Below are 109,284 nucleotides of genomic sequence, written 5' to 3'. Positions count from 1 at the left end.
CACAGGAAACTTCTAGCTAGTCGGGACCTGAAACAGTGAACTTTTTTACATTGCAAAAACAGTCAAATGAAAAATAAATAAATGTTAATAGTTAGTTTTTTAATCACTTATATGATATTTGAAGAAAATAATTGCATTCGGTGTTTTTCCCGCGATTAAACCCGATCCAATAATTAAGAAAATATTGATGTACTTCCGTAATGAATAACTAATTAAATACTTTACTTTTAATATAATAACTCTTATCTAGTGAGGTCCCTATATCACCGGAAAACCCCATAATTAAGAATATAAACAAATAATTAAAGAGCCATAAAACATAAAAATAATTTACCATGGAACCTAATGATAGTCAATTAGGACGTTTGAATATTTAAAAAATCATTTGTTCATTTATTATAATGGGTGCCCACAGCAATGGGAAATTCAAATGTTTCAGCTGTTTATTAGGTAGTAATTATTACTCTACTAACAAAACGTAATTATCACTATACAAACTCTATTCTACAAACAAAACGTAAATGAGGTATATCAGCTCGATATTGATCCAAAAATACTTTAGAAAAAGCTTCTTCGATTTCGTGCTCTTCGTAAGAGTCATATTACAAATTATTATCACTATCACTTAAAAAATGATCGTTATTGTCTAATTCACTTTCGGAATAGGTTTAGCTGCTAAGCCTCCGAGTTTCTCGGTGAGGTACTATTATTTCTTTATCACTTTCACTATCCGTTATCATTTTGAATGATATATTTTGTAAATTTATTCACAATAAAAAGGACGCTTTGCAGAGTAAAATTATTAGTAAGAGTAACAAAGTAAGATTCAAAATATATTTAAACATAAAAAATATGTAATTTACCTAAGCTGTTTGTAATTTCGGCAACTGTTGCCTATCTCGCTCAATCCATTATGTGTGAACTAGCCATTAGTGAAACGGAATATTTTTTTTAGAAGATATATCAATTTGTGAGACAGTTGTATAAAAACATTATTTTTTAAAATTAAAATTATATTATAACATCTACCAAGAAATAATATCACTTCTTAGTACATTTACCGGTTACTTTTAAGTTTCAATCTAAATAGCTCCCTACAAACATTTGGACATACTCAAAATATTGTTGATTAAAATAACTTGCATGAAAAATTTAAAGTATTTTTAGGCATTACCTAGGTGAAATAATTTATCCAGGTGAAACTCACCGACATCAATAAAGGTTTCAGCTCTTTTAGTTTGCAAAAGTCAACAGATGGAAGAGTTGAGGTAATGTAAAAATAGTCATGAATGTGGATGTGTAAACATACCCCTAAAATAGTGAATATTTTGCAGTGTGTATAGTGGTCATTTAAACCAGCCAATGACAGATCATATGTCCTGTAAATGCCTAGACTTCCATATTCTCTTGGCAAAAATGTTTTCCCTCTCTGTTGCAACTAATTTCAAGATATATTTTATACAATTTTTGTTTAGCATGCATTGATGGAAGTGATAGGTTTGATAATATATAACAGTGCACTTTGCCCCGCAATCAGCAAAAAACTATCATTATTATTTCGTTTCAATAATAACTATTCAAACAATGCGCCTTGAGATAGCTATACGAGATCAGTTTTGTTTGTTTTTATTTTCAATTAAGAAAGGGTTTACAACCGCTGTACGAAAATTGTCTATTTGCGGCACGAATTGTCTATCTTGCTCACTCCACTGGGCTTGAATTAGATATTTATGAAATGGAAGATTTTTCTTGGAATTGCTATTAATTTTTAAAACAGTAGTGTGTTTGGAAAACAACGTATTCGATAAAATATTTTTAAAATGTATGAATAATAAGATTTCTGATTAGATTCTTGAAAAACTGCGTAGCAGCGTAAGGGTTAAGACTAAGGAATAAATAATATACCAAAAACGATGTAAAAAAAATAGTTTATACGAAAATAAATGATAGGTGAGTACAAATTTATAATCCAAATATAATAAATAAATTGAGCCGTGAGTCCGTACTGTGACATAATACATATTATTTATCTTGCAAAAGTAATTATAGTTTTCAAAAGGAACTATTGGAACTCAAATTTAAATTCATGACCATGCAGGTAAAAAAAATATCATTTTTGCGGGTACTTAGCGGGCATACTGTATTTAACTTTACCCAAGCTTGACTCACCCGCGCGCACGGACAAATATATTGCTGTCTCTTTTTAAAACTCACTACCGTCTTAAAACGAAAATGAAATTGTGTTTGGCTGGATGAACCGCCTTAAATGATTTATTTAGTACATTAAAATTATTAAAAGTTCGCCATAAATATGAATTTTGCCTATAATTAGATGAAACAAGAGGTATGTGAAGAAGAGGGTTATTTCTTAAAACTTTGGAAGGAACATTGATAGAAAGTTTGCAAAGTAGTTCAGGACAGTCAATTGAACCAGAGGAAATTTTAAGTAAATAAATTATATCCGCTATTTCACGACGTTTTTGCAGAGGCAGTAGGTGATGTTTTTTACATATATGAATATACTGGTCAGATTTAAACTCAAGTTTCAACCGGAAACACATGAACTTTACGAATTTTTTTTGAATATTTTCAATGCGTGATATCTGCACATTGTACATAGGATTCCATATTTGTGATGCATATTCTAAGTTGCTTCGCACTAATGTACAGTAAAGGATTTTAAGTGTCTTTGCCATAGTGAACGACGTAGAGCTACGCATAACAAAGCCAAGCGCACGCGATGACTTTTTATGATGCTGTCAACATGGGCGTCAAAAAGTAATTTACTATCATGGAAGACACCTAGATCCTTTACACATAATGAGCGTTGGAGGTTTTGACCCTTAAGCACATAGTTAGTACGTAAAAATTTTACTTTGCGACTAAATGTAATAACTGAACACTTAGAAGGATTAAGGTCCAAGCAGTTGGAGTTGCAGTAATCCTCTAGACGGTCGAGATCTGACTGCAGATCAAAGACGTCAGCTGGGGTCTTGATTGTTGCAAAAATTTTCATGTCGTCAGCAAAACAAAGCAAACGCGAAGAGGTAAAGCATTTATCAATATCGTTAACAAAAATTATGAAGAGCAAAGGTCCCAGAAGAGACCCTTGAGGCACCCCGCTGGGGACCCGTACCCAACTAGAAATAAAATTATTAACCACTACCGCTTGCGACCTGTTGTCTATATAAGATGAAAACCATCTGAAGAGGTCACCTCTAATACCGATTTTAGTTAATTTTTTTAATAGTAATTTGTGATCGATTCTGTCGAAGCATTTACTGTAATCGGTGTAAATAACGTCTACCTGATGACCACCGTCCATTGAATCAGTAAGGTAATCATTAAGTAAGATTAAATTTGAAACAGTAGATCTCCCTTTTAGAAAGCCATGTTGAGATGGACTCAGTGAGTTTTTAATGGCGGAATATAGTTGGTTATAGATTATTCTTTCAAATACCTTAGACACTATACACAGTTTAGAAATTGGTCTATAATTGACAATATCGGTTTTAGGCCCTTTCTTGTGGACTGGTGTTATAAAAGCGGATTTCCAAATATGTGGGATTGTGCATTCTTTGAGAGATCTTTTGAATAGCAAAGTGATTGGTACACATATAGTACTAGCAGAATTTATGAGAAAACATGCGGGAAGGTGATCAGGTCCAGCTGATTTTGATGTATCTAGCTTTAAGAGTAGATTTTTTACATAGTCTGTGGTAATCACTATGGAATTAATATCTGAGGTATACACATGAGACGAGGTAGATGAGGGATTAGTGGAATTTCTCGATTGGATACTAGCTGGATTTAGAAAAGTGGAGTGAAAATATTCAGAAAATGCGTTGCAAATTTCAATACCAGTGTTTACTCGCATATTACCTAATACAAGACTATTAGGAATACAGTTAGATTTGGATTTGGACTTCACATACGACCAGAAATTTTTAGGTGAGTCCTCGATGGACTTTTCTACGAATGCAATGTAAGAATCGTGACAATCCTTTTCAAGATGTTTGATTCTATCACGTAATAATTTAAAAGTTATTAGATTGGAGTGATTGCCGTAAGTCTTATATTTTCTTAAGTATTTATCCTTTTCTTTAATTGCTTTTACTAGCGCGGGGGAGTACCATATAGGATATGAACTGTTCAAAGTCTTAACAGCGGGTACAAATTTATCTCTCAGATTTGTAAAAGTATTGTAAAAAAAGTTTACGGATTCGTCAAATGATCTAATTGAGAATTCAGTATGCCAGTCGATGTCAGAGATTGTACTATTTATTGAATCAAAGTTTGCTTTATTAAACAAATATTTAGTTAGCGGTGCAGGCTTCAGGTAAGTAAGTTCAATAAATTGAGCATTAATGAAGAGAGCATTATGATGCGGGTCAATAGGTACCAATGGGTCCATACATTCACTAACATTAACAATGTCATTAGAAATTACCAAATCTAGGATCCGTCCGTGTTTATTAAAAATTCCATTAAATTGCGACAAGTTATGTGTATTCAATTCATCGATAAGTAGGTACTCATCGTGACTTTGAGCATTAGAAGGCAAGTATGAAACATTATCAGTTGAAAGCCACTTAATACCGCTCAAGTTGAAATCACCTATTATCAAATATTTGTCAAGCGGGTTATTAGAAATTGTCATATTTAACTTAGAGAAAAAATTTATCAATTGGTCGGAAAAGGAATTGCCTGATTTTTGTTTACATAGGTAAAGAACACATAAGTGTAGTTTGGTGCGCGTACGGGTACCTGCGAGATTAAGAGATAGTGTTAGCCACAGATCTTCAGCGCTGGAGTTGAATGTCGGCTGGGCAATAGCTGATATTTCTTTACGTACCGCTAGGAGAACACCGCCGCCCCGCGACTGTCCCGTTGCCGTGTAATCCCGATCGCGACGCCAAACCATATAGCGGCTGTCAAATAGTTCACTATCGGAAATGTTGTCGTTTATCCACGTTTCGGATAGAGCTATAATATCGTAACTAGATATGCTTAAATTACGTTGGAATATAGTAGTCTTAGAACGTAATCCCCTTACATTCTGGTACAGTATATTTAAGTTGGTGTTAGCCATAAGAAATATCGTAAATATTAATTAACATAATTATGAAACAAAATAAAATAGAAACATGCGAGTATTGATTCCGAAGATTACCGGTACGTAGTTTAGGCAGAAAAAAGTAAATGTAATGTGTTAGAGCGGGCGAGCGGATATAATTTGCAATAAATGTGCGAATAAAAGAGACATAAAGATGTAGATACTTGCGTTGTAGATAAATAAAGTTAAATTGTAAGTAAACATATGAGTATATAATAATATAATAAAGCGAGCGTTTGCTTTCGAAAACAGGGGTTACAAACACATTCAAAACAATCATTGACAGTAATGCGAGTACATAAAAAATACATAAGGAAAATGCGAGCGATATAAATAATAATAAACATATTAAACGAACTTGTTTAAATCGGCCTCAGTGTTTATAATGTGGACACTCGAAGTATCATTCAATCTTGCATGAATTTTGCCATATTTTACCCAAATATACTTATATCCCTTTTCATCCTTCAACTTGGATTTGGTCATCGTAAGGAGTTTCTTGGTCAACGGAGTCAGATGGTCGTTTATATATATTCGATTGGTCGAATGGAAGCCTAAATCGTTAGCTGATAAGTTTTTCATGGCGCGAGCGGCTGATGTGAAATCTTCCTTTAAATATCGATTAATAAAACTCACTATTATTGACTTCTCTTTAGAGTTATGAACCGGTACCCGTGATATATAATTTATTTGGGATTTAGGAAAAGTGTAGTCCACCTTTCGACTGATGCTGTCTAATATTGTGAATAGATTTTCGTCAAATATGCTACCTGGGGGACCCCAGATACCCCCCTTAGGCACGTGAGGGCTAAGGGCATTATGTCCACCGATCCTGTTAAGTTTCAAAATATGATAACTTTTTTTGTCAAAAAAATTAAAAAAGTACACACCGAATGACCTTGAACGTCCCATACTACTACTACTATAATAAATCTTGAAAACCACCCGATGGATCTAAACCTGGTTTTCACTGTCATGTAACGTGTCCTAAAACAAAGCTACTTGTATTTGTTGCATCTTCGAAAAATAAAAATTAGTACGTCATATTCATTTCTTACCGAAAATTACCGTAAAATACCGCGGAGATTTTACCGCCGTGCATCTCGAATTTATTGCGATACAAGTAAATATCGTTTTTGCTACCATTTATGCTTGCAATATACACATGTATGTTCATAAGGATGAATGACAATATCCGACTAAGACCCTCCATATAATCTTTCAAACTCACAGTGAAAGGGGCAGTGAACCTAATAAAGTTAAATTGAATTGAAATAATATACGAAATTAGAAATTTCAAAAGATCTACTCATTTATTGACCAAAATATTGTTTTTTTGAATGAGTAAAACCGATAGGAAGACCCACAGTCTTTAAAACGGTTTCGGGTATGTGGAGGAATGTACTCCTGCTCCGGGGAATTACGCTTTCGGGAATTTTCCCGCGGTACATCATTACTTGCACCTCCAGTACCTTATGCACCATTGGGTGCGAATAAGAGTTTGATGGTGATGAACATAATGTTATTGTATTATTTTAGATGTTTGTAAATCTAATATTGTGGATCATCGTAATATATAATTTTTATTTGAGAATAAAAAATACTGTTTTGTAATCCACTGTATTTGCTTACACAACCGAATATATAATATATGTATTATGTATGTTTACTTGTTAAATAACCCTAAAGAGGGAAACATTTTGTAGCCGAAACTAGACAGTCAAATTGTACAAAAAAAAATCTTTTTTTTTGTTGTATAATTTGATTGTTTTGGTAATTTTGTTGATAGTTAATTTTCTGCTTACTAAAGTTGAAGGTGTAAACAAGGACTTATACACTCGCATACGTTAATGTTTATTGTATGCAATTATTACTTTATTATGTCTATATAATGATTTAAATCATATATACATTCAAATTAACAATGCACTGGCCTATGCACCATTAGGTTCTGATAAGGGTTTGGAGATAATGTATTTCAATATAAATTTTACCGATGTATATATAAATTTACTTTAATATAAATAAATATTCGTTTTTATAAACGATAAATCAATATTATTATCGAAACTTATTTAAACGAATAATGGCGGTACATTACTTTTTCACTAACACATTCGTAAAAACTCTTTGCGATGTTCTTATGAATATTTTTAAACCTGTTATTATAATCGAATATTTTATATCAGTTTAAAAAAAAAAAGGTATTTATTTAAGAGCAATATTTTCCGAATAATAAATAATTTACATGAAAACGAAAAACTGCACTAATAAGTGCATATTATTTATTTATACCCTTTCTAATTTATATTATAAATAAGTGGGTTATATTGTTCATTTTGTTTATATATGTATTTTAAGTTTAAGTAAAATATTATTAAAAGTGTTTGCACGTAATTGATGAAAAATAAGTAGTGCATTTTTTTTATTTTAATGTTTCTGTATATTATTTTTCATTGTTTGTAAAGCAAATAAATACATTAATGTCAGGCGGGATGGGATCTCTATGAAGACGACAGCTATTATTTAATAATACGCTAATTAGCAGCGTGGTTTATTTACATTTCTGTGCGTTTGACTTAACGGTTCCTAATTTATCATTTCATTTGTGAATAAAAACTAGCAGATTTAAGATATATACGAATTATAACATATCAACAAAATTTAAATAATAATACGTTGTGTATAAAAATACTTATTTACTCATGTTTCTTACAATAAAAGGAACATTATGAAAATTCATCAAAAATATTTAATACGTTCGGTATTTTTTTACTTGTCTAAATCACTCTATAGCTAACAATATATTGAATACTTAAAAATAATACAGTTTTTTTTCTATTAAGCTAACGAAATAGTAAAAGAAATCAATGCCAACCTAGCCAAATAAAAAATATCTATCTTTGCTCTTTTGCCTAAATTTTGGGTTTCTGCCTGATCAATTTCAATATATGAAATTCAATTTTAAAAAACATGTTAGGTTTTTAACACAGAAAAATAATTTTAGTTTAGTTAAATTAATTTATCAATTTTTGAGACCAAATCTCAACTCCATAGAACCAAATTCCTGTGTATTGAAAGCAAAATACAAAACAATTGTGTTTATAAACAAAATGAACAAAAAATCTTTTGAACATAGGGAACAAGATTTTTTCTAATCAGTGTGAACTCGGATATGAAACTAGAAATAAAAATGAAGTAAGTCTGCCATTTAGTAAGAAAACAAAGACACAGAACTCGTTGGTTCACCGAGGTGGACCATCAGAAATAAGAGTTTAAGGAAAGACCATTAGAAATAAGAGAACAAAAAAAAATCATTTCATTTGAATGTTAGTCGATAAAACATGTGTGTAGCAGATAAGTTAGCTCTTAAAAAGTGATTGCATTCGAGTTGGTCTTAAAGAATTTTTTTAATTAGTGAAATGTTAATAATTATTATATATTTTAATAACAATTCGTCGTCGTCATTCCCTTTCCATACCTAATGGTGCTTAGATTACTGCAGTGGTACACAAATCGCAGCGTATCTTGATCATTTTTTGTTACATGAAGGTAAGATGATCAGTCTTACGCTTCAGGTACCAGTCCAGGCACTATGAAATATTCTGGTGGGAAAACACCTTTTTAAATAAATATTTCTTATCAACCATGTCGGGAATCGAACCCGAGACCTCTTGCATGGGAGACAAATGCGCTTATCATTACACCACGAGGCCAACTAATAATTGTATATAGGTTAATATATTAGCACATTCATGTATTGTGTTTGTACTATTACAAAACAAAAATAAAAAAAAAACAAAAAAATATTAAAACCCATAACTCTATCAGACAAGAAAAGCACGAATATAAAAATGTAAAGTTTTGAAGTGACAGAGGCAATGTAGCATAATGTATTTCTTTATATTAAATCAGAGCTACAGACAGAATTACATATATGAAATAATTACAGTTTTGAAAAAAATGCCTCAAAAGTATCGAATATTTCAATATATATTTACATTTATATTTATTTTTATTTTATTTATGAAATAAATAATACATATCTAAGATATTATACTCCCAGGAATTTAAAAAAACCTCATTTGGGACCGTAAATAAAAATGAGACATTTTTGTGACAATACATAATATCATACATAGTAAATACATCCGAAATTGTAAGAAAACAAAAAGAAACATAAGGCATAGTACTTTACACCATCTATATAAAAAACATTAATAACTATCACTATCAAAAAGATTTAAGTAATATTTTTTAATTACGACACTTTTGAATTGGCTATTCGATTTTTCGTGTTTTAATATTTATTTAAAATTCGGAATGGTCAATACTTTCCAGAAACCTTTTTCCGAACTTCATTGAGCAAAACTTAGGTACATGAAAATTCCCTGATATACGCGTTATTATTATTATATTTATTAAATTATTTTATAGAAATACACCACTCTTTCTCAATGGTCCCCTTGATAAAACCTGTGTGAAGGAATATTTCTTTTATTAAAAAAAAAGGTAATAATAATAACAAAAAATAGAAAAAATACCTAATTAAAAAACACCTTTTTCTAAACAGAAATGACCGAAAAATATTTTTTTACAATAATAATAATATTACGAGTACAATACATAAGTTTTTATGTATTTTTTTAGTTAGTGTATACAATAAAGCATTATAAGAGTAGGCATATTTATTTTATAGATTTTTAATTAATATTTTTTCTTTCATTCTTCATACTTCATAAGTATTTTGAAAAAACAACGCATTATCCATAAATAAAAAGTCGATTACGGGAATAATCTAATTCGGTTATTCGAACTATTAATATTGATAATAATCGTTTGCGATTAAGCACACCCCAACAGATTTATGTCTGACAGACCGGGTCGTATTCATTTTACAACGCGTGTGAAAAGGTAACAGATTTTGTATGCGTTTGCAGGATAAGCGCGGTAAAATATCGGGTAGTATGGATTTGCGTGGCAGGTGTGAAAACGGCCTTACTTGTACAGTACAATAAGTATGTACATAATATATAAGTGTTAAAATAACATATAGGTACGTTTATAATATAAACAGATTATCTACAAATTGAGTTGTAATTTTACAACAAAATGGGTATAAAAAAATTGGTTTTGAATGTTTACAAACAACTTTAGTTTTTTATGGATCCCAATCAGATTATTTCCTTAAATTCCTTATAATTTCCACCTATTTATTTATTTTTACTGGATTTTTGGTAATACTAAAATAATATTAATTGATATTCAATACATTTTTGAAAATTGCATTCCTAAAAATGCACCCCTTTTAAAAATTTAGTGAAAAGAGCAGAGTTTGACATTTGCCAAATGAATTCTATACTCGAAAATGAATTATTTTATTATAAACAAATTACAACCGAGATGGAGAACATTTTAGAGAAGGAAATATGGAAGTCTAGGCATTACAATTAAATTAAAAATTGGAAAGTTGTTTTCAAGCATTGCCTAGTATGTGAAATAATTGGATCATATGAATCTCTTCACAGTAATAAAGGTTTCAGCTCTTTAACTTCACCATTATCATTCAATAATTGAAAATGAATTATTTTATGTTCTGGAATTCAATCATAAACAACCTATACTATACCTATGCCTATACTTACCAATGAAAAGTTACAACATCTCTTTTACGTTTATCCGGAAGCTTTGTAAGTATACTTAATAATGTTAAATATTAAGAGGAAACTTGGTCTGACTTTTCTTCATACAAACGTATTCCGTATTTTCTCTCTGGATAATGGGACTAGAGCAGTGATTTTTTTACACAGTAGATATTTACCATTGGCGTGTCACTTTTGTTTCGTTTTTATAAAAAATGTTTATTATATGGCAATGTGTCGATCATCACTGTATGAATTTCTGATTCTGAAATGCAATTCTAGGCATAAGATTCCACCAATTCTTACAACAACTTGTCTAGCTAAATTTGGCGTATCAATTTATAATCAATCTTAAGCTAGGGTTTCCTAGGACAGCGGTGCCCGTATCTTAACGGCCGTAGTGAACGGTGATGCGGTGGACAGCCGTCGTAACGTCGACTAGAGAGTGGTTTCCTAGGGAAACAGAGTTAAATGGTGTTGATAACACCGTTTTCCTAGGAAACCACACTCTAGTCACTGTTACGACGGCTGTCCACCGCATCACCGTTCACTACGGCCGTTAAAATACGGGCACCGCTGTCCTAGGAAACCCTAGCTTAAAACCAAGTTTGAACCGAGCTTCCCTACTACACATCTGGGGTGGGAACTAGGACCATCCAAACCCGTAAAAAAAAACACAATTTTCCCGACTGTCTTCGGGCGCGACTATTTTTGGAAAATGCAAAATGTACCGACACAAAAAAAATCTGATACTCTGTCTTAAAAAATAACAAAATCGGTTGAGTTTGAGGTGCGGAAAACAGGACAGCAAAATGTCGATTTTGTCTATCTTAACAAAAATCAGGGAGGCAACTGCAAGAGTGACCGGAATTCTCTGTCCTCACAATTTATGTAAGCGAAAGACAAAAATAATAATGCACGTATACGTATATATCTAATTTTGAATAAATATAATTATTGATATCAAACTTTTGACTGTGTTCATTTAATATATATACGAGTATGTACTCAAAGCATTGCCGGATTCAGTTCGTCATCTATCTTCTATCTATCTATCTTTATTTATTTATTTTTTATTTTATTATTTTTTCACGCCCATAAGGCTTTTACATACATGAAAATTTTACAAAATATAAGTATATAAACAACATTAAATTTAAAAAATACAATATAAAGCAACAAAAGATAGAACGGTGTTAAGAAGTAAAGTTGGTATAAAAAAGAAGATGAGTATATAAACAGCATAGATTTAAAAAAAAAAACACAATATAAAGAAATAAAATAAAGGAACAAAATAAAGGAACAGTGTTAAGAAGTATAGTTGGTATAAAAATAAAAAGATGAGTGTATTAACAACATAAATTCAAAAAAAAAAATATATAATATACTGTAATAAAATATAGAACTGTGTTTTAAAGTTAAGTTGGTTTTAAAAAAATTAAAGAAATATATATATATTTCTATTTTTTTTAATAAGCTAAAGAAATACAATTAAAGGTTTAAAGCAGCTAGGTACATAATGTTATAAAATACAATATGAACAGAATATTAAGTTCTATTTGATAAGGAACATATACATTGATATTTAAAATTTACAAGACTCACGCTAAAGACATCGATGTTGTTAGCATATTGGTTCGCGAGTACATGCATCCGCATTACTGGCGAATTCGCGCTGTAATTGGTCGATGATGGACCGCAGTAGAACAAAGTATTACATCGGGTAACTCGACCAGGCACTCGCACATTAATCAAATTGATAAGTTCACAACAATCGAACATCGACATTATTATTTTAAACAAAAAAAGCAAGTCATTTAATTTTCGTCTGTTTTCTAATGTTTGGATGTTTAAATAATCATTTAAGTATGAGTAATTTATGTATTCAATCGGTATACTTAATTTAAAATTGATAAAACGCAAAAATTTATGCTGAACTCTTTCGATGTCCTTAACATGAACCCTGTAATGCGGTGACCATATAACTGAGTTATACTCGAGTTGACTTCGCACTAGGGCAATATACAATGTTTTCATTATGTTTATAGACTCAAAATCCCGTATCGTTCGCAGCAAAAATCCCAAGGTTCTCATGCTCTTATTTGTAATGTTTTGTATATGTTTAATAAAACTCAGTTTTTCGTCAAAAAGAATACCTAAGTCTGTCATCTCTGTAACTTTTTCTAAAGGTGAAGAATTTATTTTATACGTGAAAACGATGGGATTTCTGTTGCGGCAGAATGTCATAATTTTGCATTTTTGAATATTAAGAAATAAATTATTTTTTTTACACCAATTATACAAATTATTAATATTTGATTGCTGAGTTTCACAATGATTAATGTCCGATATTTTTTTAAATATTTTAATATCGTCCGCAAAAAGCAAAACTTCGACATCATGGAAACAGGATGTAATGTCATTTACGAACATTAGAAAAAGAACAGGCCCTAGGTGACTGCCTTGTGGAAGACCACTAGAGGCAGAAAAACAGTCTGATTTTACATTTTTGATTTTTACATATAGATACCTGTCAGATAGATAAGCTCGAAACCAATCAAGGATAGTTCCACGAAAACCCAAACCATACAGCTTACTTAGTAATATTTTGTGAGAGACTTTGTCAAACGCCTTAGTAAAATCGGTGTATATACTATCAACTTGATTTTTATCATTAAAGGCTTCCGATATGTAATTATGGTAAAGAATTAGGTTTGTGGCAGTTGACCGCGCCTTTATAAAACCGTGTTGTTTAATGTCTATTATATTTGAGACATCATGTTGAATTTGGTCAAGTATGAGTGACTCAAAAAGTTTGGGTATGACTGATTGGATGCATATAGGACGGTAGTTTTTAATATCTGAGTCGTCCCCCTTTTTAAAAATTGGAGTTATATAGCTAGATTTCCATTTGGAGGGAAAACATCCCATTGACAATAGTTTATTGAAAAACGTGGTGAGAGGTTCAGCTATAACTGAGGCACATTTTTTGAGAAAAATAGGCGGAACATTATCAGGACCTGCTGATTTATTTTCATCTAAAGAGAGTAGTCTCTTCTTACAAGACAACATATTAATTTTACAGTTTGAAAGCGTAATTGTTTTATCAAAAGTAAAAGTTGGAATCTTATCATCTGGAATAGGTTCATCATACACTTCCTTAAAGAAATTTGCAAAAAGGTTTACAATATTTTCAGTGCTTCTTATAAATATAAAAATTAATCGCCGTGTTGTGTCTCGCAAAAACTCGAAAATGGCTCGACAAATTTACATGCGGTTTTTTGCAAAACTTTCTAATTCACGTACTGAAGGTTTATAAATAATAACATCTCCAATATATTGAGTAAAAAAAAAATAGAAACATATATGTGTTTTCATCGATTTTCCAGGGTTGCATTCAACTGAAATGCATATTCCAAAAAAATTGTAGAATGTTATTTTTTTATAAATTAAAAAAGTTTGTATTTTAACGTTTACAAACATCAATTATTTTCAATGGATACTGAATTGATTAATTTCCGAACAATTTCTTAATTTCTACACGTTAACATATTATTAATGAATTTGTAGTAATGTTTAAAAAAAAAACGATATTTGAGACATTTTTGAAAAACGGATTCTTACACATAAATGCATCACTGCCGGTAAGTAGCGTGGAGTATGACATTTGCAAAAATTGTTCTTTATTAGAAAAATTATTTTTCTATGTTTTGGAATTCAACCACAAACAAGTACCAAGGTACCTATGTAATTTTATTTTATTATATTTATTTATTATTTCACGTTTTACACAAAACTTTTTTTTTAAAATATGAATACCGCACTGGGCACAACCCGTGTCGAGCCATTCATTTACATGATTTAATATATTATACTTATAGTGTCTAAAAAATATATTTAAAATACATATAAAATATTACATATTCACATTTAAATCCACAGATATAATATTAAACAACATTATATTATTAGTACAGCTCAAACATTTCTCCCGGTGGCCCAACATCCGCACAAATGCCAAATATACGAGTATATGACATATATTCATAGAGACACTGTGTAGATACGAAACACGAAATGCAAAAATAATTACATATTAACAAGTTTACTGCTTTGGTGGGGTGACCATCTCCTTGGGACCCAAATCAATTAAATCCAATATTTGAATATTAAAAATGTTTAGTTTTGGAATTCAACCAAATACATGTACTTAGGTACCTACATATTAATGAAAAGTATTTTTCCTTTTATCCGGAAAGTTTTTGCACGTTTTCGCGATACAGCAATTTTTCTTTTATTATTATTAATTTATTTATTGACGGACTTATTCGGTCCATTCCAACAATAATATACACATTTTTTGTACAAATAAAATTAAGGCTAGGACAAAAAAAAATTACTACCTCAAGACAAGACCCGGTCTATCTTGGTTCTTTATTTTCTTTTGGTTTCGAATTAAATGTCAAGGTCACGCCGAAACACGGCTGACGATCAAATAATTACTAAATTCGCGTTGGGCATGGGTTGAGTGCCATAATTTTAGAGGGCTCAGGGTAAATCACGCTCTGAATTTTCTTAATTAACACATATTCCTGTATTTTCTCCATAGATTATTGGCACTAGAGCAGTGATTTTTGCAAAATTTCGATTTAAGCACAACGAGGCCTCTTAGCCAATCACATCAGAAGATAGAACGAAAAACTTACCCATATTAAAAATTTATAAATAGTTTAAAAAAGGAATGATAAATAACGTGTGTCCTTATTTACGAAATAACGTTTGTTGAACCAGTTTATAGCAGGCAAGCCAACGTTCGGGAATAAAAATAATTTTTAGTTTTGGAATTCGACCATAAACAAGTACCTAAGTGCCTACATAAATTCAATGTTTGAATATCAATAGCTTTAAGTTTTGGAATTCAATCATAAACATGATCCTAAGTACCTTATTTTCAATGAAGTCTTTTTCCTTTAGTTCAAATAGTTTTTGCACGCTTTCACGACACAATCAAGCATTTTTCTCTTCATTTTAAGACAATATTAAATTTAATTTTAACTGCAATATACAAACAAGAAATATGAGAGCGTCAAATAATTTAACTTGCGAACAACCTAGAATTAACAGAAAAAAACAGTTTTGTATGTACAGCAATAAATTTCTACAATTCACTTTCTAATGACCTAAAAAATATACAAAACAGTTCTTACAGCCCGTGTTAGTTATATGTAATGTTAAATTATCGACTTTTTATCAAAACTATTGTGACATAATAAATTATATGCCCTCAGACCAGCACTTTTGCTGATTGGAAATATTTAGTACTAAAAAATATGTAATATAATCAAATATTTAAAGTTAAAACGATGTATTTTGTCATTTTCGTAATTTATTTTGGTTTCGAATTAAATGTCAAGATCACATAAAAACACGGCTAGCGATTAAAGAATGACTAAATTCGCGTTGGGCATGAGTTGGGTGTCATAATTTTAGAAGGCTCAGGGTAAAACGCTGTCTGACTTTTCTTCATCAACACGTATTCACGTAATTTCTCCATAGATTGTGGCACTAGGGTAGTGATTTTTGTACGATTTTGATTTGAGCACGATGAGGCCTCTTACCCAATCACACGTGGAGATAAAACAAAAATAAACCCTTATTACGAATACACAGGGTGTTCTTTAAACCCTGTCACATCCGAAACCAGGATGATCAGTATGGGCAAGAAGAAAAATTAGCGTATTAAAAAAAATGTTTAGAACAAACTTTTTTTTAAAGTATAAAAAAAAAAAAATGGTTGCGTACTTCTGCAGAGGAGAAGCGAGGGGGGCACCACCGCGCGGTTGACGGTATTTCAGACTCCCCCCTTCCCCCTCCTCGTTTCTCCCCTGCAGAAGTTAGCAACCATTTGTTTTTTTAGATATTTTATTTTTGTATATTTTATTAGTTCTAAAAATCTATTTTAATGTGCCAATATGTCTTCTTGCTCATACTGATCATCGCGGTTTCAGATGTGACAGGGTTTAAAGAACACCCTGTATAAATAGCTTTAAAAAAGTCCAAAATAAATAACGTGTGTAATTAATTACGAAAAAAATGTTTGTTCAACCAGCTAATAGCAGGCAAGCTAACATTCGGGCAGGACAACGTCTGTCAGGTCCGCTTGCGTTGTATAAAAGGTAATGTTCGTATGTGTATCCTCGATAGACCGAATAACTACTGACTGATTTACGTGTGGTATTCAGCGAAATGTAGATCTTTGCCATGAACATATTTATTAAGTATAAAAAAAGTTAGGAGGGTAAATGTTTTTTTCTTCGTTATTCAGGGCTGCATTCACCGAGAATGCATATACGAAAAATTGGATGAATATGTTATTTTTTTGTTTAAAAAAAATATTTTTTTTAATTTATAGAAGCATTAGTTTTCTTATGAATCCCAGACAATTTATTTTCTTAAATTCCTTATAATTTCTACCCATTTATTTATTTTTACTGGATTTTTGGTAATACTAAAATAAAAAATATTAACTGTCATTCAAAATCGCATTCCTAAATAAAGTGTGCCCCCGTTGGAGAGAAAAGCAGAGTTTGACATTTGCAAAAAGAATTCTATATTTGAAAGTTAATAATTTTATGTTTTGAATTGCATAATTAATAGACCTATTGCATTCTCATCCTGTTTAAAAAAAAAATCTGGACCATCTAGTCAAAAATCGGCTAGATTGGTTTGTTGAAAGCAATAATTAAGATTCTTCCGAATTTTCAAATTGGATTCAGGAGAGGAAAGGAAACGCGTGATAACCTTCCTGTTTTGTTACAGACATCCAAATCGCTTTAAGCAAAAAATAAATTTTAATAGCTTCCTTTCTAGACATCAAAGGAGCTTATGATAATGTCTAAATTCTGCTTCTCACAAAAAAACTCTCTTCTCTGAAGTCCTGTAAATAATCTTTTCCTTGGTAGCTCCGTTGATATTTTGGTTAACGGTCTCATAATAGGATCTAGATCCATTTGGAAAGGGCTTCCTCAAGTAAGTCCCTTGAGTCCTCTTCTTTTTAATATTTATACACATGATATTTTTCACTGTCTTAGACATTCTTGTAATTTTTTACAATTCGCAGATGATCCTAACATTTATATTTCAAAAGAACTTACTTTTCTGTTTAATTCTGAATTAATCATTCCTTCCCAATTTTCTGATTAAAAATTTTTGCATTGGATTTACCAACTAAATTAAATTTTTGTGCTTTCATTTCGATTCTAAATTAGATTGGCATACTCACATTTAGCATATTATTTCGAAATGTAATAAAAGCTTTAATATTTTTAAGTCCACAGCTGGCGTTTCACGGGGATCTCAACCCAAGACCCTTGAACTCCTTTACAATGCTCTTATAAGATCGCACTTGGATTATGCTTCATTCTAGCTCAAACCACTACCTAAATATTTGTCTTCTAAACTCGATAAAATTCGATTCAAATCACTTCGTCTTATTTCTGGCTGCATGAAACCTACTCCAACTAATATCTTACAGGCTGAAAATGTTGACCCCCCCTTCACATTAAAAGACAACAACAAGCGGATTCGTTATTCATCAAACGCATCCGTTTTCAATATCATCCTGTTCTGTCTAAAGTCCAATATCTTCATTCCATTTGCAATAATTCTCCACTTTGGCGTAACAAATATCACCCTGCTTTTTCGATTAGTCACGAGCGTTTTTCCTATTTCACTACTAAGATTTTTCAAAATCATGCTTTACCACTTTATCCTTATCCGTATTTTAGTTTTTGATCAAACGTGGGAATTTATCTCGATCTTCGCTTTTCTAAATTTCAAACTACTCACAGATCGATTTCTTGTATTAATATTGAATTTTCAGAAGTTATTTACTGTAAGTGGCCTGACCACAAGTATGTATATATTTACCGATGGTTCTAAATAAAAAAGTGGCGTTGGCGCTTCCTTCCTTTGTGAACAAGACAATTTGTATTGGTATTTTTAAACTCCCTTCTTTGCTCTCTAATTTTAATGCTGAATGCATAGCAATTTTCGAATCTTCGAATCCATATTGAAAAAATGAACTATGCGCACTTCGTTACTTTACTGATTCTCTCAGCTGCTTAAAATTACTTCAGTCATCTCCATCCCTAACTTTTCATTTATCATCTGTAATATTTTTGCTTTTCTTTTTAAATTATATCAGTGCGCCAAAAATATTGTTTTTTGAACTAGAGAGAGGTAATTATTCTAATGCCGATATAGAGTCAATGTTAAATATTTAGTCTACAAAAACGTAGAACTAATATTGATCCCATATATATTTTACACATACTAAATGGTATAATCGATGTTCCATCATTACTGGGACAAGTAAAATTTCATATTCCGGCTTGTAGGTTGAGAAACAATGAAGTACTGTTCATCGATCAGCATAGAACAAACTATGGCCTTAATTCTCCAATGACCCATCTTTGCCGTATTGTTAACTCAAGATAAGATCTGGACTTTTTTGGTTTACAACAAGCACTAAATAAATAGTCTAGATCTTGTCTTGATGTCCCTTATGTTTGTCAATGCTTCTTTTCTTTTTAAAAGAAATGTTTTTAACTATTCTTTTATTGAAATATTTAAACCCTATAAATTGTATAAATGGACAATGTCAGTCAATAAATGAATAAATAATAGCGCGTGTAAACTCAATAGGTCGTGGATTGTAACTTTTTGCCATACCAGGTCTGGCTGGCCACTGTTGCACTCCACCCCATTTATTAAAAAAATTAGACTCCAACGCCTGCGAATGTTGAGGCATTGGAGATCTAAATAACTTTTTTAGTCCTTTAATGACTGAGAGGCAAAAATTATTTGATATTTTACTTGTGTTTTGTATAACCTTTCCAATTAATTTATAAATTCTTTCTTGTACAAATTGCTTATTGATCAATTTTGTTTATAACTTTTTGTGTCTTAACTGTTCCTTATGATTTGTAATATTTTGTTCATTGTAATAATGTGTTTTAATTAATTCTGTATTTTTACAATAATTTTCTCTTACATTTTTAGGTTTACATAAAATATTTTGACTTCATTATTGCTCCCTTGCGTTTATTTTTTAAAATTATTAAAATAGTTTTTACATGTTTTTACGCACAATCAGGCATTTGGGTACAAATGAAATATCAAGCTCACGTCAAAACTGGCTGGCGGTTAAAGAACAACTTAATACGCACTGGCCATGACCGAGTGTTTGAGTATGAGCTAAATGTCATAATTTTAGAGGGGTCGGGGTGCATTTATGTCTGATATTTCTTCATACAAAAGTATTCCCATATTTTCACCGTGGATTATGGCACTATAAATATTTACCATCGGCGCGTCTCAATAGTTTTGCTTTATTGATGAAGTTTACTATGGGAACTAGAACCATCCAAAAACCCATAAATACGTCCAGTTTTATCTGCAATCTTCAGGCGCACGGTATACGAGGGTTGTCTGAAATGTTTCCGCCCTCAACATGAAGATGGCAGCACTCACCAAGATGCAAGCGTTGAAAGGTACCCATAAAAATTTCGACCGTTTTGCATGCGCAGTTATTTTTTGGCAGTCATTTAAGTGAGTTTTTATAAGTGTTTTTGTAAAAATGAGAGAAGAAAGAGGAGATATGGAAGGTTATGAAAAATACACCATAACACCCAGACCAATTGAGAAAAAAATCTTTCTTGAAATTTTTTTTTCTTTAACTGGCGGGAATCGAACCTGCGACTAACCAACTACGCCACAGCGCCCGGGGCAAAAATATTTATTTTTGAAAGGCAATACGCCTATGCAAATTTGACACTGTGTACGGGAACTCTGCTCCATCGTATACCACAGTAAAATTTTGGGCAGCTGAATTTAAACGTGTACGTACCAGCTTGGATGACAATGAACGTTTGGGATGGCTAAAATCTCCAATCACTGACAATAACATCGCCCAAGTTTACCAAATATTGCTGGACAGCCATCGGATTAAGGAAATAGATACAGAGTCTATGAACATGTCCAAAGAACGTGTTTGTTGCATATTAAAACCGGATTTAGGCATGAATAAGCTGACCGCGTTTGTTCCCTTCGGACCAAAAACATGTTCGAATGAACATTTACACCGCTCTATTGGCGCAGCTAAGCCGCAAAAAATCAGACTATTGGCGCCGATTAATTACGGTAGATGAAACATGGATTCACCAAGCTACTCCAGAAACAAAAAAATCAGTCCAAACAGTGGACTGCAAAGGGGGAATCGGTCCCGAAAAAGGCAAATACTGTTCCTTCAGCTGGGAAAGTGGTGGAGACTGTTTTTTGGGATAGTCATGGAGTTATCTTCATCGATAACCTAAAAAATGGAAAAACTATTACGGGAGCATACTACACATCGTTAATTGATAAGTTAATATTAAAGGACTATATCCAATAATTGATATCAAACGTTGGATTGCGTTAATTTAATCTATATATGAGTATGTACTCAAATCTAGCAATAGCAAAGCATTGCGGGGTTCAGCTCGTTTACTATATTTATTCCCTGTCAATTATTATGGCTTAACACAAATTTATTCAGTTTTTATAATTGACTTGTGCAGATCCACCGGACGGTATCCGCCGCCTCCTTCCCGGCTCCCTCGGCCGCTCATTGTCTCGGGAAACATTCGAGGTAAAGACAATAAAGTAATAAAACATATGTTTATTTTTATTATCTAGAATCATTATTACAATTGTCTAAAGAGATACTTCTGTCACGTGACATGGCACAATATATGGATTTAAACTTAATTGTTTTTTTTTTTTTGTATAATTAAAGAAAAATATTTCACATCATAATATACACATATTATTTATGGAACACGTAATGCGAATAAAACTTTTAATAAAATATCCCATCTAGCTAATCGTAGGTTAGGTTAGATTAGGTGTATAGAATTAACGGTAAATTGCTTGTCCAATAATAAATGTTATAAAAATAAGGATACAATACCGAGTCAAGTGTGCTCAGCTCATTTTATAACAAAGGAAATATTTCACTTTGATATCACAGAAGTATGTATTTATCAACTATATAATGTATATTATTTAAGAGCCCCCAAATCAGAGAGAGCTCGTTCAACATCTCTAGCGGCGATGAGATACAAACATTTTCATGCGCCACGCTCGCGCCTGGGTTATGCCAGAGTGGCGGTCTCCGTCTCTCCGGCAGCCAGAGCGGAGCGGTAGTACCATTACGGGTAGACAATAATCGTATCATAGCTAGTCTAGCGCATCAGGGTAAAGCGTAATATTATTATTGCCAATCGAACTGTAGTAGTTAGCCGATGGCTCTGCAACTTGTGGCTTCATCTAGATACTACACACCAAATTAGTTTATTACAGTGCAAACATTTGTACATCTAATTATAAATATGGTAACACACGACAGAGTTCAGTTTAGGATTCCGTACTGATTGCACAAGTCCCTTATTTAATATTTAACAAAATAGAGGCATTTGCAACCGCCTTATTTATTACGTCATATCAGAATCTCCATCATTAATCTAAATTTCATTGTTTGGCGAGTATCACAATCTTTAATTAATTCGAGCTTAGCTATTACGTCGATTATACACTGGAGAAGGTGTCCGCTGAACACAATATAGTGACCCTGAAGAGGTTGACCGATGTTCCGAACGTCTTCACCTCGGATCAGCCACGAGTCCTCCAAACCTTTGTCCGTGGATAGTGAGGGAGTGTCGGGTCCGGTGAGGTGATGATGGTCGTCGAGAAGCCGTTAAAATCTAACAAATGCAAAACAGAACAATTCAACACGGCAATTGGAACATTAATATTTTGTTTATAATTAAATATTCGTAAATGATGAGATAAATATTCGTAACAAGATGGAATGCGTAACACTATGAGCCAGTTGCAGCAAAAAAGTTTTATCTTGTTTTTTTCATGCAACCCATTTTGCCTGTTTGTCAAAAAATATTTAGCTTTAAACATAACTCTCTTAGTCCAACTGGCCCTGAGAACTCAGAGGGAGGAATACGGAAGCCCTTCACAATGACGGTACAATTTAAGATAAATTCTCCCGAGCGGTTATTATATCGTACCTGGAACAGCACTGACCTGGGACAGTGGAGGAGGGGGCTCAGGAAGTGTCAGCGAGGGACCCGTCCCAGGCCGCCTCCCGGTGTCGGGCAGCGAGGCGTTTCTTCTCTAGAAAGTGAGATAATATTCACAACAGGTTAATCACAAACTCGACTGCCCCATTTCATTACATCTAGACAAATACGTATAATATTTTTTTCTCATGCTCGGGCGGAATAATGCAGTAATAAAAAACAACTGTAAGTTTGAATTAATTAGGTTATTTTTATTTTAGGTTTGTATCTTTTGATATATATTTATGGTTTTTTAGTACAAATTTCGACCAACTGTTCTTTTGACCAATCTGTTTTTTGCTAGAAGTTTTAAATAAATAAATAATCCTGAAAAGTCAATCTAGCGGATATTAGTCGGCTTATCGGCGCGGTGCACTAGTTAGTGTGTTTGCCTCCCGCGTTTGGTTCCCGGCCGAGTCGACATAAAATATATATTTGAAAGGGTGATAATCGCTGTAACGATTCATAGACTTTGGACTGCACCTGCAGCGTAAAACTTCAAATCGAGCTGCAATTGCGATACGAATGCAGCGCCCTATGCACCACCGGACGACCGTCTTCGTACAGCGTACCTCTGGCTTGCGTGAGCAGGCGTCGCTCCTCCAGGCGCTCCTGCGAAGCCGTGGGCAGGCGCAGGCCCAGCGCGCCTGTCACGAGGCGGCGCGCCAGCGCGGCGCACGTCTCGGGCCGCGTGCGGTACGGCTGCAGCCCCCCCGCGCAGCGCCGCGCCTTGTTGCGCGACTCCTGCGTGGCCTCCTGCAGCGAGCGCGTCCGCACCATGGGGTGGGAATACGCCAGCACCTCTTGAGCTGGAATCGGGCCGTGAAGAAGGTTAAGTTAAGGTGAAGTCTATTAAATCAAATTAATTAACTCATTATATTTTGATAAGTATCAGTATTCGTTTCGTCGGCCTCGTGGTGTGATGGTCAGCGCGTTTGCCTACCATGCGAGAGGTCTCGGGTTCGATTCCTGACATGGTTGATATGAAATATTTATTTAAAAGGGTAACACTAGAATATTTCATGGTCCCTGGACTGGTACCTGAAGAGTAAGACTGATCACCTTACCTTCATGTAACAAAATTTGATCGAGATATGCTGCGATCGGTGTACCAATCCAGTGTCCTATTTACCATTAGGTGCGGAAAGGGAATGATTATGACTCGCGTTCTAATGCTCATCGAAAGCCCCATTTTGGGGACACATTTACCCGAATCCATTTCAGAGGTCTTTCGGCCTCTACAGATCGGCACATTGCAAAAACATTTTGTTTTAGCTTTAATGGATAGTCAATTACTTTTTAATTTTTTTAATGATTTCCCGATAGGTGATAACCGTCAGTGCACCTTAGCATGTATCATTGTTGCGCTTGCAATATTCATTAGTGGCATATTTCAAAAATTTAAGTAGATAATTTAAACAGAGTACCTTTTGATTGCGGATTTTTTTTAATGTATTTTTTTATTGACAATGAAATAACAAATATTTAAGTATATTTTGCTGAAACAAAGTTGTGTAATCTTCGTAAGAAAATAAAAATACTTTAAAAAAGAAAAATCACTTAGCGGATATCGCAGGCGCAGCGATGATACGGTGGCTTTGTCTGTCGGCCTCGATCTAACCTTCCCAATTCCGATGGCTTGTTAGAAAACCGGGAAAAACGATTCCAACTGGAGTCGTCACCACCGGCAATTCTGCCAACCTTATCACTTTTTTTTTCCTGTATCAAAGACACCCGATTCAGACAAATAAACAAAAAAAAAACAATCAATTCGAGACAAAAACCTAGCATCGACCTACTCAAAACCTGGCATCGCCATAGATCTATCAACCATACAGTATGAAAGCCCGATCCTACATATGAAGACAACGTCCTTAACAACAGCGCAGCGGGGAAAGGGCAACTCGGCCTGACTCCCGGCCGATGCACGCCTCCCGGCTCTACTCGTCAGTGCGTTAGTAGATAAACCCTCTTTCCTTTTACGGACACGGACAATACGCGACTCGAGTTCAGTTCTGCATTGCCGCCATGAAGATGAGCAGATTGTAATAAACAATGAACACTTAGATTCCTCGCAGGGCATCCATTTTCTACCAGACCATAGACCATATTTCTACATAGACCCACGAGGTATTTACATTTTGAAACCAAACAATCTTAGATTTAAGTATGTTTTGAAACTGATGCTATCTTTTAACAAGGAATAACTACAGATTTAAATGTGATTTAAAACAATTCTGCGGTGACACGGAAAAGGGGCATAAGTCACGATGGCGTAATTTTACAGCATGACTGTTTTACTGACTGGCTCCTAGAGCCTAGATGGTTTTTTAATTACTACAAAATATATCAGTTACATTTGTTATTTAATGGAATATATTTCAATCCAGGGTTGTTTATGAGTTGACATATTCATTGCTTGTAAAAATGACATATTTATAAATATTGAAGACACGTGCCCTTTTTCCCTGTTAATTTTTTTCCTATACTTCAATCGTATTAGCACCGAGTGCACTTAGGCCAAAATTAGAGCATATGGTGTCCACAAAGATTCTCACTAGGATTAAAACAGAAAAATACTGAATTTTAAGAACACAGTATTTTTGGTAGGCAGTGGTTTAACTTTGTGAGGAACAATAAAATAAGGAAAAACGGACTCAGCAACATTTTGCATAGTTTTGCTGTTATTGTAGGCTGAGAGGATAAAACGCCATATCACTCTGTCTTTGAATACAGATCTCGCTACCTCTACATTCATAAATCTTCTTATGCACATGCGCCCATTATTACAACTTTTAACATTGGATTTGGTCTTGCCATGTACGTATTTAGTTTCACCACGCATTCACCTGAGAGATAGCATTTTGACGGCATTTAGCCTACTTTCATACTTGTTTTTCTGTTCCCATACTTTGCTCCCATAAATAAGCGTCGGCACCGGGATTCCACCGCGAACTGCTAATTTTGCCTTCTGTGACAAAAAATTCATTTGCCAATGTTGATTCAAGTAATCTGATACGTGCATAAATGAAAAGGTCACTAACATGGTCGGTCATATGAAACGACTGAATGACTGTAAAACAAATATGACCGGTAACGTAGGAAGAGGACAACCAAGACGAGATCATCGAAGGGCATCTATGACAAGATGCAAGAATGCGGAAGAAGCTATGAATGTATGTTAGGACACCACATGTGCAGTTTAAGAAATGAAAACAGAGTTTATTTACATATTGAACATTAGTATATATTAAAAAAATAACAATACAGTAATTAAATTAAAAACATCAATCAACAATTTATTCGGCCGCAGTCTTCGGCTAGTTTTTTTGTAAAATTCGTGGCAATTTGAGGTGGCGCGGCGTGAGGATGGAGTTCAACAAAAGATATGCCTTTTTACCATATGATAAATGAATGTTATTTCGTTGCACCGTTGTGGCCAAGCTATGTCACTGCTAGCGCAAGCCGACTTGTGCTCTTTTTCCGCATTACAAATTTGATGAAAAAATAATCATAAGAAGGCGCAACTCGAATTAGGTCTTTTTTCTTTGACACTTTTTTACAATTATAAACTTAGGTCCAAATGTAAAATCGAATTTTTATTGTCGAAATGAGAAATACATCAACTGGTACCCATTTCCCTTGAGTGTCATTAAATGGAGTTTCGAATGGCAGTAAAACCCCAAATAGCGAAAAAACCCGACTTGTGCCCCTTTTCCGCGGCACCGCAGAATGAGGAATTCCACTGTTTTCTAATTTATTTTTTTCTATTAGCGTACTATTTAACTAAGGAAAAATATTTTTTTTTTTTTTTTTGTGCGTTTTTTACAAAGATATGATTTTTTAAAGTTACATTTATCAAATACCGCACCAAATGAAACGGTTGGCGTTCTTACTTTCACTGACCGCGGTAAGTTGTATTTCTCCAGCCAATAACAAAACTGACAAGAATCTATGGAATATTGCTTTGATTACTTCATTGAGTTGATTGTAAAGTGCTCATTTCTATGTTATGGTTGTTTTTACGAACGTTTCGATTTGGAAAACCTAGAAAGTTGACATAATCTCTGGTTGCAATGTCAAATTATATTCTTTTTTTTCTATGGTCAAAACGTTCCTTACACGGTTCGGGGGCTTTTAAGCGGAAACCGGAAATACTACACGTAGATATAAGGAGTGACGTCATTATTTACGATTTTAAAATGAATACTATTTTTAACATTTTTTATTTATTTTTGGGTCCGTTTTTGAGATATTTCATCATACTCTAAAATTTTTAAATATTCACGTGTACACGAAAACATTTTTTAAATTTAATTCCAGGTTGGGCTGGAATTCCTCATTGCGTGTATTAATAAATTGAATCCAAAATTTAATTTAATAAATTAATATTTTTTTATTAAAAAATCATGGGGTAATTTATATAACTAGGTAACATCAAAATCAGCCTATTGAGAGTTGAACACTAAAATAGATCGTTATTTATTTAAAAATGACTTATCACTGTACAATTTTAAAGGAAAAATTATCATATATGCCGACGACATTGGACTATTCTATCAAAATCAAACTGACGTATTAACAAACAATGACATAAACGAAGACCTAACTATGTTGACTAAATGGACAAACATTTACTTACTTACGCTTAATGAAAAAAAAAGCAATATTATCCATTTGTTAATCTAGAAAAAAAATGCCATAAAGTAGATGCTTACATAAATGAAAAACGACTAATTGAACATGTTAAATATTTAGGACTCCTAATAGACAGACAATTGACATGGACAACTCACATCAATAATGTAATTAGCAAAATAGCAACATTATCGAGTCTTTTTAAAAAAATCAAAAACTTCGTTCCAAAAACTGAAAAAATTCTTATGTATGAAGCCTATTTCAAATCTAAAATATGTTATATGCAAAAAGTATGGGGAACAGGAAACCGAAATGACATAAACAGACTACAATGACAGCCAACAAACAATGTATATTAGATCCGATGCCAACATGGCTTTTGAAAAAATGCATTAACGTATTAGCTCCATTTTTAACAGATTTATTTAATACATCCATGGAGCGCAGCATTGTTCCGAGAGCCATAAAAAAAGCAAATGTAACTCCACTTTTAAAAAATTCCCAACTAGATGTGGAAGATCTTTCCAGTTTTCGCCCTATTTCAAATCTTCCCATCGTATCAAAAATACTAGAAAAAATAGTTTCTCACAGGCTCGTTAACTATATCGAGCGGAATTCTTTATTTTCGGTAAGGCAATCGGCATACCGACGTTTTCATTCCACGGAGACGGGAGTGATAAGAGTACTGTCTGACATTATAACGTCGGTGGACTCTGGTAATCTGGTGTTGATGGCTCTTCTGGACATGAGTGCTGCATTTGATACTGTAGACCATAATATTTTGCTTGAACGTCTGGAGAAAACTTATGGTATCCGTGATCAGGCACATATGTGGTTCAGTTCATATCTTAATAAAAGAGAATATGCAGTCGTGTTCCAGGGTAAAAGCTCAACCAACTTTCGGGTGTCTACAGGAGTGCCTCAAGGGTCAGTACTCGGACCACTTCTCTATCTCCTTTACACTAAAGATATAGAGAACATTATCAAAGAATGTGGATTGTGGTCGCACTGCTATGCAGATGATACGCAGATTTATTTTTATTGCAAACCAGGCGAGAGAAGTGCGCTTGTCAATTTAATTGATGGATGCATCAAGAAAATAGGAAACTGGATGGCTGAAAACAGACTAACATTAAACCCATCAAAAACTGAACAACTGTGGGTGGCTTCAGCCAGACGACAGAATTTGATCCAGGATACGGCTCTACCCAATGTAGGGAGTGCCGTTTTATCCACCGTTAAACTACTGGGAGTTTTACTCAATTCTGACCTATCTCTTGACGCTCAAATTAGTAGAACGATAAGTTCATGCTTCTACCAGCTGAGACAAATTAAATGCATACGCAAAAATTTGCCGGTTGATGCCGCCCGTCAATTAATAAATGCGTTTGTAGTGTCTAGAGTCGATTATTGTAATGGTATCTATGCAGGTCTACCAATGAACAAAATGACTCGCCTACAATCTGTATTGAATGCCGCAGCGAGATTTATTTTCGGAATCTCTAAGTTCAGTCATATCACTCCACTACTTCGGGAACTACACTGGCTACGTTTTCCACAGAGGGTCGAATACAAACTCTGTTGGCTTATGTATAAGTCACTGCACAACTCGGCTCCGGAATATCTAAGGGAACTATGCACACCAGATGAACTAGCTGACAGGCGTCTCACGCTTAGATCAGCTACGTCTACGGCGAGAGGAAAAGTTATTATACCTCTACGCAAACAGCGCACTAAATTTGGTGAGCGCGCATTTGCGGTCGCAGGCCCTATGGCATGGAATGCTCTCCCAGCAGAGGTGCGAGGCTGTGAAAGTGAAGTGATGTTTCGGAAAAAACTTAAAACCCACTTGTTCTCTAAATCATTTGAATAAATCCGTAACACGTGACAACAAAATAAATTATTTTAATTAAATTACAAATTTAAAAGCTTCGATTAAATTAACTTAACAATAGAATCACCATGTAAAGCGCCCTTGAGGTATTTTATTACGAAAATGGCGCTATATAAGTTATCCACAATAAATAAATAAAGCAAAATAAAATACTGAAGCTAGTATATGACCTTCCTTATCTAACACCAACTAAAGAACTAAACAATTCAATGTTAATGAATTTTATCAAGTGGAATCTTTGAATTTTATTAATAAGTTAGCCACTGATATCATTGTAGACAAAAAACTAAAACTTGAAATAAAATTGTAATAAACACGGACATAATACAAGAATATCAGAAAAATACCACATACAACATTCCAAAACGGGACAGGGACAATCAAGACTAATAAACCAGGGACTGAAATTATACAATAAACTACCAAACAAAATTAAACAAAAGATTCGGACAAGTTTTTCAAAAGATGTAAAAAATATTACTATCAACAACCGAGTAAGAATAAAAAATTATATATTATTTTTGTAAGAGTTAATAAATAAATTTTCAAATGATTTATCTAATTTGAAAACACTCAGCTTTATGAAAGGTGAAAAATATTTAGTGGGTCGTTAAGAGCAGCAGCAGCCGGCGACTAAGTTTTTATCTGTTTGCTATTGTGAATTTCTTTTTTCAAAACTTGTCCGTATCATGGCGGATGGAGAATACAGTTCTACGTATGCGAAAGAACCAGAATCTTGAACGAGTGTTTTTTTTATCGTCGGCTGCTCCGAGGTAAAAAGCCTGAAAAACAAAATGCAGCGGAGAGTAGTCCGCCATGTAGAGTAGTGGTTGGCGCATTCGCCTACCACGCTTCCGGCTCCAGGTTTAATTCCTGGAAATGTCAATATGAAAAATAGTTTTATGTGTGCTTTTACACTCCAATATTTCATTGCCCTATGCACCATCACATACGAATAAGAAAATGGAGTGTGACGCGCAGATTGGGAAATTATTGCAGCCGGCGGCCAGCAGCCTGCGCGAGGCGAATGGGAGACCGACTTCACTCGACCATCTAACCATGAAGGAGAAGTAATCTAATCGGCAGAATATCTAGCTAGGCACCTGCCAGTTTTTTTATTTATTCTAATGACAGAAATATACAAATACGAAAGGAATTTATATCTGGTAATGTATTGTTAGTTGTTATTCAGTTGAAGTGCTTGAAATGGAAATCGGGGACTCCCCAAAAAGTCAATCTCACGGAAACCATATTGCCTTATGCACCGCCAGATTATTCAGTAAACATTTCCATTTTGAATGTTCATTTTCAAATATTTGAGTGACGGTCTCCCGGTCTCCACAGGTGAACAAACTGAATTATTATATGACAATGTATTTATGTGAGTTAAGAATTTTTAAACCGCCATTAATATTTTGCTTAAAATGAATTTTCATAAACAATTTTTTTTAGAAAATATCTAGTTGTCACTAGTGACAATAAAACATGTTTTTATGTTATCATTAATATTCTTTCACATTTTAGCCTTGAACTAGTCATAATTTAAATGGGCTATCAATGATTTAACCCTCTCGACTGCTAAGCAGTTATTCAAGAATCTAATGAGAAATGCTAATATTTAAATATTTTATCGACTATATTGTTTCCCAAACACACTTCGGATTTGAAAATAATGAACACTTCCAAGAAAAATCTTCCATATTGCTAGTCCACTTCTAATGGAGTTAGCGAGATGCCAAAATAACCATGACGCATCATATTGTCGTACAGAGGTTGTCAATTATTTCTTGTTTAGAAATAATAACAAACCTTATGGTCTCGCTTAGCGGGGCGCATTGTTTTAATCGTTATTATTGTTTTTTTGTTGAATGCGGGGCAAAGTGCCCTGTTATGTTTTGTCGAACCTTCTATTTCCATCAATGCGTGCTAAACGAAAATAGAGAAAAATGTATCTTGGAGTTGGTTGAAGAGAAGGAAATATGGAAGTCTAGGCATTAACAGGGCTTGTGACATGTTTAGCAGATACTTTAAAAAGGATATGTTGAAAATCGGAATAATCGGCACGCTCATAGAAGATGTATGAATTTAGAGGAAGTGAGGTCTTTAAGCAGAGACAGATATTGATATGGTGTTCTTTCCTCTGCCTACTCGCATGGTGAATCGGCGTGGTCATTTGTTTCTTTTTGTTTCATTTGTAGAATAATTACTTCTTCTTAATAGCTAACACATGTTTATTTTCTGTTGCTGTACCCATTATAATAAATAAACACATTTTTTAAACTTCTTAATTGACAATCATTAGGTTCCATCATAAACTATTTTTATGTATTTTAGTGATGGCTTTTCCAGTAAAATACGGACCTCTTAAGTTATTCTATTATTTTAAAGGTAATTTATTAAATTAGTATTCATAATAAATTCACTCATTCACAATTAGTGGATCGGTTTTAATAGCAGGCGGGGAATATAAAGTAATGACTTTTTTCTCTTAAACAAGAGTGAGTCTGTATTAAAGATTTTTCTTTTTACGGTAAATTATGCTGATCAGTCAGGAAATCGTGGGAAATAATACACTTTATGCATCTGTACCTTAAAAGATAAAACACGGGAGTCCTCTTTTTGCTGTTTTGAAGTTAAAAATGCAGAAATTAACGCAATTAGCCGTGAATAAAATACCAAAATCCACTTTCTTTCATAAAAAACATTAATAGTCCGAGATATGCTATTTTAACATGCACTATGATTATATCATTTGACTCAAAAGTTATTTTTTGGAAATCACAAAATCTTGTTTCCTGAACGTTACATGCAATGTGACTCCCGTTGTTTACTTACTTTAAGGTACACATATAATTGAAACCTTAATTGAATAAAAACCGAGATCTTTTTCATAATAACATACGCGCAAACCACTACACCACGAAGTGGATCAAAATTAATAATTTCAATTTCTCAAAAATAAATTAATTTTTATAAAACCGGTAACTAGTGAACGAAACTAAAAAATAACAGATTATATAATTAATTTTATTGTTCCCAAACCTTTTAGGGGAATTTGACGTCAGTAACAATCCTGTTAAAATTTTATGACCCGATTAAGAACACACATATATTGTTGTTTGGCAGTCTAAGGGTCAAACAAAAATACAGGAAAAGTACAGTGACTTGTAAAGTAATCATTACATCACACAGTACAGTGTACAGTAAACCTTGAATATTAACTTGGTATTTCCTTTCACCCACTCACCAGGCTCAATAACTAATAACTCATAAACTGGGCAGTGAATATACCGACCGTTCCCTGCATGGTATAAATCCCTTCACAAATACAAGGCAAGGTACCGTGAAATGCAAGTTGCAAACTATGAAGCAAACAATACAACGTGCAGCTCACCTATCTTGGTGCTGCTGAAGACCAGGAGGGCGTGATTGTCATCCACCCACTTGATCTCGAAGCCTGTGTCTTTGAAGTCGGAGAACACGGCCAGCAGATCCAACTCCCGGAACTGGGCGGGAAAGTCGTACACCTCCAGCACGTGCGACAGCGGCGAGGGTTCCAGGGTGGGCGGGGGCTCGCGGGGGCTCTGCACCGTGACGCGCCCCACGGCCTGCGCCAGTTCGGCCAGTAACGCCGGCTCCAGGCACTCGCCGTCCTCGTCCAGCATCGCCTCCCAGTCGTGTTCGGCAGGGTCGAACACCCTCGCCGCCCTCTCCGCCGCGCCGTCGCCCGGCGCCTCCTCGGCCGGGGCCGGAGCCGAGATGACGAGCTCGTCAGAGGGGAAGCTCTGCTTGATGAGCCTCCTGTTGCTCCGGTTTATCTCCCGCGTGGCGCGGCGCAGCTCGCGGCCGTCCGTGTCCTCGTCCTTATCGGGCGGCCCCATGATGCGCCGCGGGCCGCTCACATGTTGCGCAGGATCATGGGCAGCGTCGCCAGGATGGCCAGCACCTGCAGCAGGAGCAGCACCGCCGTCAGCACCATCCTCGCGCGCGTGTGGCGGCCGGTACACGTTGCAGAACGCCTTGTCGGGGGCCCGGCGCGGCGGCGTGGCGGGGGCGGCGGAAACGGCGGCAGGGATGGCGGCGGCAGGGGCCGCGGGGGCGTGCGAGCGTCGCGCTCGGGGTACGTACACTTCGCGGTCCGGACGCCGAGTCTTCACCGGCGTATCACTACTGAAATATGTTCATTTCCCACATGTTGTAAACAAATAATGAATTCCAAACTAACTCTCTACAAATAACAAAATACGAACAACATAGCATTAAAGGAACGATATCAATAGTGGAGTAGTGGAGAGACGAGTGTCCGGCGGTCTAGTGAGAGGATGGTTAGTGTTACCTGGTGGAAGGTGGGCGGCGGGCGCGGGGGGGGCGGTAGGCGGCGCAGGGGGGGGAGCCTGCAACAGAGAGCCACTTTCACTCTGCGCAGTTATATAATACATAGCAGATGGGTGGGCAAACATTGGCGCAAGATTACACAACACAGTAGGAAGTGGAACATGTAACACATTTGGTTCCACGGCCCCATTGTATTACAGACTGTTCTGGCAACTTTGTGGCTAATTGCAGCCTATCACCATATTGTGTATATAGTCACCATAAGATATCACCGCCATCGTACTGGACAATATAACTTGCCAACACAATTACTGTCAAATAAATGACAAACAAATGTACATATTCTAAAACATTTTACTGTAATAACTTGGGGGCTCATTTAATTATTTAAAGGATATATTTAATATGAATATACAAAAGAATGTAAATAATATGAGCCATTTTTTCAATAGTCAAATAATGAATATTTATAGCACTAACTTTGTAGATTCTATATCTCATAATCAATGTATTAACATATTACAATAGAGATGAAGAACATTTTAGAGAGGGTAATTTGTTTATTTGTTTAAATTTAATGTTGTGCACACAGTGCTACGTTAATAAAAATCTAGACAATATTACGAACAAAAAATAAACTTAACACAGCACCAATTACGTACACAACACAATATATGAAACAACTATCTAACAGTACAACAAGATGTAAGAAGAATTTGTGCTTTGTGTGAATTTACTAGTGATTGTGTTTTTATTGTTGTGAGTATGAAATGTAGTGCGTGGAGTGAGGTGTATGGAGTAATGTGTATAAGATGTGGTGTTTATGTAGTGTGTATCCTGGTAGTACCTAGTTTAGTATTAATTGTTTCTGTTTATTTTCAAAGAGGCTAAATGATACTAATATTACAGTAACTTTAAACTTTGAAGTAGGGCACACATAAGCAAATTCCCCTATGTGCTCCAATAATAACATTAGTAATACTAAACATTAAAATCTATAAGACTCAGCTTCCGTTTGTAGCAGAGAGCTGAGTCGTTAAAGATGTCTAAATCGTACATCTTCTCAATTTTAGAAAAGTTACTAACTGCTCTTCCTAAGAGCGAATTTTGAGCTGCTCTGGTGTTGCATTTGTTGTAGCTCAGTAATACAGTATGTCGAGTGCGACGAATAGGAGTATTATTAATTAATATAGAAGTCTAGGCATCTACAGGGCTTATGACCTGTCATCGGCTGGTTTAAGTGGCCACTTTAACTTTAAGTGCACACAGCTTAACATTCACCATTCGGCCCATATCTGAACATTCAATTCCTTCAATTCTTTCATCTATTGGTGTTGTGAAGTTAAAGAGCAGAAACCTTTATTAATGCGGGTGAGATTCATCTAATTGAATTATTTCACCAACATACTAGGCAACGCCTGAAAATCTTACTTATTCAATTTCTATACTTTTTCATGGACCAGGGCCCAAATTACAATGGGAAGTTAACATTTATCTTCAATTTTATCTACACAGTAAAATTAAGTTTTCTCCACGAAAAGCAGAATATGCGTACAAATTTTTCTTCTAAACAATTATAAATATGTTTCTTTTTTTGGTGGTACCGTGTGTGTTGGATTTGTTCAGACGTTTCGGCTACCATTGCAGGAGCCATCTTCAGGGTAAACTGAGTGTTTTGTAGGAAAAAGTGTGTGTTTAAGTACTAGTAATTTGTACCGTGTCGCAGTCGGCAGTAGGTACATTTCTATTCTCTCTATCCCAAAAAAGAAACATATCGATAACAGTGACCGTGAAAACCTTCGCACCTATGTTCAATTATAGGTTACCGACGAAGATATTTTAAATGTTTATGCAAATATACTCATTTTCGTACACAAATATCGGTTTTTCTTTTTAGACGGTCGAAGATAACGCTGTTTACTTCCCATTGTAATCGGGGCCCTGGTGGATTTATCTCGAGTATATTTTGAGTATGTCCAAATTTTAAGACTTGCCTAGACTTATATACTACCTTCTCTAAAATGTTCTTCTCCCAGGGAGTTCAATCCAAATTTTTGTAGACAAGGATGTCTACAAACATTTGGACATACTCAAAATATTGTTGATCAATATATTATTTAATGAGGAACTTTAGCCCTACGGGCAATTGGATACAAAAATGATTTCTTGCGTGCGGTAAAAATAAGAGCATTAAACTGTATGGTAAAGTTTCCTACAAAAAAATAAATGAATAATATTTTAATTAAAAAAAAAACTATTTTGAACAACATCCCTGTTTCTATGAATCGACCGATAATAAGAGAGTTTTGGAAGATTTCCAGTTTGCTCGCTGTCAATGGACTGATGGGTAGAACTGATCGAGAATAAGCGAAGAGAACCTCTGACGTCACAGTTATTTCAGAAACACAAAACTTTAAAAAACCATAGCGCTGATAATATAATATATAAAAATTGGAAAAAAAATTTTGGCTTAGTACAATCGTCTACTAACGATTTTTATTTTTTATTTTAATCCACTGAATTTCCTTATTTAACCTTGTTTTAATTTACTCAATTGAATAATTTTGCCAACTGCTCCTTAGTCATAAAATAAACAAAATTTATTAAAATGATCCAAAATAAAAAGTTTATTTGAGTTTTTTTTCAGTTTTTCAGAATTACATTTTATGATGTAATACAAAAGCAGTCGGTATAAATATGTGGTTGGTGCGTAAACAGGTGTAAATGATATGTATTGACGGGGTCTACGTTCAAGGCGCACAGAAGGAATGCGGTAATGTGTTTTGATATTGCCCATTTGAGTTTAGGGTGCCGATATACACGAGTATATTATATTCGTGAATATAGAAGGGCCAATTTTTATTGAAACTCGACGGGACAGTGTCACAACACACTATCGCATTACCGCTTTAAACGTAGGCCCCGTCTATAGGCGAATAAGGAAACATACTTGATTGGTCATCGTCCCGGTTGTTCGGGACCCCCATAGTTGCCCTTGAGTCTCCTAGGGGGCAGGAAAGGGGGCGCCTGAAAGTGGACAAATAGTCAGCTGGCAGACGTACAAGGCTCCGGTGATCGATGGGAATGTCCCTACATGATTCGTGTTAAAGTTTTTGCTGAACTTTTTGACATTAATCTTTAAATGTACAAGTACTTAAAACCTACATTATTTCGCAGAAAAAACTTCAATTCAATCATCATCATTCCCCTTTCCACACCCAGTGGCGCATAGGGCACCGCATCGCTAAGTCAAATGTGGCGTAGTTCCATCATCGGTCAAATGAAGGAAGGGCGATCATTCTTACCCTTCATGTGCTAGGCTGGGAACAACGAAATATTGTAGTTTAAAAAATCTTTAAAATTAATAATTTACATCCACCCAGCGAGAAGTCGAACCCGGGACCCGAAGAATGGCGGACGAATGCACCGACTGCTGAACAACGAAGCGGGCGGACTTGATCGGGACTCTATCCGATAGCAGCCATCGAGTCGAAAACACCGATCCAGGGTTCCGGTTCTTTTTCACACACAGACGGTATTCTTCATCCGTTTGGACACAGAGATACATAATCAACGGGACGGGAATAAATGTTTATTGTACTGTGCCCTCGAGGAGATTTTCACTATAGAGCGGAAACATCTCCGTGTCCTGATGATTGAACAAGTATTGAGCATATTTTGGAGTTATTTTCTTTTATTCGTAAATACCTACTTACTGAATTACTTGGAAAATGAGAAGCAAGTTGCGGCAGAGCGAGCTCCGGCGAACCTCAAACTTCCCGATCCGGATTCTGCAACACTCCGCGGAACGGCGAGCAGTCTCCTAAATGCCAGTATTGAGATTATACACATTACCCGAGTAACTGGCGCTCATGGCAGACCACGGGTCGGCGCTGCTCTCCGGCCCCGATGGAGAAGGACGCGAGGCGCGGACCCGGGGGGCCCTCGGCCGGGAGGCGCAGGCTCTCGCACGATCGGTGCACCAGGTAGCGCCGGTAGTTACTGCACGCCGGGAACACCAGCACGCTGCAAGTGTTACATACTACAGTCTGCGTTATCCCTCATCTCATCGTCGCCGAATAGGCTAGAAATAATCGAATGTTATTTTCCAATAGGCTCCGATGTTCCGGAGGTCAATGAGAATAGGCGAGATACTCGCGAGTGCGAATACACACGGTCCGCTTTATGTAAGACTCTGTTACGGCGCAATCGTGAAATACTTTCACTTTCTGTTATTACACGAATTGTGACATCTCTTCCTCGTCGGAGCTGCTGACTTCTTACCGGCCGAGTGTTGATATATTCGCTTCCGAAGACGCGCGTACCTTTTTGCAATAAAAAAACAGCGACATTGATAAGCTTCAGAAAAGTGTTATTATACTTTATTTACTTATATTCCAATGAAGCGGGTGACTTACCAATTTTCCTTTTTCTGTTCCGCGAAACATTTTATTACGGCAGTTACGTCATCCACGAAATAAGTATCCGCTAAATTTAATAACTGATCGACACTTTTGGAACCCAGTTTGGTATTTTGGAGTAAATAGTGAATATTTTTCGGACAGTAATAACTAATAACACTCAATGACAGCGCACGTCGACCATCTTAACTTTTGTTGTAATTTGTAATAGCTGTAATGCGCAAGCGCGACAAGCGTCATTCTCAAGGTCGTCACCGCGTGTTCCTAAATGTACTGCGGCGCTACGCTGCGCGCTATTACGTCTAGAATATTATTCTACTTTTTACTCTGTGCTCATACCTACTTATGTCATACGACTGTTATTATTATGTACCTACTATCTACTTTGCTGATTACTATGGTTCTGAAAAGCGCCAATGTTTAAATAACATCACACACGTTTAAATAGATACTATATACGAATTTAATTGGTATATGAATAATTTTTAATCAATAATACCTATAGATTGATAACTATATTTTCTAACATTTTTGAACAAGTCATTAAAGACAGACTCGTAAAATTTCTTTTATCCACTAATCTTCTCTCATCACAATACTACAGATTTCGAAAATTATCTAATATGAAATGTGCCGTTTTTGATTTTGTTCAAACATATAGACCATTAAATTAGCTATCTTTTCAATTGAATGGCCATCCCCTCAATTCTCCTCTTCTTAATTTTTATTCATCTTAACTTTTTTTCTTTTTGTTATATAATTAACATTAGTGAAATAATCCTGATTATACTTTTTGTCAATTACTATAATACTTTATGTACTTCTTAACCAATAAGAGCCCTCTGGGCGTTTATTCAATAAACAAAAAATACATTTAAAAAAAAAGTAAATGCTCAAAATGAGTTCCATTATTCGCTATGCATAGACTACACCTTTCAATAAAATTTCTTTTGAGCCTACAGAATACATCTTCCTTTTCTCTTATCTTCGTTTAGGCCTTGGGTAGTTTTTACTTCAATTGTTCAATGGAGGAATATTCCGATATGTACGCCAACTCTTTGTAAAACCCCAGATTAAAAAATCAACGGGATTTAGGTGGGGACCTAGGGACCTAGGAGGCCACACTATGAGTTCCCCATGGCCAATCCATCAGCATAATGATGGGGCGACCAGACTGGAGATATTCTAGATAACTTCTAACCGAGGAGCAATAAAATGACTTGATTGGTGTTATATTAAAAAATTTATGAATCGGACATCGCCGCTCTTATAGAGAAAAAAGGCTAAATGCGCTCTACAGCGCAGCGACGCGCGCAGCACATTAATATTATTATTATTAAACCTGGCGGCCCTTATCTGGGACCATAGATGCAAGCGCTCCAGAGATGTTATTTGCACCGGGAAAAATGCTCTAGTGAGCACAGTTAAACTGACGGACGCGGGCAGCTGAACTTCGCAGACTGACCTCTAGGCAGCGCTGCCGATGTCCTAATGTGAAGAGTCGTACGAGAGTTTTTTAGTAAAAAATATATGTTTTTTTTTCCTTTCTACTATAGATATGAGTTTCGATTTGTGATCTAATAAGCTGCCCCTATAATAAAGACGGTAATAGTCACTTTCAGGGACAGAAATTAAAATATCGAGACTATTAAAATATGTTTAGGATTGTGAGGCACTAGGCCTCACGCATCCCAATAAACTCTTGGCCACTTTTTTTACCAAGTATGGAGGATCCTTCCCCTTGTTATGTATGCGTCAATTGAGACACGGGGGTGATGCCTACATACTCAATTCATATGTAAACTCAATACAGAGTTATTTAGTTTCAAAAATAAATCAAAGAAACCAAATGTAAAAATATTCCGCAATGTGAGCGTGCGCTACGAGTTAATCTGAGACAGCCTGATCCCCTCTCGCTCTGTCCCGCGGCCTACACATGCTGTCTCGCACCGTGCCTGACTGCGAAATGGTACAAATGAATAGATAAAACCAGTATGTTTTTTAATAAATAAATTGTGCATAAACCAAGACTAGGCGTGTAATTATGGAGTTCCGCTCTTTCCACTTTGACTCCGCCGCCTACCCTGTTTTAGAGGATATCACCGCCGCCCCAGCCTGAGGAGTTTACCTCATCCGAGATAGCGGAATAGCAGCTGCAGAGCCACCCATATCTACAGTTCAACTGTATGCGCGGCGAGGTATTGTGTATACTTAGCGCCTCATTTGAGATCTTTTCAGTATGTTTGATAAATGTAAGTTTATCATAAAAATTACACCAAGATCCCTAATAAAATCAACTCTTTCACTTGTTGCGGGGTTAAAAAAATAGTTAAAAATGAAAGGTTTCTTACCTTTAGAAAAGGAAATAATTCATTGCATATTAAAAATAATATCAAGAATGTGTAGATTAGTAAATTGGTCGCACAGCTTTGAGATAGATCTTCATCCTTTTCATAGATCTCTTCGCCATTTACACAGTGTAAGATAAAGATGGATTGGCATGGCTTATCTTGAAATCTAGTATGTCAATCATGTTCTTGAATATATTGTAACCCATTATTTTATAGCCCGTGTTTGTCTTTGCTTTTGTGGGCCTTGCGGTGTAATGGCCAGCGTGTTTGCCTACCATGCAAGAGGTCTCGGGTTCGATTCCAAAATAAATATTTAAATAAATTCCTTTTTAATAAATATTTAAAAGGGTGTTTTCACACTACAACATTTCACTGTCGCCGGACTGGTACCTGAAGCGTGAGACTGACCATCTTACCTTCACGTAACAAAAAAATGATCAAGATAAGCTGCAATTGGTGTATCAATGCAGTGCCCTTTGCACCATTAGGTGCGGAAAGGGAGTGATGATGATTGTCTTTGCTACATAGTTTTATTTTGTTTTTTTTTAAAATATAAATAATACTTTGATCCTGTACACTTTTTGGAAGAATATTGATCGGTTTAAGTGGTCGTTCAACACACTACGTAAAATTCATCATTTCGCCTATGTTGACAGGTCATAAGCCTTGTAACCCTTAGATTTGTATATTCCTGTTTCCATCTCTGTTATGACACATGTGATGTGCAACCAATTTGATATACTTTTAGGTTCCACAAAGATTCTCACTTTTATGTTATACATATCGCAAAATCATCAATTATCAACAATTCAGGTTTCCCATAGCAATTCCATTGAGGGAGAAGAAAATAAATAACCATAAAGGTGATAATTAACAAAAATTACAATTACAAAAAGAAGACAAAGAGAGCTGTAACCTTTATTGGTATGGGTTTCACCTGAATTACCGAAAGAGAAACAATGTAATGAAACTTAGCTACAGTAGAGTACAGTGCCAGTACTTCATAAAACATGGATATGACGAAACTTCAATACTTACGATAAATCGAAAGTGATGGTTTTTGAAAGGGATGAAAATATAACTAAATGTTAGATCAGCGTGAACGGATATATTCTGAATCAGGCAGAAGAATTTGTGTACCTGGGAAGTATGTTTACTAGGGACGGAAAGGCCGAGAAAGATATTAAAAGGAGGGTGAGTGCCGGGAATAGGGTGAACGGTGCACTAAAATCTACATTGGCAAACAAATGTTTATCGCAGGAGGCTAAACTAGCAGTTCACAATGGAGTTCTAGTGCCAGCTCTAATGTATGGGAGCAAAGTATGGAATTGGAAAAATGATGATAAAAGTGGGTTGAATGCTGTCGAAATGCGATCCCTCAGGCGAATGTGTGGTAAAACGATGTATGATAGGTGCACAAATGTCGAGATCCGTGAAGTGTGTAAGGCTGAGACATGCATTATTGACAGAATCAAGAAAGGGGTGCTGCGTTGGTTTGGACATGTAGAGCGAATGGACAGCGAAAGAACGGCTAAAAGGATCTACGATGCAAATGTTGATGGACGCAGAAAACGAGGAAGACCGAGAAAGACATGGCACGATCAAGTCCATCAAATACTTGGAGATGGACATGTCAAAAGTAGGAATAATCGAAGTGCGTGCATGAGAAGATGTATGAATGTAGAGGAAGCGAGGTCTGTATGCCAAGATAGTGTTATGGCGTTCTATCCTCTCTGCCTACCCCTACGGGCGTGAAAAGGCGTGATGGTTTGTTTGTTTTCAATACTTACTTATCCTAATGTAACATTTACATTGTGTATGTGGGTAGTTTGATTCGTGTAATATAGAAATAAAACAACGGATGCAGCAACTGTCATCAGGCGGAGACAGCGTGCACAACTACAGGACGCAAGTGATGTAATAACACAACTAAAATATATTATTATCAAACATTTATTTTCATCTTGGTATAAAAACCTGTCACAAATACAGTTTGCTCGCTAAGACTGGTGTAGCGCTCAACACATGTACATCGCAATCTTATAGCTAAAAGAGATGTAGCTAATCAAAATAATATTTCTTCTAATTAGACAGAAAAAGCTTCACATAAATTATATTACATCATAATAAATTGAATCATTTACACATTATTTATTTATTTTATATCGGTTTCTAGAAACGAAAATGTCCAATTTATTAGATAGCACATAATATTTATGAATATAAAATATTTTACAGTCTCCTTCATCTTTATGGGGCATATTTGCGGTTCTACTTGAATAGTTTTTTACAAAGGAAAGAGGAGAGGATGATCAGTCACGCTAGTCCGAGTTGACGCATTTGTCAATAAATAAAATGTTGAAAATTCTCATATATCACAACTATTTCTGCAGTCGGGAATCAAATGCGCGAGCTTGTGCACAATAGCTCAACGTGTGTATTACCATTTGGAAGAGAAAAATTTGCTTATATTTAGAACTATATTTTTAGGACACACAGATTGAATAGATTAAGAATCGCGGGATAAGATATTGCGATTCTGCTATATCAACCCGAGAGAGATTGCGGGTTCTATTTAGTGGGTTAAAAGTGCCCTCGGACATGATTTTTTCATATATTTTTAATATTCAAAGCATTAACTTTGTGGTCCAACATTTTAATATTATGTTAATAAAATTTGTATAAAACCACTCACCGACTTATCTGTCTACCGGTTTCGAGACGTAACCCGTCTCTTCGTCAGGACAACAACACTACACCAACATGCAAATATCACTACACACCTTCACCATAGTAGATTTGCAAAAATATAAAATCGACATGCAGGTGATATTTGCATGTTGGTGTAGTGTTGTTGTCCTGACGAAGAGACGGGTAACGTCTCGAAACCGGTAGACAGATAAGTCGGTGAGTGGTTTTATACAAATTTTATTAACATAATATTATTATGATTTTTTCAACTTATAAATTGCGATTAAGATTAATTTTAGCGATATAAAAATATTCCAACATCATTAACAATGCAATAATAAATATTTATAAGTAAGTTTAACAAAATTAAGAGAAACTAAAATTGATAAAAATAATAAATATTGCCATAAATGAATGTTTGCTAATAAATTAACATTCTAACAACAATTGACATTCCACCTTAATAATACTTTATAGTACATAAATAATCGCATCAGAAAGCGAGATAAGGGGTCCCAAGTAAAGAAAAGCTATATGTCTATTCGCGGTCGGTACTGCAGCCGCAAAGGGGGCTCGCGGAACCTCCACCTCGTGACGTACACAAACTTCAGAGTGTGGTCCTTCCCTAAGAGCTCGTTGCTGCACAATATGTCAATCTGCAAACAACATTTGGCCACATTAATATTTTCATTTCCTGATCATAATAAGAAAGTAGGTGTCGTTCAGAATGATGTCATTATACTTACATCTCTATATTTATCTACACCATTGAGAACCTTCTTGGCAATAAACTTCTTGAGGTGTGATATTGTAGCTTGGGCGGAACAGCGGATAAATCTACGCTTGAGAGTCTTCAGATTGGCAGAAGTACATTCCAAGCAAACGTTCACCTGAAATAGAACACAACAATCGATAATACACCCGAGTTATATATAACTTTAAGTTCTTTTTGACGAGATTAAGCACTGTGTACGTAGCAATTTTCTGTATCAAGTCGGTGTAACAAAAAGGATGAAACCAAACCGTTTTGAAATAGAAAAATATTTTAATAAAATAATATAAAAAAACTTTTTTCTTAACCACTTTTTTTTCTTCTACCGACCGGTTTCAAAGCTACACAAGCATCTTTTTATCAAAGTATAATTAACAAATGAATATTGTCCTATTTTTAACACTGTTTACTAAAAATTTAATTGAAACATATGGAGCTAACAAGTCAAGTCATTTTGTCATGTTCTTGTTGTAAAGATGGGAGATGTGATGGATACGATCTTTAAAACAAGACAGCAGTGGACTAGAGGAAATATTGTTTATTTGGTTATTTATTATTTTTCATTAAGTGGTTAAAAACAAAGTTGTTTATATTTATTTTCAAATCAATTTTACTTAAAAACATGAGATGAAAATATGGTACCACACTGCCCAATGTACACGATCTGCTGCATATCAACAATCGGAGTACAACAGTGATTTCAAACATTTTTATAACTCAGAAACTTGTGCGTTATATTGTATACATACAAGACTATAATTTATTTCAAAAATAGCCATCAAGATAAAATTGTTCGATAAAATGTAAACCAAAAAAATCAGTTACACGTGTTCTGTCAAAAGTGTAATTTAATAATTGTTCAAATGGTGATTTCCTTGTGTTTTTTTTAATGATTTGAAGTTATAATTGTTTCCGCAACATTCATAATATATCTCGGAGATTGTAGTAATTTAATTAGTAAAATAGCTAACAGAGATGAATGTTCTATTGTATTCTATAACAATTCAAATATGGGGAAAATGTCAATTAATAATAAAGATCATAGGGAAAGGGATACTAACTCAGGCTCGTATTTATTACGCTGCGGCTCATGCGAAGCCGAGTACGTGGGCCAAACGGGAAGGTCGTTCAAAACTAGGATAAACGAACACTTCCAAAGTTGGAGAAATAACAAGAAAACTCCACGTTTGCGAACCACCTTGTTGAGTCAAATCATGTTTTTGATAAAAATACAAATGTTCAATTCCTTCACACATGCAGCAAAGGCCAATAATTAGATAAACTTGGAATTTTAGAAATAAACCACTTAAAGAATTTCCCCGATAAAATAATATTAAACGATCAGGTAACACACGTTCATTCCCCATTATTGTATCCATTAAAATACAAACAATCAAACTAATCGATAAGAATTAACTGCCGGGAATTTTGCTTTCAGAGAATCACTTAATTACCTCGGGCCTGGAGGACATAGCTGTTGATGAAATTACCAACCAGCGGCCCCTGTTATAGTTTTAATTAAATTTAAATACATATAATTCAAATACATTTTCACTATAAAACTTCATAAAATTATATAATTTACACCAGTTTTATTATATACATTCAAACAAAACTTATATTCTTATCATTGTTATTACCTTATACTTAAATGATTTTAATTTAAATTCTTTTCTTTCCATAATTATATAAAATCATGATTTACAACCCCTTCTTGCACTTGTATATAACATAGAAATTTGTTTTGTCTCCCACCAGTCTGACGATGTCGGTCACGACGTAACCCGGTCACTGGTAAAAATTCATAAATAAAAGTGGAACAACACTATATACGTATTTTTATTATTATAATTTCATTATAAGATAAAAAGATATTTATGGAAACCGTTATTTCATGTTAATTTTAAAAAAAATATTTTTCCCAGTATCTACAAAAAAAACATGCACTAATATATATTTTTAGTTAGAATTAGGAAAATTGGGCAGTGAAGGATTGAACTAAAGTATGCAGCAGTAAGTAGCCAGTGGCAGTGGCAGCTACTGCTAGTAATTATTTTATTGTGTGAAATTGTAGCATGATTATTTTATTAAATCATTTTTACTGTCTTCAGATAGTGTATACACATTCGCCTTGTTTCAGGGCCAGATCTCTAAACTTCAAAGGAATATTCCTGTATTGATAGGCTGTGTACTACAAAGCATAAAGAAACATTTTAAGTCTGCCAACAAATGGCAATGCCTCTATGTACCGCACGTTATGAAGAAAGAAAGGAGAAAAATACCAGTTTGACAAGTTCGCTTTCATGAGCACTTCTTTACTTTTAAATCTAAAATGGATGATAATTCACAATATGTAGCCAGGAAATTCTTCAAGGAACCGAAACAAAGGGGGTCAATCTCATTACAATACATCTGCATCTGATCTGTACTACTGCAGTATGGGCAGTTTGTATGTGCGGGGTGCTAGAATGTTTAGATGATATGTGTTGTACCACACATTACCATTATACATATATTTTGGAGCTTAACACGCAACACACTATTCATTTATATATATTGCAGTTGTTAACATAACACTAACATATTTATACTATTTCTATTGTACCAAACAATAATTATAACACATTTCAAGAAAGATTACTATTTCATTTTTAAAAAACCTTTTATATTTACCTAGTCTAGCCTAATCTAATTCAGAGCATTTATAATGTTTTAAATTAAATATTTTAGGAGGATAGAACTCCATGCAAGATTATCTTGTAATATTTTTTTTTTTATTTCTTAATATTTTATATATATTTATATTTTCGATACCTGACACCCTCTTTCCAATATAACACCCACACACCCACCCTCTCACTCACTCACACTCACACAAACACACTAGTATGTATTGTATGTGTATTTAATGTATTTCTGTGGATATCTGTCATTGGTTTTATTCTCTGTATATGTTATTTGTTATATTTGTATTACATGTATTACTGTTGATATCCCCAATAAATAAAAAAATAAAATAAAAATATATACTTCGCTTTCTTCACACTCATAAACCTTTTCATACAAACACATTTAAAAAAAGGGTTTTCTCTCTCGAATGTTGCATTATTTTAAACTATTTACTACATTCCACATCCGATTTAATAAAGTCAGAACTCAAAAAAATCTTATTTTGAGTTCAATATACAGAATAAATTATGAAAAAAACTCATGCTAAAAAATGTGCATAATTCTAGCTTTACGGTTTAACCACTTAATGGCTTTATGACACACTTATTTGAATGCTGCCACTCTCAAATAGTACCAAATTTTAATTATGTACATTTATTTTTTTTTTAAATTGAGATTTTCTTTAAAAATATTAAAGCGTTTTTTGAGACAAATCTAATTATACATGACACACAAGCATCGCTTAAACGAGTAAAAAAGAAAAGGAAAAACGAAATAAAGAAAATAGGATTTTAAGACAATACGCAATTTCAGTTTTTAATATCCTGGAAATTCTGCTCTTATTACTTTCTATGACATGTTCTTTCTCGTATTTAACTGAAAATAAGTATACAAGTACAAAATAGCCATAAAAAAAAAAAAATTGGAGGATACTACTTTTTATTTATTTATTTAAAAAAAGGAATATTAGTGTTCTTATACTTTACCCAAATATTTAAATTTTGGTGGCTATTTTCAACGAGTTGTAAAAAACCCACTATTAGAAAATGGAAATCAAGTTGGGGTAGAGTCACAACCCCCTCTACAAATGCCATGGTACTCGCATAGAAAAATCCAATATGGCGATGATTCTTAGGCGATGCATGACGGTGCATCTATGTAAATCTATGGTGTATACGCAGTACAGTTTGTATCGGTTCTCGTGTGGTTTTTATCGTGCGTCACGAGACGCTCGCATACAATTATCATTTTTTATAGTATTTCTAGTAGTGAAAACTCCAGAAAAACCTTTTAAAACGTAAGATACAATAGTGTTTAAATGTTATGTGCCCAAATGCAGAGGAAATTACGACAATTTGTCGAAAATAAGTGATTTTTCTTTTCCGAAAGATGAAACTCTTCTACCAAAGTGGCTTCGGCTGATTCGTCGTCATAACTTTGTTCCTGCGAGCTCGTCAAAGGTATGTTGATTGATATTTCTTACTAATAATTATAAATCAAAGTAATTACTTAAGCTTGGCGGTGTTTTAAATATCATTGTGTGTTTAAAAACATATTTTAAACTGGTTCCAATTTTAACTGCCATCTTTTAAACTTCAAACTTCCAAAATATCAATTATTATAATAAAATTGATTTCATATTTCAATAAGGTATAGAATGATGAATTGTGTATATGATTTTGAATTTTGAAAAATGAGGTTAAACATTTGACATTTTGATAAATATTTTTTTGAAGACTGCGTTGTATTATTTAAGTAGTTCCTTTAATAGTTATTTTATTTCATGTCACAAATGTTTTAAAAACATAAGACATTTGAATACTGCTTGTTTAAGTAGTTTCTCTAATTTTTTTATATTTTTGGTCACAAATGTACTACTGTAAAACATTGGAACTTTTAAGATAGTCATCTCTTTGAGACTGAGAGCAAGCATTATTATAGTGTTGCTAATAAAGCATTTGAAATTCTTTTTTTACTAAAAATTTTATTGAATTAATAATTAAAATTTGATTTACTTTGTTGTTTAAGAAAAACCTAAAATATTTTTACGTTGCAGGTATGCAAATTGCATTTCAAGAATGCATCTTTTTAAACTGCAGCTTACCACACAGATGAATGCACTGGACAAACTATAAGCCTCTCCCTGAAAATACCTCATTTACGACCTGGAGCTGTTCCTTGTATTCTACCAAAAATGCCCCAAATACCTGTTTACGATGTCGGAGCGAGCATTTTCAACGTCAAAGGAATCTGTCCAGGAAAGGTATAAAAGGAAAGAGTTGAATAATATTAAAACTGCTATTATTGAAAGTTTACACTCACAGAAAGATTATGAATCTCGGATACAGTTTTCAAAATTTAATGAATTTTTAACTTGCCTTCAAATGAATAGTTCAATCTCCAAATAATGGCTAAAACACAAACGTGACAACTCTGTTACGTTTGTCATTCTTTTAAATGATCCAGATCCAACCATTTTAGCTAGTGCCTATTTAGAAAGTAAATTATTGTTAACAATATATGGCATGGGAAATTAATATCAAATTAAATATATTGAGAGATCATCAATATTCCAGAAAAATAAATGATATTAACGAATTTGAAATCATATTACAGCAATAATTGTTACTATCAGATTCTAATACTGTTTCTAAGCAATATGACTGTGAATGTGTGCTTTATTTGCTTCTAAATTTAAAACAAAAATACTATATAAATTTCTGATCATTTACAGGGTTCATGACCTGTCATTGGCTGGTTTAAGTGGGTACTTTACACACTGTGTAACATTCACCTTTATTCCCATGTTTAAACATCCACATTTCCTCAACTCTTCCATCTGTTGACTTTAGTGAAGTAAAGGAGCTGAAACCTTTATTTCAAAAATGTTTTCCCTCTCTGTTGCAACAAATTTACATCAGAATAACTCCCTAGGGAGGGCCTAACCTGGTGCATAGAGATATTCACCCAACTTTTTTGTAGCATTTTATTGTCAGTATCGTCGTCAGTATCGCTTATAAGTTTTTTAGAAACACAGATCATGTTATATTTCCACATAACCGAACACTACTAAGTCTTGGCTCAAAATATAATACAAATCCACAAGTTTTTGGGTTACATCAATAATAAATTAAAATTGTTAACTAACAAAGACCACATTGTAACTTTGAAGATCAATGAAATTTCCTTAACACCATATTTTGACTATAGGGGGGATAATATTTTAAAAGCTGCTTACAATAATGATAATGCTGCTAATACTGCTCATGTTTTTATGATTCAAATTTTGCTTTCTTCATTTTTAAGACGTTGTGAACATTCTCCCAGTAAAAACCATAAATGCCATATAATTGCACAGCATTATTAAAATCATTATTTGCCTTCAAGAAATAGGATTTAGTGTTTTGTGTGTGGTTACTGATAATAATTGTGTAAATAGTAAGGCTATGATGCATCTTATTTCCCCCACTCAAATTAAAAACCACTTTTTTACATCCATGTAATATGTTGCTCATTATCGTTTAATGTTTTAGATTCAGCCCATATATTTACAAATGCATCAGGAATAATTGGTTAAATCAGAAAGATCCAGAACAAATATTCATTTTTTCATACTTTGGCTATTCTGATGGAACTCTTGCATCTAAGGCTTGTTTTTCCAATATTAAGACACTTCATCAAATAGAGTAAATATATTATAAAATTTTCTTGTGGTCTCAATCTTAAATCTGTTTTTCCTGCTTGTTTTGAAAGACAAAATGTAAAATTAGTCCACAGTGTTTTTAACGAATTTGTCCAGAATGCATTAATGACATTAGGTGAGAAGCATAATTTAATTATAAAGTGGTGGAAAGTTGTCAATGAGAAAACTCCACTTAAAGGCATTAGATTCAATGATGCTCTACAAAAGCCACTTACTTCATCACCAGAAAGTGAACATTTTGTTTTTCTTTAGAAATTTGTAACATGGTTGGATAAATGGCAAGCTTTAAATTTGAGAAATAATGTCTTTACTAAAGAAACACATTTGGCTTTATCTCACAGAAGTACAACTTTGCTACAAATGACAATATATTGCATTCAAAATTTTAATTGTAATTATTTCAAACAGCAATAATTTATTATTATTTTCTGATATGGGCACAAATATAACAGGCAAAGATTTCATAATTGTAGAAACTAGTCTTCCAGTACTAACGTACTTAGCTGGTTATTGTGCACGGGTAGCACTTAAAAAAATATGTGTGAGCATTGTTACTTTGTGATAAAGATCTGGGGTGGTATCCTGAACCACTCTCGTGGCACGAGAGAGCAGTTTTTCTATAAAACTTTATCTCGTGCCACGAGAGTGTCTTTCATACAAAACACGCGAGAAAATCTGTTTTCTTGTGCCACGAGTGGTTTAGGATACCACCCCTAGACAGAGATTGTGCCTAAACTCTTATTAAAAGTATGGATCATGGTGGTTTATTGTGCCCTTATGCAGATGTTCTTAATACTATGCCTTTCAATAATATAATTTTTGAAAAAAAAACTTTTAAATCCTCAATTTGAAAAACATTTTCTAGGTTGCAATAACTAAAGGGATTTAGTAATTCAAATAACTATTGAAACAATTTCAAACCAGCATTTTTTTGAATGACAAAGCTTGCACACCTGGACATTAAAATTATGTTATAGACCAGCTACAAATGCATTATTAAATAACTATGTTAAAAAAAGTAAATATACTGGTGTAAGAGTAACAAAAAAATGGAAAATTGCTACAGTTTCCAAAAGCATCTTAACGAGTTTGTAAAATTCTACAAAATCTGTTGAACTTTAATCATGAACAAATATTTTTTGTATTATTTTCTATTTTTCCAGATGCATTGCTTCCACTTTCCATGCTCCTTGATCGGAAGAAACTTGATACTGAATTGACTCAAGACAATAATATGAAAAGTGCTACATCTTAAGTGCATTACGAATATTAATGTTATTTTTAATTTATAAGTATTTGCGAATGGAATATTTCATATACAGAACGACATTAATATAAGGTGCTTATATTTCAATATGAAAAGTATATGTAGTGGAACCTTTATCTATCTTTTTGTATTTCTTACCTTCACTGTTTATTTTTTGGAAGAATCCTTTTAAAATAATCTTTAACCCTTCAAGACAAAAACACTTGTGTATCTATATGTATATATTATCCTCTTTGCCTTATTTTGTAATTTTAATATTTTCAATTTCCCCTTCATTACATTAAAAAAATAATAGAACAGTAATTTATATGTGGGCATATTATTGTTTTATGTATAAGAACACTATTTATATCAATCACATTTCTCAATCTTCCCAAGTATTTTTTTTATACATTGAGAATGTGTTTTAAAATTAAGTTTTTTTTTATCTACGATACATAATTTTATCTCTAATTTTATACTCCTCGATACTTAATTTTATCCACAGAATTTTTGGCTTTATTATCAATATTAATACTGTATCCTTGCAGTATATTTTTATCTCCCAATAAAAATATTGGTTTTTTGTTTTTTTTTAGTTTAATTTTTATTTATTCACTTAGAATCATTTTCAAATATTTCCTAAATCATAATTAATCATATTTAATACTTTATCATAATTATCTTCTGATATGTAAATAAGTGCATCATCTGCAAATATGTATTTTGATTTTACAACATTTTAGAGATTTACCGATGTAATTTATATGTGTGATAAACAATATAGGACTGAGGCCACCTACGCACACACTTTAGAGGAATATTGTATGTAGGTCCATATCTGTGATTGTGTTTTTTTCTTGAATGAATTTTAATTTTTCTTTTGTTAATTAATTTCTTAATTCTGATTGGCATGTTTCAAAATAATATATAATGTTTCCTTCGGCTCGGGACACCCCTGTGGGGGTGAAAATTATATTTAATGTAAAAAATAAATATAAAAGAATAAATAAATAAGCTAAGGGTAGTTTCAATTTTCAAAATAATAAATACTAACTGTTTATTATTGTTGATTTAGTAGACATATCTAATTTAAAATTGAAATTTTAAGTACTATGTTTTTTAATTTTCTATATTGAACATTATAAATACATATTTTAAACTTTTTTTTGTTTTTTATTCTCCCTAAATTGGTATTAATGGTTTGTTTCATATTAATATTTATTAATGTCAATGGCAGTGAATGCCTTTTAAATAATAATGATTTTGATAAAATTATCAAGAAAATTCTTTAGTTAAGTTTTACTTAGTTTAATTTGACCAACGAGCGCTTTCCCCTAAGCAGGCTTAGTATAAAAGTTGAAAATGTTGTAAACAATTTACCAGTCCCGAAGATTCCTGTTTAGGTGAAAGCGCTCATTGGTCAAATGAAACAAAATAGAACTTAACCTAGGAATCTACAAAAACATAAATGTTTTAAAATAATACATTTCAAAAAAATACATAGTAAAAGTGGTAAGTTTAGTGCTACGTTTCGGCACATAAAAGTAAACAAAAGAATACATAATACAAGTAAAAGCTTGGGCTTGTTTGTTGAAAAATATGATATTTAGGGTTTGCAAGAAATAGTATCTAGAATGTATGATGTATGCATGGAATGTAAAATGTTTCCTTTGGCCCGGGACACCCCTGTGGGGGTGAACATTATATTTGATGTAAAAAATAAATATAAAAATTATAAAATAATACATAAATAAGCTAAGTATAGTTTCTATTTTCAAAATAATGAATACTAACTGATTATTGTTGATTTAGTAGACATATCTAATTGAAATTTTGAAGTACTATGTTTGTAATTTTCTATGTTGAACATTATTATTACATATTTTAAGGCGAAAATTAAAAAGTATAAAGCAAGGTGTACGCTGATGATGCAATCCTTTTAACAAGCAGCAGGGAGTGTTTGCAAGAAATAGTCTCTAGAATGTATGATGTATGCATGGAATGTAAAATGTTTCCTTCGGTCTGGGACACCCCTGCGGGGGTGAACATTATCTTTAATATAAAAATAAATTTAAAAATTATAAAATAATAAATAAATAAGCTAAGTATAGTTTCTATTTTCAAAATAATGAATACTTACGGTTAATTATTATTGATTTAGTAGATATATCTAATTTGAAATTGCATATATGATATTTCAGTATGCATGGAGTGCGAATTAGTGACAAACGGAAGGATATAAAAAATGTTAGTATTTGAAAGGGGTAGTAAGGTATACATACCGAGTGCATAATAAATGTGAACGACATTACCTTTGAGCATATAGAAGAATTTTTTGTATCTAGGAAGCATGTATTCAAGAGATGGAAGAGTAGAAAAAGATGTTGAACGCAGAATGAATACGGGAAACAATGTAAATGGCAAACTTAGCATAGTAACTTTATTATTTTTATTTTGAAAGGATTAACCCGCTACCAAAGTCTCTATTTTAGAGATTTGACAGCAGATAGGAAAGAGAAGATGTGGAAGGAAGTTATACAGAGAGTAATATATCACAGCACCCAAGCTAATTGAGAAAAATCTTTGTTGGATTTTTTCTTGCAATTGGTGGGAATTGAACATACGGTGCCAGTTTCACAGTTGGCTGTCTAACCAACTGCGCTACAGCACGTACAAATAAAAATATATTAATCTAAGCTTGACTGGCAGTGCATAACTGTGTTTTAGATCCGACAATTATATATAGAGGTGAATTATGAAACTGACAGAGGAAGGAATTCAATGTATGAAAGCCAAGTAAATGCGGTCAAAATACGATATCTAGCTTAGGCGAATGCGTGGAAAATCAATTATGAATAAATCGTAATAGTTATTATTCGTCGAATAGTAAAACGGATGTGAAAATGTTTTTCAAGAATGAAGGGTAGGAGAAGACGACCAAGAATATTATGCAGTACATAAAGTGGCCACTTGAACCACCCGATGACAGATCGTAAGCCCTGTTAATGCCTGGAATTTCGTAGATCTTCTCTTAAATGATTTCCATTTCTATTGTAATATGTTAATTACAATAGAATTCCATCAAGAACTGACAATATTGCAAAACATAACCTATTTCAGTACGGAGCATCAATTTCACAAATTATGCTTATCAATTTGACATTTTTGACAGTTGTTTATTGCACATTTTAAAATCAAGATGGCGGCGAAGATTGGTCTTTTGCCGCCATCTTGATTTTAGTACCCGGGCCTTTGTAGAGGTGGTTTTGGTAGAGTGGGGTTCCAACCTCGGACCTATGATCCGCGAGTCCGCAAAGCTATCCACGGGACCACAACCCGATTCCAACTTAGGATAGAGTGTTTCGTAGTCAAATAAATTGAAAGTGAAACCAAACCAAACCGGTCGAACATTAAGGAGAGGTCACGGCAAAATCTCCATACGAGGTTTTCCCAGAGCATGAATTATGTCATTCCGAAAACCTGTACGACTTATGCTCAGAGACATCTCTCATTTATCACACCGAGTGTTAAATATTTTGGAAGAGCGTATTTAGCTCCCAAGGACAAAAACTATTTTCAAGAAAGGAGTTAAGGACTGGATTCTCCTTAGTGGTAGGGATTTGAGTAGGAAACTCATTGATGATTTTTCGAATGTTTGAGTTTACTGTTTACCATATTGATGTGCCATTTATATGTTATTTTCTAAAATTATTTTTTATGTTTCTGATCCTATATTTGTGGTGATATACTCAATTTCAACTAATTGCTTATCCCATCTCAGCACAGGAGTTGGGACTTATGTCTCAAATAATGTACAGTAAACTTATGTATGTAAATAAATAACTCTCAAATACTGTTACTGCAACATAACATCAGGCATAGAAGAGTGAGGTCCGAAATGGTACAAAGAGTTGGATCGTTTACCTGTTCATCCCTGCGATGGTAGTCCGTGTTGTCCGGCACCGAGTCGGGTTCGGCCCCTGGGTTCCGCGCCCCAGCCTCCCCCCGCGCTGCCCCTTCCAGCAGAGCATCTTTGGGGCAAGCCAGGCCTCGCATGCGATAGAATTCCCTCTCGCGTTTTGTCTCATCTGTTTATTTAGTCCATGTGAATCATGAGAATAGTAAAATATTACGTTTGCCTTTGGATGATATTATATCCATCTGTTCCACATGACCGAACCACCTCGGTGATCTTTTCTTAATCTTATCAATCATACCTGCTTCAGATTTTTTTAATTTTATTTTTTATATTTTTTATTAAAGAAGGTAGAAACATGAACAGAAAATATAAAAGGAAAAATAATGAAACCCACTAAACCGCGAAACCGGCTTGTCAGCAGGTTTCTTATTTTTCCTTTACAAAGAGAAACGTTAGAGAAATTATATGAATTTAAAAAGTAATATAAACATTATTAAAACTAAAAGCATACCTAATTTTCACACAAAATTTATTTATAAAAATTAAAATAGATGACATTAAATGATAATCAATATAAAGCTTTATTACACATTAACCATTTAATTTTTTTTTTCTTAAAAGCTTTGTCAACATTTTCTTTTAAAATCATCTTAGGAATCTTATTAAAAATTTTAGTAATTGTATAATGAAGTGTTCTTTGACCATACTTGTTTACAAACCTCGGCACTGACAAGCTTTCACGTTGTGCTAGCCTTGTATTATGTGAATGTAAATACCTTTTCTGGTAGTTACTATCAAATCGGTATCTAGTAACAAATTTGAGCCATAGAATAGCATTTAGGGGACAAGCACCCTTGCTTTTTAAAAAGTTCGGGTACCTCTTCCTTATCAATTCTAGGTGATCTGCTAATTAATTTAAGAGCCGAGGTTTGTATAGATTAAATTTTTTTAATGTTGGTTTTACAAAAAAGGCCCCAACTGGTAATACCGTACCTAATAATTGATTCTGCTAATAATCGATAAATAAGTCTTAATGTTTTTATTGGTACAAAATATTTTATTCTAAACATGCTGCCTATAACTGTCCTTAATCTTTTACACAATTTGCTAATTTGTTTATCCCATTTAAAAAAAATTATCAATAGTAATGCCCAAATACACATATTCATTAACTACACCAATTTTTTCACAGTTACATAATATGACAATACCACTATAAAGACAGTTAAAACTATGAGAGACTATATTAATTTGATTCAGTGCTGGTACATGAGGGGCTCTGACATGCATAATTTTAGTCTTTTTTGCATTTATTATAAGACCCACATCATGCGACCATTTAAGCAAGGAATTGTAGTCTTCCTGTAATTGACTTTCCGCAATAGATGAATGTCTGTGAGAAATTACAAGTGCCGTGTTATCGGCGTAAACATAATGTTTGGCATACTTAAAAATGTTTAACATTGATGATACGTAGGTAATATATAATAATGGACCCAAAATGGATCCCTGGGGTACCCCAGCCTTCGTGCATTTAAGGTTGCTAAAAGTTTTATTGAGTTTAACTAAAACCTTTCTATTTGTCAGATAGTTTTTCAGAACATCAATCAGGTTACCACCTATACCAGTGCTTTTTTAGATGTTAATCAGTATTTTGCGGTTTATTGTATCGAAGGCCTTAGAATTATCGATAAATAGAATTATGACATGATTCCTACTATTAAGTTCACTATTGACATAACTAGAAAACTGTTCAATAAGGATTTCAGTGCTTTTATGTTTTTGAAAGCCATATTGATTCGGATCTAATATTTTAAATTTTGAAAAATATTCGTTAATTTTAAAATGTAAAATTTTTTCAAAAACTTTCTCTATCGCGGGTAAAATACATATTGGTCTGTAATTAGTCAGGTCACTGTGAGCTCCAGATTTATAAATTGGTCTTATTATGCCTATTTTAAGCTCTTCCGGAATTTCACACTGTGTCATAATTGAATTTATAAGATGAACAATTGTGGGACCTAATACATTTATATTACGTTTAACATCATTCATACGTATTCCGTCTATACCTGGCTGTGAGAACTGTTTATATTTCTTACAATTGTAATAACATCACTTAAATTCGCTCTAGGTAGAAACATATTATACTTTGTGGTTGATTCACCAAAACAGAGTCAGAAAGTTTTAAATCACAGTGGTGTAACATTTGATCAATGGAGTCTGTGAAATAATTTACAAATTCATTACTAACTTGAGTTATTGAAGTATCACTAAAATATTTTCCAATTATTTCATCACAACTATTTTTATTTTTTCTACCTAATATATTATTAATCATGTCCCAAGTTTTACGACTATTATACAAATTTGTTTAAAATAAATTGTTACAATAAATACGTTTGTTATTCATAATCAATTTATTTCATTTGTTTCTAAACTTTTTATAGATTGACTCATGCGCTTTGTTTTGAGGTGAATTTTTCCATAACACAAATAGTTTGTCTCTTTTATTAATTTCTTCTAACAATGTATGTGTTGTTACCCATGGACATATAGGGTGAGAAGATCTTTTTACAATTATGTATGATTTTTCTGTAGATTTTTCATAAATCTCACAAAAGTTATCTTTAATTTTATTATAAAACTTATAAACTCAATTTTTTTTTTTTTTTTACTTTTTTTTGCACCACAACAGGCCAGGAGGCCTAATTACAGTGGTGAATTACATCACAGCACCCAGGCTTGAGAAAAATCACATTTTAATTTTTGTGTTCTCACCGGGAATCGAACCCGGAACCTTCCGTGCGTGAATCAAGCGTCTTGACTACTACACCACGGAGGCCGCCAATTATGACACAGTGTGAAATCCCAGAAGAGTTTAAAATAGGCATAATAAGACCAATTTATAAATCTGGAGCTCACAGTGACCTGACTAATTACAGACCAATGTGTATTTTACCCGCGATAGAGAAAGTTTTTGAAAAAAATTTACATTTTAAAATTAACGAATATTTTTCAAAATTTAAAATATTAGATCCGAATCAATATGGCTTTACAAAAATATAAAAGTACTGAAATCCTTATTGAACAGTTTTCTAGTTATGTCAATAGTGAACTAAATAGTAGGAATCATGTCATAATTCTATTTATCGATAATTCTAAGGCCTTCGATACAATAAACCGCAAAATACTGATTAACATCTAAAAAAGCACTGGTATAGGTGGTAACCTGATTGATGTTCTGAAAAACTATCTGACAAATAGAAAGGTTTTAGTTAAACTCAATAAAACTTTTAGCAACCTTAAATGCACGAAGGCTGGGGTACCCCAGGGATCCATTTTGGGTCCATTATTATATATTACCTACGTATCATCAATGTTAAACATTTTTAAGTATGCCAAACATTATGTTTACGCCGATAACACGGCACTTGTAATTTCTCACAGACATTCATCTATTGCGGAAAGTCAATTACAGGAAGACTACAATTCCTTGCTTAAATGGTCGCATGATGTGGGTCTTATAATAAATGCAAAAAAGACTAAAATTATGCATGTCAGAGCCCCTCATGTACCAGCACTGAATCAAATTAATATAGTCTCTCATAGTTTTAACTGTCTTTATAGTGGTATTGTCATATTACGTAACTGTGAAAAAATTGGTGTAGTTAATGAATATGTGTATTTGGGCATTACTATTGATAATTTTTTTTAAATGGGATAAACAAATTAGCAAATTGTGTAAAAGATTAAGGACAGTTATAGGCAGCATGTTTAGAATACAATGAAAGCATCCACCCCTTTCCCGAAACTGTTCATAAAGACTTGAGTCTTTCTTCAGTTTCGCATATCAATATCAATTTTTATTATTTTTTTTTAAACTAATTAAGCGAAAATTTAATATTTCTTTACAATCAAACCGCGAAAATAACAAAACAAATAAACTTTAAAAACTTTCATTGTACCCCTCACTGCAGTTTTGTCAGTTTGTGATCAATCAAATACACATGGTCAGCACAATCACCCTTTTCTAATTTCCCAGTATTACAGTGGAGGAATACAGTGTTAGTTCTAAATTGAGACCGCGGCCGTACGCTCCAGATCCCGCATCGGAAAGGAAGAAGAACGTAGTAATACAAACAAATCAATCAAACGACACGAAACCCAAATACATATAGGAAACATTAGAATAATTTGCCCTATACAACATGCACTCAATCAACAGAAGAAAAACAATATGTATCTATAACAAATCACAGTGGAACATCAAATCATCAAGACACTACCGGCAAAATCCTAACACAGATCCTAACATGATCCCTATCGAACTCAGGCGAAATTACTTTTCTTCATAGTACTGAATTCCTCGCAAAAACCATTTTCCTAATACCAACAGTAGAAACAATCCTATGCAAAGACCTTAATCGTCCTAACAATCTCACAGACCTTAAAGCAGACGAAACGGGTCCTAGAGCATGGTCGGCGCGTGGTTCTCTTGAGTTAGTCTACTATTTAGATTTTTAATTTACCATTTCCCTTCTATGGGACAAAAACAACACAGACGGACAAGAGTTCAGTTCAGACAACCAATGCTAGTACCCAAGTATGCATCCTTGTTTAGAATAAAATATTTTGTACCAATAAAAACATTAAGACTTATTTATCAATCGTTAGCAGAATCATTATTAGGTACGGTATTACCAGTTGGGGCCTTTCTTGAAAAACCAACATTAAAAAAATTTTATCTTTACAAACCTCGGCTCTTAAATTAATTAATAGATCACCTAGACTTGATAAAGAAGATGTACCCGAACTTTTAAAAAGCAAGGGTGCCTGTCCGTTAATGCTATTCTATGGCTTAAATTTGTTACTAGATACCGATTTGATAGTAACTACCAGAAGAGGCATTTACATTTACATAATACAAGGCTAGCACAACGCAAAAGCTTGTCAGTACCGAGGTTTGTAAACAAGTATGGCCAAAGAACACTTCTTTATACAATTACTAAAATTTTTAATAAGATTCCTAAGATGATTTTAAAAGAAAATGTTGACAAAGATTTTAAGAAAAAAATAATTAATTGGTTAATGTGTAACAGAGCATTATATTGATTATCATTAAATGTCATCTATTTTAACTTTTATAAATAAATTTTGTGTGAAAATTAGGTATGATTTTAGTTCTTAATAATGTTTATATTACTTTTTAAATTTATAAAATTTCTCTAACGTTTCTCTTTGAAAAGGAAAAATAAGAAACCTTCTGACAAGCCGGTTTCGCGGTTTAGTGGGTTTCATTATTTTTCCTTTTATACTTTCTGTACATGTTTTTACCTTCTTTGATAGTTTTTTTTTTTTAAATGAACGTTGCTTATGTTCAATACAGAATTTCAATCGTAATTTCGAATAAATGAATCTATTTTATCCTGTTTTATATCGTAAAATTCGTCTATTTCTCATCTTGTGAATAATATCAGTTTTCTTAAAAATAATTCGCGAGGCTGTAATGTAATGATCAGCCACAAGTGACTCACAAACACAAGATATTAATTTATTTTCACATTTATTATTTGGTCTACATCCTATGTAAATATGATCTATACAAGATTTCGGTAAGTTATCAACTACAATAGCCTCTCTTGTGACATCAAATATGCACCGTGTAAAGAATTTAGTGCTTAGAAGATTTTCATAGTTTATAACCATTGAATCATTTTCATTTAAAATATTAATGTTCGGATTATGCAATTTTCACTTGGGTTTATATTGTTTAGAATTGTATCGATTTCATTTAAAAATTGTAATTTGTTGAGATTTGGCGGTCTATATATTGCTAATACATGAAATTCGTACTTGCTTAGTGGAATCTTTAGTTTACCGTATGCGTTTTCAAAATAAATTGAGTTAATATTACATTGGTAAGAAGCAAACTTGTTTTAAATAAACAGTAAGATTCCACCACCCGATTTATTACGCTTCAGGTGCCAGTCCAGGGACTATGAAATATTCTAGTGTGAAAACACCCTTTTAAATAAATATTTCATATCGACCATGTCAGGAATCGAACCCGAGACCTCTCGCACGGCAGGCTAACGAGCTGACCATTACACCACGAGGCCGTATTTACAGAGAATATTCCCTCTGTTTTCATCCTTCTTCTGCCAGTTCAGCGGGTAAGTAGGGGAGGGGTTAGCAGACCTTTTCAAAAATGGAAGTCTAGGTATTTTAAGAGTGTCATTGGGTTACTTACACACTGAGTAGCACTCGTCACTGCCAATGTTTGATTTGAATATTCATTCTATAGAATGATATATCTAGTATCCGCGCTAATCTTTGGAAAACTATTCATTTGTTTCCAATCTTCAAATTATCTCCGATGAATTTATAATTATTATATGAAAGGATTAGAAATAGGGGTTATTAATGCTGCTATTACTACATAATGCCGTAATGTATTTTAGTTATGTATGTACTTACTATGTTGTAGATCAGGGACGAGCTTATAAACAATATCTTGCATAGTTCGGTCGAAGCTGATGTATTGCAGGGGATGGGACTGGTGAATCACGATTGAACATGTTGGACATGTATTGTTCTCTTCCAAATGCTTTACTAGGCAACTTTTGCAGACTGAAAATGCCAGACAACAAAAATAATTAACTTTTCAGATTTTAAATGTAGAAATGTACAACTAGACCTGAACTTACACGTATGGAGACATTCAGTGACAGTGGTGGCATCGATGAAGTAGCCCCGGCATATCGTACACGTAATGTGATTGTTTAAACTTTTTAACTTAATTCTTCTTTCCATCGTCATGGCGGAAACATATTATAAACAAACGAATAAAGCAGAGATAATGTAGAACTATTACTAGGAATAAAGTAAAATTTGTAAAACACTACAAAGCGCAAAAAAATAAACAATTGATAAACAATCCACAGACTACAGAGACAAACATGCCAAATGTTTGTGGACACACAAAAAGCAAAGACACGACAGAAGAGGAGAAAGATGTCCTAAGAGCCAGAGAGTCGGTCATTCCATCGAGCCATAGACATTAAAACTATACGTACTAACACGGCTACTTCGTAAAATCGCTAGTACCTACTCAATATATATTATGTATAAATTTTGGGCATGCTTTCGAATTATACAACTGTATCATCATGGAAGCAGAGAGAGAGGGAGGAAAGTAGAGTAGCTTTACAATGTCTTCTCCTTTATATGAACTTTTTATGGAATATTTTTATTTTTACTTTTTTAGAATTAAATTATTTTTCCCCTCTCCTCCTGCATTCATTAGTGTGAAATCTGTAATTGGTCGTACTTTTTAAAATTGTTCTTTTGTACCTTGTTTTTTATATAAAGACTATGATTTCATTAATAAATAAATAAATATATGTAATACAATATTTTTCTTCATCTGATAATTGAATGTCACGAGAGATTTTACCTTTGTGGGATTTTTGTTACTATTTTTACTGGTAATTATTCTTTATTTTTTAATGCTCTGTTTTACCTCTTATGTATACTGTAAAAAAAATTGAAAACATTCCTATTTTCTTACCTAGTCGATAATTTTGCAATCTTTTTTTTAGAAAATTTTCAAAAAAAGTTCAATTTTGCCCGCTTTTTGCAATTATGTTGATTTTCTCCAAATAAATGTAAATTGTGCTTTATTTTTTAATTACGAAAAATGACCTTGGTAATCATTGATTTGGGTTACATTGTAAATTCAGTCATATTTTAATGCGATTTCAAGCAATTTAAAATTTTGATGGCGGGCAAAATTACCTGCATGTTCCTCCATGTTTGCCCGCAACCATTATTTGTTAAACTGAAGCTCATATGACGTTCTTGTCTATGAACTACTTTATTGAATTATTAATTCAAAGGCAACATTGTCGTTTGAGCATATTTTCAATAGCTAATAACTAATAAAATATTCGTCTAAAAACAAGTGGGCAAAGTTACCCGCCAAACTTTGGTTATCAAAATCTGGTTGATAACTTAAGAAAAATTAATAAATCTTGTTTATGTAAAGAAATGTTTTATTTAAGTACACATGCCAATAATCTTAGTCTTAATTATCTAAATGACATTTTTTAATATCAGGTAGGTACACACATTTTTCGAAATGACAAATACTTATACCTATGTTGTGAGAAATAATAACTGTTTCAGGAATATAGTTAACGAACAATTGAGAAGGTTAAAAGGGAAATTGTCTATGACTAACAGTGGTGGCGGTCGTTTTTGTTTGTCTTAGATAATATTTATTGTGTTTTTTCCTTAAAAAGTCGAAATAATTCACTAATTTGGTTAAAAAAACAGTGGTGTACATAAATTTTTATCTATTATTAAGTGTTTTCCTAGTAACTAAACAAGGTGTTACCAAAGGCATCCCTTCGCACTGGTCCGAACAGGACATTGTGGAGAATGCCAAGAGAACGTAGTGACAACGAAAGAGAATGTAGTGAAGTGCTACGAAGCATTATCATCATGCATCGTTGAAGCAGCAGACAAACATGTCCCTGTAAAGGAGAAAGGCAATAGAAGTAAACCCCCCCTGCCCCATGGTGGGATAGTGAATGTGCGGAGGCAGTTTTGAAAAGGAAAAAGCAAGCTAAAGTTTACTCCTTAAACATGAGCCTAGAAAACCTGTTGAGTTTTAAACAGGTTGAAGCTAAAACAAAACGCCTCTTAAGAGACAAAAAAAGACAAGGATGGAAAAACTTCTGTTGCTCTTTATTACGAGACGTGCCTATATCAACTGTTTGGAGCATGATACGTCAATTTAGAGGTTCTTTCACTCCACCAGTGAGACGTCCTGAGACCCTAGGGTGGGTTGAGGAGTTCGCCAACAAGCTAGCCCCGCAGACCGCAAATAACTGGAATGAGTCTCCCTATTGGTACCAGTTTACAAATAAAAGCTGGTTAGATCATAGCTTCAGTTTAGATGAACTGAAGAATATTCTGACCCGGCTCACAGACTCAGCTCCAGGGATTGACGGTATACTGTATAGTTTTATCCAACATAACAGTGATCCTACCCTCTCCTTCATCCTATCATTGATCAACATGATCTTTGAATCAGGAAACATCCCCCTTCATGGAAAACCCAATCCATTATCCCTATCCTCAAACCCAACAAAGACCCAATCCTTGGGTCTTCCTACCACCCCATAGCCCTCTCCTCCACATTGTTGAAAGTGGCGGAACATATGGTGAGACAACGCTTGGACTGGTTTATGGAGAGCTCGAAAACTCTCCCCGAGTCTCAATTTGGATTCAGGAAAAGAAAGAGCACTATCGAAAGCGTGTCGGTTCTGACATCTGATATCAGAGCCGCTCTTACTAAGAAAGAATTCCTTATAGGTGTCTGTCTGGACATAAGTGGTGCATATGACAATGATATTATCCATATTCTAGAAGCTAAAATGCTACGAATTGGAATCCTGCGAAAACTCACTTCCTTTATAGCAAATTTGATTCTCTCCAGAAAGGTAGAAATCAGTGTTCGCGGTCATGCTGTGGTGGAGAGAGAGTTGAGCAAGGGACTACCTCAGGGTTCTGTCCTGAGTCCGATTCTCTTCAATATCTATACGCATGACATAAGCGGAATTGTTCCCTCAGAGACAAGTTTGCTTCAGTACGCGGACGACTTCATAGTATTTTAGTTTAGTTTATATTTACACCCGAGGATGGGTAATACTGATTACCCGAAACTAGTCGTGTTTTAATGTATTAAACTCTTTTGTGGTAAATTTACAAAGTGTTTTATTTTAAATAAATTCAAAATATATACCTGCTATCCCTAACTATAAGTTTACCTGTCCCTATTCCTTAAAAATTATTTTATTATTAAACTATTGCTTCTGTATTATTTAGGACTATATTGGGTATACATTTAAAAAATAATAATTTTTATTCACAAATTTTATAAAAAGTACAAGTTTTTGTAAAATTCTAAACATAACGTTAAAGTTATAACATTTTTAAAAGATACATCAGTATTTTATAAACTATGTCTGAGGAAACATCGCTACGAAAATATGGAGAGTTCGGGTCAAATGTCTATCGCGATAAAATCAAAAATTACTACGCTGTCACAGGAAAATATTTTGAATCATAAAATTTCTCATAGAGTCAGTTACTCGGTGTATTAAGAGATTTGTTTTTTAAAAAAATCACAAAACCGGCTTTCTGAAGCGAAAAAAGTGAAGTGATCGGCAGCGCATGATAACTCCTAGAGAAGATCGGCTGTTTGCCATGCATAAGCACCAAAATTATTTTCTTACTGCTGCAGACATACATGGAGAGATCCAGTCTACGTGTCAAACTGAGTTCTCGAAATGATTGGAACAGAGATTCCAAGAAAGAAGCCCCGCAAAAAAAACCCCTTCTAACGAAGAAAATGAAGAAGACTCGTTGGGCGAAAATGCACCAAAATTGGAACACGGACGATTGGAAACATGTCGTATTCTCCGATGAATCTAAATAAAATGTGTTTGGTCCAGATGGAAAGACGATAATCTGGCAAAAACCTGGCAAAAGATTTCCTTAATGTATTACCGGAACCGTAAAGCATTCACCCTATGTCACGATATGGGGGTGCATGACAGCTCCTGGTTTAGGTACACTTCAGATAGTCCAAGGCAACATGAATGCTATACAATATAAAACATAACGTATAATAATTCATACAGGCAATTATTCAGACTGCCTTGGTACTGCAGTGCCTTCGAAATGTTTACAGCTGGGCGGGTAAACACTTTCGCTGCCCTACTTTGCCAAAGAGCCTGGAGCCTATGGGAACGCCTGAAAAGCTCTAATAACGCGCTTCTCCAAGCCACTGCAGGGTGGATCCATTCACCGTTGTTCGAGCGATGGCGGGATATGCTAAGACCACCATAAGCGGTACATGTTTAAATTTATGTTTATATGGTAGAATTAGCTCTGAACTATATATCCATTTTACTAAAATAAAAAAAAATAAAAATTTAAATAAAAAAAAAAACAGTTTTGGAGAATCGTGTTTCCCACAGTTGAAGACATAATACAATTCAGTTCAAATCCCGTATCCCAAGATGATTCTCCGCCTTGGCATCGAGCTCGATCTGACTTATTATTATAACTTTATTTTACTTATAAATTTTTGTAATTTGATCTGAATATCATTTGTTTGTTGTAGGTTACTGAATTCAGAGTCTTTTGAAGTTACATCACTGAGCTGGCCTGGAAACAGCCCAGACCTTAACCTGATAGAAAATTTATGGGTAATAATGAAACGAAGAATTGCGAAGAAACAGGCTAAAAACACCCAAAAACTCGGTACCATAAATCACTTACGTCGGGTACGAGAACAATGGTAGCGGAGCTGCTACCCGGGAAAACCCTATTTCTAAATATTTCCTAAGCTTTTATTTTGAAATTTTACTTGGAAACATTACTTACATGTTTTAAAAAAATTCAAGTAGATAAGGAATAATAAAAATTTCAAATGAAGAATTTTATTATGAGTGCGAACTTTTTTTGTCTGTGGGTGTATATTTTGTTATTGTTAAAAAGCAGGTGTAACAAATCTAAAAGTTCACTTTACAAAGGCATGTGAATATCTTCTACTGTTACATTTAGATCGCTAAACGAAGTGTCTTCTGTCAGTACATCTAGAAAGAAAAAAAACATTTAAAATAAATTATGCTAAGGTCTTGTATGTAATATATTATATGGCAAAATAATGATAATTTGTTACAAGTATTGTGATATACATAAATTAATTTCTTTATATTTTTTTATAATATATCTGGCCTAAATAAACAAAATTATAATTATGTTTGTTACATAGAATTAAGAATAGTCCAGAAACCGCATACGCGCATCGAACAGAAGGCAACTAAACTACTCTTAAAGGAGTAGTTTTACGTTTTGACCCATTAGCTTCTTTGTAGACGTCGCTCAGTACGCAACTTCCGATTTGAATTCAACTATGCCATGTTGCGTCATTTTAAAGTGTACAAAATACTGCTGGGATCAAAAAGAAACAGGATGGGATCACATTTCATGTGCAAGTAGCAAATGCATGTGTAAGTGGCAAATAAAATTTAATTATTTTTCCATCTGTCAGATTGCCAGGGTAGCCAAATATTTTACGCTACTTTGCTCATCTAGTGAGAGAACTAATGAAAATTGGACCTCTCAGATTAAACAACGCCGTGGTGGACATTTGACCAACATTATCTTTAAAACATCAAATATTATTTCCATTTTATCTAAAATAAAATTTGTTTTATATTTTTTAGTCCTTATCTACTTTGTTGTGTCAGACAATTTTTCCATGTGTACAATAAAATTTTAGAGAAATTAACAAATTAGTTTTTTTTTATAAATATAATTATCTTACATTTGTGTTATGATTATATTTTTCGCGATCTGGCAACATTACGTGGCGACTTCACGCATGCGCGCGGCGAGAGTCGTGGGTTTTTTGACACGGTCCGATGTATTCAAATATGATTCTACGCTCCTTCTAGACTATTCTTAATTCTATGTGTTATATATAATTACATATTGTTTAAAACATAATATCTTACACTTATGATTGATATACAAAATGCCTATTTCTTTTGTCATAATTTGTTTTGATTATTGTTTTTATTTAATTGTTTCTTAGAACGGGTTATTAACCCTAGTTAGATAGTCAAAGCAACTCTATGTTAATGTATAATTTATGTGTTTGATAATATAATTAATAAAATAAAATAAATGATTCATCATTCCCTTTCCGCACCTAATGGTGCATAGGGTACTGCATCGGTACACCAATCGCAGCGTGTCTTGATAATTTTTGTTACATGAAGGTAAGATGATCAGTCTTACGCTCCAGGTACCAGTCCAGAGACTATGAAATATTCTAGTGTAAAAACACCCATTTGAATAAATATTTCATATCAACCATGTCGGGAATCGAACCCGAGACCTCTCACATGGCAGGCAAACGCGCTGACTATTACACCACGAGGCCGACCGAAATGATTTATACTACCAACATTTTTCTTTTGGGTTTTTCTGTCAAGTATTCATTTGATCTCATATTTATGAAATCGAAATTACTGTCATATTATTATTTGGTATAGTTAGTTGTCGTTATTGTAGGACCAATGGTCTCGGGCACACTTCACAACACATTCTGGAATTCAAATAAATAAACCGATATCATCCCTTTTATATAACCATCCCAACTCAACTCTCATTATATTATCGGTTTTCCATACTGCTCGAGTTTTGAGTACCTACCTAATTGAATAAATAATAATAAATCTCACCGTCCAAATATAAATGAGTGAAGGAATGACTCATGCGGTAATTGTGGGCGGCGGGGAGGGGCATAGTTTCCCGGGGAGGAATACCGAGAACCAGGTCATCCACGTCCTCCTCTGTAACTACCGACTCACTATCGGAGAAGTAATCATCTAAAAAGTATTTTCTTACTAAAATTATTCACTATAGCAGTTGATTAGTTTTACATAATATAATACTTTAGAAATACTTATTTTACCATCATTTAATGCTTTTCGTGAGTATTCAATTTGGATTATATTCTCGTATGAAATATCTCCGAAGTTCTGCAAGAACTCCAGGCGACCAGACTGACTGGCTAATCTGTTAGGAGTGTTTCTATTTCTCTCTTTTAGGAACTGCGAGACATTCGCGTGACTATGTGGAACGCCAGAATGAAGGGGAGTCAATTTATTTTGAAGGAATGTTTTTTTCTTTGAGTCGGTGTGCCGTGAAGTGTGCAAATTCGACGATTTCTTTGATGGTGTGAGGGCTGATGACAAAACTGGTTTCCCGACGGAAGCTAGAAATTAAAAAAAAAAACTTTGTAACATAAAATAAACTCGTAATGTAAACATTTAAGTAACAAACCATTGAATTAAGAATAGTCCAGAAGGAGCGTAGAATCATATTTAAATAAATCAGATTGTGTCCAATAATTCCCCCACATATACACACTTTCGCCGCGCGCATACTTAAAGTCACCGGACGGAGGAATATTGCCAGATCGCGAAGAATATAACCATAACACAAATGTAAGGTAAAAAAAAAAACAATTTGTTAATTTTTCTAAAATTTTATTGTGCACTCGGAAACATTGATTGACACAACAGAGTAGATAAGTAAAGGGTCATTTAATAAGAGTAATTGAATTAATGAACTTTGAACTTAAAACAAATTTTATTTGACATAGAACGGATATTTTTATTTCATGTCAAATAATATTTTATGTTTTAAAGATGATGTCGGCCAAATGTCCACCACGGCGTTGTTTAATCCGAGGTTCAATTTTCATTATTTCTCTTATTATATGAGCAAAGTAGGGTAAACATTTTTACCACCCATGCAACACTAACGAAATTTCTATTTTGTTTCTTTGACAATCTGACAGATGAAAAAATAATTCAATTTTTAAGTACCGCGAAACCGTCCAATTTTGCCCTGGATGGATATTTTGCCCAAACAGTTTAATCTATGATCAACCTTTGAAATTTGGTACCAAATTTACCGAAATCAAATGGAAATATGTTTTTTCAAAGGTTGATCATAGATTAGACTGTTTGGGCAAAATATCCATCCAGGGAAAAATTGGACGGTTTCGCGGTAATGCATTTGTGACAAACACATTAATTTGATAATTATACATGAAATGTGATTGCATCTTGTTTCTTTAAGATCCTAGCAGTTTTCTACACTTTAAAAGGACACAACACTGCATGGTTAAATTCGAATCAGGAGTTGCGTACTGAGCGACGTCTACAAAGAAACTAATGGGTCAAAACGTAAACCTACTCATTTATAAGTAGTTGAGTCGCCTTCTGTTTGATGTGCGTATGCGGTTTCTGGACTATTCTTAATTCTATGTAACAAACATAATATTTACCGTTTTCATCCACTTTATTGACTCTCAAAATTTGTTTGTGCATCGGATCAGATATCGAACCAAAAATATTATACATTGTATCTGCCATATTTATAAATATTATACTAAAAACTTAGTTAGATCTGGTATATAGAGTCAAGTAGATTGTAAATTACAATGAAAAGTGAGTTTTTGACATCAATTTCATAACCAGATCCAAAATTAAATAATGTATGTAAGATGTAGTAATTTTAAATTACGTTACTATATTATTTTAACATATAGTACATATTTCGTTTCGTTTTCACCAACAGATTTTTACATTTAATTAATTAACCATTTAACGGTCTTTAAAACAAAGTTTAAAATATACTCATAGGTCATAAGTACAAAATGTCTGTATTATAATATATGTTTTTAATTTTTAACCTATGGATTCTATATTCTGCATCTATTGTTTTGTGTTCACATACGATAGACGGATAGATGAAACCGACGAAACCGCGTAACTATAAACTGACATTAACTCTACTAAAAATACACAAAACTGTCATTTTTCATGCCACGAAAAGCAAATTTTCGTAAGATAGACAGAAGCAATAAGCAATAAGCAAAACCATCTAGACAGTAGACAGACCATGTTGTAATCTATGGACATGTTTGTTTGACATTTGAATTCTGAACGTAACATAAATTCTCAAAAATATCAATAATGAATAATAAATTATAAAATTGCAACTTTTTCATCGTTAACTTTTACAGCCACTTATAATAATCTATATAAAATTAACGAAAATCAAAACCTAACCTGACCTAGCTGATTAACCTCACTACCTACGTATGACAGTTAATTTTCAGGGATTAGGACTTGGTTGTCATCAGTTTACTTCTTCTGTTTCTTTACATTTTTAATTTTGACGTACGTACCTTCATAATCACATCGAAAATTTCATTTCAACTTGAGATCTCTGACACAGTGCCCTAAGTTTCGTGTAAACAATATAAATACTTAATAAAAATAATAAATTTACTTTCTAGGATGAATAATGATTATGATAAAAAAACAAACAATATAAATGGAACCACACAAGGTATTAAAATTAAAACTGAACCCGGACTTTCTTCGCCTACAAGACTGTCTTCTTTCAAGCCGCCGAGAGATTTAACACTCGGAGGAAACAAAGCCGCCACGAAGAAAGTTTTCGTACCAAATCTGAATGCCATCAGAAATAAATCCAAAGTGTATGTATTTCTGTTATTCAAATCCGTCGCGATTAACACTATCCTGATGTATTATATGCATAACAATAATTAATATTATTCTAATATATTATATGCATAACAATAATGAACACTATCCTGATATATGCATAACAATAATGAACACTATCCTGATATATGCATAACAATAATTAACACTATCCTGATATGTATAATAATAATTAACGCTATCCTGATATGCATAACAATAATTAACACTATCCTGATATATTATATGCATAGCAATCATTTTGAATTGATTTATTTTATGAATTTTACTAACAAGTTATAGTACTTTGAAACAAGCCTACCTATTCGTGTATTTCTTGAATTAGTTTATATTAAATGATAGTACAGTATCCAATATTTAATGGATTTCTGTTGAATCCCCGGTTTATATCCATAAATGGTCAGTTGAGTTACAGGAATCAGCCAGGAACTTGGTCGAATTACTCATAAGAAATAACTTTCGTCAATTCAATTTGAATAAGAACGACCTTGTTTTTAGTAATTTTGCATCGGAAGTAAGTCGCTCTAATTCTCCTTTAGTAAAGGAAGATGTTTTCCACCCCTCGTTAGAAATTTTCATTAATGATATTTTTACTGTCCCCCTTAAGGAAAACAGATTACCAATTAGAAGGTTTCGGAAAGGAAACTATGATCTTATTAATGAAAAGTTGTTACAAATGAACTGGATTCAACAATTCCTCGGTTTATCGTTGGAAGATACCGTCTCCAGGTTTTATGATTTAATTAATGAATTGATCGTAAGACACATTCCTCTCGACACACGTAGTCGCAAACGTTCATATCCCACTTGGTTTAGCGATTCTTTGTTAAAATTAATTTTAAAAAAAATTCAAGTTCATACCAAATGGAAAAAGTTTGGTAACCTTCTCGATTACGATGAGTTTGCTCTGTTGCGTCATCGACAAAAAATACTTCAGGAAGATTGTTTTCAAAAATATGTTGTATCTTTACAAAATAACATCAAATCCAACCCCAAGCAACTCTGGTCATATATAAAAGAACGTCGAGGTAGCTCTGCTTACCCTAAATCCTTCGAGTATAAAGATCAGAAATATAACAGTGGTCAGTCTATTTGTCAAGGATTCAATGATTTCTTCAGTTCGGTCTTCAGCGAACCCTGCACTTCATATTCTGTAGAAAATCTTGCACCACCATATTGTGATGACGGTAGTTTAATACATAAAATTGAAACTACTGAAGGGGGAGGTAGACAAGCTCTTGTCTACACTCGACGTAAATGGAGGTGCTGGAAGTGACGGAGTACCTCCATATTTTATTGTAAAATGTGCAAAATCGTTATGTATCCCTCTCAATATAATAATAAATCTATCTCTCAAGCAAGGATATTTTCCCCTGAATTAGAAAGAAGCTCATATCTTACCAATACACAAAAAAGTTCGAAAAATAAAATTTCTAATTATAGAGGTATTTCCATACTTAATATTTTCAACAAAGTGTGCGAAAAAATAGTTTATTCTCAGATTTATCCAATCATAGTTAAAGGAATACCTCCCCAACAATATGGATTTCTGAAAGGCAAATCTACTATCTCCAATTTGATAGAATTTATAGATTATGTTTTTCATTGCATGGACAAACTCAAGCAGGTTGATGTAATCTATACAGACTTTGAAAAAGCTTTCGACCGAGTGGATCACATAATTCTTATGAGAAAACTTTTAAACTTGGGTGTAAAAGGTGATGTTCACAGATGGATCTTATCTTATCTCAGCAATAGAAGCCAAGCTGTTGTTCTTGGGGGTTTTCGATCTGAGTTTACTGATATTTCCTCCGGAGTACCCCAGGGATCGCATTTGGGACCATTGTTTTACAACGCATATATCTATGATATTTATGTTGTATTTATGAACGCAAAGTTTTTAATGTACGCAGATGATAAAAAAATATACCTCTAAGTTAAGAATCCCCTTGACTGTCTTTAACTTCAAGATGATCTAAACCGTTTGACAGAATACTATTTGAAAAATCGTATTAACGTCAATGTATCAAAGTGTTTACTTATTTCTTTTTCGAGAGGTCGACATCCCATCCCATATCATTATATATTAGAAAACCAACCTGTTCAGAGAGTTGATACCGTACGCGATCTGGGTGTTATTCTTGATAGCAAACTTACATTTGTTAATCACTTCGATGACATACTGACCCGTGCACATAGAAACCTTGGTTTTGTACTTCGTACATGTCAGGTATTTAAAGATATCGCGTGTATTAAAATGGTCTACTTTGCTTATGTTCGCAGTTTGCTCGAGTATGCCTCTTTTGTTTGGTCTCCACAATATGTCACACATAAAGAAAAGTTCGAGAAAATTCAATGGACATTTCTTAGACATCTTAACTGGAGATGCAGGAATACCGATCTCAATTATATGTCTTCCTGCAAAAAGCACCACTTGCTTACTTTAGAAGATCGCCGTCTACTATTAGACATGGGGGTGCTTCACGACATACTTAGTGGACGCCTTGATAGTCCGGCTCTTTTGTCGGAGTTATCATTAAATGTCCCCGGCTACCGCACCCGTCACACGTCGAGTTCTCTATTTCATGTGCCAGCAGTTCGTACGAACTATGTCCTGAACTCTCCACTTATACGTTTTGCTCATGATTATAATTTGAACTTTCCCCTCATTGATCCATTTGATTGTAAAAAAATAACATTTAAAATGCGCGTCCTAAAACATACTTTTTTGTCTTATACTTAGTTTCAATAATAAAGTCTTATTTTATTTTATCTCTAATTCTTAATATTTTATATGTATTTATATTTTTGACACTTGTGCAATATTTATTCACATGTCCACCCTCATTCCAATATAACACCCACCCTCTCACTCACTTACACTCACACAAACACACTAGTATGTATTGTACGTGTATTTAATGTATTTCTGTGGATATCTGTCATTGGTTTTATTCTCTGTATATTTTATTTGTTGTTACATGTATTACTGTTGATATCCCCAATAAATAAAAAAAATAAAAAATGATCTCTGTAATCCGAACCCGCTATAAACCGAACCTCCGGAAATCTGAACCATAGCCTCGGGCAAAGGGCGAGGGAATGAAAGAGCTAGAGCTGCCTCCGATAGCTTTATTGTTACTCGATAATGCTCCTGACCATCCAAATTGCACCAACTTGATAAATGATGATGGACCAATTACAGTTTCTTCCTCCGAACTAAACTCCACTCAATTAGCCCGTGAATCAAAATGTTATTAAGGCAGTGAAAATTTTATATCAAAAGATAATCCTTTTGAAAATGTTGGTGAAGAAATATCGTAATATTAATAAGAAAATCAATTCTTGCGATGTGGTGTATGACTCGGCGAAACATTAAACCGAACAGGCTCAGTTTTATAATTGTTTGGATTATACAGACCAAACAGTATGCAAAATAATATTTACAATATCTATAGAAGTTCAGTTTTTGTTCGCCTCGTAGTCAAATGGTCAGCGTGTTTGCCTACCATGCGAGCGGTCTCGGGTTCAATTCCTGAGATGGTTGAGATGAAATATTTCAATTTGATGTAACAGAGAAGGTAAACATTTTTGAGAAGGGAGTATGGAAGTCTAGCTATTTACAATAATTCCTTGGGGAGGTAATCTAGCCTCTCTACAAACATTTGGACATACTGGAAACATCGTTGATGAAATATTTATTTATAAAGGTGTTTTACACTTGAATATTCATAGTTCCACGGACACTTAAAGCGTAAGACTGATCATCTTACCTGCGGATGGTGTACCGATGCAGTGCCCTATGCATTATTCAGTGTGGAAAGGCAATAATGAATGAGTGCAATGCTAATTAGAGTCTAAATGTTGATTATTCTCTACTCATTGTACATTTCTCACTCTCGCATTGTACGTACACTACTCGAGAGCCCTTCTCTCGCTCACTCTACTCTCAGTCGTTGCTTATAGCGCCTCACATTTCCAGAGTGGTGTCCAGCGACGGGGCCGGCGAGCGGCGGAGGGGGGAGCGGGGACGGGGGGCGCGCGGCGCCGGGGGGAAGGGAGGCGCGGGCAGGGGGAGCAACATTCTCCGTGCTACCGGAGTATTCTCGGAAGGTAATTGTCATTCATTGTAAGTGGAAGAACCCCGAGTTCTTTATGCTCGGATACCACTGAGGGATACCATGCTTGAGATCTTCGGTTGGACTTTAAATATTCGGGGGTGATTTTTACAGAGATATTTCTTACATCAGCAGGAAATCTAAAGATTTTGAAGAAATTTTAGCACTCGTTCCGAAAGATGTATGCAGTTTTGATAATTTTCTAAACTCTGTTCGGACTTCAAATTTTACTTACGATATAGAAGGATGCGGAACATTAGAATGATTTCGAACACTGATATATTTTTTATTTTTCTACTATTTTCCATCACAATACAATATAATTTTATGTAGGTACTATTAATAATTTTATATTAAATGGACAATAATGGACACAAACATGGACAACTGTATGAAAGATATAGAATGTATGGGTATTGGAGCAAAAATTGATAATTTTTCAGTAAGCTGCTTGCTGTATGCAGATGATGCAGTTCTGTTAGCAAGCAACAAGGCTGATTTGCAGCAAATAGTCTCTAGAATGTATGATGTATGCCTGGAGAGCGAATTGGCGATGAACAAAAGTAAGTCAAAAGTGATGGTATTTGGAAGGGATAGTGAGGTTACTGACTGCAAAATAAATGTAAACAACGAATGTCTCGAGCAAGTAGAAGAATATGTGTATCTGGGAAGCATGTTTTCAAGAGATGGAAAAGTAGAAAAAGATGTTGAAAGAAGAGTGAATGCGGGCAACAAAATGAACGGAGCACTAAGCACAGTAATTTCTAATAAAAATATGTCAATCGGAGCTAAACTGGCTGTGCACAACGGAGTTTTAGTCCCAACACTTATGTATGGAAGTGAAACATGGAACTGGCAGAGGAAGGATGAAAGCCGAGTGAACGCGGTCGAAATGCAATCTCTTAGACGAATGTGTGGGAAATCAATGTATGACAGGGTTACGAATGATCATCATGAAAATCAGGCGAGAGTGTAAATCTGAGTCAAGTATAATTGATAAGATTAAGAAAGGGTCTCTGAGATGCTTAGGTTACGTAGAACGAATGGACGAACAAGTATATATGGCGAAAATGAACGGCAACGTGAGACGAGGATGGCCATGGAAGACGTGGCATGATCAGATAAACCAAAATCTTAAATCTGGTCATGTCAAAAGCAGACAGAACCGAAGGGCATGTATGACAAGATGTATGAATGTGGAAGAAGTGCGGTCCATTCTCTCTTCCTAACCCTACGGAGAAATGGCGTGATGGTAGTAGTAGTAGTAGTTTAATAATAAAAACGAAGCTAAACTTTTAGATCTAAGACAAATATATTGTTTTTAATGTTTAAAATATATATTTAATTACCAAAAATTATTTACAAGTAATTCGAATAGATCAAGTCAAAGAAGGAATCGTGTGTTAGAAATACCACATTGTAAAACGAGGCTCGCACAGAGACATGCATATTTTATAGGCCCAAAAATTTTTAATTCTTTTTTTACTGATAATATTTCATTGATTCCAAACTTTCAAAATTTTCCTTCTTTTAAAAAACATGCACTATCCTGGATTCACTGATTCACTGATTCTGATTTTCGCGGTTTGATTGTAAAGAAATATTAAATTTTCGCTTAATTAGTTTAAAAAAAAAAAATTGATATTGATATGCGAAACTGAAGAAAGAAAGAGTCTTTATGAACAGTTTCGGGAAAGGGGTGGATGCTTTCATTGTATCCTGGATGATAAAGATATGAACTCTGTTTTTCTATGATTTATTTTGTTGCCCTTTAATAATAAGAAATATTTTTGTGTTTTTTTTTAATATTCTTTATTTCCTTTTTTAATTACTATAAAAAAAAATACCATATCTTTTACAGAATATTTTATTTTTTCTTTCTTATGTTATACAAAAATATTATAACTGTCCATTGTTTATTATAGGAGCAAAAATTCATTAATATTTTCTTGTATACCCACCTTTGTGGGATTTTTCGTTTACTATTTTTCTATTAATATGTATTTCGTTGACATGTAATTATGCTTTATTTTTTTTAATACTCTGTTTTATTATTATGATTATTGTAAGAAAACAAAAAAATTTAAATTGAAAAAAAATAATAAAAAAAAACAAAAATTGACAATTTATATTCCTTCTGGATTTTTTTTGGGAAGTAATGATGTTTAAAACATTTTTATGTTTTTGTTATTACAAAGGTTTTAAAAATGCTCTGTTAAAAAGTGTCATCTCACTTTTTAATAAAATTTTTATGTTACTAAAAATAATCAAGATAAATTTTTTATTTCCTTTTTCTGTTATATTCACTCCTTTTTATATATTAAACTAAACAGCGAAGCTAAATAATTAACCGTATTTAAAAAAAATGCACCTGATGTTAAACATCAATTATCTCCGTTTAAGGTTAGTGTGGCTTAACACATTTTTGCATAAAACCATCCAACTGTTTATTTTGTATATAGGTATTGCAGCTGGTACTGCGAGGCATTCCTCCCGGGGGTACTCCGGGGGAGCGAGGGAGTCGGGCGGCGGGGAGGGGGGAGCCGTGGCTCTCGCTAAACCAACGCTCAAGGTCAAGCAAGAGTGGAAGGTAAAGACTGCTTGGAAGGAAGCCTACAACAGATATTATTATCATTTGCTCCATTACTGGCCGAGAGATACAAATATAGCCGGCTATTGAGCAAAGTATCTAGGCTTGAAAATTTTGTGTTTCTGATATTTATTTTACGAGGATCATTCATAGAATAAGGTTTTCATATTTTAAAAAAATATACAGCTTTATTGTTTTCCTTAGCATTATAAATAATTTTAAAGCTTAAAACTTACTCTATTTTTTTACATAATCACCGTTTCTCTCTAAACACTTTTGCAGACAATGCTCCAACTTTTGTATCCCCGAGTCATAAAATTGTGCCGCCATTCCTCTGAGAAATCGAATAACCTCTTCATTGACTTCATCATCAGTATGGAAGCGCATTCCATTCAAATTTTGTGAATTGTGGCGTTGGAAGTCCCAGGAATACGAAGAGCAAGTTCGCTAATGGTAATCCTCCGATCCTCAAGCATTATGCTCTCAACTTTTTTGACGATTCTGTCTGAAACTGAAAGCCTTCCGCTCCGGTCTTCATTGTGAATTTCCGTGCGACATTCGCTAAATTCTCTAAACCATTTCCGAACATGTTGGACAGATATGCACCTTTCTCCATAAACTTTGATTAACTGATGATGAATGTCAATAGGCGGAGTTTCTTTTGCGTATAAAAAACGTATCACAGTGCGAATTTCGCATCTGGCGGAAACAGTGTTAGGAAGCTCCATCTTCGGTGGCTACCAGGCCGGCACTGAGCAGTGTAGCGTGGCGGGAGCGGCAGGGATAGAGAGTGGGGGAGTTGATAAGCAGCCAGTATTGCCAGATTTCTCCCAGCACGCCGCTATCTTTATTGTCAGCATAGGGAACCTTACTTTACGAAATACCCTTGTATTTATTTACATTTTTTTTACGTTTTCTTACTACATATCACTTTATTTATTAAAACAAAAAAATCTCACATAGGCAGCGCCTAATCGTGGGTATACTATATCTAGAAAACATTTTTTATTTAACTTTTTGTACATAATTTTATTTGTACATTGGCGGGCTTATTGCCAAATGGCAATTTCTTCCAACCAACCAATAAAAAAAAGTTTTATTTTTATAATTTAAGTTACAGAACATATTCAATAGAAAAAAAATATTAAAAAGCTAAAGATATATAAAAAGAGAATTAAACGTATTTGTTTATAAATTACAAAATCAAATCAAAACTATTACTCAATGGAAAAAAGGAAAAAAGAGGAAAAAGGAAAGGAGGAAAGATTAAGGAAGAGAAAGGAGATGTTTCTTCAGACATGATTTAAACAGAGATAATAAACATCTTTGATGGTGGATCTATGTTGCGGATGTACATATATATAAATAATAAAATAAAATCGAATGTTACTTTCGATTTTTAAAACGTGTAGAGACAAAAAAATAATTAAATTAAAGTAAAGAGTTCAGCTCTTTAACTTTTTAAACATCAATAGATGAAAGATTCGAAGGAATGTATATGTTTAAATATGGGCAGATTGGTGAATGTTACACAGTGTGTAAAGTTCTCTAAAATGTTCTTCATCCCTGTGTAATATGTTAAATTAAAGTAAATAATCAAATCAAGAAAAATTACAAAAGCCAAGAAAACATTTATCTGGAAAAGAAATCTTGTGACCCAGTTAATATTTTTTTTTTCCGTATCCATCTCACATTGAGAATGAAGCTTACATCGTCAGACTGGTGGACTGCATGTCGGTCACGGCGAAACCCGGTCACTGGTAAAAATGTATAAATAAAAGTGGAATAAAACTAAATTTGTATTTTTATTATTATAATTAAAATGCAGTTCCACCAAGAAATGTCAGTAGAAAAACTCAATCTACTTTAATTTTTTTTAAATTTATGTGTCCCGTTTTGTCTTGTCAGGACATTAATACGTTAGTTTTCTTGGTCTAATAACAATCCTCAATACTTGTTAAATACCCCCATAAACTATTAGCACTGTTATGCACCTATATCATTTAACAGCAATTATTGTTAGCGTATAAGGAAACTTGGTAAATACATATTTAAGTTAGTTTGATAATGTCCTAGATGAAACGCGTCGCATTCATATATTTAAAAAATTAAAAATGGAATTGATCCAATAAAAGTATTTCATTTTGGACACCTTACCAAATTAAAATTTAATTTAACTGATTAATCGGGATTAAATGTGTTAGGTTAGTAGTGGGGGAGGGAGCGGAGACATGCGCGCTCACAGGTCGATCTTATGTTTTTAATTTTAATTTCGTTTATTTTATTACATGTAAAAAAAATATATTTTTACAAAGTAGCTTTGATTATCTTACTAGGGTTATTTACCCCATTCTAAGACAGTCAAAAAATATATAAGAAACAGTAATCAATATATAAAAACCATCATGAAGGTAGTGGACCTGAAAAACATAGTAAAAATGAAGTAAAAACATAATAAAAAACATTTAAAAAATGTTAAATCGAGAATAGAGTTAAAGTTTTTTTTTTTTTAGAAAATGGTATATTTATAAACAAATAATAGACTTATTTACATTTACGTGGACACAAGTCTCAACTTCATAGACCTAAAGTACAACGCCGAATCTAATGGGTTCTTCCGCCCGTCACTTACTGAAAAGGGACGGGAATATACACATAAATTAATACAAAATTGTGAAATGATGATGTGCTGTTCCTTGATCACCACAGCGCAAACAAGATTGTGTCGTAATGTAATCTCGAGACAGGATCTGGACCTTTTTGCTACAAGTCTTTTTAGATTTCAACAATCACTAAAATAGACAAGACCTTGCCCCGATGTTGCTGTGTTTTTTCTTTTGTCCTAAATTAAATTTTATTTACTAAATTTATTGCAACAGAGAGGGAAATTATTCTTGAGAAGGTAGTATGGAAGTCCAGGCATTTACAGAGCTTATGACTTGTCATTGGCTGGTTTAAGTGGCCACTTTACAAGCTGTGTAACATTCACCATTTCGCCGATGTTTAACTCTTCCATCTGTTGACTTTTGTCGAGTAAAAGAACTGAAAGCTCTATATATGTGGGTGAGATTCATGTGACTGAATTATTTCACCTACTACTAGGCAATGCCTGAAATTACTTTAAAAATTTTATACTTCTTGTAAACTTAAATCTTTAAAACTCCGTAGGGAGGAAATCCAACCTGTCTACAAATATTTGGACATACTGAAAACATAGTATTTTATTTTAATCGTACTTGTGTATATAAAAAAAAAAATATTTTACTGAATGGACCGGTATAATAAAAATGGAAATAAATAAAAACGAGCATATTACTCTCCCCTCCCTCGTAAGTGACTGTTTGCTATTCCGTGCCAACTGAACCTACGGTAGGTCTGGCTCTGCTGAAGCATCACAATTCATTTAAATGTTGCAGGTGGATAAGGATATTGAAGAACAACAGATCAAGGAGCTGACGAATGATGAAGATGAGGACATGCTGGTGGGAGGTACCCTGCCACCCACCAGACTCCCCATTAACACTCTGTGTAAGTGCTCTCATTGTCGACTGTACCTTATTTATCATCCTCCACTCCGTGCGGATGTAGCTTCCCCGTAAATGATGTTCACCTCATTGAATACCATAAAAATTATTTTGGATTTACATATTTGTGAGGGTCATTTAGCATGGGTTTTTGGAATATAAATAAGAGACAGTGAACAATAAATTATAAAATGTCTTTAACAATGAAGACCACACAGTTATGCCGAAATCAATTTTGGTAACTTACTTAGGAAAAACTATCATCATCAAACCCTTATCCATACCCAATGCTATATAATAGGGAACTGCATTGTGAAATCAAATGCAGCGTAACCCAATCATCTGTTACCGGAAAGTAAAGTGATCGATCTTACGCTTCAGGTGCCAGTCCAAGGATAATAAAATACTAAAGCATTAAGCCATTTTTTAGATTTAATATATGTATATTTATATGTTTATATTAATGTTTCCCATTACGTAAAAGAAAAGAACAATTCTCATGTATATAATGGGAGTGACGTCTTACAATGATGTCTTTTCTATTTTTGAGTAGTGTATATTTCTAAAATTACAAAAAAATATTTATAAATAATATAAACAGGAGTTTTCAACGAGTGTTACATAAAAAAGAATTATGAATGTAATCTTTCGCTTTTTTCTTAAATATGTATAAGGATGTTGTACTGTTGTTGTTTTTGATTTCGGAATTCAGATGTTTTAGGTCTCGTACTTACATTTCGTGGCACAGAAACATGTCATTATTATGTATGTAAGTTGTCTTTATGGATTTGAAGTAAACATTAAAAAAGAAAATATTTTATATCTAGAACCCCGAATTTCTTCAACAATTGGACAGTAGGAAAAGTAGACAGTTTTTTTAAATATAACTTTTATAATTATTTTTTGTATTTTTGCAACCCGTAAAATATTTGTTTTAATAGTGCCACCCCATCCGATTATTCCATACTGTAATATAGATTGGGCTAATGCAAAGTAAATTGATTTTAATTTTTCAATTGTTAATATATTTCTTAATCTAATAAATATATTAGGGATCTAATAGATATATTAGTTCTCGCTATTTTTTCATGAAAATTTATGCTTTATTTAAAAAAAATAGTAATCTACGTGTCATTAAAAGAACTGTCCATTGTCATATTTTTATTATAATAAATAAGTGGCTGTACTTGGGTTAGTCATGTTATATGTGGATCACACTAACCCAAGAACATGAATGATAATTCAAAACAAAAGTAATATAATTTTTAGGTTCATATTCTTCTACAAAGGGTCCCGAACCTCTCAAGAGTCTTCCTATAAAGCGGGAGATTAAAAGCGAACCAACCCACGATATTCCGAGTAAGATTGTGTAGAATATTTAGCTTTTAAAGCTCGGCATACCTTATCATACCTGGAGCACCTTCATAACTCACAGTGTTTAAGGATGTGACAACAGTATTCTGAAAAATAACCATTCAGACATTTTATCACATGCATAAATTTGTTATTTTTGTATCTATGAACAGACAGCATTTTTATTTAATTTATTCAACTTATGTATCATTTTTAATATTTTTATCCTATTCTTAAATATGTCTTAAAAATTGCAGTGACAGATGAACAAATTGACACAAAACATAGGAAAGACAAGAAGATTAAACTGGAATATAGTTATTCTAAAGAGACTGTCAATTTATTACAAACTAAGAAGCCCTCACTTCTATTATTACAAGTGAGCATAATGCATATAATATTATAATGTAGTTGGCGCAAGCAAATTATTAATGAAGGAAATCTTAGTATTCTTTTGTTCCTATTGCGAGTTTGACAATTAATTCTAATTTGCTCTTAGTTTCCAGATAGTTTACCGGGAAGAGGTCCCGACGATGAACCTGCAGAAAAAGACAAAAAAAGTGACAATGCTGAACCTGTACAGAAAACACAGGTCTGTTATTCATATCCTACATGATACTTTCTCCGCAGGTTTTATATGCAAGTCTGACTGTATCAGCAAAAATAATTATACATGCTTATACGGGGGGGTACCCAAAAACCGCGCAACAATCGGTAAAAATGTGTAGTCAAATACACATTCCTTCTAGTCTCTAAACTGTTGTAGCCAAGCATACCCTGGAGAAACTCGGTCGGGTAGAGCCAAGTACTTCAGTTCATGTGGCCCCCAAATCATCGAGCCACTCTCGAGTCTACTTCGCACCAAGGAGTTGTAAAGAGTTCTCAGTACACGGGTATTTTCGAAAACCCTGGCAGTACGCAGAACAAATCCTAACATCTTCAATGCATTACCACTGATTGTCTCTATGTGTTCATGAAATGTCAGAGTGCTCACAAATCTAACGCCCAGATCCTTAACATTCGATGTTCGTATCAGATTCTGGTCATTCATTTTGTAGTGAAAAAAAGAGTTTTTTGGGCCCTAGTGAAGGACGTGACCGAACACTTGGAAACATTAAACCCAAGTTTGTTTCGCCTTCCCCATTCAGATATATTAGATATATCCGCTTGGAGAAGACGAAAATCGTCAGAAGTTGTCACCTTTAAGAACAGTCATCCGCAAACAACAGAAAACGCGAGTTCAAAATTACATTTTTAATATTATTAATAAAAATTGAGAACAACAATGGACCCAGGTTAGAGCCTCGCGGGACACCCGAGAAAGTATGGAAACACTCTGACGCGAATAGACCGTAGGAGACGTATTGGTTTCTGTTTTGGAGGTAGCTCGCCATTCATTTTAACATACCATCCGAGAAACCTATCTCATACAGCTTATTTAATAAGACATCATGGTCGACAGTATCAAAGGCCTTGGCGAAGTCATTATATGAACAGTCTACCTGATGTCCTGCATCCAGAGCTTCCGTGACGTAGTTTGTAAAAACCATTAGATTGGTTTCAACCGAGTGGCCTTTCATGAACCCATGTTGTTCATCAATAATAAATGGCTCTACTCGGGAAGTGACGATTCTACATATGATAATTTCAAATACCTTCGCTGGTGCAGAAAGAACAGCTACAGGTCTGTAATTTTCTACTGATGACTTAGATCCACTCTTATGTATAGGTGTTACTTTTGACGTCTTCCATGTTTCTGGGAAGACCCCCGTATTAAAAGAAAGATTATACTAAATCAGAGGGGTTTTTTGATCAGTTCCACACAACCTTTTAGGAAGAATGTCAGAATAAAATCTGGTCCGAGAGAATTAGTATTACTTAATTTTTTGATAGTGTCGGCCACATCCTTCTCATTGATATTTTGAACATCAATAAACTGTGCACCGGTCTGTGAACATTGCTTAGCAATATTAACATCCAGAAGCGGAGGTTCATTGCTATATACTGTTTTAAAATGACCTGCAAACGCCTCAGCTATGTTTGCACCTCGAACTTATTTTTCACCCCATGTCATGGAGTCAACATTCCCACCATCCGCCTTTTGTGACCTTATATAGTCCCAAAAGGTATTAGGATCATGAAGAATGTTGCTTTCCATGTTGGAAATGAACTCCCGGTACGCCAATCGAATGCTACGTCTTACGACAGATCTGTAACACCCAAACATCTCATAATCACCGCGACAGCCAGAGGCTTTCCACTTTTTATGATAGAAATGCTTAGTCTGTATGTTTCTAACAATATCCATAGAAAACCACTTCGGATATCGCCTCCCTCCAGTAGCCTGAGATTTTCTAGGGAAGCAGGAATCAAATACACCTTCAACAATACAATAAAAATATTGTACCGCTTCATTTATATCTAATATTTTATACATCTCGCCCCAGTCGATACCGTTCATGAGAGAGTACAGTCGGTCAAAGCCGCCTTTATGAAAATTCCATCCTCTTTGACTAACCGTACCCTCCGCGGGAACTCTGGATCGACGGGGGCGATCTGCAATCAGATTGTAACAAAATTCAAGTGCGGGGTGATAATTATCTTCTCTTGTAAGAGGTGATAATGACCGAAACACACCAACAACTCTTCTACTGAATATTAAGTCCAGCGTTCTACCCCTAGAGTTCAAAATATAATTATGCTGCGAAAGACCCAACACTGAGCACAAAAAAGTGAGGTTAGCCTCTATACTTTTAATGTTCTTTGCTGATTGCGTGTTAAAGTCCCCCAAAATAATGACACTTTTGTCCCGAAGTAGCTCTAAACTGGACAATACCCTGTCGAAGAACAGTTGATATATATTCGAGGGAAATATAATACACAAATGAACGTAATATCGAGATCGTATGTCAGTTTTACCCAGAGATCTTCATTGGACGTTTCTAAAACAGAAAAACGCTCGACTTGCAAGTTTTTTCTATTTCTCACAGCCAATAAACACCCCCCACCCTGCCTGTGGCCACCACGATCTCGCCTTACTACTGTAAAATTACTATCAAATAATTCAGAGTCGAAAACGCCATCGTTCAACCAAGTTTTGGTTAATGTTATAACATCAAGGTCACAGGCCGAAACACTGTTATAAAAATCTTCGCGTTTCGTTTTCAACCCGCGAATGTTGTGGTGGGCGGAGTTTTGGTAGTACCAGGTTCTGCTTACCTTTTCCCAGTCAGCATTTCAAGTGGCGTTGCTGGAGAAGGTTCCGTTTAGCCGGTGTGAATTTATTAGTGACAGTTGTTTTCTGTGTTCGTTGTTTTTACGGTGGATGAGCGAGCACCTAGTTTTTTGTAAAATAATAAATTAAATTTTTAAAAAAATACATAAGTTTAGTTTCTTTAGGGTACCCCCTCGTACATACAAACATATTATTATATATTATGTATATTCTACAACAAACAAACAAACCATCACGCCGTTTCTATCTTTATATCCATCCTCTATCTTTGCATACAGACCTCGCTTCCTCTACATTCATATATCTTCTCATGCACGCACGCCAATTATTCTTACTTTTGACATGTTCATCTTCAAGTATTTGATGGACTTGATCATGCTATGTCTTTCTCGGTCTTCCTCGTTTTCTGCATCCATCAATATTCGCATCGTAAATCCTTTTAGCCGTTCTTTCGCTGTCCATTCGCTCTACATGTCCAAACCAACGCAGCACCCCTTTCTTGATTCTGTGGATAATGCATATCTCAGCCTTACACAGTTAACGGATCTCGACATTTGTGCACCTATCATACATCGTTTTATCACACATTCGCCTGAGGGATCGCATTTCGACAGCATTTAACCTACTTTCATAATCATTTTTCCAATTCCATACTTTGCTCCCATACATTAGAGTTGGCACTAGAACTCCATTGTGAACTGCTATTTTAGCCTCATGCGATAAAAAATTGTTTGCCAAAGTAGATTTCAGTGCACTGTTCACCCTGTTCCCGGCACTCACCCTCCTTTGAATATCTCTCTCGGTCTTTCCATCCCTAGTAAACATACTTCCCAGATTCAAAAATTCTTCTACCTGATTCAGAATATCTCCGTTCACACTGATCTCTCATTTAGTTATATTTTCATCCCTTTCAAAAACCATCACTTTCAATTTATCAACATTCATAAGCAAATCGCTTTTCTTGCATACATCGTAGACTTTTGTTACCAAGAATTGCAGGTCTTCTTTGCTGCTAGCAAGAAGCACGGCATCATCCGCATACAGAAGACAGTTAACAGTTATACCACTTATTTTTGCTCCCATTCTTAAATCTTTCAGTTCTTTCATACAGTTATCGATGTATATGTTGAACAACCATGGTGACATTACACGTCCCTGTTTGACTCCTTTAGGAATTTTAAATCACAATGTGAATGACCCATTCACCTTCACACATGCTGTGCTGTCCTTGTGCAGTGACGCAATAGCTCTTGTCAGGTTACCATTTACTCCATATTCCGATAAAACCTTCCACTATATCTCTGTCAACTCTATCAAATGCGTTTTGCAGATCGACAAATGCGCATACTATGTATATGTAATAAAAAAATATTATGTAATACCTTATAATTGTAAAAAAATATAACTATTGAAATTAAGATTTATTAGTGCAGTAAAAATTATGAACCAAAAAAAAGTAAGAGCATTTTTTATTTAACACAATTATAATTGAATGATTTTGTATTATACTTTTTTGCTTGTTTTTCTGTTAAAAAAACACTTTATTTTCTAAAATGTATTTTCTGTATGGTTTCAAAGCGAGTTGAGAGGTGAAAAGGCCATTGAAAAACGAAGAAGAAGAAGTATGGTTTCAAAGAATTCTGACGAGAATGGGGAAGTTCAGTGGTTTTTTTATATTTTTTATTTGTAACAGTTAATAGGCTGTCAAATTAAGCCAACAGTTTTTTTTATATATCGTATTCTCATCGCTATGATTTTTTAAAGTATTGTAATTTTGAAATTACTCCACCCGTGACGTAACTAGTTCTCATCGGCGAGTTGTCCTGACATTTGAAGGTAGAACACTGTAGCTGTCAAAATATACTAAACGTTGAAAAAAACGGCTTCCTGGAAACCGGAGATCTATCACATGTGTCAACTATTTCATTGATTGGTTGATTGACAAGGACTCGTGACGTCGTTCAAAATAGTTAATTTTGATGAATTTTTTCATACATTTTCGAGAAACTTCGCGGTACAATAAATGCTCTAATTTTTACCGCATGCAAGAAAACATTTTTATATTCTATTTCCCGTAGCACTTAACTTTTTCACTATGAATTTAAATTGAAACTATTATTTATTATAAATTTACATCTTTTTTAGCACAATATTTGTTCGGCGAAGCATTTGGAAGAAGGTCAAATCGGTAAAATAGTGATACATAAATCAGGAAAGATAAAGATGGTAATCGGGAACACAATGTATGACCTGTCACTGGGAACACAAGCGTGCTTCCGGCAGGATGTGGTGTCTGTACGCACGTGTCCCGCAGAACGTAGTGGCTCCATGGTCAACCTCGGCTCCATCCAGAGTAAGCTCACCGCTACACCTGATTGGGAAACACTCTTCCAGCAAATGGAAACCAAATAATTTATTTGTACATTTTCATAAATTTTTACAACTAAATTGGTATTTTATTATTTACAATTATTAATAAATTGTCTTATCCTCCCAAAGAGTTTGCATTTGATACAATGTATTTAAAATCGAACACCCCATGTCAGTTTTTAAAATTCTCTTCAAAAATAATATACATACCTTTATTAAAACCGTATTTTGTTTCCGGGGTTTGATATTTACGTAGGTGCCTATTATGGTTCCGCTTTCAGTTCATTGAGAGTATCTGTCAAGTCATTTTCATAAAACATTACCAGATTTTCAAACTCATATAGTGACATCAGAAAGGTTGAAAGAATCAAATAGCAACTTAGAAATTCAACCAATAATGGTTGAACAAATTACAGCAGAGATGGAGAACATTTTAGAGAAGGGAATATGGTAGTCTAGGCATTTACAGGGCTTATGACCTGTCATTGGCTAGTTTAAGTGAAATTTAGTCTTTTGTCTACAAACATTTGAACAAACTCAAAATATTGTAATAATGATTTATATTTATTTTCAAAAACCTTTATTAAAAATGATTTATATAACGCGATTGAAATTGGTTCATTTTTAACTTGATTAGCGCATGCCCTACTATTATTATTATTTGAAGTATATACTGTTTTTTTGTTTACTTCAAAAAACAATGTTCTATTGAATTTACTTCAATGGAACATTGTTTTTTTCAGGAGAAGGCAGACTGTTGTCATTCGTCAACAGACCTTACGATCCACTTGAAGAGTTTTCGGCATTAGTACCTTTTATTGCATTTACTATATCTATAATGTTACCTCTCTTGACAAGTCCTTATGACTAATTGCTAAATGAACATCGTGAAAAACCTCTATTTACATAAATAACATCAACCCTGATGATGAGTGCTGTTATACGATCCGAAACGTCAGTAAAGAGTACAAACAATACATGGCACGATAACCCAGAAAAACTTATTGTGCATCTGAACAGCTGTGAAAATATAAGTATATAGTTTAATTATTTTCTAAAGAAATACACTTGTAGAACACGTCAAAAAGAACTTTATTCATTGTGTTAATATATTGCTACACGGTTATAAACTAAGGCGGTTTAGGGTGAACCGGACGAGGCATCAGGAGTTAGCTCTAAGTTGGTTCTGTTCCTCTGGCTCCGCTATCCCCCCTTGGCGTCCCGGGTAGATGATCCCCTCAGTATCTATAGCGAAGTTGTAGTCCACCGTGGTGTCCACGGCTGCCAGTATCGCTTCGGCCAGCGTCTCGGGGGTGATAAAAGTTTTGCTATCTTCCTGTAAGTAAAAGTAATGTTTACAATAACTGGTCTGTATAGAACACCTATGAACAAAATTATGTTTAAGTAAATACAGAAACTTATTCTAAGTGTCTTGGGTTATCTTTGATACTATAAGCAACATAAACAGATATTTATAATGAATTGTTCACTTTAAAATAAAAAACTAAAGTAAGTTAATGTGAAATATACAATTTTGGTGTATATTTATTGCAAGTATTTTTTTATACAAGTGTATTTTATTAATTTTGGGAAAGTGTATTTTATGAAAATATTATATTTATAGATACTGAAAACGAGGAAGATCAAGAATGACATAGCATAACAAATATTTAACGATCGACAGATAGTCTGATGTCAGAATAATTGGTGAGCATGCAAGAGCACAAATGCAGAAGCTAAGTCTGCATCATCGACCTTAACAGTGACACATAGACGCGCCCTGAGCCCTGAAAAATGATGACACATAAATGCTCAGTGATGTCTATCGCGTATTTAGTCATTCTTTGACTACAAGTCAGGTGTGACACGAGATTGACGTTAATAGAAAGCAAAATGCCCACTTGGGTCGTGAAGATGTGTAAAAACGGTAACAATTTAATGAACTTTTGTGAAACTGTTCCAGCAGTTGCTTGTACTAGATTTTTAGTTCGCGCTGCTCTAAACTGTGTCATTTAGAAACAGTAACTGTTACTGCTACTTCTTTTAATAACCGAAACGCACATCTCTAGTAACTATGGGTATGTTTTCGTGTCATAACAGGTTGATATCTGCATGCAAAAATTGTGTGAGAGTAGCAAGCTGAAAAACAGACATAAAAATAATAGGCGAACAATTTGTTTACCTTAAACTTTTGGATTTTTTCCTCCGCTTGTCGGAGTCTGTTTTCATAATTACTTTCTCTGCGAGATACGAGCCTCAGAATTTGTTCCTCTCTTTCGATACTCAACTTGGCTAGCCGCTCATCTCGTATTTTGGCGATTTCCGAATTCCATTTATCGTTTTCTTCCATGCACCGTTGGAAATCGACAGCCTCTTCCGCGATACTCTTTTCCGAATTAGTGTTAGCGAGAGAACTCCTCTGATTCAATACTTCATTAAAAAAAAACCGTCTAACCGCCCGTAACTGAGTTTTGTATCGGCTGTGTATCATAAACAACTCTTGTCTTTCCTCTTCGGGTATAACTGTTCTAGGGGGTATTCTGAAAAGCTTAGTTTTAGCTATCGGAAGCCATGGCGGTTTGCGCTTCCATCCTCTTGTCGTTTGGGTTAACGGATTTGCATTAGGTTTTAGGAAATTTGCCAGGTATTTTACATGCGAAAATTCTCCAAATGCACAATGGAGCATTGTTAGCTGATATTAGCTATAATTACTAAAACAAAGAATTGAATAAAGAAACTTATTTGAAACAACTGCACCGACTCAATTGAGAATAAATATCGAGGACATCGAGGTTATGAAATGAACAATGAAAAATGAAAAGATATCTGTAGTCTGTGACAATGAACTAATGAATCTAGTAATCTGTGGAATCTAGTGAATAATGAAGAAACGTCATAGACTAGACTCACAGTCCACTTCTTCTTCTTCTTCGGTTTTTCATGGCCTTTTCACATCTCAACTCGGGTGTTCTGGCCAGTGTCGAGTATTTTTGTTTTATTTTTATTTATAATGTTGTTTGTACATTGGCGGGCTTATTGCCAAATGGCAATTTCTTCCAACCAACCAATAAAATAAAAGTTTTATTTTTATAATTCAAGTTACTGAACATATTCAATAGAAAAAAAGATTGAAAAGATAAAAATATATTAAAATAGAAATAAACGTAATAAATTACCTTAAATCAAAAAATTACACATGTGTTAGTAATATAATATATACAAGTTAGTATGTAAGTATTACATATAATATATACATATAATATAACATATTTACAGCTTTACTCCATTTATAACTAGATATTTACATAGGATTTGAAATACACGTTTATTGGGTGGGGACAGGAGAGTTAGAATATAAATAGGGAATGGGATATTAATAACAGAGAGGTTGGATAGGAAATCAGGATAACAATCATTTATGGGGCATCCAAAAAAAATGATTTAAATCTTTCTCATCTAGCTGACATTCGCAAATGGCAGAGTCCTGAACATGGACTCTTAACAGGTGAGAATCATTGCAGCAGTGCCCAATACGCATTCTGCATATGGAGGATGTCTCAAACTTGTTCAGAATCACTTTGGAAAACCAAGGCTTTTCTGTTACATTTGGCTTCAGTTGGAAAAGATATCTACCCTTGGCTTGGGAGGAGGTTACCCAATATTCTTGCCATGTGCGAAGTTGCTTCTCCTTCGTCATAACAAGGAGATCACCTAGTGGTAGTAAATTACTGTAGGCAGAATCCCCGGAGTGGACCACCTCCTTTGCTAACGTATCCACTTTTTCGTTCCCGGGAATACCGCAATGGCTAGGGATCCGGGACATAACAATACTCTAATTGGATGCCTCTGATAAAGAAAGAAGAAATCGAGTTTCCACGCAAAGCTTGTCCTCGGGGTAAGAGGATGGAGAGGATTTGATTTTTTCCAAATCTTTCCGAATTTTTTTTTTTGAATCCGACAGTATTAGGAACTTGCTATATTGTGAGCTTAAGGCATACTTGACAGCTTCTCGGATTGCGATACATTCTGTGGTAAATACAAATACATTCTTGTGCAATTCGTAAAATCTTAGAAAGTTGTTGTCTTCACAATATATAGCCGCACTGAATCTGACCGAGATCCATCAGTGTAGATAATTTTCCAACCTATCCATCTTGACGACCAAATATGGTTGAATGTACACCGGGACTGTAGGTCGCTTTCGACTCCGAATGTGAGTTCAATACTTGGGGCATAAATAGAAGCTTTAAATGGAAAACGACAAAGGGGAAGAAGGTCTTGAGGATAAATGCTAGATTTTATTGAGCAAGTTCATCAATATAAATATTTAGGATGCTGGCTGAATGATAAATGGGATCACTCGCAAAAGATCAAAGTCAGAATAGAGGTGGCGCGAGACTGCTTTTTCAGGATGCGTGACCTTCTTTGCAGTAGAGACTTTAATTTAGACCTCCGAATGTGCATTACTCGATGTTACGTCTTCTCGGTACTTTTTTACGGCGTCGAAACGTGGACACTCACCCAAAACACTTCAAAAAAGATCAAAGCCTTTGAAATGTGGTGCTACAGGAGGATATTAAAAATCTCCTGGGTGGATAGAGTCCGAAACGATGATGTTCTCCGACGGATGGAAAAAGATAAAGAGGTACTGAAGACTATAAAGAAAAGAAAACTTGAGTACTTTGGGCATGTGATGAGAGGCGAAAAATATAAAATTTTACAAGTCATTCTACAGGGAAAGATTGAAGGGAGACGCAGTGCAGGTAGAAGGCGCATCTCTTGGCTTAAAAACTTGCGCGACTGGTTCCATTGCAGCACTCAGTCCTTGTTCAGAGCAGCTGCCAATAAAGTAAGAATCGCAATGATGATTTCCAACCACCATCGGGGAGAGGAACCATAAAAAGAAGAAAAAAAGAATCTAGATTCGAAAGGTTTGTAAAAATGAAAACTGTTGACTAGTAAAGGGGGCGGTTGAGGAGGATGTCAGTATTAGTCTTCTCATACCGAGTGGGGAATCACAAGCTTCTACTTGTAAAGCGTTAATTGGAGATTACATAATGGCTCCAACTACTAGTCTCAGACTTTGGGATTGGATCTGGTCAAGTCTTTGGAGATTCTTTTTTGAACATGGTTCTAAAAGGAACGAGGCATAATCGAGATGGCTCCGGATATACGCAGTATAAAAAAAGTATCTGTATAAAAGGGTGGCTCTTCCACCATACTCGCGAGACTGCTCTTAACGTATTCAATCCGGCTTGACACTTGTTTACTATATGATTTATGTATGAGTTCCATGTAAGATGAGTGTCCAGAATTACTCCCAAGAACTTAATCTGGGACGTAAAAGGTACTATCTTATCTCCGTGTTGAATTTTTATGGTTGGGATTTTTCGCTGTCTACAAAAGGTTATGGCATTACTTTTACCAGTCGATAGATCCAAGCCATGTTCCACTAACCAATTCCTGATGTTTTTCATGCCTAAATTTAGGGTATTTTCTAGATTAATTGGGTCCTTCCCATTTGCATACATGAAGAAGTCGTTCCTGTACTGAAGCAAATTTGTCTCTGAGGCAACAATTCCGCTGATGTCATGCGTATAGGTATTGAAGAGAATCGGGCTCAGAACAGAACCCTGAGGTAGTCCCTTGCTCAACTCTCTCTCCACCACAGCATGACCACGAACACTGATTTCTACCTTTCTGGAGATAATGAAATTCGCTATAAAGGAAGTGATTCCAATTCGTAGTATTTAAGCTTCTAGAATATGGATAATAACATTGTCATATGCACCACTTATGTCCAGACAGACACCTATAAGGAATTCTTTCTTAGTAAGAGCGGCTCTGATATCAGATGTCAGAACCGACACGCTTTCGATAGTGCTCTTTCTTTTCCTGAATCCAAATTGAGACTCGGGGAGAGTTTTCGAGCTCTCCACAAACCAGTCCAAGCGTTGTCTCACCATATGTTCCGCCACTTTCAACAATGTGGAGGAGAGGGCTATGGGGTGGTAGGAAAACCCAAAGTTTGGGTCTTTGTTGGGTTTGAGGATAGGGATAATGTATCGGGTTTTCCATGAAGGGGGGATGTTACCTGATTCAAAGATCACGTTGATCAATGATAGGATGTAGGAGAGGGTAGGATCACTGTTATGTTGGATAAAACTATACAGTATACCGTCAATCCCTGGAGCTGAGTCTTTGAGCCGCGTCAGAATATTCTTCAGTTTATCTAAACTGAAGCTATGATCTAACCAGCTTCTATTTGTAAACTGGTACCAATAGGGAGACTCACTCCAGTTATTTGCGGTCTGCGAGGCTAGCTTGTTGGCGAACTCCTCAACCCGCCCTAGGGACTCAGGAAGTCTCACTGGTGGAGTTAAAGAACCTCTTAATCAACGTATCATGCTCCAAACAGTTGATATAGGCACGTCTCGTGATAAAGAGCAACATAAGTGTTTCCATACTTGTCGTTTCTTGTCTCTGAAGAGGCGTTTTGTTTTAGTTTCAACCTGTTTAAAACTCAACAGGTTTTCAAGGCTCATGTTTAAGGAGTAAACTTAAACTTGCCTTTTCCTTTTCAAAACTACCTCCGCACATTCGCTATTCCACCATGGTGCAGGAGGGGGTTTACTTCTATTGCCTTTCTCCTTTACAGGGACATGTTTGTCTGCTACTTTGACGATGCGTGATGATAATGCTTCGTAGCACTTCACTACATTCTCTTTCATCAGGGTGGGCAGCTCGTTCATTTTGAGTTCAATGTCGTCAGAGAAGTATCTCCATTTAACTCTTTCTGTAATGTATCTCGGTCTCCGCCGTCCCCCAGAGGAAAGACCACTTCAGCAATATCTCTAGCTGGATATGAGGTTGAAAGCTATAGAATAATGATCACTACTAATAGTGTCTTCCTTAATTGACCATTGAACTGATGGTGCCATTGCAGCGCTGGAGATGGTGAGATCCACTGCACTGGGTCGCTGATTTGGAAGCTGAAGGCGCGTAGCGGAGCCATCATTAAGGACACACATATTCAAATTATCCAAGATATCAACAATATATCTTCCCAACCTGTCGCATGTCGGAGCACCCCATAGGGCGTGGTGAGCATTAAAGTCACCAGGGATAAGGAACGGAGGGGTAAATTTTTGGAAGAAAGATAAAAGTATCAATTTTGAGGGTTTGTTGGTTGAGGAGATATACATGGAAAGGATGGTCAAGTTATTAACTTTTGCAGCTGTCACTTGGAAGAGACAGCCATTAGTCTTGACATTGATAGGGATAAAGGGAAGGAAGTTTTTGATGGGGAGGGAAGAGCCACCCTTCCCATCCACGATCATCTCGCAGACAGCGGAATCTCCGGAATCTAACAGTAGATCCCGGGACCATCCATGTCTCCGAAATGGCTGCAATTGAGATAGATTATTCTTGCAATGTGTGCAAGAGGTCTTCTTTTTTTATTCAAAATGCTATAGCTGTTCTACTGCAGAATCCTTATCTGAGGAGCCATGGTGGTGTTTAAGTAGGGAGGTTATATGTAGGAGTTGATGGGCGACGTTGAACGGTATTTGTTGGTTATTTTGAAGGATCGATACTAAAATACTCAATATGGTAGATATAATTGTATTGTTCGATGTTGGGACTGTACTAGGAAAAGCACTCCCATTAGAGTCCGATGGAAGTTGTCCATTCGGGGAATACAGAAATGAAGGGTCATAATGAGGAACATTAGGTTTGGAAGGTAGTTTTTTTGACCTAGACTTCCTCTCTACTGTTTTTTTTGTAGGATATTGGCGGGGAGGGTTGAATAACAACATTGAAATTCTGTTTTGTCGTTTTAGAGCCGATTTTGCATAAGAAATCATCGCTTTTCCGAACATTTTGGAAGCTTCTATGTATGAAATGTTTCTGTCAGTCGTCGTGTGTTTTATGTATTGTTGCCTTTCAAGCTCAGGGCACAGCTTGCTGGTGGCAGAGTGGTTACCAGAACAATTGAAGCATTTTATATCTTCTGCCGCCACTGTGCAGGATTCCCCATTGTGTGAGGAGCCACACTTGTAATAGCGCACAAGGAATCTACAGACAATCTTTGTTTGTCCATACTTACAGCATTTAAAACACTGAATAGTCGGAAACACGTAGAGTTCTGCGGAGAGGGACACATTGAAGATGGAAATATAGGAAGGTAGACATTTTGAGTCTAAGGTCAGAACCATCGTGCGGGAGGGTTTCTATTCGACTACGTCACCATTACTCTATCTGTAATTCAGTCGTCGAGCCTTGATTACTTTTCCGAATCCATGAGGTACCTTGGCATTCTCCACAATGTCCTGTTTGGACCAGTGCGAAGGGATGCCTTTGGTAACACCTTGTTTAGTTATTAGGAAAGTCGGAATGAAAACGTTATAATTATCCTTTTAAGCTATTTCTGATTTTGCAAACGCACTGTCTTCGTTTGCCGTCTTAAACTCCACAGAAATACGGTTATGGCCGATGGACTTGATTCCGTTCCAGGCCGTCCGAATATTATTTCTATGAAGAAATCGACCGAAGTCAATATCGTACAAGTTGGTTTGGGTGACGCCGTCTACTTGTACTTTTGTTACATGTATGGTAAATGGAACACGATTCATTCCATTGTACATGCGGGATTGGACTTTGGTGGGTGTGGTAATGGGTAACTGGGTTTGCAGGAGCAGAGGGTCGGGGGCTAGGTGTTTTGTGTTGGAGGGGCGGTCTGACTCAGAACTCGATTTCCTCTCCGAATTTATGAGTTTGAGTTTTTTGATTTAGGCTTTATTGTAATAAATTCTGCGGGATCTGGAACAGTGTCCATTCTACCGCACGACGAGTCTGATTGAGATACATCCGGTGGATCCGGTGGTTTCTCTTTATCGATCATTTAAAAAGAAAAGTACAAAATAAGTTGTAAAAACCAAAAATAAATTTTGGCTACACGTGTATGGAAACTATAGTTGTTACCTGGTTATTAGGACTCGGGACAGAGAGCAAAAACAAACTACTGAAAACACTTAATAATAGATAAAATCATAAATACACCACTGTTTTTATAACCAAATTAGTGAATTCTTTTGACTTTTATCTTTTTTTATTATTTTTATTATCTAAGCAAACAAAAATGACCACCACCGATGTTAGTCATAGATAACAAAGACTCACAGTCACAGATTAAGATTACTAACTAGACTCTAGTACGACAAAGTTATCTGTAGTCTGTGGTACGACAGTCAATGGTGATGCACATAACCATCTACTATAATAGCTTTCGATAATCGATTATTTTTATGACTGATACCTACTTCCTACTTTAGTTATTTGGATTGAGGATTACCTTAGTGGTTCGGTGTGCCGGAAGCAGGAGCGCTGATTAAACTGGCATGATGAATTCAGAATGATGGTCGCCAAAATCCGATAGGAGTGGTAAAAGAAGAAATATATTATGTTTTCAACTGAGTCAAATTACAATTCATTCTTACAAAAGATAAGCAAGAATAAGTATTAAATAAAATAAAATAAATTTATTGTTCATTCATTAGATTTTGTAATGTTCATGTATTGGATTTATTTCATGTCTTTTGGAACATTAAAAAAAAAGGTTTGTGTGCCGAATACTGATTTTTTTCATTTCACTCAGCGCTTAATCGTTCATTTACTGGGCCAATTACACTATTCTACAGTCAACATTAGAAGATACTTTTGACGTTTGCACGCTCATGAAGTTCTGTAAATTTGTAGTAATATTTCGAGAAGGAACCAAATGTTGCGATATTTTCATTCCCTGGCGTGGTAGTGAAAAAAAATAACACTCATCCATCACATTTTTTTTATTATCTCTAAAATCTATGGGCAGTTGGGTATAATAGACATCTGTAGTCTGTGGGTATGGCTATAATGCAAAATGTATAATTTTTGCTCTCTCTCTGTTGTGCCTTGTGCCGGTTGTTCCTGTCAAAGTTATTCGTTCGTTTTATGTTTGATGAGATAATAACGGTCTATGGTTCATTTTGAGTAGTATATTCAATGTCGTTTGAATAATTTTTTTCAAAGAAAATGTTTTCTCAAAGTACTCAAAAAAAATTTTGGACTTTTGCGGACGAATCCGATTTAGTAAGTTTACGGGAAAAAAATAACCTCGATTTTGTCAACACTCACGGCAGCCACCTGGAAGAAAACGTCCGATACCATTATTTTCTCTCGGGGGAGGAAGAGAGAGTCCTTCTCAAGCAATATGAACTTCAACTCAAGGAATTCTGCAAGCGCTTCAATCCCCCCATGCCGAAATGCGTCATAGGAACGGCTTTTCACTACTTCAAAAGGTTTTACCTTTATAATTCTACTATGGATTATCACCCAAAAGAAATACTCGCCACGTGCGCGTACCTCTCGTGCAAAGTCGAAGAGTTCAACGTTTCCATGTCTCAGTTCGTGGCCAACGTCAAGGGCGACCGCGGCAAGGCATCCGATATCATCCTGAACAACGAACTCTTGCTGATGCAGCAGCTGAAATATCACCTGACGGTGCACAACCCCTTCCGGCCCGTCGAGGGGTTCCTGATCGACGTGAAGACCCGCTGTTCGCTCGCCAACCCGGAGCGGCTCCGCCAGGGCACAGACGAGTTCCTGGAGAAGGCCTTCCTGACGGACGCGTGCCTGCTGTACGCGCCGTCGCAGCTGGCGCTGGCCGCCGTGCTGCACGCCGCCAGCAAGGAGCAGGAGAATCTGGACAGCTACGTCACGGATACGCTGTTCCGCGAGGCGGGGCGCGAGCGGCTGGCGGCCCTCATCGAGGCCGTGCGCAAGGTGCGCTCCATGGTGAAGGGCGTGGAGGCCCCGCCCAGGGAACGCGTGCGCGCGCTGGAGCGCAAGCTGGACAAGTGCCGCAACCAGGACAACAATCCCGACAGCGAGCTGTACCGCCGCCGCCAGCGCCGCGCCGCCGACTCCGAAGACGACGCGGCCTTCACCGGCCTCGACAGCTCTCTGGACGTCAGCGGAGTGCGGGACTTGTCCTGACTGCGCTCCCCGCCTATTTAGGATGTATCGGGTGGGTAATAATAATCTTCTTAAGATTTTATTCTTTATTATTTATCGTCAATTCTATGGAGGATAGTCAGCGCCGGATCCGGCGCTCTGTCACTTACTGAAGAGGGACGCGAATATATTTGTTGATGAATAGTAGGATATTATTCTCCCCTCCCTCGTAAGCGAGCACCTATTTGTTCCTTCGTTCTGATTGAACCGATGCGCAATGGAAAGTCCAGCTCTGAGGATGGTGTACTAAGTAAAATCATCCTTTTGCCATTTCTTACTCTAGCTGTATAGTGTTATGTAAAAATGTGTCGGGACACACCGACCTCAAACTGAGATAATTGACGTTAAACGTCAGGTGCATTTTTCAAAAATACGGTTAATAATTAATTTGGCTGTTAAGTTTAATAAATAAAAAGTACTTAATATAATATAACAAAAAATGGTGATAAAATTTTTGCATTTATTATTTCTTTATCTAAAAATTTAACAAAAAAGTTGGATAACATATTTTTACAAAACACCTTAAAAACTATTATGTACCTTTGTTAAAACAATAATGCTAACATATTTTAAAATGTTACTTCCCAAAAAATATTTTTTTGTAACATGTCTATCTTTATTCGCAACAATACGTCAAGGGTCTTGAAGCGGTGTTACAATGCTTTTAGTCGGTTGCTTGGTTTTTGGTCAACACATCGAGGTATTACGAGTATTGTATTAGAGTTTGTAAGTTTTAACTCATGAAACTATTTTTTCAAAGTAAGAATATCACTTTTGGATGATTCTAACTCCAACTCATTTTTTTCGATTTTGTGGCTTTACACATTTTTCCATAACACCATCAAAGGTTTAAATCTGGTCTATAAACATTTGGATATAATCAAAATATAGTATTATATTTATTTAATGCCAGGAAAACACAATAACCAGATACTTTGAGGACCACTAATCTCCACCCAATTTTCTTTTGCAGGATTTTTACCTGAGAGTAGCCGCTGGATATATAAAAATGAAATATAAAAGAATATAATAAATGTCAATCCACCCTAATTTTACTGTGCTGTGTGGATTTGGACATGGGCCATTCTCTACCGGATATCGCGCGGCTGATTTGTTTATTTGCTAATTCTGGTAACAGTGAACACTTTTGTTATTTAGTGCCAACACTAGCCATGTATTTTTGTACGCAGTTTATTTAAAAAATCGAAATTTCAATTTTCATTCTATTGATACCATACTATTATTATAAATCAAAAAATCAAGTGCGAAGTAGGAGGAAGCGCAGTGGGCCCAGCGGCGAGATGTATAAATCTTACAGATCTCGCTGCTGATGGCGTGCTTAAAATGGAATTTAATTCACATAAGATTGACGTCTTTTAGATGAACAGAAAAGAAGAATCTCCATAGCTGCCGAGGGAAGCTTTGAAATTACTAGCGCCATTTGCCAACGTGGACCTGGCAGAAGGTAAACATCTCGGCTACGCAACATAATACTTCGGATCAAAATGAGATGTGTGGAAGGGTGGTTCCGGCCAGCGCAACACAGAGAGGTCTATTTAGAAGTAATTACCGACATCGGGAACACCCGATACGGCATAAGAAGAAGAAGTGCCATTTACCAAATTCTACCTACGTGAATGTTACAGTGGTTATCTGATTCCACATATTGTCAAAAAAAGCCCTCAATTTTTCCTTTTACCTCACTTGCGACCGCGACTCCCTAATTTTATATCGGCGTTTTAAACAAAACAAAGTACAGGTACAGTACCCTCGTGTAACAGGCGGTCAAGTTACACCGCATTTGGTGTACCGGTGCAGTGCCCTACGCACCATCGGGTACAGATAGGGGGGGCACGATGATTACGATGTTGTCATAGTGCATTTGCATTATTTGTTATTGCACTTATTATATTACTAGAAAGATAATATTGAATTTTACGCCTTCCTGCATATTATTATGTGCGTCATATATTGTGGATACTTTTTTCAATATGCTAAAAGACATATCGGCAGCGGTCAATAGAAGACACCGATGTATTTTGTACAAATAATAAGCGATTACTTGTAAATATGTAATATTAATGTTTATTTCCTTAACTCTATTATAAAATAAAATAAGTCAGATTAATTCATAAAATTGTTTTATTTAATAATCTTTTTAAAAATGGTCCATTAATAATAACAATAATGTAATAGATTTATTCTGTCATCCTTATGTGTTGGATCTAACGTATGTCTCATTTCTCACACTCTATTAACTTCTGAGCCTCGCTCTGTAAAATAAAATAAAGACTGTTATGAAAATGTTATATTATAATACGTAGCTTCATAATATAAGATAGTCGTTTTTACAAAACACATCAGTTATTTGTTATTGTTTTGTTTATGGTATATTTTAAAAATTAAATTGTGTGTGTTTTGTGAATAAAAATGATAGTGCATAGGGAAATCAATCAACACTAAAAAAAATTATTGACAAAATAAGGTTTTTAAAAAAATATAAAATACTAATAACTTAGGCAATACTGTCAATTTCTTATAATTAAAAAAAATATCTGTTGTATAAATACATGCTTATATTAATCAAATTTGCATAATATGTATGCTGTTTCCTAAATTTATTTAACTAAACATAAATTTATTTACATCTTCTCTCTGAAAAAAAAGACCTCCTGACAAGCCTTTAGTAAGCAAGTTTACCGGGTTTTTCTTGTGTCTTATTTTATGATAAATAAATTAATTAAAAAGGCTCACATTGATAAATATTATGTGTTTAAAAGAAAAATGACAAGAAGTTTTTTAATTGTTTATTATTTAAAACTCGCATAAAAATAGGTGCACAGTGATTGCAATATTACATCGATTAAATATAATCAAAGATATACTTTTTATTATTTGATAGTTTAAAAAATATTTTTAAGAGAATAACTCGTTAAGCCTCAATTTTAGAGGCTCGTCAGCAGATGAGAAGTAGAGGATATGGAAGGAAGTTATGGAAACACACCGCAACATCCAGACCGATTGACAAGAAAATCTTTCTTGTTTTTTTATTGCAACTGGCGGGAATCGAACCCTCGACGCCAGTTTCACAATTAAACTCAGTTTTTAAAAATGTCGTCTCACAATCTTATTTCGCTTTCAGTAAAAATTAGTTCCAATATTCACCTGAATAAGTTTGTAAATTAACATGAGGGATTCAACGGAAGCCTTGCAGCCCTGTTCGGGGGCTCCGGGGCCAGCCTGGCCTAGCCCCCGCTTGCCCCAAGTGGGCGTAAAGGTCAACTGCGCCCATGTTCCCGCTATTAGACACAACAGAACTAGGATATTTACAAATCTCGCCATCTTGGTTATCGAGATGAGGAGATGGGATTTTGAATAATAGACTACTGAAACTGTATAATTTCTTCTGAGTTCCGGAACCCACTGATTTATATACCGCTTAAGTTTGGGGTTTATATAGGTAAGATTGTGTGTTCTAGAATCATTTGTTTTTCAAACTATAATTATACTTGTATAATGCGTGTGTTTCGGTATACTGTGTACTGCATATGCCAGTATTATAATATCTCAGTTGAAGGGTTTTCTACAGGAAATGAAAGGAAGCCATCTAAATGATGACGTATCTAGAAATGAATAATGTCCACTTGTTTTATTTGTGTTTTAATAAAGGTTGATCGTAAAGGGCAACCAATTACAATTAATAGATAAAAAGATCAACATTTTACTGTAATAGTAAAAGGTTTGATCATTTTGACATAGATATTTTCACTTTCAGGATCAAAAAGAAAAATTTTCTTGAATGTTTGTATTAAAAATGTTGAACAGTAAGATCATGGAAAAGTAAAATAAAAATTCCATGTCAAAGGAAGCAGGAAGAACACTTTTCAAAGACATAGCCGTGTAAGCCCTTCTATCACCCTTAAATGTATTTGTTATGTATACATTTTTTTGCACAACAGGCTAGGAGGCCAAAGACGCCCAGGCTTAAGAAAACTCGCATTTAATTTTGATTTTCTTACCGGGAATCTAACGAGAAATCTTTTGTGCTTGAGTCAAGCCATTCACGAAGATGCTTCTGCAGTCAGCACTGTATAAAAACGTCCATAGTGTTCTGTATTAATAATTGTTTTAATTAATATTTTGAAATATGACATTCTCTCTATATAATATATAAGGACCTCGAGAGATTCTCATTAAGATCCTCACAAGAACTCGTGATATCTGCCATGATGGATGAATTTTAATATAATGATTTGATTAACTTATTTATGTTATCACGTGTAGATTTACTACATCATTGTTTTAATTGTTGTATAATTTATACATCAGAACTAGATATGATACAAAATACTATAGTTTCTTAAAGCTTCTGGGTCGTAAATCTTGAATTTGTTTCGACTTATACGAAGACTCTTTTTCCTTTCGTATATTTTGAACACGAAGCCTCTTAACTTGTTTATTGATAATATTTTCGGTTAAATCCAGTTCCTACCCATTTGTCCACAAATATACAGGGTGTTCTTAAAACCCTGTCACATCCGAAACCACGATGATCAGTATGGACAAGAAGACATATTAACATATTTAAAAAAATATTTAGACCAAAGAAAATTAAAAAAAAAAAAATATTACCAAAAAATATGGTTGCTTACTTCTGCAGGGGAGAAGTGAGGGGAGCTCGGTTGTCGGTGTATCAGACTCCCCCCTCCTCCCTCGCTTATCCCCTGCAGAAGTAAGCAACCATTTGCTTTTATTGATATTTTGTTTTTTTAAATTTTATTCGTTCCAAAAAATATTTTAAAGTGCCAATATGTCTTCTTGCTCATACTGATCATCGTGGTTTCGGATGTGACAAGAGTTTAATGAACACCCTGTGTATTGTTGATGGTTTGGAAAAAATATCAAAAAATTGTTAAGTTCAATAATAAATAAAAAACAAAAATGTTCACGGTTAAATGGCGGACTTATTGCCACTAGTAATTTCTTAGTCTGACCAAAAACAAATAATAAATTTTTAAAAAATGCCATTAATAAAGTAAATAAATAAAAATTTAAGAAAATACAAACAGTATAAACATTATATTAGTTATGGTGTATATTTCTTACATTATTTACATTTAATACTTTTTAATTTATTTAATTGCAACTTCCAAATATTCATTTATACTATAGAAAAATTTATATATTAGAAACACTTTTGACACTATCTAATCACAATGTACGCTTGTAATATCAGCCGTTCTGCCTATGTTTGAACATCTATATTTCTCGAAACATGGCGTAATAAATACAAGAATGTTAGAATCGAAGAACTCTTATTTTCAAGCGATTTTCTAAAAATGTGTAGGTACTACCATCTGTTAATTTATTGTATAAAGTTACCTTTTGAATCGGCCAATGACAGGCCCAGGAGTAAGGAATCCATGAAAATAATTATATTGCCTGTGAATGCTGTTTGTTGTTTGTAGTCTAAACAATATCTTCATCTTCTTCAGCCTCCTGTCCTCCACTGCTGGATATAGGCCTCTTCCATATCTTTCCATTTCACAATATACCTAAGTACCTAGATACAAATTACAAATACGTATCAAAATTTACGAAATGCCTTCTAGTTTTCTTTCGTTTACAATATATTAAACATAATTTCACTGTTTAAAGTGAGTCGGCCTGGTGGTGTAGTGGTCAGCGCGTTTGCCTACCATGCAAGAGGTCTCGGGTTCGATTCCCGTCAGGGTTGATAGTATCTGGACTGGTGCGTGAAACGTAAGACCGATCATCGTACCTTCATGTAAAAAAAATGATCAAGATACACCGCGATTGGTGTACCAATGCATTGCCCTATGCACCATTAGGTGCGGAAAGGGAATGATGATGTTTTAAGTGATGTAGTAAACTTGTGTAGCTAATAATATATATTATAGTAAAACCTATGGTTATTTGCCATGACTAACTAGAATGTCATCATCAGCCGCTTATTATTTTATTTTATGGTGCATAGGTCGCCAGTCCAAGGACGATAAAATAATATTGGAGAAAAATTCACATAGAAAAGAAAGACGTAATTATTTCACATCGTCCTGGCTGGGAATCGGAGCCGGGATCTCGGGCATAGCAGGCAAACGCCCTTACTAGTGAGTAAGCCACCAGGGCGATTTTCTTTTTCCGGTTTTTTACCGTTGAATAGTCAAACACTCGTCTTACCTATCCCTCATTCCTCCCCGACACAGGATATTCTTGGTTAATTTCTTAAAAAATACTTTATTTTAAAAGAAAATCTACGTATTTAAGTGTTCATTTAATGCCGAGAAAACCACAAAGAACTCGTCGGGAGAATAGCTGATCCAGTCGAGTACCCACTCTGCATTTAGTGTTCTTTTATTTCACTCTTCGGCGGAAATATGCTCTACCGTGTCTGAGGATCTATTAAAACAAAGTTGCCGTAGAAGTATAAATGTTTATAAAAAATAAATTAATAAAATATTTTCGTTCTTATGATTTACCCAAATATTTCATTTTGAGGGCCACTTTCAACGAGTTGTAAATAATTCGCTATTAGAAAATGGGAATTAAGTTGGGGTAGAGTGTGATTCGAACCACGGACCTTTGATCGAGTCCGAGACACTTGCCACAGGACCACAATCCGATTTGATAGTGAATAATTTGTTTTGTATTTTTGCATAAAATTTATTTAGTAATTTTTCTCGAATAAATAAATTAGATGCGCTTAAAAATACTCGAGCCACAAGCTACAAATATCCCAACAGAGATGTAAGAAATATTAGAACCTTTATTTTCCCATATAATCTCTTCGTCTCCGTTAGATTGTTTTTTAATTTTTAAATTAAAGTATGGCGCACACATAAACACGTGTGCTCTTATAATAACAATGTACATATTTAATTAATAAGTTATTTAACACATATTTCTAAATCTTATTTTATTTCGTTATCAAAATATTTTTTTTACTGCCGACAGTAAAATGTAATTTTGTGATTTCGCCTTCTTTAATAAATGAGCCTGATTTTTACTTTTGAAATATAAGTTTCGAATCCCCAATATGTCGTTTCACTAACTTCATTAAGTTTTTCATTATCTATTACAGTTGAATTATATAAAATAAAATCCTGAATAAGTATTTTGCCGGTTCAGGTCACCCATGCCCGTGGCGGCCGCGACAGCCGTGACACGTGAATCGCGGTGATGTCATTTATCCTTAGGATTTCCCATCGCGAGTGGGAGACTTCTATCGAGACGTTGACAGCATCAACCAACCGAGGCAGAGGTCCATCGAGTGGCCATCAACTTCATTTCGCAGAAAAGACCTCGCTAAAAACATATTATTTTACAATGAATAATAATTTTATATTGTCAATTGTCTTTTTGGACCGACCTGGGAATTATTATAGTCTGCATTAGTTTACGAGATGTCTAACCTATTGTGTACTGCAGGCTGGAAATATAAGGTAGGCTAACATTGCGAATGATAAGTTGAATTTACGTCTCGGGTGCCATTCCAGGGACTGTGAAAACCTCCCGTGTAAAACACCTTCTTAACACGTTCGCAGTTTTAGAATTCCACTCGTCCATTGTAGCTGCAAGACGATTGGTAATCTAGCTTCAATAGGTAAATGTTATTAACTATCAAATACATACATTTTGTAAATGGGGTCTAGAATTAATTTTATTTTTTAAGAGGCTTGTCAGCAGGTGAGGAATAGGATATGGAAGAAAGTTATAAAATACACCACAACACCCATTCTTGGATTTTTTTCTAGCAACTGGCGGGAATCGAACCCGCGACGCCAGTTTCACAGTTAGCTGTCTTACCAACTGCGCCACGGCACCTGCCCAAACATCTATTTGAAAAGAAGATATCGTTAAAACTCCAAACGTTATTGTCAAATAAAAAAAAAATGTAAATGGGGGCAAGATTTCTTACTGTCCATGCGCTCTGTAGCTGCAAGACATGTAGGGATATTTATTTATTGTACACTGCCTTGAGGTGATTTTCACAAAAATGACGCTATATAAATTATCCAAATATATATAATATGTTCAAATAATTATTTAATGTCTTCTGCACTAATATTATACACACGTGAATTATAGACTCAATCTCAAAGAAGATGCTGGGTATTTCATTGTAGTGCATCCAACATTAGTAACACGTGCTAGAGAACGCCTGATGATGCCAGGGAATCAACTCACTGCTGAGGCCTTTCTACCTCACTCTTCAGGGCCGAGTTTTTCAAGTGGGAGAGCGTGCTGTAGAAGCCGTGGACTGTGGAAACCACGTTAGACTGCTACTTCACAAGGCAACTAGGTTGCGGCGGTGGACCTGGCTCTGACACGTGCTGCGCATGCCTCAGTTGCCTCTTCTTCACACCTGCGGGCTCCCGCCGCGTCGTCCTGAATGGCCATCGGTGACGATCTTTCGGCTTTATTCGGCGAAACTAAAGGACGCGGGATTGACTCGAGAGGAGGCGAGAGTACTGGCCAGAGATTATACACATATGTACTGGCTAACGACAAGGTCTCCCGGAGTCGTCTGGTGATGTGCGCATGCTCCACTTGACTACTTAAGAGCGGACGTGGAAAAAGAAGAAGAATTTTAAATTTTAACTATAACGAAATAACAACATCTATTTTATTGATTTAGTGTTTTTCTTCTTCTTCGTTCATTGGCTTTTCACCTCCCGAGTGGTGTGTTCTAGCTTAACCAGTGCCAGTTTCAAGTTTTGGGTTATTGAAAATAAGGCTCAGAACACACGGTGAAACGCAAAAATGACGAAACTGCAACTCTAAGATACTTTTAAGTTTCATTTGATTTTATGTCATATAGTCCCATCGGAAACCACACACGACGCAGTAAGTTTGAAACCCGTTTGAATCGCATTTCAAATCAGTCGCACAACTGCGGCTTGCAGGAAACTTGTGTCGCGTTTTACTGTTTTTGCCGCGTTTTTTCTGTCAAAAAAATGTCTGAGGACAAAAATAAAAATATTTCTTTTGTTTTGGAAGTAGAAAAGTATCCTTGTCTGTACGATACTATTAGTATAATTAATTTTATTAATTCTTTATATTAATATTTCTAACATAGAATTAAGAATAGTCTATAAGGAGCGTAGAATCATATTCGAATACATCGGACTGTGTCCGAAAATTCCCCCACTTTTCCCTGCTTTCGCTGCGCGCATGCGTGAAGTCGCCACGTAATGTTGCCAGATCGCGAAAAATATAACCAAAACATAAATGTAAGATAGTTGTATTAA

General features: G+C 34.6%; 7 protein-coding genes and 1 long non-coding RNA gene across 15 annotated transcripts; 3 read left to right on the top strand and 5 right to left on the bottom strand.

Annotated features, from left to right (window-relative positions):
- Window positions 1-21,465: 21,465 nt before the first annotated feature.
- Window positions 21,466-38,428, bottom strand: LOC148283644 (coiled-coil domain-containing protein R3HCC1L). Of its 3 annotated transcripts, none has more exons than XM_088243561.1 (8): window positions 38,217-38,428; window positions 37,654-37,824; window positions 36,749-36,825; window positions 33,800-33,857; window positions 32,858-33,633; window positions 23,504-23,740; window positions 22,881-22,986; window positions 21,466-22,562 (listed from the first exon to the last, which is right to left on the bottom strand). In XM_088243561.1, exons 3-7 carry the CDS (start codon window positions 36,783-36,785, stop codon window positions 22,919-22,921), a joined length of 1,176 nt encoding a protein of 391 aa, XP_088099687.1. In that variant the 5' UTR covers window positions 36,786-36,825; window positions 37,654-37,824; window positions 38,217-38,428; the 3' UTR covers window positions 21,466-22,562; window positions 22,881-22,918. The 3 variants fall into 3 exon arrangements, with proteins under 3 accessions (XP_088099687.1, XP_088099688.1, XP_088099689.1); XM_088243562.1 differs by having other exon boundaries at window positions 22,897-22,986; XM_088243563.1 differs by lacking the exon at window positions 33,800-33,857.
- A 4,079-nt stretch (window positions 38,429-42,507) lies between these two features.
- l(3)73Ah (polycomb group ring finger 3-like lethal (3) 73Ah) lies at window positions 42,508-62,600 on the bottom strand. The gene is made up of 5 exons (XM_088243560.1): window positions 62,285-62,600; window positions 62,055-62,207; window positions 55,580-55,743; window positions 44,008-44,151; window positions 42,508-43,917 (listed from the first exon to the last, which is right to left on the bottom strand). Exons 1-5 carry the CDS (start codon window positions 62,394-62,396, stop codon window positions 43,792-43,794), a joined length of 699 nt encoding a protein of 232 aa, XP_088099686.1. The 5' UTR covers window positions 62,397-62,600; the 3' UTR covers window positions 42,508-43,791.
- On the top strand, window positions 47,540-52,800 carry LOC148283643 (uncharacterized). Its single transcript, XR_015825553.1, has 3 exons — window positions 47,540-48,163; window positions 48,760-48,966; window positions 51,570-52,800. It is a non-coding gene; the product is annotated as an uncharacterized LOC148283643 (long non-coding RNA).
- A 4,477-nt stretch (window positions 62,601-67,077) lies between the features above and the next one.
- LOC148283641 (uncharacterized) lies at window positions 67,078-71,131 on the bottom strand. Its single transcript, XM_088243559.1, has 4 exons — window positions 70,522-71,131; window positions 69,139-69,441; window positions 68,906-69,052; window positions 67,078-67,249 (listed from the first exon to the last, which is right to left on the bottom strand). The coding sequence occupies exons 1-4, from the start codon at window positions 70,607-70,609 to the stop codon at window positions 67,179-67,181; spliced, it is 609 nt and encodes a 202-aa protein (XP_088099685.1). The 5' UTR covers window positions 70,610-71,131; the 3' UTR covers window positions 67,078-67,178.
- On the top strand, window positions 71,124-89,038 carry Polr3D (RNA polymerase III subunit C53). Of its 4 annotated transcripts, XM_088243554.1 has the most exons (9): window positions 71,151-71,419; window positions 71,539-71,742; window positions 75,753-75,883; window positions 78,351-78,478; window positions 81,895-82,006; window positions 83,272-83,361; window positions 83,613-83,734; window positions 83,855-83,947; window positions 88,736-89,038. In XM_088243554.1, the coding sequence occupies exons 2-9, from the start codon at window positions 71,540-71,542 to the stop codon at window positions 89,000-89,002; spliced, it is 1,146 nt and encodes a 381-aa protein (XP_088099680.1). In that variant the 5' UTR covers window positions 71,151-71,419; window position 71,539; the 3' UTR covers window positions 89,003-89,038. The 4 variants fall into 4 exon arrangements, with proteins under 4 accessions (XP_088099684.1, XP_088099680.1, XP_088099683.1 ...); XM_088243557.1 differs by lacking the exon at window positions 75,753-75,883; XM_088243555.1 differs by lacking the exon at window positions 83,272-83,361 and having other exon boundaries at window positions 71,167-71,419.
- A 995-nt stretch (window positions 89,039-90,033) lies between these two features.
- On the bottom strand, window positions 90,034-98,166 carry mRpS26 (mitochondrial ribosomal protein S26). Of its 3 annotated transcripts, XM_088243553.1 has the most exons (4): window positions 97,943-98,138; window positions 91,871-92,013; window positions 91,143-91,671; window positions 90,034-90,296 (listed from the first exon to the last, which is right to left on the bottom strand). In XM_088243553.1, exons 3-4 carry the CDS (start codon window positions 91,644-91,646, stop codon window positions 90,123-90,125), a joined length of 678 nt encoding a protein of 225 aa, XP_088099679.1. In that variant the 5' UTR covers window positions 91,647-91,671; window positions 91,871-92,013; window positions 97,943-98,138; the 3' UTR covers window positions 90,034-90,122. The 3 variants fall into 3 exon arrangements, with proteins under 3 accessions (XP_088099679.1, XP_088099678.1, XP_088099677.1); XM_088243552.1 differs by lacking the exon at window positions 91,871-92,013 and having other exon boundaries at window positions 97,943-98,166; XM_088243551.1 differs by lacking the exons at window positions 91,871-92,013; window positions 97,943-98,138 and having other exon boundaries at window positions 91,143-91,788.
- An 865-nt stretch (window positions 98,167-99,031) lies between these two features.
- CycH (cyclin H) lies at window positions 99,032-101,022 on the top strand. The gene is made up of 2 exons (XM_088243549.1): window positions 99,032-100,025; window positions 100,986-101,022. The coding sequence occupies exon 1, from the start codon at window positions 99,032-99,034 to the stop codon at window positions 99,992-99,994; it is 963 nt and encodes a 320-aa protein (XP_088099675.1). The 3' UTR covers window positions 99,995-100,025; window positions 100,986-101,022.
- Akh (Adipokinetic hormone) lies at window positions 100,295-103,430 on the bottom strand. Its single transcript, XM_088243550.1, has 2 exons — window positions 103,178-103,430; window positions 100,295-102,285 (listed from the first exon to the last, which is right to left on the bottom strand). Exons 1-2 carry the CDS (start codon window positions 103,352-103,354, stop codon window positions 102,250-102,252), a joined length of 213 nt encoding a protein of 70 aa, XP_088099676.1. The 5' UTR covers window positions 103,355-103,430; the 3' UTR covers window positions 100,295-102,249.
- Between the last annotated feature and the right edge of the window lie 5,854 nt (window positions 103,431-109,284).

This window comes from Micrasema longulum, unplaced genomic scaffold (genome assembly GCF_059751315.1).
Source record: "Micrasema longulum isolate JH-2025_06_02 unplaced genomic scaffold, ASM5975131v1 h1tg000215l, whole genome shotgun sequence".
NCBI classification, from domain to species: Eukaryota; Metazoa; Arthropoda; class Insecta; order Trichoptera; family Brachycentridae; genus Micrasema; species Micrasema longulum.
This window is presented reverse-complemented; position numbering and strand designations above follow the sequence as displayed.

What these genes read in the sequence shown, in the direction of transcription:
- LOC148283644 (XM_088243561.1), bottom strand. Translation starts at nt 36,785, where the DNA reads ATGGGGGTCCCGAACAACCGGGACGATGACCAATCAA. An exon ending in CTTCAGCAGCACCAAGATAG is followed by an intron (nt 23,741 to 32,857) that starts GTGAGCTGCACG and finishes GCCCGATTCCAG; the next exon opens with CTCAAGAGGTGCTGGCGTAT. An exon ending in CCTGCTCACGCAAGCCAGAG is followed by an intron (nt 22,987 to 23,503) that starts GTACGCTGTACG and finishes CTCACTTTCTAG; the next exon opens with AGAAGAAACGCCTCGCTGCC.
- LOC148283641 (XM_088243559.1), bottom strand. Translation starts at nt 70,609, where the DNA reads ATGGCAGATACAATGTATAATATTTTTGGTTCGATATCTGATCCGATG. An exon ending in CAATAAAGTGGATGAAAACG is followed by an intron (nt 69,442 to 70,521) that starts GTAAATATTATG and finishes TTTAATTTCTAG; the next exon opens with CTTCCGTCGGGAAACCAGTT. An exon ending in ACGAAAAGCATTAAATGATG is followed by an intron (nt 69,053 to 69,138) that starts GTAAAATAAGTA and finishes AATACTTTTTAG; the next exon opens with ATGATTACTTCTCCGATAGT.
- Polr3D (XM_088243554.1), top strand. Translation starts at nt 71,540, where the DNA reads ATGAATAATGATTATGATAAAAAAACAAACAATATAAATGGAACCACA. An exon ending in CCTCACTTCTATTATTACAA is followed by an intron (nt 83,735 to 83,854) that starts GTGAGCATAATG and finishes ATTTGCTCTTAG; the next exon opens with TTTCCAGATAGTTTACCGGG. An exon ending in AACCTGTACAGAAAACACAG is followed by an intron (nt 83,948 to 88,735) that starts GTCTGTTATTCA and finishes CATCTTTTTTAG; the next exon opens with CACAATATTTGTTCGGCGAA.
- mRpS26 (XM_088243552.1), bottom strand. Translation starts at nt 91,646, where the DNA reads ATGCTCCATTGTGCATTTGGAGAATTTTCGCATGTAAAATACCTGGCA. An exon ending in AAAAAATCCAAAAGTTTAAG is followed by an intron (nt 90,297 to 91,142) that starts GTAAACAAATTG and finishes TTTTACTTACAG; the next exon opens with GAAGATAGCAAAACTTTTAT.
- CycH (XM_088243549.1), top strand. Translation starts at nt 99,032, where the DNA reads ATGTTTTCTCAAAGTACTCAAAAAAAATTTTGGACTTTTGCGGACGAA.
- Akh (XM_088243550.1), bottom strand. Translation starts at nt 103,354, where the DNA reads ATGGCGAGATTTGTAAATATCCTAGTTCTGTTGTGTCTAATAGCGGGA. An exon ending in TAATTTACAAACTTATTCAG is followed by an intron (nt 102,286 to 103,177) that starts GTGAATATTGGA and finishes TTTATTTTACAG; the next exon opens with AGCGAGGCTCAGAAGTTAAT.